General features: G+C 39.0%; 7 protein-coding genes across 9 annotated transcripts; 5 read left to right on the forward strand and 2 right to left on the reverse strand.

The window, feature by feature from the left end:
• The first annotated feature begins 4,970 nt into the window (after positions 1 to 4,970).
• LOC137030778 (histone H4) lies at positions 4,971 to 5,282 on the forward strand. The gene has a single exon (XM_067401211.1). It carries the CDS (start codon positions 4,971 to 4,973, stop codon positions 5,280 to 5,282), a length of 312 nt encoding a protein of 103 aa, XP_067257312.1.
• Positions 5,283 to 5,948: 666 nt separating this feature from the next.
• On the forward strand, positions 5,949 to 7,847 carry LOC137030814 (histone H2B-like). Its single transcript, XM_067401247.1, has one exon. It carries the CDS (start codon positions 6,053 to 6,055, stop codon positions 6,425 to 6,427), a length of 375 nt encoding a protein of 124 aa, XP_067257348.1. The 5' UTR covers positions 5,949 to 6,052; the 3' UTR covers positions 6,428 to 7,847.
• A 2,461-nt stretch (positions 7,848 to 10,308) lies between these two features.
• Positions 10,309 to 13,265, forward strand: LOC137030779 (histone H1). The gene is given in 5 exon segments (XM_067401212.1): positions 10,309 to 10,520; positions 10,522 to 10,608; positions 10,640 to 10,820; positions 10,822 to 10,928; positions 13,064 to 13,265. Coding segments are annotated over 5 exon segments (789 nt in total).
• A 5,428-nt stretch (positions 13,266 to 18,693) lies between these two features.
• LOC137030011 (caspase activity and apoptosis inhibitor 1) lies at positions 18,694 to 26,999 on the forward strand. The gene is made up of 6 exons (XM_067399921.1): positions 18,694 to 18,826; positions 19,423 to 19,614; positions 20,652 to 20,736; positions 22,572 to 22,626; positions 22,714 to 22,778; positions 25,581 to 26,999. Exons 1-6 carry the CDS (start codon positions 18,728 to 18,730, stop codon positions 25,976 to 25,978), a joined length of 894 nt encoding a protein of 297 aa, XP_067256022.1. The 5' UTR covers positions 18,694 to 18,727; the 3' UTR covers positions 25,979 to 26,999.
• Positions 27,000 to 27,605: 606 nt separating this feature from the next.
• LOC137030010 (zinc finger protein 8-like) lies at positions 27,606 to 33,994 on the reverse strand. 2 transcript variants are annotated; one of them, XM_067399920.1, is made up of 3 exons: positions 33,968 to 33,994; positions 30,450 to 30,493; positions 27,606 to 29,110 (listed from the first exon to the last, which is right to left on the reverse strand). In XM_067399920.1, exon 3 carries the CDS (start codon positions 29,063 to 29,065, stop codon positions 27,971 to 27,973), a length of 1,095 nt encoding a protein of 364 aa, XP_067256021.1. In that variant the 5' UTR covers positions 29,066 to 29,110; positions 30,450 to 30,493; positions 33,968 to 33,994; the 3' UTR covers positions 27,606 to 27,970. The 2 variants fall into 2 exon arrangements, with proteins under 2 accessions (XP_067256021.1, XP_067256020.1); XM_067399919.1 differs by lacking the exon at positions 33,968 to 33,994 and adding an exon at positions 33,699 to 33,951.
• A 432-nt stretch (positions 33,995 to 34,426) lies between these two features.
• Positions 34,427 to 45,586, forward strand: zgc:92594 (uncharacterized protein LOC436996 homolog). 2 transcript variants are annotated; one of them, XM_067401248.1, is made up of 8 exons: positions 34,427 to 34,544; positions 35,474 to 35,529; positions 36,529 to 37,182; positions 38,877 to 38,972; positions 39,175 to 39,408; positions 41,287 to 41,309; positions 41,413 to 41,558; positions 44,845 to 45,586. In XM_067401248.1, the coding sequence occupies exons 3-8, from the start codon at positions 36,559 to 36,561 to the stop codon at positions 45,057 to 45,059; spliced, it is 1,338 nt and encodes a 445-aa protein (XP_067257349.1). In that variant the 5' UTR covers positions 34,427 to 34,544; positions 35,474 to 35,529; positions 36,529 to 36,558; the 3' UTR covers positions 45,060 to 45,586. The 2 variants fall into 2 exon arrangements, with proteins under 2 accessions (XP_067257349.1, XP_067257351.1); XM_067401250.1 differs by lacking the exon at positions 34,427 to 34,544 and adding an exon at positions 34,970 to 35,052.
• Positions 45,587 to 78,524: 32,938 nt separating this feature from the next.
• On the reverse strand, positions 78,525 to 140,824 carry LOC137030014 (astrocytic phosphoprotein PEA-15). The gene is made up of 4 exons (XM_067399927.1): positions 140,578 to 140,824; positions 99,187 to 99,361; positions 88,808 to 88,963; positions 78,525 to 78,731 (listed from the first exon to the last, which is right to left on the reverse strand). The coding sequence occupies exons 2-4, from the start codon at positions 99,356 to 99,358 to the stop codon at positions 78,667 to 78,669; spliced, it is 393 nt and encodes a 130-aa protein (XP_067256028.1). The 5' UTR covers positions 99,359 to 99,361; positions 140,578 to 140,824; the 3' UTR covers positions 78,525 to 78,666.
• Between the last annotated feature and the right edge of the window lie 3,355 nt (positions 140,825 to 144,179).

Here is a 144,179-nt window from a genome sequence, read left to right on the forward strand (position 1 = left end):
TGTTTTGTGGATTCTGCCAATTCTTGTATCTTAATTATGTCAGTCTCTAAGTCTTTCATTGACTGATTTAAAGCTTTGGTGTTGTTGTGAGAATACTGCTGACAATACTGTTTAATCTGTATCTTACCGAAATCCCACCATTTTTGTACTGATTGAAAAGATGCTTTTTTTGTTCTGTAATCAGCCCAAAACAATTTAAAAGAGCATATAAAATCCTTATTATCTAACAAAGTTAAATTAAAATGCCAATAGGCACTTTTAAGCTTGACAGAATTCAAAATAAAGGAACATTGTACTATGGAATGGTCTGAAAAACCAACAGGAAAAATACAAGAGTTTTTAAAAATACCAGCATGATGCTTAAACACATAAAATCTATCCAATCTTGCCAGAGATAAAACATTATCACGTGCATGTGACCAAGTATACTGTCTTTTATCCTCATGAAAAAACCTCCATACATCAAGTAACTCATGCTTATTAATTATTCGAATGAGACGTTTTCTTGAGGGCATATGGGGTTCAATATGATTTCTATCACAATTACTTACTGTACAATTAAAATCACCGCCCAAAAATAAATACTCATCATTAGAAACATCTTGTAAAACAGAACATAGTTTATCTAAAAACAACATCCTATCAATGGTTGAGTTGGGGACATACACACAAATAAAAACAAAATTATAATTCTCCACTTGTGCTCTCACTTTTAAAAGTCTGCCCTTCAAAAACTCCTCAACTTGGTACGAGATCGGATTAAATGTTTTTGCAAACAAAATTGCTACTCCTCCACTTAACGTGGTGTTCTGACTAAAAAAAGATAACCCTTCCCATTCCTTCATCCAATCATTAACATTATTCACATCACTATGCGTTTCTTGAATCAAAGTAACATCTATTTTTTTCTGCTTAATAATTTCATACAGCTCAGCTCTTTTTCTATAATCTCTAGCACCATTAACATTCAAGGAGGCAATCTGCACTTCAGCCATACTTAAATAAAAGAACAACCAAAAATACACAAGCAAACCCAAATTACTAATACTATTAGGCCTAATCCTCATTTTCATTTAAATCTATACCAACTTTCCTCACAATCTTTTTCAAACGGTAGACTTCCTTGTTTGAAAGGCACCCTTCTGCTATTTGACTTTTGGCTTTGTCATAAAACTGCTTTAGATCAGGGAAATAATCCTTTACAATCACTCCTCTTTTGTTTTTTGTGATACTAAGAAAACGTTTTATGTCATCAACTTCATAGTTTCTGCTTATACCTTCAGTCTGCGACAACACTATACTTGAATCAGACATTTCACTTTCACTTTCTGACTCTTTCTGCTCATCGAGTACATCTTTTTTTAAACACTTTGCACTACTGATCTTTTCCACATTTTTCCTTTTTGTCGGCACTTTGAACATCTTATTCTCTGTTTCTAACTCAGACACATCTTCTTCCCTCACGTTTTCTACATCACTACTCAATAATCCAGTTTCTGTATTTGGAGAAATTTCTGAAGTATCCCTACCTTCATTCATTGATTCCGTTGAGGTCGATCCAGCTTCCACAGGCCCCAAGACAGATGTTCCTTCCCCAGAAAGTTTATCCGCGGTCGGCACCATTTCGGCCGGACCGACCTCAGACGGCTTTACAGTAGGCCTGTCGTCCTCATTTGCAGCACTATCCTTACTACCTCCAGCAACGGTACTCTTGTCAGGGCATGAACGGATTAAGTGGCCCGATTTACCACATCCAAAACATTTCATTCTGTCAGTAGTTACAAACACTACGTATTCAAAATCATCCACACGGAAATTTAGTGCCAAGTCCAGTTCAGCGTCATCTTTGATAATCATGAATGCGAATCTCCTAAATGAAACAATGTTTCAATAAAGGAGACTCACACCCGATCGTGATCTTTTTAATTGGCGAAACCAACTTTCCATAACGAGAAAGCGCTTGTGACAAAATATCATCACTGAGGAAAGGAGGAATATTCGATATCGTGACTTTCTTTGATGGTAACATCAGAGGCAAAACAGGTGTAAGTGTTTCATCAATGATTATTCCTCGCGCAACCACCTCATTTGCCCTTTCCACTGTATTAAAAAAAAAATCACGGTCGCGTTATTCATTCTGGATGCAGAGAGAATGTTTTGATGGCCAACAACTTCTCCTACACCCAGACAGCAAGCCTCCACACTCGCCACGGAAACTATTTTAACTCCGTGACGCCGTGTGAGGATATCAAGCCCATTCCCGCTTTGAGCTGCCATGCTTTCTAAGAAAGCAGGCAGCACAAAACAAAACACACGCAAGATAAATACTAAATCAAATAAACAAACTTTCAATTAAAAAAAAAAAAAAAGAAAAAAGAAAGGAAACACAAAAAAGCAAATACACGCGCTCACACTCACTAAGCTCTCACACACGCTCCACAAAACGCCACGCATGCGCATAGAGAGAGAGAGAGAGAGAGATCATTCTAAAGCCCTTAAAAACCATGAAGTGAACACTGAAAAAAGCCCCCTGATTCAGATGGTCCTGAGGCTGCAAAACCTAACTAACATGACTAACAACAGCCAGCCTCAGGACACTGACACCCTCAAACACAGAATTCGGCCCAACCAAATTACAAAAGCACAAAAAGACAATTACCTGACCTATTGGACTGAAACAACAGAAAAACAAAGTAAACTTGAATGTTATTTGGCCCTAAATGGAGACTACACCACAGCAGAATATCTGAGTACAGTGAAAGACTGTAAATTAAGAAGAATACTGACGAGGTACAGACTGAGCAATCACACGCTGACTGTAGAGACGGGCAGATACAGACACAACTGGCTGCCCAGAGAGAGACGCATCTGCCCCTACTGTGACCTGGGAGAAGTGGAGACAGAGCAACACTTCCTCACCAGCTGCCCTAACTATGAGGAAATCAGAAAGACATTTTATCCAAAATTTGAAATACTTTGCCCTAACTTCATAAAAGTAAACAATAAAACACAACTTCAACATTTATTAGGTGAAAAAAGAGATTGTATCCTACTAGCAGAAAGATACATTGATACCTGTCACAAAAAGAGGGAGGAGTCGACTACAGCGCTCACACACACACACAGAATTCTAAATTGTTCATAGAATTCTAAATGTTGATTGATTAATTGTTCTGCTTTTTATGTTTCTATATGTACTTGTGATTCACTGTATGTTGATGATAGAAATGCTTTGGCAATACTTTGTAACATGCCAATAAAGCACTTTTTGAATTTGAATTTGAGAGAGAGAGACGAGAGGTCAGATGTCTGCTGTACGCAGATGATCTGGTCCTGCTGTCCCGCACACCTCCAGCGGTCTCCAGCAAAGCCTGTCCCTGCTGGAACAGTACTGTCAAGAGTGGGCCCTGACAGTCAATCTGGACAAAACCAGAGTAATGGTGTTCCAGAAAAAGGCCAGATCTCAGGCAAACAAACACCAGTTCACTTATAAAGCCCAGGTCCTACAGCATAGCACCAGCTACAGTTCTCTGGGCATCGACATCTGTCAAAACACTGAGTGAAAAGGCTCGGAGGGCTTTTTATGCTATAAAGTCACGATGCGGTCACTTAAAATTACCCATTAGAACTTGGATAAAAATATACAATTCAATAATTAAACCAATTCTTTTATATGGATGTGAAATTTGGGGACCAGTACAAAATTTTAGAAATTGGGATAAAACATCAGTAGAAAAACTACAATTGGAAATTAGCAAAAACATTTTAGGGGTTCACAGAAGCACATCCAACGACACCTGTAGGGCTGAATTAGGTTGAGATCCAGAAGAGATGTGTTCAGTTCTGGCATCACCTCCATCAGTCTGATCCTGATTCAGTCCAATATAAAGCCCTCCTCGCCAATGAAATCTCAACAGAATCTCATCCTCTAAACACACTCGCTCTTCAACTTGTCCATGAAACTCAATTCCCAATTGACCACAGCTACAACCCTAATACTATTATTAAAGAAATTGACAAAAATCTAAAAGATACTCATGATGAATCACTAAAAGCACATTTTGAGATCCAAAATAAACTCCAATGTTACTCAACCCTAAATAGAACCACTTAATTGGCAAATTATTTATTAATCAAACAATTTAAAGAAAGACAAATCCTCTCCAAATACAGATTAAGTGACCATGATCTAGAAATAGAGAGAGGAAGACAGAGACAAACATGGACAGTGAGAGAGCAGAGGATCTGTAGACACTGTGATCTACAGCAAATAGAGGATGAGAAACACTTCCTACTCATCTGTCCTAAATATCACAATGCAAGAGAAACATTTCTCTCCATACTTGGAACACTATTTCCATCATTCATTGAACTGAGTGATACTGAGAAAATGCTCTTCATGCTTGGTGAAGATGATAACACAGCTACACTAGCTGCAAAATATGTGTTAGCCATTCACAACATTAGAGATGGATAACTCTCTAGAGACCTGCTTTATTTATTAATTTACTAAGATGGATTTGTTTACATGCTGCATGTAACATGATGTATAATTATATGTTTTGTTTGTTTATTTTATTATTTATGTATGTTAATGCTTTGGCAACACACTGTGATTCACAGTCATGCTAATAAAGCTCATTTGAAATTGAAAATTGAAATTGAGAGAGAGAGAGAGAGAGAGAGAGAGAGAGAGAGAGAGAGAGTAAGTGTGTGTGTGTGTGTGTGTGTGTAATAAACAAAAGACGTAACAGCCACACTATTTAATAATTTTAGTTTAATATTGTGATGTCTTGTGTCCCTCTTCGTTTACTTTGTTGAGCTTAGGGGGGAAGGGAATGGATAGCCGTGTGACGCGGCGCTGGCTTCAGTTAGGTCCTGTAAGCAGATGTAAAAGGCCTCCTTTTAAAACTTACAGTTCATTCGTTGACGTCTTTTCTTTTGACCATTCTGGAAGAAATCTGTTAAATATGTCTGGAAGAGGCAAAGGCGGTAAAGGGCTCGGAAAAGGAGGCGCTAAGCGTCATCGTAAAGTTTTGCGCGACAACATCCAGGGAATCACCAAACCCGCCATTCGTCGTCTGGCTCGCCGCGGTGGCGTCAAGCGCATCTCCGGTCTGATCTACGAGGAGACCCGCGGTGTGTTGAAGGTGTTTCTGGAGAACGTTATCCGCGATGCCGTTACCTACACAGAGCACGCCAAGAGAAAGACCGTCACCGCCATGGATGTTGTGTACGCGCTGAAACGACAGGGACGCACCTTGTATGGCTTTGGAGGTTAAAAGTCTGAAATCAAGAAAAACTACACCAACCCAACGGCTCTTTTAAGAGCCCCCCACTCTGTCATATAAAGAGTCATATATCGAGTTATGTTGGTGATTCATGTCGTACTTCTAAATAAATATAAGCTTCTGAATGAACCATGAAAGTATATAAATCATGTAAAAAATATTGGCTTTTTAGTAGCCGTTTTTAATTTATTTGCATTAAGATCTACATTTTATTTCTACTTAAGCTGAAACTTAAACTGAAAAAGTATTTATAATGGTGTTGCTTCACTGACTGAGATTTGTCTGATTTTATTATATGACTTATTTTTTTGTTATTTGCTCTGAATGAAACATTTACAAAACGAAAAAGGGGAAAAAATACAACATATTGTTTAAGAGAGAGTTTTATGGTAAAAGCGATTTTAAAAGACTTAGTTTCCAACTTCTCTACACAATCGTGCAGAATATTGTCTTTTCAAAACTTTTTAAATACGAAAATAAAGGTCGGGAAATGAACAAAGGAAACTGAGTCCTGAACACAGAGGTCCTGAAACATGTGGCGGTAGGCAGGGCTATCATTTTACGGCCTGTAATTGGCCCTCGTTTCGCTCGTGGTGCTTTGAGTTGTCCAATGAAATACGGGTTTATGGGTTTTGCCTATGAAATCAGGCAATCAGAAGGTTCCCGTATCTCTTTGAAAATTAGCATAGGGCAGTGAATAAATTCCTTTGTGTCGCATTAACGCTCACATCGAGTCGTCAGTTTGGACATCACGCAGCGTTATGCCTGAACCAGCCAAGTCTGCGCCAAAGAAGGGCTCCAAGAAGGCCGTCACGAAGACCGCCGGTAAGGGAGGAAAGAAGCGCAAGCGGTCCAGGAAGGAGAGTTACGCCATATATGTCTACAAAGTCCTGAAACAGGTTCATCCTGATACCGGCATTTCTTCCAAGGCGATGGGCATCATGAACTCCTTCGTCAACGACATCTTCGAGCGTATCGGCGGTGAGGCGTCTCGACTCGCTCACTACAACAAGCGTTCCACCATCACATCGAGAGAGATCCAGACCGCCGTGCGTTTGCTGTTGCCCGGTGAGCTGGCCAAACACGCCGTGTCTGAGGGCACCAAGGCCGTCACCAAGTACACCAGTTCCAAATAGAGAATCAACCGAGACACTGAATCAGCGAGAAGAATCAGCGACCCAAAGGCTCTTTTAAGAGCCACCCATCTTTTCATTTAAAGGAGCTTTTAATGCTTGTATGATTCGGTATAGTTCTTGGTCCGTTTCAGCAAAATGCAGTTGCAATAAGATCCTGTATTGAAGTGTTTTTTATATTTATATATATATATATATATATATATATATATATATATATATATATATATATATATATATATATATATATATATATTCAGAGTACACATGTTAGCAGTTCTGTACGAGAAACAATTGAAAAATGCACTTTAAGTGAAACAAGATTATTTGTTAAATATTAATTGTAGCTGTTTTTTTTTTTTCTGTGATAGAAAAACATCTTTGATTATGCTTGTCACTACACCATATTTTTATAAATTCTACAAAATCTTAGACTCCTAAGCCTTCATCTCACAGCATGACAAATTAACCCAGACTTCTAACTACAATAGTTTATCCAGTTTTATGTATGGTTCAGTCACATAAAGTGATACATGGTATACTATAGAAACTACCTACTTGATTGTTTATATCACTGTCAAATGTGAACTATATCACCGCTGTAAACTGCTCAGCTGTGCTATTTTGAGACCCCATGAAATACAAACTAAAATGTGCTTTTAATATATTATCTTTGTATTTAAAAAAAAAAAAAAAAAAAAAAAAAACTGTTACCACTTATAGTATGCTTGAACCCATAAAGTGGTAACTAAATACTTTTTTAATACATAGTATATTAAAAGCACATTTAAGTTCATATTTCATGGTGTCTTAAAATAGCAGTTGAGTACACAATGTTAAGATTATCTAAAATTCTTCTTTAGTATACATTTAGTAATTGAGTACAAAATTAATGCATGAAAATAGAGCACTTTAAGTGCATTATAGAAGTGTAGTGTTTGTTTTGTTTTTTCAAAACATCAGAATTGTTTGTTGAGAAAATCAAACCACTAACTGCTCTTCATTCTTCTGGTTTCCAAGCCTTTCCAAGCATTCACACATTCATCTGTGTTCAGTGACACTGCTAAAACTAGGGTTGCCAAATCACACATTTGGATTAAAATATGCATTTTCCTTATCTATAATTTAGACATTAAGCCCACCGGCAACTATAGTTGCCGCAGTGTGTAGTTGTCATTTTCCTCTTGTTTTTTTTTTTTTTAGATGTTTTCCATGTTTATATGACATGCAAGCAAACAACCAAATAAAGGATTTCAAGAACAAAAAAAGGTATTCACTTCCTTCCTGTCACATGAGGCTGTCAATTTCCAACCCCTACTTCCAGGAAGCATAGCAATGCCTTTGCTATCCCCTCCCAAAGAAAAGTAATTTTCATGTTAATATTAAGAATTTTTTTTGACCTATCTACATAATCGTGAAGGTCTCGGGAATCATCCAAACAAAACAAATCTTACAAAAGATCAATAGTTTTTTGTATACTTAGTCAAAAGTCCAAGCGGCAATAATAGTTGCCGGTGGGCAAATGACTTGTAAGTACATATATCATGGGGAAATGGGGTATACTGTGTTCAATGGGTTAATAAATCAAGGTTATTTGTCTTGTTTAGTGCTTTTTGCTTTCATAATATTTTATATTGTTATTTGTTTATTTATTTATTTTTTGTTTGTTATATGTGACCCTGGACTACAAAACCAGTCATAAGGGTCAATTTTTTGAAATTGAGATTTATACATGCTCTGAAAGGTGTATATATATATATATATATATATATATATATATATATATATATATATATATATATATATATATATATATATATAAAGCTTTCCATTAATGTATGGTTTGTTAGGATAGAACATTTGGCTGAGATATAACTATTTGAAAATCTGGATTCTGAAGGTGCAAAAAAAATCTGAGTATTATAATATTGAGAAAATTGCCTTAAAGGGTTAGTTCACCCAAAAATGAAAATTCTGTCATTTATTCTGGCTGATGCTCGCCTTGGATTTGATCTGATGGAGGCAAAAGAAACATGACCTCTTTGCGTATTTTAGTCTCAAATGAAAGCCCAGAATCTCTGCTTGGTGTTCACTTTGTTTTATTTTGTTTTATTTTACTGCTCCAGTTTTGCCCAAAATGTAAGAGAAGAAAACACAAGCATGAGCGGCTCGTGGAGGCGCACAGACGAGCAGGGCAGGTTGGGTCTACGGTTCTCATGAGTTGTTTAAAGGGTTAGTTCACCCAAAAATGAAAATTCTGTAATTTATTACTCACCCTCATGGCGTTCCACACCTGTAAGACCTTTGTTAATCTTCAGAACACAAATTAACCCTTAAATGCATGACTGTTTCGCCAATCATTCTTACATATTCGGGTCGTTATCGACCCGGATCAATATCTAACATGGAAGGATCTCTACCTGTCGCGATAATATAAAACTCCTCTGATATTAGAGTAACAATTACAGAAGAATAAAATAAATCATATTTTGTTACCTTTTGGAGCTTGAAAGGGCTCATTCTGAGCAGATGTTTTATGCCATCATCACTGTCCTCATCAGAGCTCATTTCCCAGTAAATTCAGCAAATAATGGGCTAGTTTTATGTTTCTGATCAACGAATATGAGCCCATTCGCGATCTCAAACGTATTCTCAAAACTATTTCATTTTCAACATCTTCAAAATCAATATTTCTATCACTAACAGCTTCACCAGATCAATCCAGTAACAGTTACAGTCATATTTCATTGCGTTCAGTACTTACTCTGCAGTAAATCACTGAGCCATTTCATGTTGTTTTTATTATTTCGTTTTCTGTTTGAATGAGTCGTCACTTCATCATTGTGTATCAGACACTGCCACCTTGTGGAATAAAGGTGAATCACACTTATTCCGTCATCTAAGATTAAATTATTGTTGTGCAGAAAAATATATGTACACTCATACACACCTCGGGTCGTTTGCGACCCTATACAATTTTTACAAAAAATGAATACAAAAATAGGAATTCTTTTATAATTTTATGATTTTTTTCTTGTTATATTCTTTATAATGAATTGAGGAATACCAAGAAAGTTGATGTCTAACTTTAAAAAATGAACGAGGAGGAGGGTAGTGAATGACGTCCCGGGTCACAAAAGACCAGAGGTATGCATTTAAGGGTTAAGATATTTGTTGAAATCCAATGGCTCAGTGAGGCCTGCATAGCCAACAATGACATTTCCTCTCTCAAGATCCAATGTACTAAAAACATATTTAAATCAGTTCATGTGAGTGGTTCAATATTAATATTATAAAGTGACAAGAATATTTTTGGTGCGCTAAAAAAAACTAAATAACGACTTATATAGTGATAGCTGGTTTCAAAACACTGCTTCAGGAAGCTTCGGAGCGTTATGAATCAATCAGCATGTCGAATCACCGGTTCGGAAAGCCAAAGTCATGTGATTTCAGCAGGCAGTTTGACACACGATGCGAATCATGATTAGATGTGCTAATTCATAATGCTCTGAAGCTTCCTGAAGCAGTGTTTTGAAATCGGCCATCACTATATAACTGAACCACTGTACTCACATAAACTGATTTAAATATGTTTTTAGTACATTAATGGATCTTGAGAGAGGAAATGTCATTGCTGGCTATGGAGGGCTCACTGAGCTATCAGATTTCAACAAAAATATCTTAATTTGTGTTCCAAAGATTATCAAAGGTCTTACAGGTGAGGAACGGCATGAGGGTGAGTAATAAATTACAGAATTTTCATTTTTGGGTGAACTAACCCTTTAAGAGCGCAGCACAGCTTGAGTGCTATTCATTGCTGAACCAAGACAGCATTTAAAAGACTGTAGATCCGATCAGACACACACACAGAGAGAGAGAGAGCGATGGCAGAAACCGCCCCAGCCCCGGCTACTGCTACCCCAGTCAAAGCGTCCAAGAAGAAGTCAGCTGCAAAAGCCAAGAAAGCAGGTCCAGGCGTCGGTGAGCTCATTGTTAAAGCCGTGTCCACATCCAAGGAGAGGAGTGGCGTGTCCCTCGCCGCCCTAAAGAAAGCTCTCACTGCCAGCGGCTACGACATGGAGAAGAACAGCTCCCGTCAAGATCGCCATCAAGAGCCTGGTGACTAAAGGCACCCTGATGCAGGTCAAAGGGACTGGCGCGTCGGGCTCATTCAAGCTTAACAAGCAGCAAACTGAGACCAAGAAGCCAGCCAAGAAAAGCAGCCCCTAAAGCGAAGAAGCCCGCTGCCAAGAAACCCGCTGCTCCCAAAAAGCCCAAGAGCGCAGCAACAAAGAAGCCCGCGGCTAAAAAATCACACAAGAAGACCAAGAAACCCACTGCCACAGCCACTAAGAAGGCAGGGAAGAGTCCCAAGAAAGCAAAGAAGCCAGCAGCCCCCCCAAAAAACAGCCAAGAGCCCCCAAAAAGCCAAGACTGCCAAACCCAAGATGGCAAAGTCTAAAGCAGCCAAGCCTAAAAAGGCAGCTCCCAAAAATAAGCAAAAGTTCACTCTTTGTTCCCCAAAGCACTTGAAATGCCAATGTTTTACAGCAGTTTAATTTATGAATAAAGTATTTTGTCTTTTTATGTCTTTCCTTCAAACTATGCATATATTTGAAATTGTGAATTAGGGGTATGTACTATAATAGCTTATTTTCTCTCTGGACACAAAATTGATCCCATGAGAAGGGGGTGGGCTTTGGCTGGGTGTTGGAGGAAAGTTCATTGATTGGTTTAAAATCTTAAAAGACTCTAAACCAATGGGCGACTGGCAGCCACACTTTTATTATTGCGAGTAACATAAAATAGAGATGGAATTCTGGCTTTTTAGGGAACCGGATCATTTAGCTCAATAATAAGAGCCGGCTCTTTCAACTCCCAAAACGGCTCTTCATTTAGTACCAAATTTAGTAATGTTTGGCCTGTTGTTGATATGCACATATTTAACTTAAATTATTAAATTATATAAAACCTTTTACATTGTTTGGTAAAAAAAAACAAAAAAAAAAAAAACAATGTAAAAGCATCAAACACTATTCATACATGTGTGAACAATTTATTTATATTAAACTAATCTAAAATAAAACCATTCCAAGCAAATCATACCTAAAACAGAACTCATACAAAATAAGGTTGTTAGTAGACCCTGCTTGATATGATATTTTACTTACAAATTCTCCATTCTACCTTTTATTGTCTATGTTATTAAAATGCATTCAAATGCTACTTCGTTTGCGTGTTACTCATCTTGTTTTCTGACATGACATTAAGGATGATCTTTTTGCCACACTGAACACACGTACTCCATGCACAGATCCCCAGTTCACACTAGCGAATACGATAAAAAAACAAACAAAAAAAACGCTGCATTATGCATGCCAGCCCAATAGTTGGCTGAGGTCACTTTGTAAAAAAAAAAAAGAAAGAAAGAAAAGAATACGTAATAGCACGCATGTGCATGATGTCACAGTTTTCACAAATTCCCGTTTTTGTGGGGGGCGAGGGGTGTAGAGTAACTGTATCATTACAATAATACATGCACAAAACTTATTGAACATAGATCTCATTTTTAATATGATAGTTTAATTCTTACATCTACTATGATACAATATATTGTTAGTCTCAAGAGTACTTATATTAGCCAATACTTTGATCCACATTTAGTATTAGATTGTCCCAGGACTAGGGGTAGAACTTTTGTTCAGGGTGCCAGAGGTTCTGGGTTCTAATCCACCCTTGTGTTATTTATTTTATTTTTTCTCATTAAAACCAAAGATGTTCATCAGTTATTGCATATCTAGAGCAGGGACACGTTTATGTGCATTTTATTTTGTGATTTCACCAGAACGAATAGAGTCTCCAGCCGCAACAGCATTCACACAGAAGGCGTTTTTCTATTATAATGCGCTAGCTTCTGTTTACAGTAGCAAGTTGGCATGACAACTATTTTATTTGACGGCAACATGGTGGAAGAGGCGCTCATAGTGGCTGTGTCCGGATACCCTGAATTATATAACATTTCTTCAAGCGATTATCACAACTTGTTCCTTAAAAAAAGAGCTTGGAGAGAAATATCTCTACTCACCAGAGATATTCAGTGTCAAAGTATTTTGTTATATTTTTTCTGTTGTAAATACATATTTTGGTATCCTACCTGCTTATCTTGTTTGTTAAAACAATAATCTAAAAATAATAATACATAATAACAAAAAATATTTTTACTTAGTAAGTTTCATCAGCTAGATATATTCTATTTTCTGTTATTTTTACACAGAGGAGCAGTGCAGAAGCAAGTGGAAATACCTGAGAGATAAATTTTTAAGAGGAGACAAGAGCAGGACAAGAGAAGTGGAGGTGCAGGGGGAACATTTAGAAAAAGGTGGAAATATATGGGTCTTTTCTTGAGCCCCATGTAAAGGAGAGGACCACTAGCTCCAACTTCAGTCAGGCAAATGAAAGTAAAGAAACAGCAGAATCACTTCTGGAATCAATAGTGTGACCCATAGAAGTAATTGTATTCCTGTGTAGTAGGAGTTTAATTATATATTTAAATATGTACAAATTGATGCTAAATATGTTTTCATTAATCATATATATATATATATTTTATAAGTATTTGCTACTGTTGTAATGTTTCAGATTCAACAAAGGCCAGAGGAAGAGGAGGAAAATCTGTTTAGTGTACAGCATGCTCCAGTCTGTCAACCCTCATCATCAAACAACATCTCTCCCCCAATTCCATGTCCTCCACCAGTTCATCGCTCAGCCACAGGTCAACGCCGCACCTCTACTCAACCGCCAGGACTCTCTCGGTTTCAAGAGGGAGTCTTGGAGGCATTAAGGAAGGATGACGATGAAGATGAGCATTTTTTTAAGAGCCTTTTGCCATCACTGAGGCGCCTAAGCCCGAATAGTAAATTGAGGCCAGAATAAAGCTGCTAAAGGCCCTTCATGATGTGGAGACAAGGCAGCACTCACCGAGCTCATAAACATTGTTATTTTTATTTTTTTTTACTCTACTAGAATAAATGTATAATTGAAATACAGATTAAAACCTTTCTAAAAGGTTTATTTTTCCCCATATCAGTTAAATGTCACACTCAATATATGTATATGTTTGCTTTTTCATGTTTAATTTCTTGACAGAAGAGGAAATAAAAGAATTAAGAGAAAAAAAAAGTTTTGGTCCCAGATTTTTTTTTACTAATATAATTCAATTCAAAATTGTTTTATTGACATGTATGTAATTAATACAATATTGCCAAAGTATTTATACATAAAACAATAATAACAACATCTGTATAATAGAAGAAAACATTATCAAATAATCTAACAAATATATAAATGTGTGGTAATTTGTAGGGTAACTGGAAAAGTTTAATATACAGATAACAGTTTAATATAACAGATTTATATAAATGTACAAATGTTATTTTAATCTTATATGTACACGTTTATAATTGACACAAACAATAATAATAAAAAAAAAAAAATAATAATAATAATAATAATAATAATAAAATAATCATTTTTAAACACATGCATTTTGTAATGCTTTGGACTAATGTTTAGTAATCTCTCTAATCAAGAGACTTTTACTGCATGGGGACTGGTATTAAAGCAAGGGAGATTACACTGCTGTGTATTGCCATGGCACTGCACCAGCAGGTGAGGAGAAATATGTGGTATAAGTGGCCTGCACTGAAAGTGCTTCCCTTGAGGCGTTGTTGCTGGCCATCCTTAAAAGATGTTGAACTGCTGATTGTGCCTCTGCTGGAACATTGGCCTGACATTCGTTGACTTCATCATCACTAGCTTTCCACCGCAGAAAATTGTGCAGTATACATGTTGCTTTAACAACATCCTCAGCCACAGCAGGAGATACTCCGATAATTCTGCGGTAAAGCCTCCACTGAGTGGCAAGGATACCAAAGGCACACTCCACTGTCTTTCTGGCATGTGACAGGCGGATGTTGAATGCTTGTTGTTCTCCCTCTGTGTGTCCAGGATAGGGCCTCATTAGATTTCTTTGGAGTGGAAATGCCTCATCTGCTATAAAAACACAGGGAGTGCACTCAAGATGGTCAGCTCCAGGAAGTGCAGAGTCCTGGAGTAAGTTGAGAGTCCCATGACGTAGGGCTTTCCCAAAAGCAGAAGCTGCCAGGGTTCCCCCCATCACTGCTCCTACCGAAGGCTCCTACATCCACCACCCTGAAACGCCATTGGGAATCAACAACTGCCAGCAAGACAATTGAAAATGTAATTTTCAAGACCTTGTAATTATAATATTGTGAACCTGTGTTGCTTGGAGCTTTGAGGGGCAACACTTTTTATCGATGTCAAATGCCATAGCCAGTGCGATTATTTTCTTTTTTTCCATTTTAAAACTCGTATTTATCAATTCTGCTGTTTGCCTATTTATTTCCATTATTGTCGTTATTGCCTCACGTCTCAAAAGCACGTCTCGAGACCCTCGTGTTCTACGTTGTGCTTTTTTTAAAACCACTCCTGAGTGGTTAAAGGTGCTAAAGAGGATCTTTTCGTCGACTGAGAAACCAAAGACTGTTAGTGAGTTTTTGAAATGAGTGCATGCGTAAGAACAATCCCCCTCCTTCACAGCTCATTTCGAGGGAACGCCTCCAAAAACTCGTGCACGAGTATTGGAACACGAGTGTTTACCACCGGCATTCGCTGTGTCGTGTGAATGGATTCATTATGTCAGACTCGCCGCAGGTAACTCATAATCTGCAGTTGTTACTCCTGTCTCCTAATAAAAACATTGCATGTGGCACCTGTAGAGTGTGGAAAGTTACTGGAGTGTGCAGCCCCACACGTCTTGCACAAGGAACGTCATGGCAGTGATTGACAAGCCAGAGGGTTTTTAAGGCCCTACCTCATGCACAGATGATGTATACTAATATTATTCCTTTCAGTGCACCTAATAAATAGTCTTTTATCAGTTAGTAAAGACAGTTTCAAGTAATATTGCAAAACTGTATAAAACAAAACATCCTCTTTAGCACCTTTAAGCGATAGACTGCACAGTGTGCACGAGCGCCAAGAGAACACTGTTGCGCCACTGATAACAGCGGCAACGAGCACTCAACATGATTTCAAAAACAACACATCCTAGCGCCAGATCACCTATATTATTTAACACAAGCGAACAAATTGCTAAGGAACTAGACATGTTTCTTTTGTATTAGTATCTGTGCCGCTAGATGTTTAAAAAATTGGTGGGGACATGTCCCACCCATCCCACCCGCAAATTACACCTTATGCAGTAATCTATTTAGTAGGGATAATGATATAATGTGACGCAGGTCTCGTTGTGACATGCACAGAATTAGAAGACATTTGCTCGACACACTTAGCTTAATTGATCCAACTGTTGTTTTTGTGGTTCTGAAGATGAATCATTTTTAGGTGATCTATATCCCTTTAATGAGTTATGACACTTAATGTGCTTCCTCTGCTTTTAATTATGTTATAATAAAAGAAAAAAGAGAAAAGCTCAAAACATGTCCACTGAGTTTTATACTAAGAAAATAAAAAGTCACTAAAAAAAAGATTAATTGCGACTTTATCTCAGAATTCTGACTTTTTAACTCGCAATTGAGAGTTTATATCTCACAATTGTGAGTTATAAAGTCAGAATTCTGAGATGTAAAGTCACAATTGCGTGATATGAAGTCAGAATTCTGAGATATGAAGTCTTAATTACGTGATATAAAGTCACAATTGCGTGATATGAAGTCAGAATTCTGAGATATAAAGTCGCAATTACGTGATATAAAGTCACAATTGCGTGATAAATAGTCAGAATTCTGAGATATAAAGTCGCAATTACATGATATAAAGTCGCAATTGCATGATATGAAGTCAGAATTCTGAGATATGAAGTCGCAATTGCGTGATAAATAGTCAGAATTCTGAGATATAAAGTCGCAATTACGTGATATATAACTGACTTTATAACTCGCAATTGCGACTTTATATCTTTATATAATTGCGAGTTAAAAAGTCAGAATTCTGAGATAAAAAGTCGCAATAGAGTGCCCCAGGGATGACGCATTTTTGTAGGCGAAACACAGAAGCGAGTTAGCATTTTAGGACTTCCGGTTCCAACGCCGTAAAGTCTATGGTTTTTTTGAATGGGTTTTTGGTAAATCGCCTGAAATAAGGTCTGTGGTTAACAAAGCCTCTAAATACTTTCACGTTTTGATCTATGACATAAAACACACCAGTTATAACCCACTTGTGATTTTTTAAACTTTTACTGTGTCTTCAAATCGGCGGTTGCTAACAAATTGCTAAAAGGGACTACTTTGGTGGGGACTTTAGACGTCATCATTAAAAACGGGACATTTGGACAGCATTTCTCATGAAAAAGTGGATAAGTATTCATACACAGCGCAGATCATAATCAGTGAGCATGTTTTCTAAATAAAGTTTGAGGACGCTTGGTGGTGACGACGTTGATCCGCGACCATGGTGTGCTGTAGTCCGTTTATAGCCTACTGTTAGCCTTTTATATCTGACGACTTTATTTAGGCTTCAAAATCTATAAATGTTGTGTTAACTTGTAAAGATTATCTTGATAGACAAAACATGTAAGTGTCATAACCCTATGTTAAACACAGAGCTTATTTTCTGCGATTTTCCAAAAGTCTATGGGAAAAATGAATAGGCTTTCAGTCGAGGGAACCCGTGCGCTGCTAACTTCCGGGTTGGCCTACAAAAACGCGTCATCCCTGGGGCACTCTATTGGACTCCAGGCAGAGAAAAATGGATTTGCAGTTATCATTTTGTGTCAAATTTTTGGATTTTAAGGTAAAATCATACCGTTTATATTGTATTGTTATTGTGTTGACAACTCATCAATTATTCCATCTTATATGCTGCATAGTTGGGTGTTTTTAAATAAATATTGACAAAAACTATACAAGTTTTAGGGCTGGACAATTTAACGATATATATAACATTGATATAAGTGATTACTCGGATTTAAACTTACCTATATTGTAGTTATATAAAATATTAACAGGCAGATTTGCTTGTTTCCCCGGCGTCGAAATCACGTCAGGAAACACGATTCCTGGCTGCATGTCAATATCCATGAATTAGGTTTATTTGACAAGCTATAAGGAACACTTTCGAGCCCAACCTTTAGTGTAATTGTTTGTTTTATTTGCGTTTTCGCAGTTTCCCCTATTAAATCCAGTCACGCAGCAGGTTCTTTTACCACTCAGTCCAGCTGAGGGAGCGCGTTCCGGCAGGAAAGTACGGTGGCCGAGAGAGCTCAACGCGCTGCAAATGAGAAAACATCTTCATCAGTTTGACAACACATGCGCTGCAAACTCCACAACACTTACAAATAGTGAAACGCGCTGCAAATAAAGAAAACATCTTCATCAGTTTGACAACACATGCGCTGCAAACTCCACAACACTTACAAATGGTGAAACGCGCTGCAAATAAAGAAAACATCTTCATCAGTTTGACAACACATGCGCTGCAAACTCCACAACACTTACAAATGGTGAAACGCGCTGCAAATAAAGAAAACATCTTCATCAGTTTGACAACACATGCGCTGCAAACTCCACAACACTTACAAATGGTGAAACGCGCTGCAAATAAAGAAAACATCTTCATCAGTTTGACAACACATGCGCTGCAAACTCCACAACACTTACAAATGGTGAAACGCGCTGCAAATAATCTTTATTTGCAGCGCGTTTCACTATTTGTAAGTGTTGTGGAGTTTGCAGCGCATATGTGTTGTCAAACTGATGAAGATGTTTTCTTTATTTGCAGCGCGTTTCACTATTTGTAAGTGTTGTGGAGTTTGCAGCGCATATGTGTTGTCAAACTGATGAAGATGTTCTCTTTATTTGCAACGCGTTTTTCTTTTTGTAAGTGTTGTGGAGTTTGCAGCGCATATGTGTTGTCAAACTGATGAAGATGTTTTCTTTATTTGCAGCGCGTTTTTCTTTTTGTAAGTGTTGTGGAGTTTGCAGCGCATATGTGTTGTCAAACTGATGAAGATGTTTTCTTTATTTGCAGCGCGTTTCACTATTTGTAAGTGTTGTGGAGTTTGCAGCGCGTGTGTTGTCAAACTGATGAAGATGTTTTCTTTATTTGCAGCGCGTTGAGCTCTCTCGGCCACCGTAGGAAAGTGACGTCGATGCATACCCTCTATTCCAGCCAATAATGAAACGTGCTTGTTTCGGTTTCTCTGATTGGACTAGGTTGTTGCTTGACGTCATTGATATGCGACGGCGCTGGTAAGATGGGAAGATGGGAAAGAAAAGAGAAAAAGAAAAGAAACGGGGACATTCTGATCGAGAGCATAATGAAGGAGAGATGAAGAGGAGGAATACTGAATCCAGCACGGTGGTGAGAAAGAGAAACTGGTTATGGTTTAATATTTGGCCTATTCGTTACAGTTTTTTGTTCGTTGTTTTTTTTTTTTGTTTTTTTGAAAGAACTAACCTATGGAACTAACTCTGAGATAATTATAGTGATTACTGCCTCTGTAAACATCACTAATGAAAGCCTGTTGTGAAGTGAATAAAAGGGAAATGTAGCATATGTATTTATGTAAAACAGAATATAATTCTTAGTCTCTATATTTGTTCTTGTTCCAGAAGCCGTTACACTCTTATATACATCACAATAGGGAAGAAAAGACAATTGCAACTTGTGTTCCATATCGACTTTAATAAGGTGCAGTCACATTAACACAATTTTGATGATCAAGTCACATTCAACCAAAGCAGTTTTCAGTGAATTTGCGTGTCCAATTTGAACTTGTTGCGAACTCGCGCAAAATACCCAATCACCTGCAAAAATATGCAGAACATAGGAAAATGTGACCACACCTTTACACTGGGGTTTGTCGTATTCTATTAATAGTCACTGTTGCGTTCTTTAATAAGTTTCATCAAGTATTCATTTTGTACTGTTTGTGTAACATTTACTAAATATGAAAGGAGCCCAGAAAGGAGACGGAGGAGCCAGAGGTTCCTCAGGAGCCTAGTGATCTGGAGGAGGGCGGACTGGACCTGAATAAGGCTTTCAAACCCATCAGTGCTTACATCCAGGACCGCAAGGAGATGCTGGAGCAGTGTTTTCATGTGCTGGGAGAAAATAAACTTAAAAATATGCTGCCGGATGAACTTAAGGTATCTTTATTTTGCTAACATTCATCATACATGATTACACCATGTTCAGCCTTGTATGTGTTTGTTTTGATGGAGTCAGCAAAGAATATAGTGTCAGAACTAGGTGTGGCAGATTGTGTCGATACAAAGACCAAATAGCATGGAATTGTCACAGGTGTCCTGTCATTTAACACATCATAATTTTATATTGCCACATCAAATGTGAATTGGATAATGGTCTAGTTTGGAGCCAGATCATTTTTAAAAAGCAGGCCATTCACACTACTTAGTACACTACTTAGTAGTTCCTTTGACAGTGCAAATAACTGAAATTTCTTGTCACACTGGCTCAAAGAGACATATTTAAAAGTATTAATTAACCAAAGAAAACACTAAACATGGTAACAAAACCATTGTCTGGTAGACAACATCAATTTAAAGTTTTTTTCTATGATTATATTGACAATTAACCATTCAGGTTTGCTTTGGAAAATTAGTGAATTGAAGTCAAATGTAAAATATAATTCAACTGACATATCACTGCCATTTTGAGTTTTATCTTAACATACTAACCAAGAGTTGTCTGAGTAACTAAAGGCCCGTGCACAGCAAGAATTATAACTATAGTTTGAAAAATTGTTTTAAATGTAAAAGAATAGCAGAGTCCACACCACAACTATAACGATAATAACACAATAGGAATCACCATCACAATATTTTTTTTTTCCAACTGATGAATGACAAAATTATTGATAATCAGAATCCATCCTCCTGCGCAGATGACAAAATGGCAGTGTAAATTTATAATAAACAGAATGTTGTTTATAGTTATTTTTATAGTTATCATTCTTTGTATAAATTGTCCTTAAGACATAGTACACAAATAGTGAAAAAATCAAGATTTACACTACTTGATGTGCTAAAATTTGTTGACCTTAATCAATTAAAAAAAAAGGTTGACACTGAAAATTTTTTCCACCTCCCTACTAGGTTAGGTCATGTGTTAGATCAAGGGTTCTTATTGGCTGTTATAATAAACACCCTGTTATTTCCTGCAGGACTGTTCTTTTAATGAGATTAAGAACCTGTGCTGGGATCAGCTGCAGCAGCTTTCTGAGATTCATCTGCTGGAGATTTTGGAGGGTAAATATCAGATTCATCTTCACACTGTATCTAAGAACACAAACCAAACATTGATCATTCTCTCATCATGTTTGTTGTGTTTTAAAATAGGTTGCTTCATTTTATTGTCATCATTTGCTAAGTGTAGCACAAATTGGACAAAATTTTAATAGCTGCTTTTATGATGAGCTTAAAATCACAATTAAAATGATTAAGGTATATTTTATCGTCCCAAAGGGAAATTTGTCTTGGCTTCAAAAGGCAGCCACTGAATCACAGGACTCATGAAAACACATAACATTTAAAACAATACATTAACACAATAAAAAACATAGACATAGATTTGTCTCAAACTTGTATACGCATACCACAACTCACAACTGTAAAACAAATGCATAAATCACAAGCATAAGAGAATGAACACTCTCTCTCACACACACACACACACACACACACACACACACACACACACACACACACACACACACACACACACACACACACACACACACACACACACACACACACACACACACTTGTGTATGTGGTTTATGGGGACTCTCCATAGGCGTAATGGTTTTTATACTGTATATTCTATCACCCTACACTACCCCTACCCCTAAACCTACCCATCACAGAATACTGTCTGCATTTTTTGAATTTCAAAAAACACAGTTTAGTATTTTTTTTTTAAGCTATTCGGTTTACATTGTAAAACACACACACAACCTCCCCCTATAGTAGATCACTTAATGCTATTTACCAACATGATTGTACTTGAACCGATTTAGTTTACAGCTTAGGATTCTTAACCTCCTACCTGGTAACATTTCAAATTCAGGATTGAAAATGTGTTGTATCATTTAAAATCTTGTATGCCTCACTTAGCTTTGAATTTTGAACATTGTAGGTCTGGAGATAAAAGTGTTCCTTTTTGCCTATGATTTTCATGGCTATTTGAATGAGATGTGTAAGCCTAGACATTAACTGTGCTTGCTGTGCTAGATTACCATACCATAGATGTATTCCTTATCTAATCACATTCTCAAGCTTGATAGAACAAGAACATGATCTTGCTACTAACACCATGAAGTCTAAGCCTTCTCCAAAAAAAAAAAAAAAAAAAAAACGCATTCTGTTGTAACTTAGAGCACAGGTTTTCAACATGGACATACCATGTGAGTGAACAACCACAATAAAAGCCAAGATAATTATATAAAGACATGTAAGACAAAGAGAAAGTTGTATGGGAACAGTCTGAATAAATACTGGACGACAATCTCCAATTAACTTTTGAATCAAAAATCACCTCACTTTTCTTCACATTCACAATAAGGTGGTGGGCATCTCACCACTCTACAAACTGTTTGATTTCAGAGTGGTAAGCTGATATATTGTGATCTTTATATAATAAATTAGGAAAAGCAGTATCATCAATAAATTTTACAATATAATTGAGTGGCTTTGCGCACACAACCATTTGTGTACAATATGACAAGGACTTGGGAGCTCACACACCCTTGGGGGCACCTGCATTAACGACTTGAGAATCAGAAATCGCCTTATTAACCATAACCTGTTGAGTTCTATTAGTTAAAATAAGAAAAATACCATTTTATAATGAAAGGATTTACATCTGTCTGTTTCAGTTTATCTATAACTAATGAATAAACATTATTTGTATAATAGCATATTATTTTTATTATGGTAGCATAAAATCATTTTTGGTTGTCATTCACAATGCTGCTTGTAATTTCTGTCTGAGACTGATTACTGATGTTTTTTATGCACCACAAGTCCATGCTGGTATCTTTTTCTTGTGATGAAGGCTTTATTATTTTGTTTGTTTTGCAAAGGTAAAGAGTTATCAGTCACTGCAGCACCTGAAGAGCAGAACGTAACAGACAGTCAGTAAGTCAAAACTCTTAGAATTGTTGTTAAAACTAAAATTTAAACTTATTATTGAGCTTTTGATAATGTATTCATTAATATTTACAGGCAGGACAGTAATGTGGACTCCACTTCCTCTCTGAGAGAAAATCCTGAAACAGAAGAAAAACAAGGTAAACAATTCATTATAGATTAGGGCTGAACGTTGTATAATTTTAGCATTGATATCGCGATGTGCACATCTGCAATGACAGTGCTGGGTAGTAAAGTAGTCTCAGCCTCAGACATCAAGCCCACGGACCGTTGGCTGAATGTCCAATGCATTTGGCACACTTAGCTGGGAATGTTTCAGGGTTCTTGAAGTCGTCATCTGGTTGATTGAATTCTACAGGATGTCCGGGAGACCTGTGTGTCGTGTTCTTTAATGGTCTGCCTGGAAATAAATGCCGTGACGCCAAACTCCCTTGTGAAAGAAGAACGCCGTCGTGTTTACAACTGTGACAATGAGTGCTTATCAGGATCCGCTAAATGCTGGATTTGTGGCTCCATTGTTGCAGTAAACTTGCACAACATTCTTGAATAAATAATATCTTAGATGCATGCTGGTCTGTTATGTAGGGACATCGATTTTACATTTTCACACCCCTAAACATGATGCGGAACAAAACTAACTGTGATTGAATGAGTTGGCCAGATGTCCTCTTGGCCAGTGCTTGGCCAATGAAAGCTGCGACAGAGTCCAGACCTTCTGCCGTCAGTCTGAAGGTCTGGCTACGCAAGACTAGGTAGTAACTGATTACATGTAATCTGGATTACATGGTCAGATTAAAAAAAGGTAAGTGGATGGCAGTAAACTATTCATAATTCATTGATTCTCCCTATAGCTTTTTTTTATATATATATATATATATATATATATATATATATATATATATATATATATATATATATATATATATATATATATATATATATATATATATATATATATCCTTTTTTACCCATCCCCCATCCACCCTTCACCATCCATGAAAAAAATTAATAATAAACTTACTAAGCAACCACTGAATGGTAAAAACACATCATTGTCATTTATCATAATACATCATATCATTTTAAAGCTTAGAAACTTAGAAACCATTTTGATCAACTCTTAACGACAGCTGAGTAGTTCCTCTAAAATGGAGTTTACCGCCGATGGGCACCACCGAGCTATGCAAAAACGTATAAACATATTTTTTTCAAATCTACTGCCTTGATCAACACAAAACAAGATGTCATTTGAAAGCTTAAAGTCTGAACTTTACTATGCAGTTTGCCAATTTGATTAACACCTATGTAGTGCTGAGTTATTTGTTGATAAATTTATTTATTTATTTTTAATTTTTTTTTAAGTAATTTATGAAATACTTTTATTGTACTGCAATATAAATATATATATATATATATATATATATATATATATATAATAATAATTGTTTTGGCCTTTGGCTAAATTTGAGCGAGTTTTGAAGCTCACATGAAGCCCCCAACCCCCCCCCCCCAAGTCCCATATGTAAATAATATACAGTTGCAGCATTTATGTCACGTTTTCACTTGTAACTTCATGAAACATGCTCATAGAAAATGGCACAGCAGATTCAATATTTACAGCAGATGATTATAAAAAGCCCAAACTCACCATAATCTGTCACTTAGAACTAAAGATATTCTCTCATGGAGTTATAACACATAAAACTCCACAGGTGCACATGTAGCTACGTAAAATCATATGTTGCTTTCACGTGGTGTTTACGCATGTAACTTCATGAAACATGCACAGATCATAGAAAATGGCACATCATTACTTACTGTAGATGCTACCAATTGAAATGAGTCCAAAATCCACATAATCCATTGCGTCGATCATGAGAGCAACAATGATTTTTGAAAATGCTTTCTGGCTGTCAAGGGCTAAACATGAAGGCTACCTTGGTTCCAATGCTGTAATTTTTGATTACTTTATGCTATCATCACAAAATTTGATCCATATGCAGTTCACATATAGAGGAACAAAGAATCCTACCTTATTTCCTTCCTGAGTTATTGCATGTCAAAATAAAAAAGATATGTAAAATTTCCCTTGAGCACACTTATTGTTTTGTCTTTTATCAGCAGTTTCTCGGCATGAGAATTTTCAAATGTTTTTTTTTTTTTTTTCACTAAAAATTTAAAACGTTTTATATCAAATGACACCTACCTTTTGACTCCCCTTGCTATAGGCTTTTGTCTTTCAAACTCATTAAAACTGACTCAATTCAAACTATTCAAAATAACTGTAGTCTGATTGAGTATTTTAAAATGTATTATATAATCTAATTACAAGTACTTATTTTTTGGAATCTGATTACATAATCCAGAGTACATGTAATCAGTTACTACCCAGCACTGTCTACCCAACACTGTGTGATGGTCACATCGCAGTGTGTGAAATGTCAAGTATAGGGATCGTAGTTAATATGTGATCCATAAAGACCAGGCAACTCAGTTTTAGGTCCTGTCAGTTTAAACATTCAAGCGATTTGAATGCACATCAATGTGACAATTAGGAACTTGCACGCTGTTTTCTGTGCACACAGGGCCATATACACAGCATGCAAACACAGAATGCTGTTCTTTCTCGCCTGTTTGTGCTTGAACGGACACATGTTCAAAATTGTCAAAATGCTGGTGTCAGTGAGTATGCTCGTGAACACAGTTGTGAACGCAAGCAATTGAGCAGATTTGTATCATTATATTGGATCCGTCCATTAGCTCTTAAATAGCAGACCTGCTGTTAGTCAAACAACAAAATACAAAAAGGAAAATCACTTTTTTACCACTTTTTTTAAAGATTAATTATATTTCATTTATACAGTGAAGACTATGCAGCGATATTTTACATTTGATTGTTCAATTTCAGAACTGACTTTTGTGTGTGCATTTGTGTCTGTCAGGTGCGGGTTCTGGAGAAGACAGTGATGTTCTCAGCATCAATGCAGAAATTGACGACAGTGACATTGAGGGTCATAAAGTCATCAAAGCTGAAGAACCAGTGCTCAGAGATGAAGCTCTGCCTCCTGCCGCAGTCATGCAGTCAGCTGAGCCGAAAGTGGAGCTTCAGCAGGACATTGATAGAAGTGTCAGTGAAATTCTGGCTCTGACGCCCTCTGAACCCAGCAAAGATTTGAGGACTGCATCACTGGAAAAAGCAGCCACGCTAGAAAATGCTCCCGCAGCTTCAACAGAGCAGCCGTCAGCTCAGCAGCTGGAATTACTGGAACTGGAAATGAGGGCAAGAGCCATTAAAGCACTCATGAAAGCCAGTGAGATCAAGAAACTCAACAACTGCTAATTTGTGGAAAGTCTATGGACATTTTCACTCAAAACTCCGGAATTGCTTTAAAATTCTTTTTGTCCTTAAACACTTTTAGTTCCTAAAATGTCAGCATGTGTTGGGTTTAGACCCAGGCATGCAAATGTTTTGATTTTGATATAAACCAATTTTTTTTTTAAATGAAGAAAAACTACAGATGTTCCAAAATAATAATGACAATGAAGTACTTTAATTCACATACCTAGCATACTTGTTTTAATAAATGTTTATAATGCTGCATTTGTTTGCACAACAACTTGCAAATGAGCAATGCTACAAACAGTTCAGCATAAATAACATTTGAAATTCCAAAGTTAGTACAAAACCACAAACAATAGAGTATGTGCTCTTTATATATTCCTTCCACAGAAAAAATAATTTTATAGTTGATAAACTATACAGTGGTGCTTGTGATGTTTGTGAAACCTTCAGAATTTTCTATATTTCTGAATAAATGTGATTCAAAACAGATTTTCACATAAAGAAATCAAACAAATTATACAAAAATTACACATTTTGTAATTTCTTTATTTAGAAAAAATGATCCTGTATTACCTGCTGTTGAATGGCTTCTTAATATTTTTGTTTCTAATTTTTTAGGGGGGTGGGGATCACCAGTTTATGTATTCAGTCGTGAATGAGTTCAATCATGGTAAATAATTTAGACATTTTAGAACATTTTCAGAAGAATTTAGGAGTATGAAGAGAGAAGAGAGGAAAAAAATGTTAAAAAAAAATATTACTTATAATGCTGGTGGTGGGTCAATAAGTTCAAAATAGTTTTAATTGTTTTGATCACTAATATTTTGCCGGTTAGTGAAAATAAATACTGTCGCAAACTCACTTTATTATTCACATCATAGACATTTGATATGCATTTGTTATCCATTGTAGTGTCTATGCATTTACCTATACATTGTATACGTTGCTGTGCATATCACTCTGTAAGCAGAATATGCCCAAAAAAAGGAGTCCAAACTGAGTAATTACATAAAGTATGTCTCATGTCATGGTTATTAGATCAATATTGTTAAAAATTTATCTTACCAGCTGTTGTTTTTTTTGTTTTTTTGTTTTTTTTTTAAAGATCAAGGAAAGCACAAATGTCTGTTGCTATTGAAACTCAGATATAGGGATATCAGGAATACTTGACCACTTTAGAGATCGAATACACTAAACTACATCAAAACCACGTTTGATCTAAACCACCAACAATCTATAAATTATTAAATCCCTCTTTATGTTAACTTAACAGGATTAAATTTGTACATGATCTTAAATTAGATTTAAATTACTAGTCTTTTTTGATGAGATGAAACTAAAATCTTTTTATAATAATGCTCAGTTGATTTTGAGCTCTGTATGTGATATGCTACAATATGCTTATTTCACTATTTTACTTAACACTTTGCTCTGTTAGCACTGACTGTGATAATTCATGATAAGTATAATCTTTGTTAATTAAATTTACAAATAAATTACAAAGTATGTGCTATGCTAGCTGTTAACTGAACCTAAAATAGGCAAGATTAATTGGTTCCAGGGCCACAATTCCATTTATGAGTAAATTATATTGAAACTATTGGAATAACTTAATTTTTGAGTGATACTAAAAATGACTTTCCCTCTTACTAAGTGTAGTTTGTTGGTCAAACAAATTTCATCAGAAGTTGTCAACTCAAAAATACTGATGCAAACTGTTGCATTATATTTATTGTTTGTGTTTAGTGTATTCTGTGGACTGGCCAGGAAAATCATAAATACATAAGCGAAAAAGAAAAACCTTACAGACCAATATTCTTACTGAATGTAAGTGTTTTTTACTTGTCATTTAAATTGAACAATTAATCGATAAAGAACACATGCAACCCATTTATTTCAGTTATGACTGTGATGCTTCATTACATCACACAAATGACAATACAAAACTACAGTGTAGTAGAATACACTGTGAATATTATGGCAAAATCCTTACATCTTTGTATCAAAACAATCAATTCTTCTCTCGATTATGCAGTTGTGGTCAACGTAAGCCAGGTGCCGGTCAAGGCTCTTTAGAGTCCTGCAGCATTTCCCACAGAGGATACACACGAACGGACCCTCTCCAGCATGGGAACGCCAATGGATGCGTAGCTTTCTCCAGTGTTTAAACCTCTTGCCACATTGAGTGCAGCTGTACGGTCTCTTGAAATGTAGTTTCTTGTGCTGACGGAGGGTTTTGCGTAGGATGAAGGACTTAGGGCAGAGCGAGCAGCCATAGGGTCTCTCGCCTGTGTGGATGCGTTTGTGCCTCCGTAGGGTTTTCTTGTAGATAAAGATTTTGTTACAGATGCTGCAAACATGCAATCGTCTAGACTGGCTGATGGGTCTTTGCAGTATTTCAGCCTTCTGAAGTTGTACAAAGCAAGGTCTTAAACAACCCCTGAGTTGAGGCATCAAAGAGCAATTGGACAGCTTCTGCGAAGGTTCAAGCCTTTCCCGTGACTCCGTATTTACAAGATGGCTCTGGGGTATTTGTTCAGTGCCAAAATAAACCCCAAAGGAAGACTGATTCCAGTGAAGACATGAATCTACTGACTCTACTGGTTCATGTAGCTCACCATCTTCAGGCTTCAGCTGAGCTTGAGTATTTTCACTTGAGGTCTGGCACGTCTTCTCTTGACATCCAATTTCTAGTTCTGCTTCTTCAGTGGTCACAGCAACATCTTCATATTCTCGTTTAGTGACATGTTCGGGCTCTGGTTCAGTCATACCCAATGTTTCTGGCTGATGATCAAGAGTCGGCGGCCCTTCTTCAGGCTTTCCGATGGGTATGTTGGGAATCTCTGGAAATGTCTGCATTTCATTGTCACGTATGGATACCGCACTTTGTATCATCTTATCTTCTACAGTGTCTAACTGTATGTCATTCTGTTTTAACAGTGTTAATACAGGAGATGACACCTGCACTGGATACGGATTGAGATTTTTCAGGGTGCTTGACTGGCTTGGTGCCGCTTTTGGCTGTTCAGATTCCTTGTGTGTCAACTGCAATGGAGTGACTGTGTCACTGCATTGAATGCTCATTAATGGCTGGGACTCTTCAGATTCCACTTTATTGCCCTGCTGAGACTATGGGACAAAAGACAATTAAAAAGACTTAAAAATAGTAGAAAATCTTTCACACTAAGAACAAATTATTCTTTTAAGAACTGAGCAATGAAAGGATCTTTGAGGAACCAAAAATGGTCCCCCCATATAGTGGACTTCACTGGGGTACAATGGGTTGAAGGTGCAACTTCAAAGTGCTCTACCGAGGAATAAGGGTCTTCTCTAGCAAACCGATCGGTCATGTGAATGCCTACGTCACGCGTTACCTTTCCAACCTTTTTTGATTACATAATGAATGGTGCATTGCAGAGCAGTGCAAGACGAGCATTTATGGTTAAAAAGTATATAATTTTTTTTTTTTTTTTTTTAAGAAAATGACTAATCGTTTCGCTAGACAAGACCCTTATTCCTCGGCTAGGATTGTGTAGAGCTGCATCGAAACTGCAATCTGGATCTTCAACCCGTTGTACTCCAGTGAAGTCCACTATATGGAGAAAAATCCTGGAATGTTTTTCTAAAAAAAACCTTAATTACTTTTCGACTGAAGAAAGACAAACTTCTTGGATGACGTTGGAGTGAATAAATTATCAGGAAATTTTAATTCTGAAGTGAACTAATCCTTTAAATTCAAGCACTCAATTAAAAAAAAAAATCCTTGATTACAAATGTACCCATGTTGATTAACCAGCAAAATACAGGAAGTGTAACAGTCATTTTTAAATGACTGTTTGTCAACTAGAAAAATCTTCTAGTCAGGGGCAGCCCCACAGAAGGACAAAAATATCTCAAATTTCATTAAAAATAGTTTAATTTGTGTTCCAAAGAGGAGCCGAAGTCTTACAGGTTTGGAACAACATGAGGGTGAATAAATGATGAAAGAATTTTCATTTTTTGGGTGTCCAACCCTGCTCCTGGAGAGCTACCATCCTACAGACTACAGTTCCAACCCTGCTCCAACACACCTGTCTGTAATTATCAAGCAACCCTGAACACCTTGATTAGTTGGTTCAGGTAAGTTTGATTGGGGTTGGATCTGAAATCTGCAGAATGGTAGCTATCCAGGAGCAGGGTTGGGCAACCCTGCTTTAAGTAATTTTAAAGGCTATTGTTCACTTTATTGGTCTATTTTTATTGCCACAAACATTTCTGATTACTCAATTAATTGCCAAAACCACCCAATTACACAATTACCAAAATAATCATTAGTGAACTGGAGGATTTTCCTGAAGAAAAGTGGGTGGTTTAACTCCACAGGACAAACAAGGAACTAATGAACAAATATTACAAAAAATAAAAACAGAGCATCAGAACAGGACTGGGGATATTAAAATAGACTGTAAAGTACATCACAAAAATTTACCTTATTGTCATTGTTCTCAAGCCGATTAATGGCACATTGTTCACCTGCAAAACAAGAATTTCAGATCAACTGCACAAAATGTATAAATTAGATTACTCTAAAGTATAATGTAGAAACATGCATTTTCTGTAAAGCTGCTTTGAGATGACATTTATTGTGAAAAGCTCTATTCAAATAAATGTGAATACAATTTAATTGAACGAGTCCACAGATTTTTAAAATATGGGTGACATTAGCAGTTGTGAATTTCTCTGCCCATATCCCTACTCAATCACATCTCTCTCCTGTCATTTCTTCCTTTTTATAGTCAAATCCCCTTATAGCATAATCTACTGTGGGAATGTTTTTTAAAGCTAAAACACACAATATACCTTTTTTTGTGAATTTTTGTGCATTTTGAAATATCAATAATTGAAGTAACATGTAAAAGACACTTACATATCACTACAATAATATTTAATACTTCTGGCAGACTTTCTGTGCACAAGACCTCTTTTAGCCCTGTGCTACAAGAGCTCTGCAGTACATCAACTTCACCTGCCTTTAATACACAATTTGTGATGACTTTTTCATGTTCACTTCTGTTCTTGATGAGTGCGGAGAATAATGACACCTCATTTGACTTTGTGTGTACCCAAATTCTGTGAATGCTTATTACTGCTTATATAAAGAAACGGGCCATGTGTAATTAGTGATGGTTTAAAGTGTTACGGAATATTTTGGTATGATTTTCATAATGAATCACAAAACACTGACAAAAAATGTGATATGGCAGAAATAGTATTAGTATTCTCTTCTGAATTCAGTATTTTGGTCCATACAGTGAAGTTAATGGGGTGCAGCATTGTTTAGGACCCTATTAACTTTCACTGTATGGACAAAAACAGTTATAGTATTCTTCAAAAAGCATTCATGTGTTCCACAAAAGAAACAAAGTCATATTCTACAGGTTTGAAATGAAATCACAGTGAGTAAATAATTAAAGAATTTTGTTATTGGGTGAACTATCCCTTTTAAACAATGCCAGGGTTGGGCAAAAATACATCAAAATGTATTTTAAAATAAAATACCTTAATTTTAAGTGTATCAAAATAAAGTACAAAATACAGCAACCACACAGTGTATCAAAATAAACTACTGTATTTTTGTATTTTAAAAATACTTTTAAAAAAATGCATGATTTCTTCGCAAACCTTCCATCATTTGACCTATTTGATCCATCTCTTCACCATTACACTGACTGATTAGGTAAACGAATCAATCAATAAATCTAACATATGCAACCAGTTAAAGGCACAATATGTACAGAAGGATTTTTGGATTAAAACATCCAAAAACCACTAGAACAATGTTATAGATTTTGTTGACTTGTCTACTTATCCCAAATGTTTCCAAGAATGTTTAAATCCAGAGAAATATGGAATTTTAACAGGACACGGGTCGTGTCCGTGCATCGCCTATCAATGACATCATACCCGCATTATACTCGATTTCCGGTTTTATTTTGTAGAAACTATGGAAACATCAAAGATGCATTATATTCCTCATCTGTCTAATAAAACATATGTTTTATTAGACAGATGAGGAACTGTTTGGATTCATTCATCGACTGAAAACTAATGTCATATAGCTTCTTGTTTAAATCTCGTTCTTGATTTACCGGGAGTACCATGTTTTACCATGACTAATATCGATCTAGCTTACTGTAGTGTGCAACAGGTGTGCCATAGCAGCTGCCAAGCGAACTCAAAAACTTTCAACACTCAAATGTATCTAATATGATAAACAGCGCTGCTTTACCCTACATACACTTGGCAGGAAGAAGCGGAAGCAGCAACTGCGGCATAATAAAAGTTCCACTGATCTCGAGACGTGTGTCGCGCTCATCTCTCATTAGCAATCGCTCCAACGGCCTCGTTCAGCTCCAACATCACTCGCCATGCTCTGCTTCATACTACAGTAATGTTAATAATCTCATCCATGAACATGATTTCTGCCCGAGTCCTGTCCCGATTATTTTCCACCGGCTGTAGACGTGAAGACAACACATCCCATGATTCCACAAAAATCAAGGATAAGCGACCTCTAGCAGCAAAAATTTACATATTGTGGCTTTAACAGATCAAATATTCATATATCCCTGTGATCTCCCAGATGAAGGTTAGTTTTAAAGTAACCAACAGTTAAATTTTTAAGTTTGCGAATGACTTAAAATTGTATCCTAATTTAGTTACTTGGTGTTTGGTAACGATGGGCCTACTTTCCATCAGCAACACTGACACAATACTTGGGTAAAGTTGGTTTTATATTCGCACATTTGGACATCCGTATTCAATAGCCTTGTTAATCACACTACATTGGACCTTCAGTGGACATTCACAAGTAAATATGCCATTAAAACAATACTTGCCTATTTTGATCGACTGTGAAAAATGTTGTAAGTTGACAATCGTTGGTTGACAATATCATGTCGCTGCTTAAAATTCGCAAACATTAATTTATTGCACATTTATTGGAAAGTCTGAATTTATCAGAAGTCCGAATGTGCGAATATAAAACCAACTTTACCAAAGTTGACTCAATGACAAGTCATTCATAAGAAGACAACCGATGGCTCCTGTATTCATATCAACTAGTTTCTAACTAATTAAGCAATTCATTGTTAATCAAATATAGGGGGCTACTGCATGGTATAATAGTTTTCAAGATCATTATGTAAATTGGTAAACTATTTAGCCTAGGCTACTAAAATGAACACCAAAACATCTATTCTGAACTCAAGTCTGGGCAAACTACTGAGTAAGCACCAATCAGAGGTTGCATTTTTATGATGTCATCATGTAGACATCTTAAAGTATTTAACAGTATTTTAAAACTACAAAAATACAAAACACTAAAGTATTTTGATACAAAATACAAAGCCATTTTCATCAACCCATTTTAAATACAAATGACAAAGTACTATTTTGTATTTGAAATACATAAATACTGCCCATCCCTGGGCAATGCCCTTTTTATTGTGTTACTGTTAGGGATTTTAACACGGTTTATTTATGTATTTATTTATTTTTTTACTAAAAAAAACATGTATCAGTTTAACCACATTTCCCACTAAAATACAATAAGTACTAAAATTATTAATAACCACAATTAAATATATTCAAATAAAATACAATTAAATATAACTCTAAAACATATAAATAAACCACCGTTGAAAAGCTTTGTTTTTTGTCAGAATAAGACACTTACAGTGGTTTATGCACATGCTGTCTGCCAAACTCTCTCTATACGCTTCTGTAATTTCAACCAGCAGGACATCAAGCAACGAGCCGAACAAAGATTTCACACGCTTCTGAAAAACGCCCAAGGCTCTGACATCTGCCATATCCACCAAAAGATTTAAAACACTACAACACCTCGAGAGAACGTGCGTATAATTTGACACACATCGAAAAAAAGGGCGAGTTTACACCAAACTGAAACTGCGTTCTGCGTCACTAAGTTGGCGTGTGACGCACTTTCCTGTCACGGCTTCTTCTTCTTCTTCTTCTTCTTCTTCTTCTTCTTTTTTAACTGCGGTTGGCATCCAGCTTAATGGTGCATTACCGCCACCTTCTGTTTCGGAGTGTGGATCAGACAGTAAATTCCATGGTAAATTCACAATAAATCTACAATAATTCAGGGGTTGAGGGGGGAAGGAGAAAACACACACACACACTATATATATATATATATATATATATATATATATATATATATATAAAATAAAGCCCAGTATCCCTTAAAAAACCTAACAACTCTCTTACCTGTGCTCTATCATTCATACTATTGTTTTTAAAGTGAGTTTCTGCACCCCTAATTCCCTCAACCCTCTCCCTACATGCTCCCGTACGGTCACGTGTACAAAACAAGTCTCCTTATTGGTTAACATAATTAGTCAGCGCTGCAATGTTGTGCCAGATAGTTGTTTAAAATCCCGTTTGCGGAAATAGAAGAGAGTGGGCGGACCGGGGAATGAATGTGGCTTTTCGTAGCAAAACGAGGAAATATCACGAGTTGCCGAACACTGGTCGCTTTACACAACAAAGAATTTAGGTACGGTTATAGAAGATTCACAAAATTGTTTGTGCACTTGTATCATTAGTGTTTATTTTAAGTAACGTTAGGTTAAGTAACTCACGCAGCAACAAGTGGATTAAAGTCAGTCTGTGCAGATTCTTTGAGTTTTCAGTCAGTGCTAGTTTCCGTTTGACTTCTATCTATCTATCTACCTATCTATCTATCTATCTATCTATCTATCTATCTATCTATCTATCTATCTATCTATCTATCATCTATCTATCTATCTATCTATCTATCTATCTATCTATCTATCTATCTATCTATCATCTATCTATCTATCTATCTATCTATCTATCTATCTATCTATCTATCTATCTATCTATCTAAAGACGTGTCTGTTATACCAAAGCATGTTCAGTAAGTGACTAGAACACGGGTGAACCAACATAATAGTGTGTAACGTTATTGTGACTGAATGAAAGAGAGAGTACACAAAGCGCTTGTGATCTTTATTGTGCACTGCACATGTCAGGTTTTCCAGGTTTGTGAGAGCTTTATTTGAATATAAGCTGTAAAGTAGTTTTTTTTTTTTTTTTTTAGTTCTGTTTTTGTTTGTTATTGGTTATTGTGGTTCATGTTTTAAGTCCAGACTTTGTTTCCTGAGATGCAAATATGAATCCACCCGAGCATGTTTATGAAATTGCTTGCAGTAATGATTGGTAAAGATTTAGCAGCGCTGAGAAAATGAACACATACTACGTGACCACTTCGTTTGTGTCCCGCTTTAGTAGAGGACAGGACAGTAAAGCTGAGAAACAGAATTAAAATGTCTAATAATATAGACCCAGCGTACCGACGAGCAGGCCGCTAAACTTCATCAAACAGCTTATTCCATTGCAATAATGTTTTGCTGAGTCAGCAGCCCTGATCACGTCACCCTTGTACTTTCACTTTTTCTCCAGCGGAAGACAAGGGATATTCTGCTGTATAGACTACTTGCTGCCGCTATTCACCTAGGGTAAGCTGTGTTTAATTCGTGTGTGTGTTCGTGTACATGTTTATATTACATTGGTCCAAATGGTCCTCACAAGGAGAGACCTGAGATCACCTACATTTTGGGGACCAGCCAGCAGTCCCCATGGGGAAATGGATTAATAAACATACTAAATTATGTTTTTTTTTTGTTTGCTTTTTTTAATTTAAAAATGGCGAAAGTTTTCTGTGATGTGTAGGTTTTAGGGGTAGGGTAACTTTTGGGATAGTACAGTATAAAAGGTTGTACAGTATAAAAACCATTAAGTCTGGTTCACTATCCCTACAAGGATAGTGAACCAGATGTGTGCAGCTGGGGCTGTGTGTGTGTGTGTGTGTGTGTGGTGTGTGTGTTCACAACCGCCTTTATAATCTCTGATCCATATTTAATTGTTTATATAGTGTTTTCTTTCACCACTATAGTGTAGAATATTGGTTGTATGACAGAAAATTAATATCTTATAATTGAGGAGGGTCCACTGAGATGCTAATAATTAGATGGTTCTTGAATCCATCACTACTCATCAAAATAAATGGATATTAATCACAATTATTATCATAATTTCAATTAGTCACAGCCTCACCTGCTTTTATGTCAGTTGTCCAGCTTTTCTTTTTAATTATTTTTCTTTTTTAGGACACCACTAAAAAATCAACTTCATGAATACTGATTTTTTTTTTTTTTTTTTTTTTTTTTTTTACCAAAATAGAACTGTCTGGTAAAAAAAAAATCCTGTCTTGTGGATTTGTTAATGTTCTATTTTCATAACTGATTTCTTGTTATTTATTTGGTAATTTCTATGCTATCACAGCCTGAAAGACAATTATATTCAAATGAAAAGTTTAAAAACATAACACAATGTGGATTTAGAATAACATGATGTCATTTTTGAATAAACTACTCTTTTATAAACCAATGTATCAAATTTGGCAAAAATAGGTAGCAAAGTGTAACTTCCTTCTTCTTCTGTATTTTGCATTCCAGCTCCCCACAGTCCTTCTCACAGATCTAGTTATGGCGACATCTGCTGGAGACAGCAGCATTTTAGAGGAAGAGCTGACGTGTCCAGTGTGTCTGGAGCTTTACCGCGATCCCCACCTGCTGCCCTGCGGTCATAACTTCTGTCTGCCATGCCTGCGGAGACTCAAGAGCCGCTCAGATCACGGCCGTTTGCGATGTCCGGAGTGCCGACAAAGTCACCGCAGCTCCGCCAACTGGCAGAAGAACTTCAAGCTGGCCAACATTGCTGATGGTTTCCGCCGTCGTGGCCAATCAGAGCGCTCCGCCCAGAGCCGGAGCAACCCATCTCACAGACCTGCTGAGGTACGCTGTGATTACTGTCCAGGGGATGGCAGTGAAGATGGGAAAGGTCCCATGGCAGTTAAAACCTGCCTGAAGTGTGAAGTGTCCATGTGCCCAAAGCATGTTCAGCCTCATTTGGAGCTCCCGGCTTTCCGAGAGCACCCGCTGGTGGAGCCACTCAATGACATGAGGAAGAGGAAGTGTTTGGAACATGATGAGATGTTCCGGTACTACTGCATGGATGAGCGGTTGTTCCTCTGTAATGCCTGCACCATCGAGGGAACACACAATGGACATTGCATCAAAACACTGAAGAACACCATGAAAGATTTTAAGGTAGGTCTGACATTTCAAGGCCCATTCAGTCTTCTTACATCAGTTCACACAGAAGATGATATTTGGTATCAGTATTCCAAGGATTGGCAACCTAGGTCAATTCCATCCCTAATCAAAGGCCCTGTTTACACCTGGTATTAAGCTGTATTTTTGTCGATCCAATCACAAGTGGGCAATGTTAAATACAGGTTTAAAAGGGGTCTAAATAGTTTTGAGCTTGTCCACTTTCAACCACTTGCAGAACTAGTCAAATACACATTTAATCAGATTGCTTTCATAGTGTGGTCGAATGCATTCTAACAACCACACAAAGCAGTTAATACTACTAGCTTCCCAGTGACCTAGCCCTTATGCGTTGTATGGGACGTGTTTTAAGACAATGCACCAAAACAATATATTCCATGTCCATTATGTTGGGCCAAAACACATGGTTTATGATTAAATTCGCTCTTACTATTTGTATCCTTTTCATTATTGGTATCCTTTCCATTTACTTTCTTTCACCCTTCCTCGTAAGCAGCATAATAGCTTCACTCTTTCAGTTGTATTTTCGCAGGAGACACATTTAAAACACATTAAGACCAAGTGAAACCAATAATGAGGCTCGGCTAAGCATGCTATTGTAATGACCTTAAATCCTAGTTGGAAATTGGACATGAATGCTCTCTCAAGAAGTATTTACTACCGGGAAACACAGATATAATTTTGATACCAAAATTGGGCATGCCATAAACCTTTAGACATGGTGGAAGGGAAGAACGATTGCTGGTGTGACTGGTATTCTTTAGTTTTTTTTTCCACAACAGGCATGGGGAATACGTTTATGATGGATGGATGCACTTTTTTGAGTTTCAAACAGGTGTTTTCTGTGCACTGCCATTATAAAGCTTAGGAGCATCAGATTGATTATTAAAATAACTGTTATTGTATTCATCTAAAAGATAGTCATTTATACCTAGGATGGCGTGATGGTGAGTAAATTATGGGGTAATTTTCATTTTAAAGTGAACTAATCCTTTACGTGAGTAATTTACACCAAAACAAAAGATATTATGCATATATATGCATTCATGTCCGAAAACATTATTTTTGTCTTGCATTTCATAATAAATTCAGACAAGCTCAATACTGACTAATTTTCCGTGAGTTTTTTTGTGAATTTGAATGTGTACAAAGGATTGTGGATGATTTGAAGGTCGCGAAGGATGCATCTTTCAAATTCAATTGAACAAAGAACGTGAAACGAAGGCTGCATTTCAAGGATCCTTCCGACTGAGATGGCGTGGATTTGATGACGTAGTAGCCAAGAAATGCAGCCTTCGTAGGATACAGCCTTCCTTTTGAGAAGCACCCTATAAAGGCTAATATTGCCCATGACAGAGAGCAACTGTTAATACATATAATCAGCTTGCAGGAGTAGGGTTGACTACCACTGTAGTGTATGAAATGCAGTATACAAAATGTACAATGTAAGGTTGTACACTATTTGGTGTGATTTTTGGATGCAACAATACTAAATTGAAGTGTTGGTGGACCTTTAGGGACAAGGTTGGAAATCACTATTTTATCACAACTGGAACACTATCTGGTATCCACTAGATTTGGTAATGCAAGTTTACTTGAATCAGAATCATTCACATGTCAGTAAATTCTGTCTTGTCCTCTCTTTCTCTGCTCACTGTTGTCTTCTCTAGGTTTATCTTGACATTCAGCTGCACAAGACAAACAGAAAGATTCTAAAGGCAGAAAAAAATCGACTGGATCAAAAAGAGATTGAACGGCATAACAAGGTGAAGTTAGTAATCACAATGCCTTTGCTTCACATCCCATATAATTTCGTTTTTAGTCTTAAAGAATTTATTAATTAATATTTATTTATTCTCTTGGCTTTTGCTGTACGTTACTAAGTTAAACATGACTATTTTTGTATGGGCAAGCACCCCTCACATTTTCTAAAATGTAAAAATATTGTTTGAAATATTTGTGTTCTAGGCCTACCGGGATGACACAGACCAACACCTAGATGCTTTCCGAGAGACTTCTATTGTACATCTGGATGCTTTTTTATCTTCGCTGCGTGAATGTGTCAGCACCTATGATAGTGAGCAGTGTTCTGGAGTCCAGCAGAACCTTAGTCGAATAGCACAAGATCAAACTCGTCTACAAGAGGTTCACTCAGGCTTTGAGAGGCTTCTACACGAGAGTGACGCTTTCCAGTTCATTAAGGTACATTTTGCATACAAATACAATGAATTAAAATTCTTGAAAATGATCTGTAGGGGTGTAAAGGTCAATCATGCATGGTAAAATACAACTGCTGTTTTTAAACTTATTGGTTTGATTGCATATCCTACACTGTCATTGTCATGCTTATGAGAGTTCATTAAGATGCAGTGACAACACAGATGCACAGTTCAATATTATATTTTTTGAGCAAAAAGGCCATCTACGTCTGAGCCTACTTCACCTTTCCACAAGGAGATGGCGTGTGAAGTGGCTCCTGAGGCTCCCATTTCCAGAACACGCCTATTTCATCACTGGACTGTAGTAGAGACTTAAAAAATACAAATCGTCAATGTGAAATGATTTTGTCTTATATTAACAGCGGAAACAACTTAAAATGCTCCGTCAAGGGTATGTTTACACGTCAACAATTTGCTAAAAACAGAAAAGTTTTTCTTTTGCGATTTGTTCTGTACAGACGACAGCTTTGTCAAAATGATCCCTGTTAACATGGATCTGCAAAAACGATTAAAAATGCTGTATAATGCATGCCAGGCAAGGTTACTTAATAAAGAGAAACTACGCACATATAGACTGCACATGTAATGCACATACGCATGACATCACAAATTCATGTTTTTGTAGTTTACACAGAGACAACAACGGTATCGTTTTTAATAATGTGCAATAATTTGAAACCTGTTTTCAGGCCCCCAAAATGCTGTTGTTGTGCAAATATGAATGGCCAAAACGCATAAAGTTTTCCATTTTTAGTTAAAAGTGGTATTGTGTAAACGGCCCTTTAAAGAAAGATGAATCCAGTGGTCTTTTCTTTCTTGGCCAAGAATTTTCACATAACGTTTAGCGGCGGGTTTATCTGAAAAAGTTGACACAACAATGATCGTTGGATGTGATGTGGAAATAAAAAATAAAAATATATATATATGCAAATGGATCTACAGAAAACACTGAAACATTTTGTTCTGATTACAAAGATTACACAAAGTGGCTAATTTCTTCAAACCCCAAAAGATTTGATGCCACAAACCAATTTTTTTTTCCTCTCGAAAAAGCACACCTTGTAGCACCTACACACTGGCTCTAATTTGACTGATCAAATTCCAGGAGTCTTCAACCAGGAGTCTATTGAGATCCTGCAGGGGGTCTGGGGATAGATATTCTCTTTAAAAGCATCTATATGCGCTCTCATTATTTGTATCATCTGCACCAAAGTCCTGCATGGGTCATGTTTGGTAAATCTGCCCCCACACTTAACAGAACAACTGTCGGGTTATCTGATAGCAGCACTAATCTAATTCTATACCCAAACCATTTGACATAAAGACCGCAACCTGATCCATGAACACACTTCTACACTCTTGCGAAAAAACCTGTTATAGCATAACCTGACTACACTGCACCATGAGTATCTTATTTACAATGTGCCTACTCTTTGTTGATTATGAGACAATTTGCAAGTGTGCAGTTAGTGAACAAGCACTGAAAACACCTCTGATTGGCCATTGCATTCATGTGCTCAAAAGCTGGTGACTGGTTACAATGCTCAACTTAAAGCATAAACACACATGCATTTCAAAGCAGTATCAATAATATCATTGGCTATTTGACTCCTGATTAATTCCTGACCTGTAACTGACCGCAAATGACAAGGTAATCATTTTCCACCCATTTCATCAAACATTAGCAGCCCAAGTGCAGGACTCCAATTTGCACAATAGAATGTGAAGGAAAAAAAAAAAAAATCTCTGTTTAAGTTACTCATGAGAGCTGAGCGTTCTTCGTTTGGCAGTTTGAACACAACCTACATTTGAAAAAAAACGAAAATCCTCATTTTAGTGTTTCTCCTTGAATTTCTTTCAGGATTACAATTCATCTATGAAAAGGTAAGACAAACTTTTAATTCGGAGGTGCTTTCACACATTTGCAGTGAGGGGGATACTTTTTGTCCACATGGTAATATATATTTTTAAACTGTGTGTGTGTCAGGTACCAGAAACAGTTAAGAAAACCTCTGTTTTTCCCTGACGAGCCCACGGTCGACACTGAGCCGCTGTATGAAACTATGGAAGGGAAGATGGGGGAGTTCATTGCTGAATTGCGTCAGCACACCAGCACACTCATCGGCACACTCTGTGAGTCTAAGACCTGCTTACAGCTGCTATTAACGTCAGTCTCAAGTGGTATGCGCTAAATACAGGGGCAAATGGGGTCCAAAACTTTTATTAACCAGTCACTTATAGATAGTATGAAATGAGAATTTTAAATGCATGTTATAGACCTTACTGCAAACTATTCTAGCATGCATTTGTTACATTTTTCAAAATCTTTTGACCTCTTCATGTTTAATCAAAATGATAGAACTGCACCCTCCGGTGAAAACCACAGACTACTCTAATCATTTAGTCTGCTTAAACGCCACAGCGCCCACACCTCACAAGCCATTTAACCACTGATGTTTTGAACCAAATCACTGCCTGCATTTTTTCTTTTGATAATATTGTTACACTTGGATGACTTCACAATAAGGAAGAAAAAATCTGTTGCTACTTCAATTGCATCACGACTTTAAGACTTTAAACGACTTTAAAAAGTGCAGTTCTTTCGCTGAACATGTGATCATTATGGGGCATATTATGAGGAGGTGAAATTTACCACCCCGTCACAAAAACGTGATGGGGTGGTATGTGACGGGTGGTAAATTTCATCCCAAAATGTCCGCAAATCTCCCATGTGGTCAAGTTTCTCACCTAGCATACATGCATTCAATCTGAAATATAATTGTCTTTGTATTAATGTAAAAAAATGAATAAAAACAGTTTTTCCTATCTATTTTGCGTGACACGGTGGTAGGTTTGAGCTTGACGGGCCCGGGGCCTGTACCATGATGATAGTTGAACAAACTCAGGGTTAGAGGATTAGTTTCAAATTGACAAAACCAAACCACTCCAATCCGGCTTTGTTGGTACCATGATGCTGATCATCAACTTTCTCTGTCAACTCAGGATTTGATCCTGAGTTTGTGGAGCGCGTGCACATGAATGCGTGACATCAGTGGCAAACAGCCAATCACATGCCTTGCAACAGAGATAAACTGTGATTCACTTCCCGCGAGAGAGTCAGCGTGATTCAAAACTCTTTTGCTTAAAATGAAGAATTCAAATGCATTTACACTAATGGAAAATACTTGTCTGTGAAAGAGGACAAATAAAAGAAATGATCTTTATCTATCAGTGCAAGTGAAAGTTGTGAAGTTAGTTTATATAGTTGATAATATATAGCGATAGAGACTTAAACATACAAGATCACACGTAGTAATTTTTAAAGAGGATATTTACACCTTATTTAGGCCTATATTACATATGATATATATATATATATATATATATATATATATATAAATAGTTTCAATGAATATAAGTGCTTAATAACTACTGTTACACTAAACTTGCGTGTGTATAATGGATTAATAAAAATATAGATAATTATACAAATCATATATAAATTATATTATCATTAAAACCAGACAATTTCATCATTAAATATTTGTTTTTACTATATAATGACCTTTAATTTGGAGGAAGAGAAACTGGGGGAGTGACTTTATTGCGTTAGGTGTGTCAGTGTCAGTTTGCTCACATCTGATTGGTCCAATTTCAGTTTCAGATCTCTAACCCAAAACATAACCTGCCCCGGAGCAGGTTAGACGTGGAGCGTAAGTTACCATGGCGATAAACACCGCTAAAAGTCAAGTTACTTTAATGGTACCTAAAACCCAGGATTGCCGCAAACTAATCTGAAACTTACCTGGCTAGCCAGCTAAACCGGCTTCATGGTACAGGCCCCCGGTCTAACATGAAAAAGCAACAAACAAATAATGTAAAAAAAAAAAAAGTACAGTTTCCGGCTTTTGTTCTTGGTGGCTATAAGGCTCAAATGTCCTTTAAAGGAACAGAACATTATTTATAGATAAAACAAGTTAGTGTGATGGGGGTGGTAAGTCAAACCAAGGGACGCGCACAAATCATAGAATATTTACAAAAAAAATAGGTTTATTGTGAATAAATATATTTTGTGTAAACATAATAATTCTGAAAAATAGTATATGTTTTAAAAAAATATATAACTTATTTGGTGATATTTTAGATGCAAATGTGATGTTGGGTAACACGGACATGTGAAATTGGCTATGTAATAATGAAATGATTAAAAATAGTATGCTAATCTTCAAAAAAAGCATTTTATCAGATATCATGTTAAAAAGAACACTTGAATTAATAACTTTCAGCTTTGGAAACAGAATTTGGGACATTTTTTGTGCCTTGTGCATTTGATCAAACATTGCAGACCCAAATGGCACTCGTTTTGTAGAATGACTCGGATGCAAAGTTATATATTTATATATATTCTTATTTAGTTTAATTTGATGTACGAACCCTGTTATTTCAATTTTAGTACAAGGTGCTTAAAGTAGTTGAATTTGACTGGCCTGGAAAACCTTGAAAATGGTTATATTCCTCAAAAAGGTGCTTGAATTATTGGAAGACGATGTGTATATGAAACCAGCGTTTAATTTTTTCAATAAACAATTATTTTTTTTTTATTGCAAAATTAATGCTGCAGCCCGTCTAATATAGACCTTATGTAGCTCAGCTTCTTCTCAGCGCTGCGCGTGTCTTCCGGTTTGTATTTCCAGTATTTTTGAATGAACCGCTGGTTTTAAAATGTTTCCAGTCAGGTCTTACTGAGGTTTGTTGAGACATCTGTTTTAAACATTGCAGTGCTCATGATAACTTTCATTAACTCAGCAATAAGTAAGTCCACTTCACCAGCTAATTACTCTTTGACAACGATGCCATAAGCTATGGTTTATCCTGCATAGAGAATGTTACCATATCATCATGATTAACATTAAGGGGGAGGGGTGTATTATTTTAATATTAGACATTATAATAATAATATCCTGTTCATAACTTAATAATTAAACCTCCTGTTTAAAAATGGGAAGATAAAGGACTATAATTTTCAGCTATAGCACTTTTATTTTAAAAATGGGGAAATTAGTGGGAATATGTTAATGCAGAAAACCTTGAAAACCAAAAAAGTCCTTGAATTTCATTTTACAGTATCTGTACGAACCCTGAAATAACCTGAAGAAAAGCTATATATGCATAATTAAAAAATACTAATAAAAATGACAAATACAGTTGCAACAAAATGACTAAAATGAAAATGAAAACATAAAAAATTCATTCAAAATATGAATAAAAACCATAATAGTATTGTCCTAATGAGGTACAAAAAGTAAACTTAACTGAACATGTATTTGCCTTTTTTTTTTTTTTTTCAGTGAAAACATCCAGTCTTGAACAATATAAAGAACAAGACATTCATAAGGTTATTGTTTTGTTTTTTTTTAAGGTGAATTTGAAGGGGGAGATGGTGAGGAGGTGGTGGATGATGATGATGATGATGATGATGAAGAAAGTTTTGATGATGACGATGATGATGAAAATGAAAGTGATGCAGAGGGTGAGGAGGAGATGAGGAGTGAGGAGGAAGAGGAGCAGCACCTCACTGAGTCCGAAGATGAAGAATATACCCCAGAGGAGGAAGAAGATGATGAAGAGGACTAGGAGAAGGGCTGAATGAAGTCTGCACTTGAGTACCCAGAACCAAAGTCTTCATATGAGGGTGATTCGGTGTGGCAAATGAGCCGGCGTTTCACTTGATCTTGCATATAAAATTTATAATGCAGTGGACTGGCATTTGAAGAATGTGTGCACACGTAATGAGAGTCAGTATTCGTTCCTGTAATACAATGTTTTGGTTATTCAAACCAAATATTAGTTGTTGTTTTTTTTTTTTTTTCAAAAGATATTTCAATTACATGATATTATCGACAGGAAGTGACAAGGCGAGGATTAAATATTTATGAGAATGGGTTGTGTGTTGAACCTGACATACTATGTGAATGAAAACTACTTATGGTGATGTTGATATTATGTTTATGACAGTATTTATTTGTCTGAGGGGGGAAAACTAGATTCCAGTCTGGTATGTTTCAAAGCTCAGGGTAACGCATGTTAACATGGATGTCAGTTTGGGATGGGCTTAATTTTGCACCTATTTTCCAGTGATTTTGTAAGAAGAGGTGATGTGTTGGGAAAAAAATGTATAATAAAATATAGTTTCTTAATTTAAAAATAAACTCCTTTGTGAACACTGAACAAACTTTTTAGTTGTTTGTTTTGTAGTTAACTACCGGTTAACAGTTCGGAGACACTTGATCTTGACATGAGCTTTAAAAATTCTTACAGTTTTATGCCTAAATATATTTGAAATTAGTTTTATAGACAAGTCGTTCCTACTTTTTTTTTTTTTTTTTTTTTTTTTTTAAATGGATGAGCTGTAGCAGATGGTAAAAGAAAATCATCATCAAGTGTAGCATGCATGAGAACTCTTTAACAGCAGGTTACTGATAGTTGTCATGCATGCTGAACGGTTGAACACCTGAAATACATTCGGGCTGTCAAGTGATTAAATCATTTAAATTAATTACATGATGATTAATTAGTGTAATTTTAATTTTAAATGTATACCATTTATGTATTTATTTATTTATTTTTATGGAAATATTAAACTATTTTTGATGAAATTATACTCTAAATGAGGAAATAAAACTGCCAGTAGGTGGCGGCAAATGTCTTAAGATCCTCCGTCCCCATAATCTGAAGTTAGTTTCAAAGGTCATTTACTCATTTCTTCAGTTTTTTCCATTTTACACTGGGGTTATTTACCCCACATTATTTTGGTTATTGGATCTGCACTATTCCCTTCAAAACAAACAAACCAGCGTCCCTTTATTTGTTGCTTAGTGACAGTTGCAGATGATGGATAATCATAGAATAATTGGAAAAGACAACAGTTGCTTCAAGTAATAAATCAATTAAATAAATAAACATTTATTGACTATTAGGCTGGGCACTAACACAAATTTCACATTTGGATTCGATTTCAATTCAATTAACTTTGATTCAATAGGCTAATGATTAATTTGGGGGCCTGTCAGGTACAGTAGGCTACATGGCAAATTTTGTCAAAGGAAAAGAAAAAAAAAACACGAAGGCCTTCAAGTACAAAAGTGTTAACTCTCAGCTACCCAAAGGCTCTTTTTAGAGCCACCCATCTTTTCGGTTTAAGAGCACTTGGCAGTTTGTAGAAATTGCTGTAAACTCTAGACAAAGAAATTTGGAAAAAAGTTGAGATATATGTCAGATTATTATATCGATTTTATTGCTTAATGAAATATAATCAGAGAATAAATTATATGATTTTCAAGGATAAAAATGTAAATGAAATAATGGAAAATTATCATAACAGAATAACACAAACAGTTATAAATCAAAATCCAAAATCTCTGAAGTCAAAAATTTAAGTATTATCCAAACATTTTAGTCACAATCATAATCAAAAGTTTAGTAAAATGTAAAAAAAAAAAATCTAATTAAAACGTTAGCCAAAAATCAAGTCTGAGTAAAATTCTCTTGAAAGGAAGGGAAAGATAGACAAGATATCGTTGGTTCAAATTGCAAAGAGCAAAAATTGAGTCACGACTGAGAGGATGTCAGATCCAGACTGAACATAAAAGAAAATTGGCCCTCTTGATAAAAACCTAAACACATCAGCAAGTTCCTCTTTTGTGCATGTAATCAAAACAAGTAAACCACAAGAGTTAAAGCAAATCAAAAATAATATAATTGTAGGCATCTCAGCATTTTGGAGGTCCAAAGCCGTCTAACAGTAGTTGTTTTTGTTTGTTTTTTCCTTTCAAGGAGACGATTTGAAACTAAAGTAAATGTGTACTCATAAATTATTACATATAAATTAATACAGTATATAGGACCCCTCAAGAAAAAGAAAAACAGTAAAGGCAATTGTAGAGAACATTAAATCATATCATTATCTATTACACACTTTTAGGTTCACAAACATTTTATTGCTGCATGATGTTAATTTAAAGAAAAAAGTTAAGATTGAGGAAAATTATGATACACTGTTGTGTAGTTTGTTCATGGATGCCTCATACAATCAACTGCTGTGCATATCTAACATAATCTTATATCTGATACAAACTATTTTTAATATGCTGTTAAATATCCACTCTTGCTCATCTGGTAAATGTTCAGTCTGTGGTTGGAAACACACACACAAGAAACGATGAGATGGTAATATACGCACAGACATCAATCAAGTCAAGTTACAGATGAATGCTTTAAACATCAAACAAGGGATTTAAAATAAGTTTTGATTTCTTGAATAAAAGTTCTATGTTCTTTTTCTTACTGAGAATTCATCGTTAATATCGAGCTTCTCCTGCAGTTGTTTTGCATTATTGTTCTTTAGCATTTTACTTAAAATGGTCATAGTGAGTTTAGCAGCACCATCCACACCATGTTGGTCAGTCATACATGCAAAATGTCACATCTGTCTGCTGTCTCCAGTTAACATTTGTTTTTGTTTTTTTTTTGTTTTTTGAAAGCTGCAACACAATTTTTTTAGATCTTGAGTTGGTCAAAGAGGATCTCATGTACAGGTCTGTTACCTACAGCTAAAGACAAAACAGGCAATGAAGTATTCTTAAAAATCAGGGTTATAAGCTATAACAATGGAGCTCTTAGCTGTGACATTTATTGGCAAAAGCAATCAGTTATGCCAAATTACAGTAAAAAAAAAAAAAAAAAACTGTTCACATTAGTGTAGTAGAAATTAAATTACATAATATTATATTATAATTGGATAAATATTCATAATTTGTCACTTACTCATTGATGAGGTTGACTGGTGGCAGCTGAAACAAGACCAAAAATATCTGAATTATTTAAACTAAATTAAATAGATTCTGTCTGCAGCACGATAGCAAAGCACATGTTTGTATTTTATTTATAGCAGGGATCTGTGTGATTCATGAAATTGTACTATCACTCACAGACTGAACTATTCATGTTAAATTTATCTGAAAGAACACAGATATTAAGAAAGTTTTTCTCTTTGCATATGGGGTTGTATTCACAAAACATCTTAAAGGGTTAGTTCACCCAAAAATGAAAATAATGTCATTAATTACTCACCCTCATGCCGTTCCACACCTGTAAGACCTTTGTTAATCTTCAGAACAAAAATTAAGATATTTTTGTTGATATACGATGGCTCCATGAGGCCTGCATAGGGAGCAATGACATTTCCTCTCTCAATTCAAGTCAAGTCAAGTCACCTTTATTTATATAGCGCTTTTTACAATGCAAATTGTATCAAAGCAGCTTTACATTGATAACTGGTACATAATTTTTGCTGCACAGCAGCTCTTAAAGAATAGTGTCAATGCAGGCAGATCAAAGCACTGTTGAATAAATGTCAAGAATACTGTTGAATGTCAAATGTCAAGTGTCCCCAATTAAGCAAGCCAAAGGCGACAGTGGCAAGGAACCCAAACTCCAACAGGTGACATCAGGTGGCAAACAAATGGCAAATAGGTGTTAAAATGGAGAAAAAAAACCTTGGGAGTAACCAGGCTTAGTCGGGGGGCCAGTTCTCCTCTGGCGAACAGTGCTTTGTTACGATTCAGGTTGCTATCATAAATCTGATAGGATCGCAACATTCAAAGTATTTATTTCAGTTCCATCCAGTTGAGGATCGTATTCATCATGCCGGTATGGACAGTTTGTTGAGGAACTGTGGCACTGGCTGTCATGTTGATGATGTCTTCACAATGGATGATCTAGTCGACTCGATCTCTGCTGATACTTCAGGGCTGCGTTGTGGTCGCGTCATAGCGCCAGTCCTTGGTCTCAGCTGGATACGGCCCGATCCGGTTGACTACAGTAAACCTCAGGATAAACAGAAAGACTAATATTAGCATAGATGCCATTCTTTTCTGATGTAACGAGTACATCTGGTGTTATAGGAAGTGTTCCCGGTTCCGGCTGACCTAATTTATGCAGCCTAATAATCCTTTAACAGATTTGAAAATATAAGTTATGTGTATGCCAGGTTAAAGAGATGTGTTTTTAGTCTAGATTTAAACTGACAGAGTGTGTCTGCATCCCGAACAATGCTAGGAAGATTGTTACAGAGTTTGGTTGCCAAATAGGAGAAGGATCTACCGCCTGCGGTTGATTTTGATATTCTAGGTATTATCAGCTGGCCTGAATTCTGAGATCGCAATAAACATGAAGGACTATAATGCATTAAGAGCTCACTCAGGTACTGGGGAGCTAAACCATTTAGTGCTTTGTAAGTAATTAGCAAGATTTTAAAATCTATACAATGTTTAACAGGAAGCCAATGCAGTGATGACAGAACTGGGCTAATATGGTCATACTTCCTAGTAGTAAGAACTCTAGCTGCTGCATTTTGTACGAGCTGTAGTTTATTTATCAAGTGGGAGGAACAACCACCCAGTAGAGCATTACAGTAATCTAGCCTTGAGGTCATGAACACATGAACTAACTGTTCTATATTTTTCATTGAGAGCATATGTTGTAGTTTAGATATATTTTTAAGATGGAAGAAAGCGGTTTTGCAGATGCTAGTAACATGGCCTTCAAATGAAAGATTGGTATCAAAGAGCACACTCAGGTTCCTAACTGACGACGAAGACTTAACAGAGCAGTCATCAAGTGATAGACAGTATTCTAGGTTACTGCGTGAAGTAGTTTTTGGTCCAAAAATTAGAATCTCTGTTTTTTTTCTGAATTTAGTAGTAGTAGTAGTAGTAGTATTACTGGTCATCCAGTTTTTTATATCAGCTATACATTCTGTTAATTTAGCAAATTGGTAAGTTTCGTCAGGGCGTGAAGAAATATAGAGCTGGGTATCATCAGCGTAACAATGAAAACTAACGCCATGCTTCCTAATGATATCTCCCAAGGGTAGCATGTACAGAGTGAAAAGCAATGGTCCTAGTACTGAGCCTTGCGGTACTCCATATTTAACTTGTGATTGATATGACATCTCATCGTTTACTACTACAAACTGATAACGGTCAGATAAGTATGATTTGTGTTACGTGTACTGGTGTAGAGAGACGAGGCAGATACGGATTTCCACAATACATATACTTCTTTAATATAAACAAGGCAGGAGGCACCAAACATACATTTAACATAAACAGAGAACCGACAAGGAGTGAATGGAGTGAGTGCAATATAAAGGGTGTGTTAATGAGAGAGTCCAGGTGCAGGTGATCCGTGATGATAGGGAGATGACGAGGGAAGTGAGTGCAGGTGTGGAGAACAGGAGGATGATGGGAAATGGAGTCCAGGGGAACAAGGGATCTGTAACAGTACCTCCCCCTCCCGGTAGGCGCGTCCTCGCGCCGTAGAGGGGGGCGGGCGCCCTGGAGACCTCAAACCGGAGCAGGGGGAGGAGTGGAGGTCTCCAGGGCAGGTCCAAAAACCATGGCGGGTCAGGGGCCGAGGGCGGCCATGGCGGGTCAGGGGCCGAAGGCGGCCATGGCGGGTCAGGGGCCGAAGGCGGCCATGGCGGGTCAGGGGCCGAAGGCGGCCATGGCGGGTCAGGGGCCGAAGGCGGCCATGGCGGGTCAGGGGCCGAAGGCGGCCATGGCGGGTCAGGGGCCGAAGGCGGCCATGGCGGGTCAGGGGCCGAAGGCGGCCATGGCGGGTCAGGGGCCGAAGGCGGCCATGGCGGGTCAGGGGCCGAAGGCGGCCATGGCGGGTCAGGGGCCGAAGGCGGCCATGGAGGGTCAGGGGCCGAAGGCGGCCATGGAGGGTCAGGGGCCGAAGGCGGCCATGGAGGGCCAGGGGCCGAAGGCGGCCATGGAGGGTCAGGGGCCGAAGGCGGCCATGGAGGGTCAGGGGCCGAAGGCGGCCATGGAGGGTCAGGGGCCGAAGGCGGCCATGGAGGGGCAGGGGCCGAAGCCTTCGAGGCGTTGAGCCCAGGCGACGCTGAAGGACCGGCGGGAGATGGCGGAATCCACGGCTCCGCCGACCGAAGCGCAGCCGGGGCTCCAGGAGGCCGCAGTGGAAGCAGGAAGACATACAACAAAACGAACACCGGGGGGAGTGAGGAGGCCAACTGAATCCGAGGGACGGAGTGACGGAGCGGAGACGGAGGAGTGTAGTCCAGAGGGGAGGGCAGGCTGACGAGTGCACAAGGTGTGAGTGGAGGCAGGATGGATACTGGTGAAGCTGGTGGACTGATGGGCAACGGTGGAGCAGAGGGAGGTTGGAGCCGGGGTGAAGGTAATCGCCCAGAGGCCCGAGGTGGAGATCTGGGCGAGGGGGCTTGAGGTGGAGGTTCAGTGTAAACATAAATGGGAGGCGGCGGGAGAGGGAGGCAGGGAGGGAAAACAGTCTTTGGGCTGGATATTACAATAACACAGTTCATAATAGGAGTGGGCTCGGCGGCGGCGGCTGGAGCGGCTGGCTCGGCGGCGGCGGCGGCGGCTGGAGCTGAAGGCTCGTAGGCGGCGGCTGGAGCTGAGGGCTCGTAGGCGGCGGCTGGAGCTGAGGGCCAGTTCATTCCCTCAAATACAATTAAGATCCCCACAGGCACTGGAGCTGGCTCTGTGGGGACTGGAGCGGGCTCTGGAGAGACTGGAGCGGGCTCTGGAGAGACTGGAGCGGGCTCTGGAGAGACTGGAGCGGGCTCTGGAGAGACTGGAGCGGGCTCTGGAGAGACTGGAGCGGGCTCTGGAGAGACTGGAGCGGGCTCTGGAGAGACTGGAGCGGGCTCTGGAGAGACTGGAGCCGCTTTCTTCCTCCACCTCCGCTTACTGGGCCCAGTAGAGGAATGTGGGTCCAGCATGGGGCAGGCAGGGAGTTCGCTGGACAGGTATGCGGAGGAAGCCGGAGATTGACTGACTGGCCCGGCCAACCGTGTTTCTGGATGGACTGGACGACAACACTTATCCCAAACCTTATCCACGCAGAATTTGGAGCCATTTAACCACAAAATTAAATTGATAGTTTCGCTTAAGGAGAAACAAAAAACAGGTTCATCAAAACGGATAGTGTCGTCATCCAATCCATCCAAAAACAGGGAGATCAAAACTGCTTCAGGCCAGTCAGACAAATAAGCGAGCTCAACAAACTCCTCCACATACCTCTCCAGCGAACGACCCACCTGAAGGAGCCCGATAAGCCGCTCGCCAGCTGACAGGGTTGTAGTGTGAGGCATGGGAGAAGTTGGAGCCTGGGAGACCGAGAATCCCTCCATGTTGTGGAAATCCAGTCGGTTTAAGGTCGGTTCTTCTGTTACGTGTACTGGTGTAGAGAGACGAGGCAGATACGGATTTCCACAATACATATACTTCTTTAATATAAACAAGGCAGGAGGCACCAAACATACATTTAACATAAACAGAGAACCGACAAGGAGGGAATGGAGTGAGTGCAATATAAAGGGTGTGTTAATGAGAGAGTCCAGGTGCAGGTGATCTGTGATGATAGGGAGATGACGAGGGAAGTGAGTGCAGGTGTGGAGAACAGGAGGATGATGGGAAATGGAGTCCAGGGGAACAAGGGATCTGTAACAATTTGAACCATTCCAATGCAATTCCACTAATGCCAACATAGTTTCCGAGTCTGTTTAGAAGAATATTGTGATCAATAGTGTCAAATGCAACACTAAGATCCAGTAACAATAATAGAGAGATACAACCACGATCTGATGATAAGAGCAAATCATTATTAACTCTAATGAGAGCAGTCTCAGTACTATGGTACGGTCGAAATCCTGGCTGGAAATCCTCACAGATACTATTTCTTTCTAAAAAGGAACATAGATGTGATTAAACTGCCTTTTCTAGTATTTTTGATAGAAAAGTGAGATTTGAAATCGGCCTGTAATTGACTAATTCTCTAGGATCAAGTTGTCGTTTTTTAATAAGAGAATTAATAACAGCCAGCTTAAAAGTTTTTGGTACGTTTCCTTGTATTAAAGATGAATTAACAATACTAAGAAGAGGATCTATAACCTCTGGAAGCATCTCTTTCAATAGCTTAGTCGGTATAGGGTGTAACATACATGTTGTTGATATGGATGATTGAAAAAGTTTAGACAATTCTTCCTCTCCTAAAGCAGAAAATGAATTGAATTTTTCTTCAGGGACACTACAATGCACTGTCTGACACAATACTGTAGTAGACGGTTGCATGGTTATAATTTTCTCTCTAATATTATCAATCTTGCAAGTAAAGAAGTTCATAAAGTCATTACTACTATGCTCTTTGGAAACATCAGAAGTTGAAGCTTTTTCTTCTAAAAGTTTTGAAAAATAGGCAGATCTAGCAGTTTTTAAGGCCTTTCTGTACTCAATCATTTTCTCTCTCCACGAAATGTGAAATACTTCTAGTCTTGTTTTCTTCCAGCTGCGCTCCATTTTTCTAGCTGCTGTTTTTAGGGCCCGAGTCTGCTCATTGTACCATGGCATTGGATTAATTTCCTTAATCTTTTTTTAATGCAAAGGAGCAACTGAGTCTAATGTGCTGGAAAAGACAGAGGCAATAGTTTCTGTTGCAACATCAAGGTCTTCTAAGCTGTCTGGTATGCTAAGGTGATGAAACTGATTAGGAAGATTATTTATAAAGCAATATTTAGTGGTAGAAGTGATGGTTCTACCATATTTATGACAGGGAGGCAGTTTAGCCTCTTTGACTAAATGTAGTATACACGAGAGTAGATAATGATCTGAGATGTCGTCACTCTGCTGCAGAATTTCAACGGCATCAATATCGATTCCATTTGACAATATTAGATCTAAAGTATGATTACGACAATGAGTGGGTCCTGACATGTGTTGTCTAACACCAATAGAGTTTAGAATATCTGTAAATGCCAATCCCAATGAGTCTTTTTTATTATCTACATGGATATTAAAATCACCAACAACAAGGACTTTATCTGCAGCTAGTACTAATTCTGATAGAAAATCAGCAATTTCTTTGATAAAGTCTGTATGATGTCCTGTATACAGTAGCCAGCACAAATGTCAACTTACATAATGTTACTTAAAGCACCATCACTTTGAAGGAATTATATTTGAAAGACTTCTGGCTGATACTGTAAATATTACTATAAATTACAGCAACACCTCCCCCTTTGCCTTTCTTACGAGGATTGTGTCGATAATCATAACCTTGAGGACTAGATTCATTTAAAGTAATGTAATCATTAGGTTTCTGTCAAACACAGCACATCTAGATTATTGTCTGTGATAATATCGTTTACAATAAGTGCTTTTGAAGAAAGTGATATAATATTTAACAATCCAAGCTTTATCATTTGTTTATCATTATTATCTCTATTTTTTATATGTTGAACATCAATTAAATTTTTACCATTGAATGGGTTTGAAGGTTTTTAGTTTTTACTAACTCAGGGTACAGACACAGTCTCTATGTGATAATATCTAGGTGTAAGAGTTTCTATGTGTTGGGATTTATCTGACTTCTGTAACGTGAGGCAGCTAGCAGACAGTCGGTTTAGCCAGTTTGTCTGCTTCCTGTCCTGGGCCCCAGTTTGTCATGTTTCAGCTCTAAGACTATGTGCCATATTACTAGAGAGAAGAGCAGCGCCATCCCGGGATGGATGAATACCATCTCTTTTCAACAGGTCAGGTCTGCCCCAAAAACTTTTCCAATTGTCTATGAAACCTATATTATTCTGCACGCCACCATATGGTCCTCCGCGAGATGGATAGCAGACACCAGCGACGTGGGGCGGTGGCACTGGACCCACTCGGCCGTTCTTCTAGGAAGCCGAGTGACGAACTGCTCCAGTACCACTCGATCGATGATCTACTCCACGTCGCTTCCGTCGGCCAGCAACCATTTGCGGCAGGAGTCCCGGAGCTGTTGGGCCAACACGAAGGGTCGGCCGGACTCGCCAAGCTCCAGGGAGCGGAAGCGTTGGCGGTGCTGCTCAGGACTCCGGCCGACCCGCTGAATGATGGCTCTCTTCAAATCCTCGAAGACCAGGAGTTTCCGCACCGGAAGTTGCTGTGCTGCTACCTGGGACTCCCCGGAGAGCAATGGGACCAGGCGCATCGGCCACTGGTCCCGCAGCCATCCGTGGACCTCGGCCGCTTTCTCAAATAAGTCCAAGAATGCCTCCGGGTCGTCCTCAGGCCCCATCTTGTTGAGCGGGAGATGGGCGGGCACAGCTTGATGGACCGTGGCTTCCGGCCGAACCTCCCGGTCTATCCAGCTCCGGAACCTCTCGCGGTCTTCCAGCTGGGCTTGGAAGACGGCTTGGAACCGCCTCTCCTGGTCATGTCGTAAGTCCAGCAGGGCCTGATGTTGGTCGTGTTGCATGACCGCGAGGGATGTAATCAGCTCTGCAAATGGTGTAGCGGAGGACGCAGTTGTGGCGGCGGCATCCATCTTCCCTCCCGGGTTTCGGCACCAGTGCAACAATGTTCGAGTTTGTAGGAGGGAAGACGACAGGGTCGTCTTTTGTCTGCTGACTGCTCTTTATTTTCAACACAAAAACAAAAGTGTGCAGACAGGCACAAAACGGGCATAAATCAAGAAAATCACTACAACTAAAATAAACACAGGAATCCTGGAGTGTGGCAGCCAGCAGTCCTTCTCTCTCTCCTTCGCTCCTGTTTCTCCTGGCGTTTTATACTCTTTCCACGCCAATTACTGCAACAAGAGACAGGTGTTTGTTATTTGCACTTAACCCACTCACTCACCGTGCCTCTCTTGATGCTCTCCCCCGCTGCAGGGTTCGCTAAACCACGCCCCCCTTGCCACAAACGACTTATATAGTGATGGCCGATTTCAAAACAGTGCTTCAGGAAGCATCGGAGCATAATAATAATAATAATATGTTTTATTTATTTAGCGCCTTTCAGGAACCCAAGGACGCTTTACAGAAAGTTGCAATGTAATATGAATACATATAAGTATACAGTCAGTATCAATCATCCAGATGGAACAGACAAAGAAGGTTAATCAACATTAGACTTACAAAAAACAAGCACAGTGCTGGAAAGTTGAGGCAGACAATCAAATAACATAACATAAAGTGAATAAGTGTGTTTTGAGGGCAGTTTTAAAGGTCTGAAGAGAGGAGATATCTCGAAGGTTTTGTGGTAGCTTGTTCCAGAGCTTAGGAGCTGATATGCTGAAAGCCCTACCACCCACACTGGATAGACGGAACTTGGGTACTGCAAGCAAGTTTTCAGTGCTCGATCTCAGAGTACGGGCAGGGACATAGGGGATAATCATTTTGCAAAGGTAGGAAGGTGCTAAACCATGACGAGCCTTAAAAACTAGAAGAAGAATCTTAAACTGGATGCGGTAATTAACAGGGAGCCAGTGTAGTTGCTGTAAGACAGGGGTGATGTGAGCTGATTTTTTGGTAAAAGTGAGGACCCTGGCAGCTGAATTCTGAATGAACTGTAAGCGATTTATGACTTTTTTGGGTAGACCATAAAGCAAGGAGTTACAATAATCAAGACGTGAAGTTATAAAAGCGTGAACAACAGTTTCTGCATCTTTGAGATTTAGTGAGGGTCTTAAACGGACAATGTTGCAAAGATGGAAGAAACAGGACTTCACAAGCTGATTGATGTGGGGTTCAAAGCTTAGCCTAGAATCGAACAACACACCGAGGTTTCGAATAGTGGGAGAGGGTTGAACCAGGACACCGTCAATATTAACAGAAAAATCGTGTTGGGTGAGATCAAGGGATTTAGGAGCTACTAGCAGAATTTCATTTTTTTCCATATTCAACATTAAGTAGTTTTGAGCCATCCATATTTTGAGATCGTGTAAGCAAGATGTTAAGGAAGGGGGAGGAAAAACAGAGTTAGGTTGTACAGTGAAATAAATTTGTGTGTCGTCAGCATAACTGTGAAAATTAAAGCCATGGCGCCGGATGATCTGACCTAGGGGAAGTGTGTAGATTAAGAATAAAAGTGGACCAAGGACAGATCCTTGAGGCACTCCACGGGAGAAGGTGACAGAATGAGAGTTGAATTTGTCAATGCTAATGAACTGTTGCCTGTCTGTGAGATATGATTTTAGCCATTGTAGAGCCGTTTCTGAAATGCAGATTGCAGACAATCGGGACAAAAGTACAGAGTGACAGACAGTATCAAAAGCGGAAGTCAGGTCCAAAAGGACCAGAATGCTGAGGACACCAGAATCAGAGGCGAGGAGGAGATCATTCACTACTTTGAGAAGAGCAGTCTCTGTATTGTGGAGGGGGCGAAAACCAGACTGAAAGGGTTCCTGCAGATTATTTTTGTCCAAGTGGGTCTGCAGTTGTGTAGCAACCACTTTTTCTAAGACTTTAGACAGAAAAGGAAGATTGGAAATTGGTCTGAAGTTACTCAGTACTGTGTCATCAAGGCCAGGTTTTTTAAGTATAGGGGTGATCATGGCTATTTTCAGTCCAGGTGGTACATAACCGGTCATCAGGGAACTATTTATCATGTGGGTGATAGGTATAATGAGGGAAGGGAGAAGGTTTTTGAGTAGATGTGTTGGTAAAGGATCTAACTGGCAGGTGGAGGAGTTAGAGCACATAATCAGCTGTTCAACCACAGATGTATTGGTGAGAGTAAAGTTCGAGATTGGGTAGGGTATCTGGAAAGTAGAAGTTTCTGAGGGAGTTGAAGAAGAGAAAGATTGATAGATATTGTCAATTTTGTGTGTAAAGAATGTCAGAAAATTTTCACAAAGGTCAGAAGAACCATTAAGCAGTGGAGAAGGTGGTTTAACAAGTTTGCTGATCTCAGAAAAAAGGGTCCTGGGTTTACTCTTTGCTCTGTTTATAATATTAGATAAGTAAGTAGCACGTGCAGTGTTAAGGGCTATTTTATATTGTGATATAAATTCAGCATAGAGGGTAGCATGAGCAGGAAGACAGGTCTTCTTATAAAGACGTTCAAGACGCCTAGCCATAAATGAATCAGCGTGTCAAATCTGCTGTTCGGAGCACCAAAGTCACGTGATTTCAGCCGTTGGCAGTTGACGCACGATCCGAATCATGATTTGATACAAAAGATTCATAACGCTCCGAAGCTTCCTGAAGCACTGTTTTGAAATCGGCCATCACTATATAAGTTGTTATTTTGTTTTTTTTGGCACACCAAAAATATTATCGTCACTTTATAATTTGAACCACTGTACTCACATGAAGTGATTTAGATATGTTTTTAGTACCTTTATGGATCTTGAGAGATGAAAAGTCATTGCTCCCTATGAAGGCCTCACGGAGCCATCGGATTTCAACTAAAATATCTTAACTTGTGTTCTGAAGATTACCGAAGGTCTTATGGGTGTGAAACGGCATGAGGGTAAGTAATAAATGTTAGTGAAGTAACTCTTTAAGGCTAAAAGAAGCTCCTAAATTGACTATTTAGGAGGAAATCTTAAAAATAATGGGAGTGTCAGTCCAAATTTTAGGAGTCCTACATTTTTGCTCTAAGAGTATTTCACAAAGCATTTTAGCGTTAAAACTAGCTCCTAAATCTGTGAAACGTTAGAAGTAGTCAAAAGGACTCCTAAATCACTAAAACCAAATCACAAACAGTCCTAATCCACCCAAAGACGTGGTGTTCAGTGTCTTTGGGTGGATTAGGACTGTTTGTGATTGGTTTTAGTATGAGGCAATAGCAACAGAGCCGTGGGTGCTCAACTTTTTCTTCATAAATGCAATACATTTTGATATAGATTTGAATCTACGATGAGACGCCAAAAATAAATCTTTAACAAATAAATATTGTCTGATTACCTGTGGCAGTGGTTTTCATGAGTTCACATTTACAAATGATTGAATAGAGTAAAAAAAATAAATAAATAAATAAATAAATAAATAAGCGTGGTGTGCTGTCCAAGGGGATTGAGGGCTCCCAGCTTGGAATTTACCCCAAACCCAGAGTTCTCCCCGTATCCCCAGCCGAGAGTGAGGGACAAGTATGTGAGTGTTCCTCCTCTCGAGCTGATTAGAAAGACCATTTGAATGTGTTCCTCCCAAACTTTGTTTATAAAACATAATTTGTCGCTTGAATTCTGCATTCTCTTGAGATGAGGACATCCAAGAGGCGGTCCATAATTAAAGGTGCCCTAGAATCAGAATTTGAATTTACCTCGGCATAGTTGAATAACAAGAGTTCAGTACATGGAAATGACATACAGTGAGTTTCAAACTCCATTGTTTCCTCCTTATGTAAATCTAATTTGTTTAAAAGACTTCCGGAAAACACTCGGATCTCAACATAACAGCGACTGTTACGTAACAGTCGGGATCATTAATATGTACGATCCCAATATTTGCATAATGCCAGCCCATTCAACGCATTAGACAAGGAAAGGCAGTATTAACGTCTGGATCTGCACAGACAATGTAAGCAAGCAAGAACAACATCGGAAAATGGCAGATGGAGCAATAATAACTGACATGATCCATGATATCATGATATGTTTAGTGATATTTGTAAATTGTTTTTAAATGTTTCATTAGCATGTTGCTAATACTATTAAATGTGGTTAAAGTTACCATCGTTTCTTACTGTATTCACAGAGACGAGAGTCGTTGCTATTTTCATTATTAAACACTTTCAATCTGTATAATTCATAAACACAACTTCATTCTTTATAAATCTCTCCAACAGTGTAGAATTAGCCGTTAGCCACAGAGCATAGCCTCATACTCACACAAAATCAAACGTAACCATCTAAATAAATACTTTACTCACATAATTCAAAGCATGCATAAAGCATGCATGACGAACATCTTGTAAAGATCCATTTGAGGGTTAGCTGTGTGAACTTTGTAAATGCACTGTATTATAGTTGAGAGCTCGTGTGGCAGAGGGAACGCATCTCTAATGCTGCGTTCACACCGAACGCGTCTGGGGCGTCAAATTCGCGCCAGACGCGTCTAGTTGGACGCTTGAACATTTTGAAGTCAGACGCGCGTAAAATTCGCTCTATTCGCGCGTCTAAACAAAGTGTGTTCAGACGCGAATTCGCGTCATGGGAGGGGCTTTCATCTCTTTCTGCACAGATCCTCTGAATAAACACATAATCTCGTCAGTTGGAAACCTGTAGCGGCAATTTAACTCTGTTATGCCGGACGACTTTTGCTAGCTAGAAGGTGGGCTAGTATCAACGGCTAAAATCATGCAAAATTTTTTCAACTAACCAGATTGTCAGATTTCTTCGCGCATTCTCTTCCAGGCAAGGTCCTTTTTATTCCTGTCTCGATAAAAATATAATGACACATCATAGAGCTCAGGGTGGCCGCACACAGCGACATATTGTTCTGGTCTCCACCTCTGATCACATCATAAACACGTTACTACCAAAGCAGAGTCCCTGATTGGTTAACGCACCGCGAATTTACGCCAAAGTTCAGATTTTTCAACTCGGGGATTTTGGGCGTCAGACACTCAATTCGCGCGTCAGCCGCGTGAACACTCAATTCGCGACGTACCATTCGCGCGTCAACGGCCGATTCGCGCTGCGCTAGATGTTTGATTCGCGCCGCAGGACACCTAGACGTGCATTTACATTGACTTAACATGTAAATCAGACGCCCCAGACGCGTTCGGTGTGAACGCAGCATTAAAGGGGCCGTGCTGAAAAAATCAGTGCATAGTTAATGATGCCCCAAAATAGGCAGTCAAAAAAATTTATTAAAAAAAAATCTATGGGGTATTTTGAACTGAAACTTCACAGACACATTCAGGGGACACCTAGGACTTATATTACATCTTGTAAAAACACAATCTAGGGCACCTTTAACTTTATAAATTATAAACTAGTTTAATTAGTGACACTTAACAAGGTCATAGTCAGGTAAGACAAGACTAACACAAAAAATCTAGCTTGTATTGTTGTTACTTTTGACCCACCTGTGTGTTACACCTGTGATTTATTTTCGTCCCACCTGACGGGGTTGAAAGTAACAATGTGCAATTTATTTATTCAAAGTGAAATTCTACTGAAGCCGTTCTACATTTGTACAAAATACCATATGGTATAGACCACACGTGTGGGATACTGACCATAAATAGCCTATATGTCTAAAACATCATCTTTTAAAATTACATTTTTTGTGAAAAATGTTACTTCGTCCCTGTTCGGTTGGACCAACAAAAAAAAAAAAAAAAAAAACGGTTTAGTCTGTTTCTGTCCACATGAGGGCGGTATGAAACAAGAATCTCTGACATGCTGCAAATGTGGACCAAGGGTGCGTCTCACTCCCTAATCTATTTATTAACCCTATCAACTCCCTAAGTCATGAATCAGCACTGGTAAGGACACATACGTTCTTTTTGGACAACGTCACTACTGGTATTTATGAACAACAGCAGAACTGATATTTATGCTGATGCTGTGTTTCGGAGTTCCATGACGTTACTTCAAGTTCATGTGATTTTGTGCAAATACTAGTTGTAGTATTATTTTCATTTTGTATAAATATCTGAATTATTTTATATAGGATGTGTTCCGTTGAGTTAATTAACTTTCAGTTTATGCGTTTTTATTCTCTTCAACTTCAGCAATAGTCATTCAAATGTTTAATATTAAAACTTTTATATTTTTTCATATTTTTTTTTTTTAAACGAATGCATTATTTTTAATAACTAGCTCTTATATTGTTCAGCAATACATGGTTTGATTAATAGAGCTTGGCAAACTACGTCACTGCGTGTTGCATTCTGGGTAGTCGCCGCCATGTTTTATGTCACGCTCAGGAGCGTACAATGACAATAAATACAAATCACCAGATGAAAAAACGACTTTATTTACGTTCATTTTTTTAAAGAGCTGCTTGTACTGAAAATAAATGGACTAATATTTGAATCTCTTGTGCTCATTCGATCGCTTAGTCGTGTGGCCAGGACATGATATACACACACATAGAAATCAGACTGACGCCTTCTATCGGACCACACACAGGACAAAAGAGATTTCTCTATTTCAGTTTTTAATAACTAAGTGGCACCGGTATATCTGCCAGATAAAATAATAAACACAATATAGATTGATCTCAGCCAGCATATCATCATATCGCCCAGATTTCTTCATGTTAAAGCATTAGGGATAACATAACAGCTCTGTAATGCAGCTCTGAAATTAATTATCTTGTGGAATCGCTACACCAAGTAAGTTTTACTGGACCTAAATGGAATACATACATGATTTCTTACCGAGACAAGCTGAACAATGAATCAGAGGTGTTGCTTTATCAACACGGAGAGTGATCGCATAGGCCTATATCACAAATGACATCTAAAAGCATTTTCGTACATTATTCATGGCGTGAGCACGTACATATTCAAACGGATCAGAAGTTATTAATCTGTAATAAATACAAATGACAAAGCCAAATTTTGGTCAAAATTATTTTGAGTTTCACTTTCACCATTGTGTTTCTAAGCCGGAAGGCAGAAAATGAGGGACATTATAACATGCTTAATGTGAAAAAACTTAACGTGGCTTAATTTACTAATACTAATGCTTTATTAGTTTGGTGTTTACTACAGAAAAGCAGACGAGCCCAGAATATGAACGCACATTTAACACAGACAGTGACAACGTGTAATAAGACGGGTTCTGTTCATATTCTAGGCTCATATCTGCTTTGCTGTAACTGTTACTTACAGTTTCTATGGGAGGAAAACGTTTAACGTGAAATTAAACGCGTTGCGTTCAAATTCTGGGCTATTAGTATGATGTTTACTTACATTACACCACGTTAAGCTTTTTAGAATGTCGCGAAAATGGGACAAAACGGCGCTCTATTTCACATTCGTTTTCCACGCTGGTCAGTATATGCATATAGTTCATACCACAGCCAGCGTTCACCATTCTAATATGTTTTTAACTGTATAATATAAATTTAAACATCTTCCTCCACTACTTCCCAGTCTCTACTGTACTGTCCGTGACCTAATGTCCCAGAATGCAATGCGCTGCTGACGTCACGTTCCCAGACTCCATATGCATATAGTTCATACCACAGCCAGCGTTCACCATTCTAATATGTTTTTAACTGTATAATATAAATTTTAACATCTTCCTCCACTATTTCCCAGTCTCTACTGTACTGTCCGTGACCTAATGTCCCAGAATGCAATGCGCTGCTGACGTCACGTTCCCAGACTCTATAAGGATCACGAACAATAACAGAATTATTTGAGCTGCACACGCTGAATGAACACCCGTTAAATGAAGCACTTTGCTATAAGGTTAATTAACTTAAAGGAACACATCCTATATAGGGTAATTCATATATATTTATACAAGATAGACATAAAATTACAACTTATATTTGCACAAAATCATGCACGCATGTACTTGAGCTAAGCAGTCAGCTCGATCGTCTCATGAATTTGTTCATCCTGTAACACGCCGAAAAACAGCAACTAGAATTCATAATATTTTAATACAATATTGTATACAATTAACGTATAATGTTATGTAAATTACAGTCCCAGCAGTTATTGTTGTGCGTTGCTGTTTGGCTGCCAGTCCGGTCCTTTCTGAATGAAGCCAATAATTTCGCCGATATAACTCCTTTGGGATCAAATAAATTTGTAGTTCTGACGACTGTTGAAACGGCTAACAGCACCACATATCCCAGACATATTGTAAATTTGTTGTGAACCTTCTGAGAGTGTTTTGTTGGCCTTCCTCTGGTAGTTGTAGCTGCTGTCACCATAGACTTAAACAAAGCGCGCAGCTGTGACCGGACACAAATATGGCGGCGATAAAATACAGTGACGTCACATGAAACCCATCCATTCTAGCGTCAAGGCCTCAGACAAATCCACAAATAGGTCGACTCCACCCACCGACTACTCAAGCCAATCAGATAACGGCCACGTGGCGCTGACCAATCGCAGCACACTCTCGCTACAACCAATCCCGTTTTGCTTTACAATCGGGGGCGGGAACAGACTCTGAAGGAGCTCCGTGATTTTCCACCATGGGCGTTTGTTCGAATTGAGCTGAAGTGCTGTTTGTGTGATTAAAACACCCTGTTTACAAAATGTAACAGATTTTATTGTGATTGATCGTTTAATTTGTTTTGTACATATTGTTGTGGGTGTAATTATATATAAGGTCTGGATTATCCATCTTACAAAGGGGCTCTTATTTTGATGGGCATCATGGTCTCTGAGTGTTACTGATCACTGCAGTAATGAACAAGAATGTGTGTCATGCACATTATTACAGTTCATCTGAGTTTTCTTACCGATAGAAATTTTACCAGTTTTTTAATTAAGCAACCCTGAAAAGGCATCAGCTCGTACAGTGATTGTCTAGAGTTAAAAACTGACATTTCATGGCAGGTACTGTACAATAAAACTTCATGAAACTCATCAGTAAAGTTTCAGTCATCATTCGGACGGGGATGATTTTTGGAGTATATTCTTTATATTGCCATCGGGTCAAAGGCTATGCATGAAATATGATCATACGCAGATCCCCTGGTATAACACGTCTACTGATGCGAGCGGCGCGGCCCAGTGCGATGCAGCAAATAGAAGGCATTATAATCATATAAACAAAGAGATTACATTATTAGTGTCCATTGTTACATAACTACCCATCTAGGGGTGGGGAGCCAGTAACAAAATAAGAAAATAAGTAAAAATAACTAAAGAAAAAAAAAAGAGAACCAGGGCAATCCAACCTCCCGCTAGAATCAACACAAACACCAGTTCAAATTAGTTTTGTTTTAATTGAAAGAATCTCAGAATGTTAACAAAGGAATTGGGAACAAAACTTCAGGGGAGGGCTAGGCCAACATAAACAAAACCCAAACTAACCCAATAATTTTCTAACTTACCTGGACAAAGATAACGCACAAATAAAATACATAAATCTTCCCCCTCTCCCTCCCTGGCCATAACCAAGAGAAAAAGACAGAAGTACAAACAAAAATGGCACTCTCCACATTCCCTTAAAGAAAAAAAAAAAAGAACATAAGACGTTAGCAAACATAGGCAACGTAAAACAAACAAAATCAAAGAATATTAAACAACGTCAATTCTCTCTCTGGTAAAGAGCACACCTAAGTTGTAATACTGAGTTCACTCACTCATACACAATATATGAGAACTACAACAACAAATGAGTCTGGGCCAGAAGGAAACAAGATGCATTAAGAGCCGGGGGTGAAAACTTTTGAATTTAAATATCAAGGTAAATTGTACTTAATGTTTCTTCCGGGAAACATTGCAAGTATCTTCTGTTGGTTCCGAAGGGCAGTACTAAATGAAAAACAATGATATTTAAATATAATAAGAAAAATTGTGATATCTTCATCCTGTTCAAAAGTTTTCACCCCCCAGCTCTTAATGCATCGTGTTTTCTTCTGGAGCATCCGTGAATGTTTGAACCTTTTTTAATAGTTGTTTGAGTCCCTTAATTGTCCTCAGTGTGAAAAGACGGATCTCAAAATCATTCAGTTACTGCTGGAAAGGGTTAAAATATGCAAAAATGCTTGAAAACTTTACATTTCTGCAAGACCTGGAGGATTTTTTTGAAGAACAGAGCTCAGTTTAACTGCTCAGAACAAACAAGAGACTCATGAACAACCATCACAAAACATAAAAACAGTCATAGATCATCCAGGTCACCACACACAGTATTGAAAATCAATGGTTCACAAACTTTTGAATGGGGCTATTTTAATAAATTCAGCTATTGTTTTGTCTTGTGAACTAAATGTAAACATCTTTTATGTAAAATATCCTCACTTAGTTTATTAAAATTATTCACATTTTCACAGATTCTAGAAGTGGTTCACATACTTTTTCATATATATATATATATATATATATATATATATATATATATATATATATATATATATATATATATATATATATATATATATATATACAGTGTTTCCTATTTCCAAATGTAATCATGTGCATCTCTGATGATCATATTGTCCATGCTTTGAAAAAAATACACTTGCAACTACAGACACACCCCAAAGTGGAAGCGTTATAGCGTTGCCAGCAGCACTGAGTGGAGTTTTCCCACTGTAGTGGACACCTACCGTAAGACTTTTGTACAGTATAAATAAGTTTATTTGAAATATTTGCAAATTTATTAAAAATAAAATAAGGGGAAAAAAGTATTTACAGCCTTTGCTCAATACTTTGTTGAAGCACCTTTGGCACCAATTACAGTTTCAAGTCTTTTTGATTATGATGCTACAACTTGGCAGACCTATTTTTTGGCAGTTTCTCCCATTATTTTTTGCAGGACCTCTCAAGCTCCATCAGGTTGGATGGGGAGCGTCGGTGCACAGCCATTTTCAGATCTCTCCAAAGATGTTCAATTGGGTTCAAGTCTGCTCTCTGGCTGGGCCACTCAAGAACATTCACAGAGATATCCCGTAGCCACTCCTTTGTTATCTTGGCTGTGTGCTTAGGGTCATTGTCCTGTTGGAAGATGAACCTTCACTCCAGTCTGAGTTCCAGAGTGCTCTAGAGCAGGTTTTCATCAAGGATACCTCTGTACATTGCTGCATTCCTCATTCCCTTGATCCTGACTAGTCTCCCAGTTCCTGCTGCTTTTCAGGTCCCTTTTGGCAAACTCTAGGTGGGCTGTCATGTGCTTTTTACTGAGTGGCTTCTGTCTGGCCACTCTATCATACAGGCCTGATTGGTGGAGTGCTGTAGAGATGGTTGTTCTTCTGGAAGGTTCTCCTCTCTCCACAGAGAAATGCTGGAGCTCTGTCAGAGTGACCATCAGGTTCTTGGTCACCTCCCTGTCTAAGGCCCTTCTCCCCTGATCGCTCAGTTTGGCTGGGCGGCCTGCTCTAGGAAGAGTCCTGGTGGTTCCAAGCTTCTTCCATTTAAGGATGATGGAGACCACTGTGCTCAGTGGGACCTTCAGTGCTGCAGAAATTTTTCTACGGAGGTCTTCAACCAAAGATGTAATGGTTTTTATACTGTACAAACTGTATATTCTATCCCCCTACACTAACCCTACCCCTAAACCTATCCATCACAGAAAACTGTCTGCATTTTTTGAATTTCAAATAAACACAATTTAGTATGTTTTTTAAGCCATTTGGTTTATGGTTTATGAGGACACGGGAAGTATACAAGAACACACACACACACCAAAAGTGGGATGTAGATTCGTCTGGTCCTGCCTGAAGATGAAGGCAGGGGTGGAGCTTACCCCCCAAAAAGAAGTTTGAATTGATACCCACCAGTTGAGGATTTTCTTAATTGGATTACCTAAAATTGAACAACCAAAAGAGTAGTATTAAATTTTATGATAAATGAAGGCATTAATAAGTATATAAATATTAAATATTTATAAGCATTGACTGTTAAAGGTATGGCATGAGAGGCCGCATTAAGCCAATTAACACAGAAAGACCAAGGAGGTCATGTAACATGAAAAGCCAAGATTGGCCAATTATGTGAAGGGCCACAATAGGTAGAGTTACATAAAACAATAATAGTCAGACTTACCTGATGGCCACGATAGGCTGAGCTATGTGAAGAGCCACATAGGCCATACTATGCAAAGAGTCATGAAAGGCCATGCAATGCGTCCTTCACGTCTATTGTGATCTCAAAATTCAGGCCAGTTGATAATACCTAGAACATCAAAATCAACCGTATGTGGTAGATCCTTCTCCTATTTGGCACCTAAACTCTGGAACAATCTTCCTAGCATTGTTTGGGAAGCAGACACACTCCGTCAGTTTAAATCGAGACTAAAACGTATCTCTTTAAGCTGGCATACACTATTATCATTATCAATTTATGTTTTCAAAACCATTAAAGGATGTAATGGATTTAAATGCATAAATTAGGTCAGCTGGGAACACTTCCTATAACACCAGATGTAGTCATTACATCAGAAGAAGAATTTTAGTCTCTCTGTTTATCCCGAGGTTTACCATAGTCTGCCAGATCTGGGACGTATCCAGGTAAGATCGAGGACACAACCACAACGCAGCCCTGAAGTGTCAGCAGAGATTGAGTCAATTAGATCATCCACTGTGAAGGCCTCATCGACACGACAGCCAGTGGCACAATTCCTCAACAAACCGTCTGTACCGCCGTGATGAATACGATCCTCAACTGGATGGAACTGGAATAAATACTTTGACTGTTGCGATCAGACTTATGATAGCTCCCTGAATCATAATAAAGCACCCCCCTTCTCCATTTTAACACCTGTTTACCACCTGATGTCACCTGTTGGAGTTTGGGTTCCTTTGGCTTGCTTAGTTGGGGACACTTCACATTTGATATTCAACAGTGTTTTTATCTGCCTGCATTGACACCATTGTATGTGAACTAAACTGATCTGGATGATGACATAACTGTTTACTCCAGTACTGATATAGATAAATTAACTAAATTAATAACTATTGTTTCTTACATCGGAATGCATCAATAATGAATTTACTTAAAGTCCCTGTAAAGTCATTTTAAAGTATGTGTTTTGAGCTTATCACACCACAGAAAAATGTGTTATTAACCACCCAGCCAAATTTAAATGATTAAAAAAATCTGCAAGTAAATGAAATAAGTTATCAAAATCTCGAAAAAATAGGCAGCGCTCTCTGCTCTTAAACGCTAGGGGCGTGTCCGCTGTCGGCGCTGAAACCACACCCACTCGCCAGAGCTGCCGTCTCAACTTACTTGTCTAATGAGTCAAACATACTGATGCATATAAACAAAAGAATCACGTTTGAGGGTTGCACATTTTAGTAGAGTTACTGTGGACTACCTACTAATTATAACATACGCAAACTCGGTAACTTACACTCATTGGTGGGCACGTAGCCTACTGCCGGAGTCGAACTGTTGTCGAGTCGACAAATGACGGTGCCGCGAGACGGGAGGAAATAAGAAGACCGAGCTGTATTGTATATTATAACAACCATCTTATATGCATTTGCGTGACGAAGGCATTACTAGCTAAATGTACAAAGGGCTGTATGAGCGTAATGACACTCGAGACCATAGGCTCGAGACACAGCGTTTGAACCGCTGTAGAGGCGGCGCCACGCTCGGTGCGTCATCGACAGTTATATAGTGTTAGGGGAGGGGCTATGCTCGGGGGACGATGTGCGTCATTAGACCCCCGTTTTAGCTCCGCCCAAAAAATCCTGAGCAGAGACTTGGTGAAAAACTGTTTAACGCTCTAACTTCACAATTAAGCATTACTCAATTCACACACTTTGTAATGTGTTTTAGCAATACATTTGTAACATTTATAAAGTGTTTAGAAAGAATTCGCAGAATTGACTTTACAGGGACTTTAAGATGGACAATGACACCATTTTCTTTAAAAGCTGCTGTGCAGCCAAAATTATATACCAGTTATCACTGTAAAGCTGCTTTGACATAATCTACATTGTAAAAAGCACTATATAAATAAAGGTGACTTGGCTGACTTGACTAGGATGCAAGCCAAACTAAAATATCCAATTACACTTAGTTTCTGTCATTTTACATAGTTCTTATCACACTGACGTATGTTCAAGTGTTCGTTTTCCAATAAGTCTGGTTTAAATTAGTTACTTGATGCTTTTAAAATGGGATGTAACATCATTTTTGACAGCTGTGCTTTCATTTGAGTCTGTGGAAGCAGGAATATGGGTGGGACCTTGATACCGCGGCTCCACCTCAGGATCACTACTGCACAGATTAAAAGATTAAATTAAAAGACTTGTAGCCTGTAAAAAGACCAAGTCATGGGCATCTTTTTACCACCACTTCCAACAGCTTAATCTTCATACAGTCCACTACAGATAACTCTAATACAGATAACATGTGCATCTGTATATGACATAAATCGTTACTGCTTGTAAATGAATTCACAAACATTGGATTCATGCTTTCAATATCAAAAGAAACAAGTAGCAGTGCAATGTGCACCCTTAGTAATGAGTGTATGAATTTGTAACTATTCATAAGAATTTTACATTTTGGCGAATTAGTGGCTATGAATTCTTACGATCCGCTTACTCCTTACTGACAGTTATGTTATAACGGATTAATACGAAATTGCCACCTCGTAAAATAGCTATGTTTTCTCATGAGATCATTTTGGAATTTCAGTTCTACCAGAAAGACTCGGGAGGCAAGATAACGAAACACTGATATTTATTATCGAATAGCAAGCAGAATATAAAGTTAAATGTTCTTTGGCGTAGGCCCCGTCCGTAGCTCATGTCCTGAGGGTTGCAGCCTTTGCGTTTCCTGCCTGAAGCTGAAGGCAGGGGCGTAGCCGACCCCCGGGGAGTATGGACAGGGACCATCCTGGTGGTGGTGGGGAGGATGGAGGTGAAAGTTTGTGTCAGTTAGAAAGTTAGACAAGTGTAAGTACCAATCTTTTATACTCCAAGTGTTAGATAATGATTCTGAACTAATAAGTGACGTAACATTTGAGTCTTCCCGGCAGAACTTGCCCTGGAGCTCCATTTCTCTGATTTATTAGACATTCCATTTCTAGTGTCAATATTCATCTCAAAGGCAGATGCCCCAAAGTTTGGAACAATTAAGATCATTTTAATGTTTTAAAAGCTATAAACAGTAACATTGTGAAATATTATTACAATTTAAAATAACTGTTTTCTGTTAATATATTGTAAAATGTAATTGTCAGCATTTGTGTAATTGTCATTTCGGTCTGTTTATTCTTGGGTTGTTGACAGAGCTCTGACACTCTTCTTGTCTACGTGAGTTGTTTTGTGTGCAGAGTGTGGTGTTCAGATCCTGGCAATGGTCTAGTTTGGTTTCGGTCCTGTGTCAGGATTTGGACATTTATGCTCAGTGCGCTTGTCTTGTGTGACCATGAAATCATGCAGTGTGAACTCTGCATACCATGTTTCCTGTCACTCATTATAATCATTAAGAAAATGTCTTTAAGATGTTTATGATTTAGAATGTAAAATTACTTTTTCTAAGACATTTATCAGATGTTTGTACACAACAGATGATTTCAGTGGTCCATTCATACCTTGCTTAAAGGTGCAATATGTAAGATTTTCTGTCCGCTAGAGGTCGCTAGAGGCCTATTCAAAACAAAGGCGTAGCTTGATGACGGCAAGTTTGAGCATGGAATCTTGGGACATGTGGTCTTCACCTCACAGCCGGTGGAAAAGAATCGGGGTAGGACTTGGGAAGAAATCATGTTCATGGATGCGATTATTAACGTTACTGTAGTATGAAGCAGAGCAGGACTGAGTGTTGTGGGAGCTGAACGAGGCCGCTGGAGAGATTGCGCAACACACGCCTCACGAGCAGTGGAGCTTTTATTATGCCACTCACCAGTGCTGTTTCTGTTTTTCCAGTCATGAATATGAGGTAACACAGCTCTGTTTATCATATTAGATACATTTGAATGTGTTGAAAATTATGTTATAACGTTACTCTGTGCGTTCGCTCGGTGGCTGCTGTGAGGCACACTGCAGTAGGCTAGATCTATTTTAGAAAATCATATTAAATGCTGGATGGCTTGTGTTGATAAATGGCATGCAATTCATTTTAAAATGTATTGTATGATGAGGCATCTCTGAGGCATGGTAAAGCATGGTACTGCTGGAAAATTAGATTTAAGCAATAAGACAAAACATGTTGAGCTATATAAAAATTTGTTTTCTGTCTATAAATATATCAAAACAGTTGTTCCCTTGTCTTATCTGTTAAAGCGTCTTTGGTATTTCCATGGTCTATACAAAATAACCAAGGGTAACACGGGTATGACGCAATTTACAGGCGACTCCTTGCACATCCCGGAGCCTTGGTTAAAATTGCAATTTTCTCACGATTTACAAATATTTGCAAACATTTGGGATATTGTAAGTGAACAAAATATATTACACTGACCTAGTGGTTTTTGGATATTTTACTGTAAAATGCTTACATATTGAAACCATGATCAGCAGCAATTGGCTAGCGGCAAGGCAACAACGTAATGTCATCATATTAAAAAAGAACATTACACCGGATGAAAAATAAGATTAATATCTAGACCTTTAAGGAAACAGCCAAGCGACCAAAATGACATAATAGTTATAACAGATAAATGAAATGTGTTCTGTTTGCAATTAATTAGCAATTCATTTAATTTTACATGTGAAGAAAATGTATGCATTCTCTCGCAAAGAGTTAAAAAAAATTAGCGAGAGAATGCAATGTTTCTTGGTGGAAATCAAAAAATTTGTGAGGGAAGGCAAAAGCATTGACTTAATATTTTTCCTCTCATCTCATTTTTTCTCCCAACCACCATGTCCCTTTAGAGGCTCTGTAGCCATCTGTGCTCATGGGCATTACTGTGCATATACATGGGCATTGCATGGTAACATGTTAACATGAATTCTATACATTTGTGATGTTGTGCATTTTACATTATCATAACATTCTGCTGTGGCAAAAACTTTTCATTGTGAACTATATCTGGTGTGGCAAATAACTGGCATGCGCAGATCTGTAGGTTAGCAAATATATTTTAATAATATAATATTTATATATTCATTTAAGCACAATGACAAAACGGCATCATTTTGGTTTAGCCAAATTTACTCCAATAGAGAAGCCACATTTGTAGGTATATTTAACAACATTTTCATACTGTCCATCACGTTGTTGTTTTCACTGCAATGTAGGAAAAAAGAAAGAAAGCAAAAAGAATATTGAAGAAATGCTAACAGCACACTGCCCATGGAGGTTTAACGTTTAATGTCAGAAGAGAAAAATGCAATTTGCGATTTGCAAAGCGTTTCAAACCAAAGTGTCTTGTGAAGCGATAACTGGCTATGCTGACTTTGAAAAAGGAAAAACAGAACAACTGCAACACATCAATAAATAAATATGCAATGACCAAAAATGGCAAAACAAAGAAAACCTTCAGCAAGAGTCTAAAACCGACCAAAGTTCATTATCTATTTTCATTTACAAGCAGCTATTCTACCTGACTTCACCACAGCATGACAATCCCACTTCAGTTTACACGCCACTGCATCTCCAAAAGAACCGATCCGAGCGCCTAAACACTAAACACAACTGCACAGCAAAACTTCTAGGGTGCAAACACTTTTTAAATTGTATGTAAGCTTCTTATCATGAGATTCCTAAATAATTGTGCATATTAAAGTTTGTGTTTTAGGCTTCTGAACAAACAAGAACTCAGTTGGCACTTTGTCATGGCAATGAGAGCATGCTTTAGTACTCAGTGTAAACGTTACAAGAATAGCTCTAATAGCTCTTATGCGCACAATCATTTTGCATGTGCTCTATATTTTAATGTGTTTCCCTGCTACAAATGTGCATTCTATTATCAATATATGATTCTCTATTTGTCTTTCTTTACACAGTTCCATTTCTGCAGCAACATTAACTTGTTCATCATCAGTTATTCAGCTCAAACATTCTTTACAAGGTCTTTACATTTACACTCAGACATTTTAGGAATGTGAAGTGTGAAAAAATGTGAAAAAATAAAGAAAGTTGCAATGCTTTCACATTTAAACCAACACCACTTAATGAAGCATGTGTGGGTGAATCTCACGAAAACTGCCAAGAATATGTTTTGGGACATATCGTTATATCGTCATATTTCTCTTTCATCAGTTCTGTGATGATTAATGTTCCGGCATTCATTAAATCACTGTACTACAATCCACTCCCTCAAGCTACACCATATTTCAACACCATCAAAATCACCCTCACAATCCTTTGACAATCTCAGTAACAGCATCAAATAAACTAATGATTAGTGTTGCAATCTCTACGCCTGCTCTACACAAACCGATTCCACATTTCTCAAGAGCTCTGTCTCACATTCTGATGGGGAATTATATACGCACGTAAATGAATGAACCTTAAAGGTTTTCTTGCATTTTCAGCCAGTGGCCTCTCATACAAACATTTCACAACATGACAAAGGCATGGCTACTACAACACAGTCAAAATTGTCATATTATGCTGATAGGCATTACAAAGAAAGAGAACAAGCAAGGAACAACACTACAATAATAATACAAAAAAATAAAGATTTGACAAAAATACATGTAAATGATGCTGTAAAGTTATTAAAAGAGAAGATTATAGAAAAGGATCTTGAGCCCAGTGCCCAATGTTAAAACCAAACAGAACAGACCTCATCTGAGCCATCACGTACATATACAATTATGAATAGACATCCCATTTTTGTCCAGTTAGTAAACATACATCAGTACACCAAAACAAGATACAATTGCATTAAATAAATTAATAATAAAACACTTTTATAAATCCACAATATTTTTATATGTACAACTTAAGAACAAAACATCAGTCCAAACATAAAAAAGAAGAAAGAAAATTGTTTTGCTAAAGATAACAAAGCCTATTTTTATTTATTTATTTATTTTTTTTGCATTGTGGCATTATTTTAATGGTAAATAAGTACATCCTTCCCCTATTGTCCCCTTTTATTGTAATGGAAAATAATAATAATAATAATAAAAACTCTATTACGGTAATGAGAAATCGTTCTATCTATACATATTGTGTGCGTGCTTAAATATGACCAGGTTAAAACGAGAACTGGGAGTTTTAAATGTGCTTTGTTTTTTGTCACAATGTCAAAAATCTTAATAGCCCTAAAAATAAGCTTTATTTTCTTTATGCAAATTATATTTTTTTTATTACATTTATTTTGAAGAGTACTTTTCTTGACAGTTCACTCAAAAGGTTTTCAACAAGTTTTATTTTTATTTTTTTTGTTGTTGTTCATTTTTAGTTCGGCCAGATTTAGTGGCTTATGAGATAATCCTTGTTTTGGACACAATAACTAAAAGTAGGATAAAACACCTTGAGTTGTGTTTCTGTTATGCCAGTAGTGATGAATCTTTAGCATTACAAAGCTTTTGCAGCATTATCAAGGCTGATATGTTTTAACACTGTGACATCCAATTTGACAGTCAAATGACATGAATTATGTGTATATGGCTATAGTGGTCTGTTAGTTCTTACAGTATTCTTTCATTTGGCCGTACACATAATACTCTTGAGAACTGCATGTAGTGGTCATTAACAACATCCAAAATGTGTCTAACGTTGACGTGTGTGCACAGTGCCGAATATATTCTCTGCATAGAGGAAAGGAAGTGGCATTAATCTAGAGAAAGACGCTGCAAAGAAAAGAGTTCTTATTCTCTGCATTGTTTCCTGCTGGCAAAAGAAATTCATCTGAATACGCCTCTATTGTTCAAAAAAGAAACACGGAAGAGCGATAATTAATATGGCTTTTCCAATGTTCTCCAGTTGAGGCGCTGTTTAAAAAAACACACTTGGTAAAATGATTTCAAGCGCAAAGCACAGTGCTTAACAGAGGCCCTTGATAAAGACAAGTCTACCAATCAACAAAAGCTAACCTACAGGTACTCAAAGACATGAACACAATATGTGAGCGACAGAACCACATCAAGTGAAAACTGATGAAAACCACTGTAAATGGCGTGAGGACATCTGAAGCCCTTGGTGCTGGTCTAGGGATGTTATAAAAGTCTATGCTTGGTTGGTAAAACTAGCATAAGCATATAGAAAGCTGGAATCAGATATCACAGAGAATTCAGTCCACAGATGACAGAAACGAGGATGCAAACAAACAGAACCAACCAACCACAACATCGCTGAACAACTGAACCAAACGAACGGAAAAACAAATCAATTCAAAGACTGATCATGGCGTGTCCAGTGAGACTGATTTGAGTGTTTGGCCGTGTCTGAGACACTAGATAGGGAGCATCACGCTAGTCACAATGTCACATACTGCAAAATTCACAAGATGACATTTGTACACAATTGAGAAACATCAATACAACAACAACAATAACAACATAAAAAAAATCTAATAAATAGAATGTACAATCTGTTTTTGACAGGATTTTTTGTGACTCGTCGCATAAATCTGGATTTTACACTTTGAAAAATGACAGAAATTAACATTCTGTCATTTACTCACCCTCAAATCTGTCTTTTATTATTTCTCGGAACGAAAAAGGAGAACTGTTGCATACAATGAAATGGGGATTTGAGTGCATTCAAATATGGTACATTAAGAGGCATCATGCCAGGTTTGAAGTCATTGATACTAAATGCTATTGGCTCTTGTACATCTGCAGACAGAAAGCAAATGAGAGTTTTAGAAGATTCTACTAATATCTCTTTTTGAGTAAAACCATGGAGTTGGAACAAATATACAGGCTGGGTAAGTAATTTTTTTGAGTGGCAGCAACAGAAACTTAACAGGACATTCTTTACAGTCCTCAGAAATGCAGTTACCATTTCAAGTTTAAAAGGCCACAAATGTTTATGGCCAGTTGTGTTCTATCTTTTCAAACTGTTCCAGTCTTTAACAAATATGTAGTTCCAGATTCGATTTAAGGTTTTGCTGAGGTCTTAACTGGTTTTCTTCGATTCATTGAAATCACACAACAGAATAATAGAGTTGCAGAAACAGCCTGTAACTGCACGATGCATCCTGCCCTCATGCGTGGGTGGAAATGCAGACGCATAAAAACACACATGGCATGTCCTCAATAACTGTTCCGACTTTATAATACGAAAACAACAGTCTGCAGGGGCTAAGCAACAACACAGTGATCAAGCAAATTTAGAGTCGTGTTTGAACAGTCTTTCAGCAGATGGTGTTAATAAAAGGCGTAATCTCACAACCAACACAAGGTATATCACAACCATAATCATGATATTAATATTTGTAAACGCAGCATGATCTTATTATGCTGTGTCAAAATGATTGGCAGAGATATGTATATTTCCAATAAATGTCTTATTAAAATATAGGCTACTTTTGTGAAACAAAAGAAAAGTTACAAATAGAAGAAAACTGCTAAAAATGATGCGCTGTTTGGATACCCAATGTGATCCATATAGACTTTTGGCCACATAGAGTGCTGCAATTTATGGATATTTATTTACCATTTAATTAATATATATATATATTTATCTATTTTTACCACATCCTTGACATAAATATCCCTGTTTTAGTCGCAGCTGTTTCTTACTCTCTATCAGTTTACAAATTATAAACAGAAAATATATGTGATCTCCTCCTAATGTTTCACATAATGGTATACTGAGGCATCTGAATAAATAATTCACAGTAGAAGTAGTCAAATTTAAAGTTTTAACAAAAATATATGCCTTCTATTTCCTGATGCAAATACTGCAGAAATTGAGCTAAAATGTTACTAAACACACATTTTTAATGTATATTTTTTCATCAGTTTTGCGTTCTACCATGTTCTGTTTTGATGGACTCTTCCTGTTTTTGTGCCCGTTATACATTTAATAATATAGGAGATAAATGTCTAATTATGTCTCCCATATGTACTAGAACACTATTATAACAAACTCCATTCATATAAGACTGCTGTTGTTTGATAATAAACAATGGTTATTATTATATAACTGATAATTTAATAAACTACAATTCCTAGAAGTATGATATACAGAAATATAAAAAGCAATATTAATTCTCTACTAGGTAACTGCATACCCTGCAATAATGCATTTCATTTCTAAAGAAGGCAAATATTGGCTTTCTAAGTGGCAATCACACAAATTCAGAGATTAATTCTCTGTAACACTTTTAAATGTAGATATGAGTTTTGTTTTTTAAAGGGAATGTACCAACCTCAAGTCTACCCACATTACAAACTAGGGAATAAATGTGTCTAAAGGAAAAGTGATCCAGTGGCTAAACCTGTTTCACAACTAGATTCACACCCTAGGCCAGTGGCACATTAAGACATCAACTGCAAACTCCCTATTATGTTGGTCTGGCCAACTTCTGACAATCCCATTTAATGCTATCAAGGGTCCAAATAAACTCTCTCACACATACAAAATTCCACACAAACGTCAGCAAACACAGAATGATTGTTTTTCATTCTGACACACAACCTGACCTATGACCCATTCACGGTACAATTGTAATTGGACTACAAGTCTTTTGGTCGCTGTCTTTTTGTCCATTTATTTATCTTCCATCCTAGTTTTCCATGTGTTCCATGCCTCCGTGGCGTGGGCGTGGCTGTAAAGCATCTTGGCAATCTGATTGGCTGCTTGGCTTCTGTTCGGTGGGAGGTGAAGTGGGCGGGATGGTGGGCATGGTTTGGTGACAATGATGGGCAAGATGAAGTGCCGGGGATGAGGAGCAGAGGTCATGAACTTTGACCTCATGCTTTTTTAGGGGGAGGGGCCAGTTTGATAATCTCATCTTCTGACGGTTGGCGAATGATATCTACAACATAGAAGAGAGACACAAAGAGAACTCTGTTACAGACAACATTACGCATGACAAATCATAAGTAGTAACTAATCCACATAACATTATTAACCCTGTAAATCCAGCCATATGAAATAAGCCTGGAAAAATGTTAGAAAAATTTATAAAATTAAAAAAGAACCTTTATATAAAATATTAAAACAACAACAAAAATGCATATGTTATGCATCTGGCTTTTATGCCTAGTGGGTGTTGCATCTGGTATTGGCACTATGGGGAATGCCTTCAGTGTAAACGGTGTCTAAGGGATGTGTAAACAAAAGCCAATAATCATTGGCAGACAGCAGTCCATGACTTCACATGCAAAAGGGTGTTTGAGTTCACATCATCAACTCTATGGTCTGAGGGAGATACGCAGGCAGGCCTGAGGTGTGTCAACGAGATGCAGCATCTTGTTTCCCTCTCAGGGAACCGGGCTGCATACGCACTCAAAGACGTTTTCTTTCAAAGTGGAATGTAAAGAAACAGGTCATTTTAGCTCATAAGGAATTATTAATTAATTTTATATGTAATTTTGAAAGAGTCACTTATTTTACGGCCGAACAAATGAATCATCCCGCGCTCAAATGAATGAGCAATAACTATCAACTCTGTAGTGGATATTAATGTCCCAAACCATAGCAAAAACACTATTTATTAGCACAGTAACAATATAAGCAGTTTAAGACACTAAATTCTTAATGACATAACCAAAGACACTTCTCTTTAAATACAAACAAGCCTTTGATTATTCTAACACATATTAATACCTAACACATAAACACACGCACACACATCGCACAAGTTGCCGAAAGATAGAAAGTGAGGAAAGATTGAGTTTTAAGAGAGTGAAATACTGAAATCCAAAATTTCTAGCAATATGTACTTTATAAGACCTGACCTGAACAAACCATAAATCATTAGGTGGGGTTCAGATTCAGTAAAATTAGTGAATTTAATTAAAAAGTCTAATAATATTTAAATTATACAAAAAATAAAATAAGAAATGAATAATTATTTAAAAAAAAAGTCATTTTCGATTTCTGTTTTGGGCCAATTAAGTGCATCCAGAATTTTCGGTTTTCAGTGCATCCCTAATAATAAGAATACAATACATTTTACACAGATTTAATCCATAATTTAAGAAATGAGAAATCATTCACACACATATTAAACAAGACACACCTCCAATAAAGCATTAAATAGTTATAATAATTGCATGAATTATGTCTAATCTAAGCATAATAATCACATAGGCTGTAGACATGATATAGAATTATGCAGTTTAACGATGTTTGACTATAAGTCCGTCTAGCATTATTTTGGGATGATCTGATGCATTTTGATATTTAAAGATAGTCTCTGTGGATTTAGAGAGGATTTCAGTCCTGCGTTTTAGAGATCAAACAGAGGTCTTCATAAAGAAGGTCTGTTCTAGATCTCTTTCTTGGGAATCAGCCCCCTTTGGCATTAACTCATGGTTCCCATTCAGTCGGTCACGTTCGACGTACGTCGGACAGACCGACGAATAGGAATCTCGCTAGAGAGGCCAATCTACTTCGAGTGTAACTAAAACGAGCCAATGCACATTGGCATGCAATCATATGCATCAGCTGCTCGCCTCGCAGCGCGGGTATATAATGAGCAGCAGGTGCGTTGCATCTTCAGCTTTTCGCTTCGGAGCCGAACGGTGTTTGTTCCTGTTCTCTGCAAGCGAGTGTCTGCTAGAAGACGAGTCAAGCTTTTTGGTTGAACTTCTCTTTTTTTCCGAGTGCGGGCGAACAGCACAGCAGCGGGGTCGAAGTCCTCTCTTTGTCTGTTTTTGTTTCGTTTGCCGTTTTTGAGCAAATAGCTGTTTGACAGCGTCAGAAGGCTGTTCTCACGGCCGGTACGGTGCGCTTTTGAGCGCTGAAAAGCCGTTTTTACGGCTGGTAAGAGTGAGCGCCTTCAAGGAGAGAGAAAGCACATGACAGGCTGCATACAATCCCTGTCTGTGTTGCGGTGGCCGTTCCCCTGCGTGCTTCAGCACTTCTAAAAGAGTAAAGTCCCTGAAAGAGCTTACACAAGTAGATTCGCGTCTTTTTAAAGACGACATCCTACTTGTGTTTCTGGATGCGATCGTTCCTGTCCTCACTGACGGCCACGATCACCGTTTCGCATGTCTGGGCGCGTGCTGAAATGATGTTCGTGGGTGTTCATGTTTTCATATGAGAACATGATCACGTCGACACGCCGGTCGTGACTCTTCTTTCTCCGGGAAGCTTGAGTCCCCTCTGTTGTTGGCCAGCTGCCGCTTGTGTGTAAAAGCACAGCCGCGGGTCTGCCCGACACTCTGGGAGACCGCGGAGATCAGCGAGAGCAAACCTCTCGCTCCTCTGCGTGTCGTGTGCCGTCGAGCTGCCGGGCTGCAGCGCGTGTTGTCACGGCAACCCAGCGCTCGCTCGGCGCTCTAGATGCGCGGTTCCCTTGCGTAATCTCCATTGTAGCGCCCTCTCTGGTGCACCAGAAGAGGTCTACTTTGCTGATATGGCTTGGGTGACATGAGGTTGAGGGGTTCCTTCGGGGAACCAACCCCCTAGGGCCCCTCCCTCTCTAGCGCATTGCAAGCTGTGCAGTTTCTGGATTGGATTGCTGGTCCTTTTCATAGGGGAACCTAGCATTTCATTCAGAGCTCCAGCTGAGGGACAGACGTCGATTGCAGCATCAGAGAGAGTGCTGTTATGCTCTGGAAATGAGGGTGACGCTGCCCACTGTAATGGTGTGTGCTTATGCTGACTCAGATTCAGAGTTTACAGCCATGCTTTCCTGGGTCTTCCAGATGTGCATGGAAAACTTGGCAGTATGGGGGTATATTGGTGCCATAAATATGGAATGCCAAAGGTGCCAATCTGCATAAGTTTTTCCTCTCTCACTACCCTCTTGGATGGGGTGGCTGTACACAGACCACACCCACCCTGCATGTGAGGCCAAGGCACTCTTTTTGCATGAGGGTAGTTCTGTGCTGGGGTTGAGCTGCACTTGTTGACTAACCGTGATCAAAGTCACGGCGCAGGCCCTCAGCCAGACGATGTCCACCTCCGTGGTCCAGAAGTGCCCCCTGGCTTACCTTGTGAGGTGTGAGAGGTTGTCAAGCTAAATGCTTTCTCAATGCTCCCATCTTACGAGGTGGCCTTTCGGTGACACTGTCGAGGACTGAGCCCAGCGGTTCTCCTCAGTTAGTAGCGGATCGGGGAGCTTCCCATGACAAACCATTGAGTTCCTCTTGGGCCGCCCCTCAGTCTGCTCGTCGCCAAGGGTGTCGTCCCCTGCAAGAAACCCCGGCCCAGCAGGCTCTGCTGTATCCATTGCGGGGAGATGACGCCTCCCGTCTCTGCAGCTGTTTAACTGGTTGGTGAGAATCACCCCTGAGACGGGCGACCCAGAGATGGGTGGGGCTGCTCTTCCACCCCTGGAGGAGGGCCAGGTGGTAAATCCTTTATTGGGTTTGTTTCTGTTCCGCCACTGACCCAAGAGGCAGCGGTACCCAAATTTTAAAGAGCAGTTCCTCTATTTCCAGGTCTGAAGAGGGTTTGGAGAGCAGTGGGAGGAGAAAAACCTCACCACTCTCATCCCCCTCTTCTGTCGCCAGCGGACAGCAGCGAGCAGCGGGCAGCCAAAGCCTCGACTGCTCCCTCTGTCCATCCATGGAGCCAGGTAAGTGTTGCCTAGCTCACTGTGACGCCGCTTCGGGCCGCCTCACAAAGAGAGCCCCCCGAGCCGCGTCCGTGTGTTCCACCTCGCTGCCCTGCTGCGGGTACACCGGTGGTCCCTTTGGTCCTGCTTGTACGGTCTCTGCGAGCCGGGTTAGCGCTCCCCAGTCCGTCTCGCTGGCTCCTTCGGACCATCAGGGTCGGCTTGCGATTCAGTTCGCCCGGCTTCCCCCCCCCAAGTTCAGGGACGTCCTCTTCACTACAGTGAAAGATGCCGATGCCCCTGTCCTGCGTGCGGAGATCGCAGTCCTACTGGCGAAGGACGCGATAGAGCCGGTCCCTCCAGCCGATTTGAGGTCGGGGTTCTACAGCCCCTACTTCATTGTACCCAAGAAAAGCGGTGGGTTACGACTGATCTTGGACCTGCGAGTTTTGAATCGGAGCCTCCACAAGCTACCATTCAAAATGCTCACGCAGAAACGCATTTTCGAGTGCATCCGTCCCCGAGATTGGTTTGCAGCGATTGACCTGAAGGACGCGTACTTCCATGTTTCAATTCTTCCGCGACACAGGCCATTCCTGAGATTCGCGTTCGAAGGTCGAGCATATCATTACAGAGTCCTACCCTTCGGGCTGGCCCTGTCTCCCCGCGTCTTCACGAAAGTCGTGGAGGGAGCCCTTGTTCCCATGAGAGAACAGGGTGTTCGCATTCTCAACTATCTCGACGACTGGCTCATTCTAGCACAGTCCCGGAATCAGTTGTGCAAACACAGGGATTTGGTGCTCAGACACCTCAGCCAGTTGGGGCTTCAGGTCAACTGGGAAAAGAGCAAACTCGCCCCGGTGCAGAGGATCTCTTTTCTCGGTATGGAGTTGGATTCGGTCGAGCAGATAGCACGCCTCACAGAGGAATGTGCTCGGTCAGTGTTGAACTGCCTGAATGCATTCAATGGCAGGACAGCGGTCTCACTGAAGTTCAGGGCAAGCATGTACTGGTCCGTATGGACAACACTGCGACCGTTGCGTACATCAACCGTCAAGGTGGTCAACGCTCCCGTCGCATGTCGCAACTCGCCCGCCATCTCCTCCTGTGGAGTCGGAAGCATCTGAGGTCGCTTCGCGCCATTAATGTCTCCGGTGTGCTCAACCGGGTGGCCGACGAGCTATCACGAGCTGCGCTGCCAGGAGAGTGGCGACTCCACCCCCAGGTGGTTCAGCTGATCTGGAGAGAATTCGGAGAGGCTCAGGTAGACCTGTTTGCTTCACCAGAAACCTCCCACTGCCAATTGTTTTACTCTCTGACCGAGGGGACACTCGGGACAGATGCACTGGCTTCGGGGCCTGCGCAAATATGCATTTCCCCCAGTGAGCCTACTTGCACAGACCCTGTGCAAAGTCAGGGAGGACGAGGAGCAGGTCTTGTTAGTTGCGCCTTACTGGCCCAACCGGACCTGGTTCCCAGAACTCTCACTCCTCGCGACAGCCCCTCCCTGGCCCATCCCTCTGAGGGAAGACCTTCTTCCTCAGAGACGGGGCACTCTTTGGCACCCGCGTCCAGACCTCTGGAAACTCCATGTCTGGTCCCTTGGACGGGATGCGGAGGTTCTAGGTGACTTACCCCCTGAGGTACTTAACACCATCACTTCGGCACGTGCACTGTCTACGAGACGTGCTTACGCCTCAAAGTGGAACCTGTTCGTCGAGTGGTGCTCTTCTCGCCAGGAAGACCCCTGAAGATGCTCGACCAGAGTCGTGCTTTCCTTCTTGCAGTAGGGTTGGAGCGTAGGCTGTCCCCCCTCCACCCTCAAAGTCCATACTGCTGCTATATCCGCTTACCACGACCACTTAGATGGCAAATCTGTTGGTCAGCACGACCTGGTCATCAGGTTCCTTAGGGGGGCGAGACGGTTAAATCCTTCTCGTCCCCTCTCCATACCCTCTTGGGACCTCACTCTGGTGCTGAGAGCACTTCAGATTGCTCCCTTTGAGCCTTTGCTGTCAGCAGACTTAAAGATTCTGTCTATGAAGACTTTGCTGCTGGTGGCATTGGCCTCCATCAAGAGGGTAGGGGACCTGCAGTCATTTTCGGTCGACGAATCGTGCCTGGAGTTCGGGCCGGGTGATAGCCACGTGGTACTAAGACCCCGGCCTGGCTATGTGCCCAAGGTTCCTACCACTCCCTTCAGGGACCAGGTGGTGAACCTGCAAGCGCTGCCCTCGGAGGAGGCAGACCCAGCCCTGGCTTTACTCTGTCCAGTCCGCGCTTTGCGACTGTACATAGACAGAACCAAAAGCCTCAGGACCTCAGACCAGCTCTTGTCTGTTATGGAGGCCAGCAGAAGGGAAAGGCTGTCTCCAAGCAGAGGATGGCCCACTGGATAGTGGATGCCATCGCCCTGGCTTACCAAGCTCAGGGCGTGCCCTGCCCGCTCAGGTTGCATGCTCACTCCACGAGAGGTGTCGCATCCTCCTGGGCGCTGGCTCGTGGCGCCTCGCTGACAGACATTTGTAGAGCTGTGGGCTGGGCGACACCTAACACGTTCGCTAGATACTATAGCCTTCGTGTCGAGCCGGTCTCCTCCCATGTTCTCGCCACAGGTCAGAGGCACGGAGAGGCCCCGGCTTAGTGTCGGCTTGCTGCGCTACATGCGCTTCTTTTCTCCAGAGAGTCCCTACAAGGCAGACCCTGTCGTGTTCTCCGATATCCCTTCGGCAGCCGACGTGGCGGAGCGTCTGGCGCCAGGCCTATACTCCGTTGTATCCTTGAGAACCGGGTTTAGGCTGGGTTCCATATGTGTGACCCTACGGGGATCCCATATGGTTGGTTCCACGGTTGCTCCTAAACGAAGCCCGTGTCTTTCCCTCTGGGAGAACCTACCCTTCATCGGGTTGGAGTCACCCCAGCTCTTCCATATGTAGCACAGCCCTACAGGGTTAGTCCATATGTACTTCTCCACATAACTCCTTCGGGGAAGGATGTGGCTTCCGCAGCGTTCCTTTCCCAGCGAAGGGTACGCTTTCCCAGCGTTATCCAATAGTCTCACTGAATGGGTTTTGGGGAACAGCAGTGATCGACTCTCTCTGTGTTAGCCCTGTCCCACCATCCTCAGGCAAGGGGGTTCAGGTGGCTTACAACAGAGCGCTGGAAGGGGGCAGATCCTGTGGCGCTTTGGTAGGGATTCCTATTCGTCGGTCTGTCCGACGTACGTCGAACGTGACCGACTGAATGGGAACGTCTCGGTTACAAAGGTAACCCTCGTTCCCTGAAGGAGGGAACGGAGACGTACGTCCCGTCGCCACAGTCGCTGTACCCCGCTGATGCTGCCGCCTATCCGGTTCGGCTCCTCAGCGAAAACCTGAAGATGCAACGCACCTGCTGCTCATTATATACCCGCGCTGCGAGGCGAGCAGCTGATGCATATGATTGCATGCCAATGTGCATTGGCTCGTTTTAGTTACACGAAGTAGATTGGCCTCTCTAGCGAGATTCCTATTCGTCGGTCTGTCCGACGTACGTCTCCGTTCCCTCCTTCAGGGAACGAGGGTTATCTTTGTAACCGAGACGTTTTCCTTGTGAAACTCAAGATGTGCCATCTCTGAACCCAACTGCCTGACCATCGACATGTTAATGGTTCTCTCTCTTGTTGCTATGGAGGAGTTTAGTTAGTCTGGCACCACATATGGCAGGATATTCTGATTTATATGACCCTGAGTGTTGATTTGGAATTCAGCTTTTTTTACAGTTTGAATGAGTAATTTCTGTCTGATTCGCTCTCAGTTCCTACAGGAACTCTGAAACAAAAGTTGGTGAGGGAGGTAAATGAAACAGGGCGACTCTTATGAATTGCCCATCATAGTTCCTTTCACCTTGCTCTACCAAGGGGCCTACCAAAGGGAGCATGCAAGGTGTTAAACATATTCTAAACCCTACTTTAAGACCTCAATGTAACTGGGGCTGCCAATAACCTGCCTTGAGTCAATGCACTATACCTAAAACCCAATATAGCTAGTGCTTCGTCTTTTTCTTTAGCACTAACCTATAGTTAGCAACAGATAACACAGACGTCCCACAAGCAAACTTTCTCTACTTATTAGCATTGTCGAACCAGGGCTATAGTAAAGCACCCATCCAAAGGTGAGCATAAATCCCTACTTCAAAACCAAACTGTAGTTGGGGAGGGAGGTAAGCGAAATAAAGGGAATCTATACTGCCCTACACAACTCCGTTCACCCTTCATCAACCCTCATGGAATCCCAGAGAGGTATATATCTCAAGAAAGTTGCTGACTTAGACCGTGGCAACTATAGCAACTACAGAATGACTGATGCACTGGTAGTGTGCTTAGTGGCACAGATGGCTAGATCTGTGGCTTGCAAAGCTTTTTTTTGACTGCCTCAGGTGATATTACCACTAAATGGATGGGTCAGGAGTAAGATGTAAGATGTTTGATGGAATTATTGGGTTTCAAATATTAAGCATTACAACATAACAGTAGCTACATATAATACATATTACTAGTACCATGAATGTGGACGAGTACTCTGAAGTCACTTCAGTGAAGTGATTGATCATTTGTGCGTATACATGATGTGTTCACTCTAGCTAGAACTAGCAAAGCAGCACAAACAGATACAGGATGCATTCACTCTAGAGAGAACACAAGAAAGATCACAAATAAATAGGAGACCGCTGCATCTTGAGACAGGCTTTTAAAATATCTATTTTAACTTGACATTGCACATTTAAAACACGACGCTGAGTGAATTACTCCCGTCAAGTCAAAATAGTGACAAAAATAGTCTGTGTGCTTATTATGACACCTACAGTAACCTGCAGGCAGTGCAAAAAGACAGGCTTTGATGTGTTTTCCATTCTGCAAATCTTCTGCAATATAGACCTGCTTTTCATTTTCTTCTTAAGAAAAAAGTTAAGATGTTCTAAAATAGATATTTGAGAACTTCTTAAGAATTTTTCAAGTATTGCACTTAGGAACATTCTTACAAACTTCTTAGAATTTATCTTAAGAATTTTCTTAACGTCTTTCTTAAAAATAATTTCATGAATCCAGCTACAAGAAAAAAGCCAAGCAAGAGGGAGCTCCCTCACTGCGGCAGGTCATCTTCAAGAGCTGAACGCGATCACTCCATTGGCAAGGCAGGAGCCTTCAAAGAGGACGCAGCACCAGGGAAGAGATAGCTAGTAGCTGCTCACACAAGTCTCTCCACATACAAATAATTTGAATACAAGGGAGAGACTATATGAGCTGAAGATAAACTCCTCCATTATCTTGACACCTCAATGTAGAGATATAGAAGGAATAAAAGGCTCAAAAACTTATATGCAGGACAGCTGAGGAGGCGGATTATTAATAACACCCACCTCAACTCTCTCTGTATCTAATTCCTCAGAATTAGACACATCACAATAATCGCTCAAGTTGAAGGCAGCAACAGAGTTGCTTCCTGAACCAACATGAAAACAACAGTGTTCCCCATAGCGCCAATACCAGACACAGCATTGAAGTTCCACTTTGTGAAGCGAAATGTAATTTGGTGCAGATCCTGACATTTATAAGGTTAAAAAGTAAGATGAAATTCTGAAGGCATGTAATGTAAATCAATGAGATCTTTATAACAGTATAGCAGACTACTTAAATAAAATTCATATAAATATCAGTTGTCACTCTATATCTCCTCTATAGTTTTAAAACATATAATGCAATGTTCTATAGTTTTAAAACATATAATGCAATGCAATACAATGATGACTGAAAGATGAACAAATAATGTTCCTCAAAAGCCAGATGGATCATATTTGATACTCACATTTTAACATGACTTTCCTAAAAAATGATGTATGGATAATCAAGAAAACTTCAGTTGCTTCAGTCCAGTCAAGTATTGCTAATAAAAATGTTATTCTTACATTTATTCTATAAAAATTAATTAAGATTTCACAGCAAAAACACACAACCTGAAGGTGGAATTTTTTTTTTACACTAATAAGCCTTGCTAAAAAACTAAAAATATAAATCAGACCAGAAAAGTCATGAAGTAGATTTTGTACAACAGGTTTTTCAGCTAAGTTTTGATAATTTTGATGATGCAGAGGCCTTATTTATTTATTTATTTATTTATTATCAAATATGATACAGTAGGCTTTATATGATTAAAGTAATGCAATCTGAGGTTCCTTTTGAGTAAATTACTGCCTACAAAGCCTATGTAGGCAGTAAGACTGTCACTCCTTCAGAAGTAAATAGGATGAAACAGGGAAATGTCAGAAATAATGCTGTGCTCTGTTGATTGTGTTTATATTTATGATGCAAAAGACAGAGACTGTTAAAGGGAAGTGATTTGTACCCTTGTATTTCTTTGCAGAGGGGATGCGTGTGAGTTTGGTGTCGATTTCATCGTCTTCAGAGATCTTTAGCACGGTTGTGCGGTACTCAATGACCCGGGTCAAGAGGTCAGGTCGCCGTGAGATTTCAAAGATGTGCTCAATGTAGGATAGGTCATCTGTGCAAGACAGACAAATCACAGAGATGTAATATAAAAAAGAACAAAAGCAAGAACATTTATCTGTACAAGAAATTCAATCATTATTTAATGGAATGAAAAAGTCTGTCATCAATCACTCAAACAATGTATTTTTTTTTTTTTTTTTTTTTTGAAAATAGAATGATTGAGTTTATTCAAACATGGTGACTCAAAATGTGTCACACCCTTGTGAAAAAGAAGTGTACGTGTATTAATTGTATTGAATGTGTACTTGTAGTGTAGTCAAATCTTAAAACTTTTCAAAAAAAAAAAAACTGCACTTGCAGATAATATAAAATTAATTAAATTAAGTAAGTAAGTAAATTATATTTATAAAGCACATTTAAACATAGCAGAGCTATCCAAAGTGCTGAACAGAGTGAGGAAACAAAATGAAATTAAAACAGAAATAAAACAGAGCAAAAAAACAAACAAAACAGACAATAAACAGAATCAAAATAATATTAAAATATTAAAATGCTATGGAGTAGAGATATGTTTTCAATTTTGATTTAAAAATGGTAATCAAAGGTGCAAGGCAGATGTCCAAAGGCAATTGGTTCCATAGATGGGGGCGGCAATGGAAAAAGCTCTATCTCCCTTAGTTTTTAGACAGGTGCGAGGAATAGATAATAGAGCCCTGCCTGAAGATCTTAAAAGTCTGGAGGATGACAGAGGTAAAAAAAGATCTTTAAAATAAAATGGAGCTTGCTCATTAAGAGCTTTAAAAACAAACAACAGAATTTTAAACTGAATTCTAAAATGGATCGGGAGCCAATGAAGCTAAGTAATCTAAGTGTGAGGTAATAAAAGCATGAATTACCTACCGTCTTGGAATGACAAAAACGATTTAAGTTTGGAAATAGTCCGCAATTGATCAAAACTGTTCTTGACAACTGAATTAATTTGTTTGGATAAAGTCCAGGATGACACCAAGGTTCCTTACCTGGGAGGAAACTGAGGGGAAATGATTACCCAGCTCCTTTATTAGACAACTCCTTATTTTTGGGGGTCCAAAAACAATCAGTTCCATTTTGTCCTTATTAAGTTGGAGAAAGTTATTTGATAGCCAGATCTTAATGTCTTGGATACATTCCAATAAAGGTTGTATAGAGTCGCCAGATTTTAAAGGCAAGTACAGCTGTGTATCATCAGCATAAAAACGAAATAAAACATTATGTTTCTTAATGATGTCACCCAGTGGTCGCATATACAAGTTAAAAAGAAGTGGACCTAAAATAGAGCCTTGAGGTACTCCACTAATAATAGGAGCAGAAGATGAAGAGAACTTACCTAACTCTACAGAAAAAGGTAGGTATCTTTAAGATATGAATTTAACCACTGTAAGGGCGTACCCTTGATACCGAATAAATGATCTAGATGCTAAATAAGGACATTATGGTCTACAGTATCAAAGGCAGCCGCAAGATCAAGTAGGATCAATACGGCATTTTTGCCGGCATCAACTGCGACTAAAATGTCATTGAACACTTTTAGCAACGCAGACTCTGTGCTATGATGGGCAGTGAAACCAGATTGAAAAGGTTCTAATAACTTGGCTGCATTTAAAAAACAGGATTAATTGAGGCTGCACAACTTTTTCTAAAAGTTTAGATAAAAATGATAGCTTAGAGACAGGCCAATAATTATTACAACAACCCTCATCCAAACCTTGTTTTTTAAGGGCTGAACAACTGCATGCTTAAAACTATTCGGGATCACCCCAGTGTCCAGAAATGAATGAATTAAAACTCGGACACTGGGGCCAATTATAGAAAAAATTGCTTTTATAATCTCTGTGTGAATAACATTGAGTGAGTTGGTAGTTGTCTTCAGCTTGTTAACCAGATCAGAGAGTTCCATTAATGCCCACTGTGCTATGCCAAATCTGTCCTGTCCTAGTGTGAAACTGTCCAGGCACAGCTTAGGACAAGAGGTCCTGTGCGCCTGGCATGGAAGGAAGATGCAGACTACAAAATCTTATGAACATATGTGAAGTAGCCCAGCCCACTGCATCACATATTTCTTGCAGGGATACCCAAGAGCAGAGCTTTAGAAGACGCCATGCTTCTAGCTGAATGAGCACCTGGTAGGCCAAAGAATTTGCCTCGACAATTCGATTGCTGATTGTTTGTTTGGAGGCCGGGGAGACCTCTGAACATACAATTGTAAGGCCCTAAAAGGGCAGAATAAATGAAGTCTCTCATCATCCACGACACATGCGGTAGAGGATGGAAGGCCTGAAGAATGGTAGACCTAGCCACATTAGACCTAGACATCTTAGATCTAGGGTGTAAGATAGCTTTCACCCTCCCAGGAGTAAATTCCAAGCAGGGAGGGGAAATAGAAAGAGCTTGAAGGTCCCCAACTCTCTTGAGGAATGTAATGGCCAGCAAAAAAGCTATCTTTAACATGAGAATTTTCTCGGATGCTGACTCAAGCGGTTTGAAAGGGGCCAGGGATAACTCTTTGAGAACCACGGCCAGATCCCAGGCTGAGACTTTGGTATGAGTCGCAGGCCTCATCCTCCATGTCCCACGGAGAAACCATACGACCAACTGGTGCCTCCCCAGAGGTCCATCACTTAAGGGAGCATGGAAAGCTGCAATTGCTGCCATGTACACCTATATAAGCATGGATGGGGTAAGAGCAGCGATCCTGAAGGAACTTCAGCACTGAAGCCACTGGGCAGTTAACTGGGTCCAACCCACGCTCTCTACACCAAGAGGTGAAAACATTCTATTTTAGGCCATACAGTTTCCTCATGGATGGAGCTATAAAGTTGAGTATAGTCTCGACCACTCCGGCTGAGGGACCAGCTTCTAGGTACTGGGCCCAATCTAGGGACCAGACCCACAGTTTCCACAGCTCTGGATGGGTTGATAAATTGTGCCCCCGCCCTGGGAAAGCAGGTCCCTCCTGATGGGAATCTCCCATGGAGAACCTGCCAGGAGTGACACGATGTCTGAGAACCATACTCGGGCTGGCCAAAATGGAGCTACAAAGAGGAGACTGACCCCGTCCCGACGGACCCTTTCTAGAAATCCCGGGAGTAGAACGATCGGGGGAAATGCATACAGATATAGCCTCAGCCACATCTGCACCATGGCGTCCAGCCCCAGAGGAGCTGGAGGCGTGAGAGAGAACCACAGTGGACAGTGAGTCGTCTCTTGAGATGCAAATAGATCCACTTCTGCTGGGCCAAACCTCTCTCATATCTACTCCACCTCCTCAGAGTAGAGTCTCCATTCCCTGGTCCTCAGCACCTGCCTCAACAGGATGTCTGCTCCCAAAGTCTGGTTCCCGGGGACATACATTGCTCTGAGAGACAACCGTTTCCCCTGTGACCACAGAAAGATCTGGTGCGCCAGTCTGCAAAAAGGGCATGACCTCAGACCATCATGGGTCATTTATATAATCATTTATATAAGCGATCACCGACGTGTTGTCTGAACGAACTAGAATGTGGTGGCCCTTAATATAGGGCCCTTTAATAGCTCTGAATACAGCCAGCATCTCCAATCAATATATGTGTCACGGTGCACACAAGAACAAGAAGATAGGATCCAATTGCAGCGGTTGTTTATTGGGGAATCCAGAAACATATATCCAAAGCCAGGAAAGGGGTCAAAATCCAGAATCCCAGTCCATAAAACAAAAAGCCAGAGAAACAAAGAGCACGTAACAAAAAAACAACGAACCACAACCAGGGACAGACACAACTGAGATTAAATAGACAAACACTAATTAACAAACACAAAACAGCTGGGTGCAATGATGAATGGTAATTAGTCCAGGGAGTGTATATGGGAAATGTAGTTCATGAAATGAGTGAAACAATGAGTCCGGGAAGGAGTGCCCTCTAGAGGCTGAAGGCACTCTCACAGGTGATCGTGACATTACCCCCCCTCAAAGGAGCGGCTACCAGACGCTCCACCAGACAAAAAACAAAAACACAAAAAAAAACTCAGGAGGGAGGTGGACAGGAGGAGGATCAGGGGGAGGGATGGTGGGCCAGATCCAGGGTGCCCAACTGATAGCCAGGGTGGTGCTGGAGGAACTAACCAGGCTGGTTCCAGTGGTTCTGGAGTCCTGGCTGATTGCCAGGGTGGTGGCGGAGGAACTGACCAGGCTGGTTCCAACGGTTCTGAAATCCTGGCTGATTGCCAGGGTGGTGGCGGAGGAACTGACCAGGCTGGTTCCAACGGTTCAGACGGCCTGGGCAGTGGCGGCAGGGCAGAAAGCCTGGGCGGCGGCGATAGGGCAGAAGGCTTGGATGATGGCGGCAGGACAGAAGATCTGGGCGGCGGCGGCAGGGCAGAAGGCTTGGACGGCGGCAGCAGGGCAGAAGGCTTGGACGATGGCGACAGGGCTGGCCAAGGGTGCTTCGTGGCCGTATCAGGGAGAGCGGAGTACTCAGGGACGGCAGCGGGTTCAGACTGGAGCTGCTCTGGGACGGCAACTTGTTCAGACTGGAGCTGCTCAGGGACGGTAACGTGTTCAGACTGGAGCTGCTCTGGGACGGCAGCGTGCTCAGACTGGGGCTGCTCTGGGACGGCAGCGTGCTCAGACTGGGGCTGCTCTGGGACGGCAGCGTGCTCAGACTGGGGCTGCTCTGGGACGGCAGCGTGCTCAGACTGGGGCTGCTCTGGGACGGCAGCGTGCTCAGACTGGGGCTGCTCTGGGACGGCAGCGTGCTCAGACTGGGGCTGCTCTGGGACGGCAGCGTGCTCAGACTGGGGCTGCTCTGGGACGGCAGCGTGCTCAGACTGGGGCTGCTCTGGGACGGCAGCATGCTCAGACTGGGGCTGCTCTGGGACGGCAGCGTGCTCAGACTGGGGCTGCTCTGGGACGGCAGCGTGCTCAGACTGGGGCTGCTCTGGGACGGCAGCGTGCTCAGACTGGGGCTGCTCTGGGACGGCAGCGTGCTCAGACTGGGGCTGCTCTGGGACGGCAGCGTGCTCAGACTGGGGCTGCTCTGGGACGGCAGCGTGCTCAGACTGGGGCTGCTCTGGGACGGCAGCGTGCTCAGACTGGGGCTGCGGCGCCGGCAGGGCAAGGCGCTTCGGTGGCGCCGGCAGGGCAAGGCGCTTGGAGAAACAAAGAACAACCTCTAGAGTGGCCTCCAGGCCTTGTAGGATGGAGGAAGCCCTTCTCCTCCTCCTCTGCTTATGAGGGTGAGGCGGTGGCACACCCAAAATGAACTCACTAGCTGGAGCGGCCTCTGTAGTAGACCCACTGGCTGGAGCGGACTCACTGACTGGAGCGGACTCACTGGCTGGAGCGGACTCACTGGCTGGAGCGGACTCACTGGCTGGAGCGGACTCACTGGCTGGAGCGGACTCACTGGCTGGAGCGGACTCACTGGCTGGAGCGGACTCACTGGCTGGAGCGGACTCACTGGCTGGAGCCTTCCTCCTCCGTTTCCTTCTCTTCCGTGTGGGAAGCGAAGATTCAGCGCCCACCTCCTCAGTGATCTCAAGAACGGACTCACGAGCTGGAACGGACTTACTGACTGGAACGGGCTCTGAAGTGGACTCACTGACTGGAACGGGTTCTGGAGTGGACTCACTGACTGGAGCGGGCTCTAAAGTGGACTCACTGACTGGAGCGGGCTCTGAAGTAGACTCACTGACTGGAGCGGGCTCTGAAGTGGACTCACTGACTGGAGCGGGCTCTGAAGATGACTCACTCACTGGAACGGGCTCTGAAGTGGACTCACTAACTGGAGCGGACTCACTGACTGGAGCGGGCTCTGAAGTAGACTCACTGACTGGAACGGGCTCTGAAGTGGACTCACTGACTGGAACGGGCTCTGAAGTGGACTCACTGACTGGAACGGGCTCTGACGTGGACTCACTAACTGGAGCGGGCTCTGAAGTGGACTCACTAACTGGAACAGGCTCTGAAGTGGACTCACTGATTGGAACGGGCTCTGAAGTAGACTCACTGACTGGAACGGGCTCTGGAGTGGACTCACTGACTGGAGCGGGCTCTGTAGTGGACTCACTGACTGGAGAGGACTCACTGACTGGAGCGGGCTCTGAAGTAGACTCACTGACTGGAACGGGCTCTGAAGTGGACTCACTGACTGGAACGGGCTCTGACGTGGACTCACTAACTGGAGCGGGCTCTGAAGTGGACTCACTAACTGGAACAGGCTCTGAAGTGGACTCACTGACTGGAACGGGCTCTGAAGTAGACTCACTGACTGGAACGGGCTCTGGAGTGGACTCACTGACTGGAGCGGGCTCTGGAGTGGACTCACTGACTGGAACGGGCTCTGAAGTGGACTCACTGACTGGAACGGGCTCTGACGTGGACTCACTAACTGGAGCGGGCTCTGAAGTGGACTCACTAACTGGAACAGGCTCTGAAGTGGACTCACTGACTGGAACGGGCTCTGAAGTGGACTCACTGACTGGAACGGGCTCTGGAGTGGACTCACTGACTGGAGCGGGCTCTGGACTGGACTCACTGGCTGGAGCGGGCTCTGGACTGGACTCACTGGCTGGAGCGGGCTCTGGACTGGACTCACTGGCTGGAGCGGGCTCTGGAGTGGACTCACTGGCTGGAGCGGGCTCTGGAGTGGACTCACTGGCTGGAGCGGGCTCTGGAGTGGACTCACTGGCTGAAGCGGGCTCTGAAGTGGACTCACTGACTGGAACGGGTTCACTAGCTGGAGACTTCTTCCTTCTCCTCCTCCTCCTCCCTTTACCGGGGTGAAGCTGAGGCTCAGTGCCCACCTCCTCAATGCCTTCTGAAACGGAATCATGGGCTGGAGCATACAAACTGCCTGGCTGACTCAGTGAGGTCCATTCCCTCCGACGGCGAAGATATGTGGCGAACCTCCAGAAATCTAAACTCCGTAGCCCCTCCATCTCACATTGAGGCAGAGGATCGTCGAGACAGCAATTAAAAGTATCCTTCAGCGCCACGTCGTTGTATCTCAGCCCCACCGCCATCGTCCAAAAGACCTTGGCGAAGCATCCTACCTCTTCTCCCTCCTGGCGTAGAGCCATCACTGCCCCAAGCAGTGCCACACGCTCCCTGCAAGTGGCTGACGGAATAGTCCTCATGCTGCTGGATCCTTATAATGGTGGTTCGTTCTGTCACGGTGCACACAAGAACAAGAAGATAGGATCCAATTGCAGCGGTTGTTTATTGGGGAATCCAGAAACATATATCCAAAGCCAGGAAAGGGGTCAAAATCCAGAATCCCAGTCCATAAAACAAAAAGCCAGAGAAACAAAGAGCACGTAACAAAAAAACAACGAACCACAACCAGGGACAGACACAACTGAGATTAAATAGACAAACACTAATTAACAAACACAAAACAGCTGGGTGCAATGATGAATGGTAATTAGTCCAGGGAGTGTATATGGGAAATGTAGTTCATGAAATGAGTGAAACAATGAGTCCGGGAAGGAGTGCCCTCTAGAGGCTGAAGGCACTCTCACAGGTGATCGTGACAATATGTGCCATGAAAGATGATGGTCATCATCAAATTGGCCATCTATGACCATGCCCCAGCCTGTGAGGGATGCGTCTGTCTAGATGATTTTCTGGCGACATAGCACTCCCAATACTGGGCCTTGGGACAGAAACCAAGGCTTTTTTCATATCGCCAGGGAAAGAAGACATCTGTGAGTAACCTTGATCGTACGGAATGGATTTCCCCTTGAGGAAATCCGATTTTCAACCACCACTGCAGGAGGCCAAAAAGGTATAACGTTGGATGCAGCTGCCATGAGCCCCAGTAGTCTCTGAAAATGCTTTACAGTGATGGCTTGGCCTAGCTTTATAATGAAAACTGTGGCCAGTGGAAGTCCAGTGGACTACGGAAGTCCAGACCACCCCGTTGAATTTTGGGAGGGTGAGACCTGAACTGTAGTCTGTAGCCTTTTTCTACAATATGCAGGACCCACTGACATTTGGAAAACCTTTCCATGCTTCGAGAAAATCTACTACGGGAATCAGCCTCTCGAGGCCAATTTCAGGTGTTTTGTTTACATTGATTTTGGTATTCTGAAGTGAGTAACCAGCAGGAAATAATCGACTTTCGATGTGCAGACGCAATAACTGCATGGCCGCAAATATTTCGGGCAGGCACTGCAGCATAGTCCCCTTGGGACCCAGACCGGTGAGACAAATATTTTTTTTAAATAAGGCTGATTGCTTCTAAGCCTCCTGGAAACTCTTGACGACCAAATTGACAGCGTCACCAAAAAACCTGGAAGGGAAGAGTAGGACATTGAGGAGAAAAGCTTTCTCCTTCTTCCCAATGCCCAAGAGATTCAGCCACAGATGTCTCTATGTAGTCACTAATGCTGCCATGGAGTGGCCGATGGTGCGGACAGTCTCCTTGGTGACACGGAGAGACAGGTCTGCCTGACACAGCTCTTGAATATCATCGGGCTTGAGCCTCTACTCACTCTCTGACATCTAGGCCCTTTAACAGGTCGGCCTGGTATGCCTACATGATGGACATAGTGTGCAGGCATACATCAGCCTGAGCCGCCACCATATATGCCTTTCCCACCAAAGCAGATGTTGTGCGGCAGGGTTTGGTGGGAAGGGCCAGGGCTTTCAGGGACGATGCAATGTCTCTTCAACCTGCGGCATCGTCCCATAATTGTTCTCTCTAGCTCACTCCCTTGAGAGCTTCCCATGCATGCTCCACGCCCAAGAAGTGAACACAAAGCTTGTGTGCTTGTGTATGTCCCCACTCGTGATGTAATGAGGGCGGGGATGCACACACCACTTAAGCTCCTTGCTCGCCATAATTTACATGCCACGTCACTGAGTATGTCATGAAACAGCACCAATCAGGATGCAGTGTGAGTTCCCTCGAAAGGGAACATTACTGGTGTCCATCTTGAGACAAAACAATGGCTCTAACATATTTTAAGATATGTCAGTGCAAGTTGCTTTCAGTTAAAACAACTCAATCATGCATTTTAGTCTGGCAGTAGGCTTATGTCTTGTCTGTGGAACCAGGAATAAGTGTACATAAAGAAAATACACTTTCATGATTATGTTTCTTAAAGGTGCAATATGTAATATTTTTGCAGTAAAACATCCAAAAACCACTAGGGCAGTGTTATGTATTTTGTTCACTTGAGTATTTACAATATCCCAAATGTTTCCAACTATTTGTAAATAGTGAGAAAATTGCAATTTTAACCAAGGCTCCGGGATGTGTGAGGAGTCGCCTGTCAATTGCATTATACCTGCGTTACCCTCAGTTTCCGGTTTTATTTTTTGTAGAAACTATTGAAACACCAATGACGTTTTAATATATTACACGTTTTAATAGACAAGGGAACATCTGTTTTTATATTTATAGACAAGATTTATAGAAAACAAATTGTAGTTAAATAGCTCAACACGTTTAGTCTTATTGTTTAAATCAATTTTCTTGATTTTTTTTTTTGTGAGTACCATGCTTTACCATGCCTCAGAGAAAAACCCTATTTTGTCAAGTAGCTAACATAGCATAATCAGATGCAGCTTTATTTTTTAGTAAAAGTAATTTATACTTTTCTCCATCATAAAATACATTTTAAAATGAATTGCATAACATTTATTAACACAAGCCATCCAGTGTATGAACAGGTCTCTAGCGGACAAAATTATTACATACTGCACATTTAACACATTTAAGTACACTTTTAAAAAAGTGATAATGTCAAATTAAAAGTTTTACTTTAACATACATTTTAAATCAATATGTTTAACCATATTTGAAAGAACAAAGAATTATGAAATTACATGTAAAGATGTACTTAAGTCCTACTTAAGTGGATCAAAAAAGCACTCTAAAGTAAGCTAATTGCATTTAATATAAATCTCACCCATAATACATTTTCATTTCATTGCAATTATCATGTAATTAAGTGTCTGAAATCACAATTAAGTATATTCTTTTAAAGTATATTTAATACTTTTATTAAAATTATGATAAAGTGTACTTCTTTTTCACAAGAGCAGTTATGTCAAACATTGATTGTTCTTCCTTTCAATCATAGCATTTGAGAACCATGGCAGAGAGGGAGATTATCAGTAAATTTAATTTTAATTTAAGCTTAACATGTAAATGATGAATTTTCATTTTAGATTAAACTTAAGGTTTGATTACTTCATTCAGTCTATTGATTGAAACTGAAGAGGCCACTGTCTTTTGCTCTCTGTCTCACCTTGTGCCAGTTTGTCATTCTTTTCCAAGTAGCTGAACCACTCTTTGGAGGAGGTGATGGAGTTACTCTGATCTTCAGGGATGTCCTCCTTACAGGCCGACTTCAGCTGCTCCAGGTCTTCATTAGTGATGTTCTCAGACAGATCACTCAACAACGAGCTGTATTCAGACATTCTCTGGGAAAGACAGACAGAAACAACAGATAAGCACAAAAAACGTATATTTAAGCTCTGCTTCATATATTAGAATTGTGTGCTATCTGAATACCCAAAGAATAACTTTCGGCAATACGAACAGTATTACCACAAAGATTAGAAATCACACTTGTCATGTTTGGTTCGATTAAAACAAACCCTGGTGCGATTGCTCTGTTAGTGTGGTTCATTTGAATATATGTGAACGCTGCCATCCGAACCCTGGTGCACACCAAAAAAGTGGACCAAGACCGCTGAAAAGATGGGTCTTGGTCCACTTCCAAACGAACTCTGGTGCGGTTCGAATGATATATGAACACAACACAGACCAAAGACATGTAAACAAACCAAAAACAGGAAGATGAGACCCTATAAAGGACAGAATCCTCACGCATATCGTTTTTTCTCGTCATAGTTTTGAGTTTGCCCATCACAGGCATCAGACGTGTGTCGCCACGCAGCAGATCCCCACTGCTGTTTTGACTCCTTTACACATTTTATAAGCTCTTCACGAGTTCCCATCATATGCAGACTACAAACACACAACAAGTGCACACAGCATTGTTTTGGATGTCCGGTAAGTTCCGTCTCAAAATAGGCAATATATCACAAAATCTGACCTATCAGGTTGTGAACGTATCCCTATGCCTTTAGGTTCTGTATCTTTTGGTTTGGTGATAAAATTGCCCATCTGAACGCTAATCGGACCAGTACCAAGCTGGTTTTAGCTGGATTTTTCAGCAGGGATCTCTGGTATCAAGCTTCAGACTCCTCTTCTTTAAGTATCCTTAGCTGGTTTGCCTGATGGGCGGGTTCCCTGACGCTTAGGATGATGATGTGATCACACATGATGGCGAGGCCAAGAGTCCTTGGGCTGCACCGAGGCACTGGCTGAGATCGAGGTTTAGGAGTGGGAATTCCCCACAGTCTAAAGGAAGTGCACTGGGCAGACAAAGAGTATGAGAGAGTTTAATGGACATTGACTGTTTCTGTGTTTTGGTGAATTGCTTTGTGAGGGTGTAACAAAGTATGTTGTTATGGGAAGAAGGAGGCGGGAACCAGTGAATGTTCAACATAACTTTAAAGGTGCCCTAGAACATTTTTTACAAGATGTAATATAAGTCTAAGGTGTCCCCTGTATGTTTCTGTGAAGTTTCAGCTCAAAATACCCCATAGATTTTTTTTAATTAACTTTTTTAACTTCCTATTTTGGGGCATCATTAGAAATGCGCCAAGTCAGGCTGTTGCCCCTTTAATTGCTCGTGCTCCCCGCCCCCAAGCTCTCGACTCTATCATTGCATAAACAAAGTTCACACAGCTAATATAACCCTCAAAATGGATCTTTACAAAGTGTTCGTCATGCATGCTGCATGCTGATCACGTGAGTATAGTGTTTATTTGGATGTTTACATTTGATTCTAAACAAGTTTGATAGTGCTCCATGGCTAACAGGCTAAAGGTAACATTACACTGTTGGAGAGATTTATAAAGAATGAAGTTGTGTTCATGAATTATACAGACTGCAAGTGTTTAAAAATTAAAATAGTGACGGCTCTGGTCTCCGTGAATACAGTAATAAATGATGGTTACTTTAATCACATTTAACAGTACATTAGCAACATGCTAACGAAACATTTAGAAAGACAATTTACAAATATCACTAAAATATCATGTCAGTTATTATTGCTCCATCTGCCATTTTTCGCTATTGTTTCTAATTGCTTACCTAGTCTGGTGATTCTGCTGTACACATCCAGACGTCCTGCCCTTGTGTAATGCCTTGAACATGGGCTGTTAATTCATTATCACTAAACTGACAATAAAAATACTTATAAAGTATTAATTATTATTAATTAATGTTAATTTCTTAGTTACTGTTTCATAACATTACTAAAAAAAAAATAACTTATTTAATGGACCTGAGATAAAACTAACAATGATCAGTTGTGTTTCTGAACTAACATTAACAAAAACACTTTCTGTAACAAATGTAGCAATTGCTCAATCTTAGTTAATGCATTAAATAGAGTAAAGTGTTATCTGTTGCTCTTTATAGCCTAATTCTTTTGCATTTTAATCTGTTTGAAAATTTCAGTCAGAGTTGTTTTTGTTTTATTACAAAAAAAGTTTTCAAACCTGTTAAACTGACAAAAATGGTTTTGCAACTTATTTTAATAGCGTGATAATACCGTATACCGTGATAAAAGCTTCATCAATTAATCGCAACATGAAAATTTGATACCGTCACATGCCTACTACAGTCTATAGGACAGACCCTGAGAATTATAGGTCAAAGTTTCCCTTGTCACTGCTATCTGTCTCTCTCTAGTGGAGCTCATGACCATCACAATTAACAAAAGCAAGATCTTCCCACTTCCTCAGAAATTTCTGCCTGACAAACAGTGCTGTTATCATCAGCACCTTCATGCTGTCAAAATACCAAGAAGTGGTACGATATACCGTGAGCTCCATGTGGCCACATTTACTGTGATGGCAAACAAATCAATCTGAACGCTTTGGCTGTTGGCAGCCCACACAAGGACAGAGGTCTGAGGAAACTGTGCAGGATTCAGAGCCAAGATGGACGCCTCTGTTATTTTACAATGTATTGTTTGTGCTGTGTGGCAGCCGGTTTAACAGTGCAGACATTCTACATTCATCACCCTCAATGTCACTGCTATAATACAGTATGTGTGAGTGTGTGTGAGTGATGGAAGAAATAGAAAGAGTGGGAAACATACAAAGGCATCCCCCCCCACGCACACACACTTTATACAAATTGCATATACGTACAAACACTGTTGAGATGCTGCTGTTTATCTGCTACTCTCTGTGACAGTGTCTGTAAACCACACTGATCTGCTGGTGACCTAAATACAGCACTGCATTTACACAATCCACCAGCAGAGTGAGATAAGACAAAGATAAGGCGATACAGAGAGAGAGAGAGAGAGCGAGAGTCAGAGAGAGAGAAAGAATAATAATGTATAAAGTCCATGCATATGTAGTTTGACACATCTCATGTTTCACTTATGTAACAGTCTAAAATAGAGTTGCAGTTTCGGAAGGAAACATCAGACCTATGCAAAGAATAGTGTTAAAGTTTCACGTATGTGCTGTTTTTGCAAAGGTTTTGCTGTTATCATGACACTCAACTAGGGGTGTAACGATATATCGCAGTACGATATTTCGCGATGCAAAAATGTTACGATATGTATCTGTGACGAGCAGGGCGGACGAGAGCCGTGAGGGAGCGGCGCGAGGCCGGTGACGCAAGTGATAATGAGCATCACCTGCGAGGCGCGCCAGCCTCGAGTCTCTCACAGAGGAGTTCTTGAGGCATAAAAGGAGGAGCGATGACAGTGAAGGACGAGAAAGGACCAGGCCTGGACTTTATTTTATGTTTTATTATGTTTATTATGTGGTCGGCAGACATCAGTGAGGGTCTGCCGGCATTACTTTCATTTTGTATTTGTTTATTTTGGAATTAAAACTTTGTTTGAATGTTCGCCGGTTCCCGCCTCCTTCTTCACGTACATACGAACTGTGTTACAGTATCGTAGAGTGATGGCGATACTTTTACGATATGATGGCAGTCTAATCTTATTGGTTGAGCTGCCGACGTAACCTGTTCTGCAACAGCATCGCGTGTCCTTTCATCGCAGTTGCAGAAATCCGACAGAAGTCCGACATCTGGGTTCCTCATAGTGCTGCTGTTGTTATTGACAACACACGCAGTGGCAGTGAGAGAAGCCAGGTTGTCACTGCATATTAAGGGTTTGTTTCAATCAGCTCCCCCAGTTCAGTAAGTGTTTCACGCACACATCGAATCTTGCAAGCAGGTTTTAACATTTCTTGCGTCACTCTTTTGCTTGGTCGCGTGAGAAAAGTCGTGGCTTTCTTTCACCGCAGTGCCACAGCTGTGCTCACAGAAAAGCAAAAGATGCTTGCGTTGCTTTGCTTTAAGAAGCTCTGTCTTAGGGGCCTTTCACATATTGCGTCTTTTCCATGTGCAAGTCAGTTAATGTAGCCATGTGGCAGGCACGCGGTCGCGACACGCATGCGGTGTGTTTTCCAGACACATTGAGATGAAAAATTCTCAACTTTTCAGAATGTCGCAAGCACACCGCAGATCATGTGACAAGAACTGACTGACCAGCTATGGCCTTGCCGTAGCAAAACATCAAAATCTCAGCTGAACAGCTGATCATAGCTGTACAGGGTGTTTTTTTATATCTTATCTCCATAAATATATCTAGTAGTAAAGCTAATGCAAGGGCTAGAAATCAATTAATCCTTTGCTGAAACTTCCTACTCCTCATGGAGAGCGCAGTTCATGGTTGCATAGTAACAACAGACGCCACGGGAGCGCAAGCACTTTGGAAAGAAGGAGAAGCTGTGCAGCCACGCCTTTCTATGCCTTTTTAGACGCGATATGTGAACCAGGGACGTGCACAGGGGGGTTGCTCAGGTTGCCCGGGCAACTGCCCATATGCCCTTCTCGACTCACGTTGCCCTTCCGAGGTGGAAAAAAATAAATAAAACAATCGTACAATGGATGCAGAATTTCACGTAGGCCTAGATAAAAAAAAAAAATAAATAAAAAAAATTCGCAAAGCCTCATTCACTTCCATATTCGGGCACCCGTCCGAAAGTGAAAGTCAGTAGGGGAAGGGCAAACTCTGTTTAAGTGGCTGCAGCACTGCACGCGACCGGCACCTGAGCTGAGCCTGCATGAGCGGCACTAGAAGGAGATTGTTGCGGTTGTCGGGTGAGACGACTTAAGGGCCTTTCACACAGGACGCGGTATGAAACCCATTCATTTCAATGGCTTGCGCTGCGCGAGGAAGGCGTCGGCCAAAGCGCAAGGGCAGCGCAGCGCAGCACAGCTTCCGCGCACGCCACGGTCAAAGTTCAAAATAGTTCAACTTTTGCCGCAGCGCTCTGTGACGATTACCCGCGCGGCCAATAGAAACGGAGCATCTAAACAATCGGAAAGGAAAATGGATGAACAGCTATTTACTGAGTTGTAATTTCCAGAGCTATACAATACAAGTTTGCTGGTCGTATAGTGACATCGGGAGAAAAGCTGTGTCATGGAGACATGACAGACACTGTCAAGAGCTGCTCTCTTTCTTCTTCTTACAAGCAGGGCTATTGCTATTGCTCACTTCTTAGCACGGCCCGGGACATATACTTTACTGCTGACCGAAAGGTGGAACAACAATCAAATGACTATGTATAAAACTCCCGCTACATGTTTGGAAAACTCCGCCTACTGTGCTCTGGCCAGCCCAGCGGCTGCGCAGCCCATGCCGCGTCCTGTGTGAAAGGGCCTTTAACATTGTCGGAAAGGTGAGTAAGGTTATAATCGTTAACGAAAACGAAAAAAAAGAAAACTAGGTGGGAAAAAAACATTGTCGTTAACTGAAATAAAAATAAAAACGAGGCATTACAAAAAAACGATAACTAACCAAAACTGTAATGTGTGTTTGGGAAAACTATTTAAAATAAAATAAAATTATAGATTAAATGTCCTTAGTTTTCGTCTTTGTCAATGTCTTTCATAGAGCAAACGTTCAGCTGCATTTCATTTCCCTGCGTCTCTCACTCAAGCGTCTCTCTCACATACTCGCGCGCGCACAGCCCCTCCCCTCCGTGCACACCGCGCCTCCATGAGAACGAGTATTGGAAGCAAGTTCGCGAAATTTGGTATCTCGTGAAAACCTTTACACAATCACACATTAAAAAGTGGTATAAAAATATTTTTAATTCTGAATATAATTTTTTTCAGTGTGTTAATGTCGACCCGAGAAGCGATTGGGGAGTGCCCTTTTTTTAGGTCAGAGCAACTGCCCCTCAAAATTCCTGTGCACGTCCCTGATGTGAACGGTCCCTTAGGATTCTTAATTTGAAAGTTCATGTTAAATTTAACAATGACAGACTTATTCAGCTGTTAATATGAATACAGAAGGTTTTTATTAAACCTTGAAATGTGATCTTGTATGTACAACAAAGAAAGTTATTAAAATTTTTTATTTTTTTTTAAATAAATCTGTTATTTGAATTTCAGTTTCATTTTGTTTAAAATATTGTGATACGTATCGTATCGTGAACCCAGTATCGAGATATGTACCATATCGTGACCTAAGCATATCGTTACACCCCTACACTCAATACATCTCTTGTTTTTGTTAATACTGTACAAAAATAAAAATTAATGTGCAGCACACAAATGCCGAAGAACAAGTACAATTACAATTCAGTAAGCAAATAGATCTATAGGAAAGAAGACAAGATAAAATGCAAATATTATGATTACATTATAAATCAGCTAGATCAGTTATTGTATTAAAATACAGTCTACTGTTGCTAAACTGCAAGACATACCCGATAATAAAAAGGGTTATTAAAAAAACTGCATTAAGCGGCAAAATTGATACTGTTCTCCCCAAGCAGCTTTCTGAGAACGCGCTCCGAGAAGGAGTGGAACACAGACGAGCAAAGTGAACTTTAAGCTTTGGGGTCACTCCTAAACGGTTAAATACATACAGAAATATGTCAAAATGCCTGGCTTGGTGAGTATTCACTTAAACACCATCGGTTATATCACGAGTGAACATAAACAGTTAAGGGAAACAAGTCACGTGTAATAGTATATTGGATCTGTGCATTCAGTCTTAAAGTGACAGCAGCCAAATATTCCTGCTGCCATCTGTGTCCTTAATGTTAATCAAACAACAAAAGACAGAATTACTCGCTGCTCTTTATTATATTTAGTAAGATTATTATATTTTTAATAGGGGGTAACAGTACATGTATTTGTCTTGAACTGTCATGGTACGGACATCACAGTTCAGTAGTGATGGGAGAAATAAAGCTTTTCAAAGCTATGAGTCAACTGAACCAATTGATTCGCAGAATGATTCACTGTTTTAAACCATTTGAAATGCCACAAGCTAGTGACCCCTACTGGTCAGAAGAGTGTAAATACAACAAAAACGTGCATAACACCCATTTACAAACCCATTACAAATGTTTTACTGAAAGCGAAATCTATCAAATGTAATTATGTATAATATGTGTTATTTTATCAATTTTCAGGGCTCGTTTTGTTTGTTCCATAGATGACTCAGCTATACAGAAACTATTAACAACTAAGATTAATTTCCTCCATAAAGCAGTGTTTCGAAACCGCCCATCACTACGGTTCAGTGCATACAGTCAGACAACAAATACAGTAATAGTACTGTGCAAGAAAGGGCTCCCTGTATGTAGTTTTTTTTTTTTTTTTTTTTTATCCTTAAGAAAATGTTAAGTGTAACTGAATTAATTTAAAGAGACACAATTTGTCCAATAAACCACTGTTTAATGAAAAAGAGGGGAAAAAGATGCAATTTTATGCTTAGTTTTCTCGCCCCTGCTGTACTGAACCTGTACCGAACCGTGACTTCAATATTGAGAGTACATACCCAACCATCATGTTTGTGCACCATTAACCCTAATATTTAATTTATACAGTGAAGGCTATGCAGTGTTGTTTTACATCTGCTTACTTTCTGATAAAGAATGTTCTGTTTTTGACATTTATTATTTATATCACACGAATTCTATATTTGTTATGCTCTGATCTGATCCTCATCACCTCTAAGAGAGGGAATGTAATATGCTGCACATGTTGCTTGCCAATAAATAAAGAGTTGTCAATTCATGATACTCTCTTATCTCTTATTTGTTTAATACTTAAAATACATTGTTGTTAAGAATATTTGTATTTTTACTTTGGTAAATTATTTTGCCATTGATTCAGTGCATTGAACGGTGCACTGAACAACAGTCATGAGAAATCCCCTTAAACGTTGAAAGGAAACTACAACAAAGATATCATTATATAATTATTATATTCATCTACTGACAACTGATTACAAACTGATTTTTTTTTTCAAAATATATGACTTGACCTGAAGAAGGACAGATGCAGGTAATCACATATGCTGCATTGTGTGTGTGTGTGTGTGTGTGTGTGAGAGTTTGTTTATATTACATTGTGGGGACCAAACGATGTAATGTAAACCTGAGTTCACCTACATCGTGGGGACCAGCCACCGTTCCCACAATGTAAATTAATTAATAAAAATACTAAATGATGTTTTTGTGAGATAATAAAGGTGTGCACAGTTTCCTGTGATGGTTAGGTTTAGGGTTAGGGGTAGGGTAGGGGGATAGAAAGTACGGTTTGTACAGTATAAAATGCATTGCGGCCTATGGAAAGTCCCCACAATTCACAAAAACAAACATGTGTGTGTGTGTGTGTGTGGAAGAGCTGCCTGAGCCCCGCGGCTCAGGAAGACCGAGAGAAGATGACAGAGATGACAGAGGCAGTTAATCAGGTTTGTTGTATTAAATTATTTAGCCACTGTTCCTCCACATGATCTTTCTTTAGAACATGACAGATGTCACACTTAATCTGTCTACGTCATCTTAGTTTCACTTTCACAGACTTTTAGTTAGTTTTCCTTGTCTCCTGTTTTCCTTTGTTCATTTTCCCGCTACTCCTTTGATGCCATGGTTACTTATATGATTTGCTATCACATTCAGCTGTGTTCCATATATAAGTTCCTGTGTTCTCAGTGTTCATTGTCCAGTCTCGGTAATGTTACGTGTTTGTTTGTCTGCCTGCCTGCTTCTGTTCGAGATACCTTTGGAATTAATTAAAGACAGTTTGTACCTGAATAATCATCTTTGTGTGTCTTCCTGCTACATACTGTGACAGAAGACTGGAACAAGAATGGATTTAGCAGCGCAATTCGCTGCTTTGGCCAGGAAGACTCTCAATTTCGTGGACTGCACCGTGAAGTTCTGCTGTCTTGAAGTCCTCTATGACGACAAGACCCTCAGATCACTATTTTGGATCAGGTCCAACTATTATCACCTGGCAGACTTTCCAGATACCCAAGGACTTCCCTGGAATGATGCTCAAGTGTCTGGAGGGCACGTACCCGCGATGCAGCTGAAGAGTCTAACCATGGGTGTGGGTCAGCATCACCATCCATCACCGTGGGAGTCCTCATCGAGTTCGAGGGGATGGAAGCAGGGCCCCCCGCCACCCTGGATCTCATGGACAGTTTTGAACAGTGTGGAGAGATAAATTCCCAGTACACCTTGATATCAGAAATCATCAGAAATTCTGTCTTCAGTCTAGTTAGCCCCATCAAACCTCCCTCTCCCACTACCACTTCAAACTGCCAAAGAGAATGCTCTTTTTCATCTGATTTTGTTTGGTTCTCCAGTTTCCTCTGCAGTCCCATTGGTCCCACGGTGAAACATCTTCCTACTGTCAGTGGTGTGGCAACAACGCAGACCATCTGGGAACCTCCTTCGCCTGGGTGTCCTTAGCCTAGGGCTCCGCCTTCAGCCTCGGAGCATGCTGGGCCACCTCGACTGGCTATACAGACTCCTACTCTTACGCTCCTCACCCCTCAACTCCAGCTTGGACCATCGGCCCTTTAGCCTTGCCGGGCTCCCTCGGCACATCAGCTCCACCTGCGTCACACCTTGTCATGCCTTCACTGCAGACTTGCGGGCTGCTCGCTGCTCTCCGGCCCTCCAACCCTTCAGCTCCGACAAGTTCTGCCTTCCCTCAGGCCACCTGCCCTCGGTCACACCGTCTCATCCTCAGCCCTCAGGTTCCCCACTTACATCTCGGGAGATTGTCACTGCAACTTCATCGTGGCTGTCTTGGTCATCAGCATCCTAACGTTTGCTCTGACTTCCGTATGTGCTCGGGTCTCCACACTTCAAGGCATCGCCGCTGTCAGTCGTCAGCAGGGATTCCCCCATGGCTCCTCCCTCCATCCACTCAGCCTTGGACCATTGTCCTGCAAATCACCTAGCTCCTTCCTTCATCCAACTGTGGTTTCAGCCTCCATCTTCACCACCCTGGTTTAATCTGCCTGCCCACTCTGGCCCTTCACCTGCCCCCTTCACCATCCCTCTGCCATCTCTGCATCCGCCTCCCAAACCTCCACCCATCTCCCTCATCTCTGCACTTCTGTCATGACGTGAGGTCCTACCTACCAGGAAGGGGTATAATGTCACACCTAGTCTGTCTATGTCATCTTAGTTTCACTTACACATACTTTTAGTTAGTATTCATTTTCTCCTATTTTCCTTTATTCAGTTTTCCCGCTACTCCATTGTTGTCATGGTAACTAACATGATTTGCTATCACATACAGCTGTGTTCACCTTATTATCGTCTGTATATAAGTTCTTGTGTTCTCAGTGTTCATTGTCGAGTCTAGTTACTTTTTTTTTTTTTAAATGCTATGGTGCAATTTTCGTAAGTAATCGGTACATTTTCAAAACTCTTAGTACTAATATCACAACATATCATCAAAAGTGCACTTTTTTCAAACATTTCAGCATCAATTGTGTTAGTACAATACACAAAATCACAAAGTATCCTTATCACTACGCAAAATAAGTGTTTCATCTATATAAATGTTTCATTCACAGTAACTGCCTTTCATACTGCTATTACTGTCAAACCTTTGATTTGCATCTCTTTTCGTTCTGTTAATTACATGTGTATATTATTTTATCAAAGATGCATCAGAAGAAGGGAGATAGATGACATTGTTTTATATTACAGTATTCCATGTGATACTGTAAACAGAGGCATTTTGATAGACAGCTTTTGATAACACACTGAATAAATACTATTACAAACATTATGGATTTTATGTCAGTTATGTAATTTAAGTAATGTAAATGTATTTTCTAATGTGTCATCTGTAGCATGCGTAACCAATTATTTCAGCAACAAGGGTGATTCTAAATAAGTATCTTACATTGTTTGCTATAGTATTAACTGAATGTTAAAAGTACTAAACTAAAAGAAGAACATATACTGTTGTGTTTCAGTGATTAAACCAAATGTTTTCATTACATATCACAATGATCATATGTTTTGAAACAATGATTATGTAGAATCAAAATTTGTACAACTAGAAGTAAATAAGTTTTGACAGAATGACTAGCTATGTTAGAAGTGTGATCAGTTTGGAGTTTTGTATTAAGATAAATAAAAAAAAACTGTAATGTTACATGGTATTTGTTTGAATATATATAAATTAAATTTATATAATTTAATTTAATATATAATTTATATATAATTTAAATATAATTTTTTTTTTTTTTTTTTTTTTTTTTTTTTTGTTGTAAAAACTGATATATAAAGAAAACATATGTGTTCCTAATTCTGAGTATGAGAATTTTTGTGTAGTCCACTGTTAATGTACAAGGGAATTTACTTCAAATCTACTTAACTCTTTCACCACTATTGACAGAATTTTCCATCATTTATGGCACAACGCTTCCCCGACATTGACAGAAATTTCCGGCAATCCATGTTTTCAATGCTATACTGTAGGGCAGTCGTTCTCAAACTTTTTTCCCAGTGGGCCGCACAATGGTCCAAGTGCAAGTCTCACGGTCCGCATATAATTTACATATGACGTCACCAATGCAAACCAATCAGATTTAATGTTATGGTATTAGCAGATAATACTATTATTATACCAAGATGTTGCACATAATAAATAACAAATAAAAACTAACTTAATGACATTAGCTTTACAATAATAATCCGTAATGCTCAATGAACACACAAACTGTATATACAATCACTTTAAGTTGCTATTTAATTCTGTATGACTTTATGACTCTCTTCAACATCATCGCAATAGTCACCAAACAATCACATAAATGCCTTAATAAGCAAATGTTACTCAGCTCTTTTTACAAACAACACTGAGCGCACTGTAGGCTAATTACAATGACGATATCAAGAATTCTGTGATGTCGCAATCCCTCGCGCAGCATCGAATCCGCGAGCGCGCGCAGAGTTGGGCTCATCCAGCCGCGGGTGCGCTGATGCGGTTATTTTACTGATTTAAAATACATCAAACAAACACATCGAATTCATAGTTCAGTCTTTTGAAATTGTAGGTTTTGCTTCTCAAGTACTTTACTACAGAGCAAACAGGAAGGCTGCCCATCTCGCTCATTAGGCCTAACAGCAAACTGATTCTTCCATTCTTCTTACCTTTACTGCTGATGCTGCGACTCTTCTTGTTTGCATGTGTTCCTTCATTTTATCTTCCACATTTAGTTTTTCTCCTTTAATAACAAATTTGACCATTTTGAGGCTTAAATTTACTAAATTAATGGCTACTGTTTGAATTCTTCCTAAGCGCGCACTTGTGTTTCGTTAACTGAATGATTGCGTCATTAGCCTACAATTTTATATGACAAATAAAGCATTATAGCTCATTTATATATATATATTTTTTAATTCACTTTAAATTAAATTTAAAAAAAAAATTGTATGCTTTTTATTATTATTATTATTATTATTATTATTATTATTATTATTGTGGTCGGCATATCGCGGGCCACATTTACATTTGTGCCGGGCCGCAGGTTGAACCACTGCTCCACATCCATTCAAACGCTTACTGCGCGTGAAGTGTCGCGTCGCGCCACTCGCGCCCAATTACATCAAAAGTATATGCTCACTGGATGTCATGGCAACTGAATCACGGAGGAAAACTTTAAATATCTCGCCTTCGCTTTAATTTCGGACCATCTCCAAAAAGACATAAAATACTAAGCAAATGATTTTGACATGCGTTTATCAAAGTAGGAAATCCAGATTTTTAATCCCTTACACACAATTACTGCTGTTGAAATACGAAATGGAGGCGGGTCCGGATTGAATTCCCTCCGGGTCCGGATCCGGACCGGAGTCCGGACTTTGAGAAGTGCTGCTGTAGGGGGTGTTATAACACATCTTCTGTAAGAGTAGAGATCTCCAGATCAAAACACAGGCGAAAAATTTATGTCCATTGATATATGTTGGAAAAACATCAAGACCTTTTTAAGGGCTCGAGTAAGTGAACAGAAAACAGCCATTCACAGACATGACAGAACCTCTCTGACCTCTCGCTAGACATTTCATTGAATATAATCACCTTATTGAACAACTTAAATGCATAGGCTTTGAGAAAGTAATGAATTCCTGCTGTGATGGTGACATTGACAACACTCTTAAGAAGCAATAGGCAATTTGGGTGTTTAATTTAAAAATCATGTCTCCTTTGGGTTTAAATGAAGATTATGATCTTTTTTGTTTTTGTACAGTGTTTATGAATGGCATTTTTGCCTGATGTGTTATTGTTCCCATCATTTGTATTAATTTGTTGTTCTAGATGGAGCTATACTGAAGTCCTATGAATTAATTATTTGTCTATTTTTAAGATTTCTACCTTTCATGTATTATCCTTTTGTCTTCAAAGCATAAAACCGCCAAGAGATGAACCTTGAAGCTCCCTTAGTCAGACCTTTTTCAAAATAAAAAAATAAAAAATAAAGCATAAAAGACATACAAACCCAGACAATCAAACAAAATATAACTCAAGGAAAAAAAAAAAAAATCACTTATTATTGGACAGCACTCCCCAAATCCCAAATCAAGCTTGAAATGTACTTCAACATAAACAGACGACAAACTGGCAACCTCAATAACCAATCCAAAAGTAAAGAAAACTAGAAAAATACAGACTGAGAAAGCACAGGTACAGGTGTATTTCTCAACAGATTACACAAAATATGAATTCAGCAGTTATATTCCTTTGAAAATTGTGCCTAAACTCCAGAATTTGGGAATTTGGTATATTTGTTTGAATATCATGGGAAAAAAGAGACTTACATGGAAATTATGCTGTGGTAAGATCTTTGTCTATCATACATCAGTCAAAAATTTTGTCAGATATGGATTACAAATACATTGAGAATACACATAAACACACACTCAATGTTTATAATACTATGCTATTACTTAACTCTGCATGGAATTAAATATTTTATAGTTGCCGTGGAGACAGATTTGCTTGAATCATACAATTTTCTTGAGGGAGTAAAACTAAATGCTTTCCAATTAACAGTGATAATACTGAATTATTATTTTTAGAAAAGTCTCCAACTTTTACTGAAGAAAAAATATGAAGGTTTGGTTGTGTTAATCATTTCATTTACATACTGAAATAATCAATAATGTATGTAACAGAAGTTGAAAACTAAATTATGCCACAAGTTACATGTGCTGGCTTCACTATTATGTTGAAAATTTGCTTCTTTGTTTCATATGTGTACGCCGTCTGCTTTCCGCTGAAATTAGAAGCATGGCTGTATTGTGGGAAAGGTTTAAAAGGGTTATGCTTAATGATAGAGGAAACTAATGCAGTTAAAGCACTCTGTCCTCCACACTGAGACTGAGTAATTGCTTTCAATAGCATCAAAACAAAGCAGTGTTAATATAAGCTACTGTAGTAAGCACTCTAAGAGTGCTAATAACTAAATCACTCACTTTCTATCCTATTTTTGAATGAAAGACAGAAAGAAATATGACAAATTAGTATTAAACAACTTTAAAAAAAAAAAAGCCCTATTAAGCCCTATTCAGATTGAACTAGTTTTCCATGAAGAGGAAAGGGAAATTAATGTGATTTAAATTAAATCCAGATCAAACATGGATTTAGATCTTTTTGCTAATGCTCTGAATTAACAGTCATTAATATGAGTCTTTGTTTCAAGTTGTACTGGCATCCCAACTGATGGGAAAAAAACAAAACAAAAAACTACTAAATAATCAATAATGATCACAAGCACAAAATTATATATCAAAAAATATATAAAAAACATAAGTTTCAACATAAATCGGTATGAACTGTAATTGCCCATTGTTAAGAATTGCCAGCAAAGAGAATTAGATTTGATTATAAAACTTTCTTTATCCTCCAATTTGGAAATTCGCAGCAGCAGCAACACATAAATATATTTATGTATATATATAAAGTCATTAAAAAAATGATATTTGCAATCCAAGCACATCTCAAACTCTATTTCACAGTATACAAGTCATGATTGATGTTAAACATGCAAACCCCACACAGAAATGCCTCCTTTCCTTTCCAAATAAAATTTTCAGAAATAAAGATACTAAGATAATGTAAACAGCTTCTAACACATTATCGCATCTCTCTACCACAGATCCATTACTCACATATTGAGACAGAAAGTCATTAATATAACCTTGTTATTTTGAATGGTTGCATAGTAACTATGCTGTTTATTAGCTTTTTTTAAAGCATTTGTCAGCATGTATGCTGTCAGAAGCTTTGATCAGATGTGTGTGTGTGCTGTGTGTGCTTGTTTTATATGATTTATGAGGACACAAATTTGTATAATGACATGGGTATTACACTGGTATTACGACGTAAACGTGTGTGTGGATTCAGCCGTAAGCATTTTTCTCTTCATCTGATGATGTTAGATCATCACGCCAGTGAAATGTGTTCATCCTAACCATGTGTAAGAGAAAGCTCTCTGTGTGTGGTTCAAATATGAGGGAAAGATATACTGAATATATTCATGATATAGTCAATATTTGGCTAATCATTTTCAGCCTTTATTTGGTTTCATAATCCATCGCTGTCACGCGACTCATGAGTATGAGAGCATTACGTAAGACAGACAGAGAATCTGATTTAACCTTAATGGCCTGTTTTGTGGTTAAAAACCAGGATTAAATTATTTATTAGTGTCATCATTTAACGCAGTGGTCTCAAACTGCCAGGCCGTGCCGATTTCTCCTTCTTTCCAAAGCGCTTTCGCCTCTTTGGCGTCTGACGCTGCTATGCAACCGTCAACTGTGCTCTCCGTGATGACGAGGAAGTTTCAGCAAAAGAAAAATTGATTTCTAGTCCTTGCATTAGCTCTACTACTCGATATATTTACGGAGATGAGAAATAAAAACCCGCCATGTACAGCTATGATCAGCTGTTTGGCTGAGCTTTCGATGTTGTTAAGGAAAGGCCGAAGCTCATCGGTTGGTCCTTGTCACATGAAAAGTTAAGATGTTTTCATCTCGCCGTGGCATAGGCGCACCTGGAAAAACGAGCATGCAGCACCACATGCACGTTACTTCTATTATGAGCGTGCTTGCCTAAATTACAGTAAAAAGCACTCGCGCAAGTCGCGAGGGTCGATTTAAACCACTGAAACGCGTCCGATGCTACCAATAAATGGTACCGATGCTCAAACGGCATCTTGGACAAATGTGGCTCAGCTGTGTGAGCAGAGGCATTGCCAGGTATCTGGCAAGAAATAGAATAGTTTACAGATGTATTCATGGATTGCATTTGTTCAGTACAGTGTTGTTCAGTGCAAGATTCTGATGTTATTTAAGATAAAATGTAGTAAGGGAAACTGTTAAAACTGTTAACTGTTAAAAACTAATACTGTACGTAACAATGATAGAGACACTGCTGTTTACATTTTTTTTTAAGTATGGCAAAAATATTTTATTTATGACATTTGAAGTAAATAAGAAATAATGCAAAGGAACGTAAATTTTCAGAAATTGCGTGATTTCTTGTGCTTAGATGTTAAAATGGTCCTCCAATGATGTGTCAATCACAGCAACGGCTCCCAGCCAATTTGAGTTTGAGACCCCTGATTTACGAATGTTCAAGGAAACATTTTAAATTTACTAATAAAAATCACTCTTTCAATCCATTTCAGATTCAGTATTGGGATGCATATTGAATATCATAAAAATGCTGAGCCATGTTGAGATAAAATAATGTAGTAAACTATATCGTCCAGTCCTAGTGAAGGTCAGGGCCAATGCAATGTGTGTGCGAATGTATCGACGTGTTTATAAGTGAGCGTGATGTTTTTCCAGAAACAGCCCCATCAAGCAGAAGAGGACGATTTACACAGACAAAGAAATGGAAAGAAGAAAAAGACGAATGAGAGAAAGTAAATCCACCCATCTGCTACGCTCCTAACTCTGTTGGCAGCCATTTGTCATTTATGCAAAAAAGTGCTTATTAATACACACATTTCTACACAAAACACTCGCATACCTCCAAGTCATGATCATGAGACACATACTTATAGAAGAATATCTACAATAAATAGTGACAATATCCCAAATCTTTTCCTCATTTGTTTACATTGAAATTAGACCTGCCACAATATCATAATGTCCATTTTCAAACCGGTTATACTGGTATTAGTATTGGTTGGATGCAGGTGGTGCTATGCAATTATCCAGCTAAATCCAGGGGGTTTGCATGCGTTTTCCTGCAACTCTATGTGCGCTAACTGGGTCTGTACTTCATATGAAATGCATTTAACTGTAAACAGCAGGAATAGTGATTGTTGATAGAAGAAAGAGGGGAAAAGGAGTAGTTTACGTCTTGCTTCCGTATCCAGCTGCTGTTTTTTTCTGCTGCCCTCTGAGCCCAGCGAGGAAGTGAAACCACAGTAACAGCAGGAAGTGAAGGCCGGCTGGCCACTCACAGCTGGATCTCCATGGCAACCAAACTTTTTCCATTTGCGGTGAATAGGAAGAATGGCGAGGGATGGGAGAATGAGTGGTGCGCTGTTTACGGACGGAGGATATCCTCCTCCTCTTCCGTCACTGCGGGAATGTGTGTATCTACAGTGTACGTTTTCCATATTTGACCTTTGACCTCTTCGAGTAATGCAAGCTCCCATATGCATGCATGCACTCAGCAGGGAGTGAATAAATTCTGCTTTGTCCTACGGCCTGGCCTCATGCCGATGCAGAGCACAGGAATGCGATGAATGCCAGATGTGCGATGCATCACTACAACACACAAACACTGACTGGATTCACGGCGTCCTCAGCCAGAGAGATTTGTGTGAATCATGACTCAGGATTTCTGATTGTAAACTGTCTAGAACACACACCTTGCATAGATGCAGTGCTTTCATACCTGTGTGAATTATGTGGAATATCATGGAATTTGGCAAAATTTAGATGAAATCAATGTAGGGCTGTTCATTTAATCAAATGGCGGAATGGACTAGTGTCTGTAAATATTAAAGACTGCTTTTGAAATCTGAAGTCTGCATATTGTGTTGGTGTACCACTCAAACGCAAGCATGTGTCATGGTTGTGGGTTTTTCAGAGTCTGCCGTCTCACTGTATGAGGACACATGAACTTCATCTCCACTTCACCGGCATTTCACCATTTCATTCAAGAAATCTATCATCAGACACACACACAGAAACTCAAAGTTCTTCACTACGACCCACCAATATAAAAGTTAATTTTAACTTGATGAAATTATGACAGAAATATATTACTACTGTACAGTAGAATGTAAAAGTAGTAGCAGTGGTAATACTAGCATTACTACTACTACTACTAATAATAAAACAATAAGGAATACTTTTTATACTTTTTTTCTTCAATGTTTTAATTTTACCAGTAAACTTTTGTTGTGCAGCACTTTTTTGTCCAAAAAAAAAAGAATAAATAAATAAATAAAAGGAATTGTTCCATTTTCAGTTGATTACATTGTAATATTGTATGCCTTAAAGCTGCAATCCGTCATTTTTCCTTTGTCGCCATCTCTGTTTGAAACCTGCAATTGCAGTCATATGCGGAATTGTTATCGTTACGTGTGTTGTGCCTCGGCACGGCTCAGCGCGGATGAATCTAATGTTTGCTATGTGGATACTGTTCTTCAGAATCACAGATTCTATGTCTTTAAAGTATGACTAATATAAGAATTTTCACCTGAAAATGTCATCTGAACAAGTAAGTAACATTTCTGCCACTTTCGTTCTGACCAACTGAGCATTAGGCCTACAATAAATTGTGCTGTCAATGATGATTAAAATCTAACGATCGCTTAGCTCAGATCCTGCCAAACCATGCAAATTATTATTACTGTTATACTTTGTTCTCAAATTGTTAATGTTAAAGGGATAGTTCACCCAAAAATGAAAATTTGATGTTTATCTGCTTACCCCCAGGGCATCCAAGATGTAGGTGACTTTTTTTCTTCAGTCGAACGCAAATTATGATTTTTAACTGCAACCGCTGCTATCTATCAGTCAAATAATAGCAGTAGATGGGAACTTCAACTATAACAGTAAATAAAACTTGCTTAGACAAATCAAAATTAAAACCTGCGTCACGAGCTGCAGGGTTTAATTTGGATTTGTCTATGGAAGTTTTTTCGACTCTTATTATTCAAGTTCCCAATCACTGCTATTATTTGACTGACAGACAGTAGCGGTTGCAGTTAAAAATCATAATTTGCGTTCGACTGAAGAAAAAAAGTCCTCTACATCTTGGATGCCCTGGGGGTAAGCAGATAAACATCAAATTTTCATTTTTGGGTGTACTATCCCTTTAACAACAACAGCATTGCATGACTGTGTATTTAGTGTATATTAACGTTACCTGTAGATTTCAATTTCTGTAACCACTTTGCCGTCTGAAGTCTTTTGCTTTTGACTACGGGTGAATCTCCAGTTGTCACTGATGACTGTCAGTGTCAGATTGACGTTTAATTATTTTTAGCTCCTGTGAGAACAGGCTATAAATGATCCGCTACCAGCAGCATCCTCACACGATAAAACGACTGGACTCCTTTTTTATGTTTACAGGCGTGACGTAATGACTTAAAGACGAACTGCTGCATGCTTGAATTTCCCACGAAAATCCACCAGGTCGCTCTTATTATAAAACATTATTACAAGCTTACCTTTGTGAATTGGGCTAAGATAAGGAGATAGTTTTGAACACTGGCTGGATATGTACTTGCTCAAAAATAGATTTTGGATAATTTTTAAAACAAAAAAAGTTATGGACAGCAGCTTTAATTTGATTACCAGCATTTTTGATAATTAATTTGTATTAAATCATAAATCCAGAATTTTTTTTTTACAGCATTTCTAAATAAAATACTTCATGGGGCCTTATCATTGTAAACATTTGAATAAAATGTATTGTTTATGAATTCAATTAATTAGACATGTATTTGATTACTAAATTCTAATTAAACCATAAAAATGGAATACAGAAAATTTTAAATAAAAATAAAAATAAAATAAAAAATAAAATAAATAAAAAATTGGGGAAAAAAATAAAACAGTATTTGGGGGAAATATCATAGGACCCTATACCAAACTAAATGAAATTTGCTAAATGATATTTGCTATTCCCCCAGTACCTTAACAGAAACCTGCTGACATCTGAAGCTCAATTTGGTTCATTAATGACAATTTAAAAATTGAGATACGGCTTACAAGTAGCTGTTGCACAGGTTTTACTCTATTTTTGAGGAAATTTTGGCTAGTGATGAAATTTTGGGTAAAACCTGCACACGCATGTGCACTTTATGTGCCTTCCTGTGGTTTGTCTGCAGGCAAAACTCATGAACAAATGTTCACTATACTGGCGTATATATATATATATATATATATATATATATATATATATATATATATATATATATATATATATATATATATATATATATATATATATATATATATATATATATATATAGCATCAAGTTAAATGCTCCATTAGTCAAGGAGCAACCAAAATATGTCCCTATATATATATATAGGGACATATTTTGGTTGCTCCTTGACTAATGGAGCATTTAACTTGATGCTGACAGGAAGTGACCCGTTGACCTTTTCAGCATTTGAATGAAAAGGCTGTGTGTTTATTGCATGTGTGTAACAGGAAAAGATGAGCAAAAATAGAAGCAAATGGGAATTTTTTTTTTTTCAATAATCTTTGTTCGTTCACACAGATCTCCTAAATTCCAATCAGTCACAACCTTCTAATTCCATTCTGGCTATATCCACATCAAGAGCTCTTTATGTGAAAACAACACATGACAAATACAACTTCAACTTCAACTACAAGTGTTTACACACTGATTCACTTAAAACTGAAAACTGTGCGTGGGGGGTCTGAAGAGGGTCCCTCTTCTGCTGTGTACTCGTTCTTCACCATGTTTTTGTTTCTTTCTTTTATTATATTATGAAATCCAAAATACTCTAACCTGCCACAGTTAAAATCCTTTTTTCCCGCTCTCCCTGAAAGCTGCAGTAATTTACTGACAGAAATCATGAAATGATCATAATAAGCCATCAATTGCCGAAAAGCGCATGGTGACTACTGTCAGAGGTAATTTGAATTATTTTGAGTGCAAACGGTTGAACAGTTACGGTAACATGAATACAGCTTGGTTGGATGTGGCGGCGGCGACGACACACACGGTTTAAAAGGGTTAAATTGTTATATCTCTTACATTTAATAAAATAAATGATGTGTATTTTGACAGTCTTAACAAGCCTGCAAAGTTTAATCTTCGTAAAATAAAATTTTATGTATCTCTTCCGGGTTGAGACGGACCCGAATGCAATAGTAAATTATTGTAATTTATTATAAGTAATACAAGTATACAAGTAATTTATTAACCCTTTTGCACGCAAGTTTCAAATATTCTGTCTGACCCCCCAGCGTGAGTTTAAGGCGACCGTTATTTAGAACGTATCACTTTATGGTTTCCATGGTGACGCGTCATTGCTTGTTATGTGGCACACCGCAGCACTGTATGAATGATGATCTGCTTTCATTTAATTTTTCCTTTTTTATTCAAAATATTCACAAATTTGTTAACTATAGCATGAAATATCTAATATTCCGATTGCCAAATATGTGCAAGTGGATGTGTTTTGCTGTTTAAACACCTTTATAACGATCGCGTTAGTTGAGCCATATGAGCGATGGGCGCCGCCATGTTAGTTTGCACCGCGCAGAGAATCGGATCTGTTGGATTTACAACCCGTGAATTTATCCACTTCTCCCGAAATACATGAAAGTAAGTGTGCCGGTGAACTGGGGAAGAATAGAGTAAGCTTTTAAGTTACTTTCAGAATGTGTATCTGATATGAATTAAACGTGCTGTCAAGTTATAATGGAAAGGGTTGTTATTTCCGCTTCTATAGACATCATTGTGTATTTTAAAAACTCTGAATATATTGTTTTGTTAGTACTCATGTGTATTTAAATGTCTGAAACCTGAAATGAACATTATTTGGTTGAAAACACTGCATATATGTGATATATGAAAAGCGCTGCGCGCGCCCGTCTCTGGTTTAGCGCCAGTTAAAGCGCGCACGCACATTTGAATTTGGCAGTTGATCACGTAATGCACTGAACGTTCTAATCACACCGGTGTGATCGTACGCGTCAAAGGGTTAAAGCTGCATTACTGGAACAAAAATTCTACAGAAATCATTCCAATAAGCAAGTAGATCATTGAGGCAAATTCTGTGGCTTACAAAGAACATTATATTCCTTTGCCCTTAATCATCGGAGCCCATTCTACTAGGAGTTGACTTCCTCTAAGGCATTGTTGTTAAGGGTTTCCCTTTAAGATGTTTGTAATGCGGCAGACTGTTCCTCTCCACACCTCATCAGGTTCTATAGCCTGGATATGGAATCTACCCCAGGCTCTCAAGTGCTTGTGACTTAAGTTTTATGCTTGTTATAATTCACAACTTTTGTTCAGGCATTTGTTCAGTATGGCATAGTAGGTATGAACATTCCCATAGTGTCAGCATCTGCGTTTCCATCGAAAGGAAACATGTTTGTTACAACTGTAACCCTGGTTACCCAAGAAGGGAATAAGATACTCTGCATCACTTTGCCATACTTTCTGCATGCCTGAGAGCAACTTAAAGGTGCTCTATGTAAGAATGACAGGTTGAAATGGGTACTGCAGCCCAAATTCAAAATATTGTTTGCCCATCCCCCTCCTCCTCAGACTAGAAGCTCACGCGGGTTGCCAGTTTGAAGACACACAACAGGAGCAAGCTCAAATGACATTAGAAGGCGAGGAGACTTACACACTGTAAAATAATTAGTTGATGTATTGATTCATGATGAGTTGATATCACGTTTTAATATGCTCCCATTCATAGAGATTTTTAGATGGATGCTGAGGCTTATTAGGTCGGAGAATCTGCAATCTCTGACCCAGTTTGTTCGCTGGCTTCCATGGCTGCAATTCGCTGCATGTGTTTTCCGCTAACTGGCAACCCGCAGGTGGCTAAATACTATTGGGTAAATAGCAAAGCACGAATGGCTGCATGCTTGAATTTCCAGTGGAAACCCACTAGTACGGAGTACCGATTTTATTATAAAACATTATTATAAGCTTACTGTTGCGAATCGGGCTAAGGTAAGGAGATAGTTTTGAACACTGGCTGGTTATGTACTTGCTCAAAAATTTGGATCATTTTTAGCCCAAAAAAAAAAAAGTTACAGACTGCAGCTTTAATGTGTCCTTGCTGAATAAAGGTATTAATTTCTTCAAAAAAAAAAAAAAAAACACAGATCCATAACATTTGATACATATTGATTTCAAGAAAATAATCTAAAATACTGAAATCCGAATCCTGCCTTCCCTTTAAAATTAAATTATTTTGACTTTAACCTTGTCTGGAAAAATATGTGTATGTTTTAAAGGCAGTGGCACCTTTTAGAATAATTCATCAACTGTTGATGATACTGAAAGAAATATGCAGAAAACATTCATTATTTTTATTTCTATTTTAACAATTAATAATTTATCTCTACAATAAAATACCATTATAATAAATTCTAATAACCATTATTGTTGCATTGTCTTTTCCCTCACAAGAAAAATCTGAGAAGCAGAATAGCTCTCCATTCAGTCTTATTGGTGTCCAAGAGAAACAACTGACTTATTAAAGAGATCTCATTGGTGGGAGCGTCAATGCGGTGGGGGGTGGGGGTGGGGTAAAACTCCTGCTTGTTGCTAGGTTACGGTCTCTAGGCTGAAAGGCAAGCAGGAACGGTTGTTATGGGGACATCAGCCATGTGGAGGGTGAATGAATTTTGGACACACACACACACACACACACACACACACACACACACACACACACACACACACACACACACACACACACACACACATTCACGGCTCTCTGTCCTTGAAGAACACATCATCACCGGCTGAAGGTACAGTCGTCATGACGATACGTGACAGGCAGCAGCAAACAATATGATAGAGACTGTGGGAATGTATAAGATGAATGGGAGAGTTTGACACCAGTGCTACCTTCATGTAATTGAGATACTATTATAGCTTTTATTAATATTTTGAATTAAATTGTATATATATATATATATATATTCTGTTTTCATTTTAATTTTAGTAAAATGTGTTGATTTTAGTCATTTTTAATGTCTATAAAGTTTTTATTCCCCCCAGTTTTAGTTATTTTAGTACATCAACTAGAACTAAATGAAAATGAGCAATGTGGTACTTTTTTAAACTTGCAGGGACATTTTTTGTCTCCATGAGGAAAACAGCTTAAAAATCATTATGTCTATGGAAGGTCGCCATAAAACATGGAAACAGTTTTGTGTGTGTGTGTGTGTGTGTGTGTGCTTGTGGATTGGGGCCCTGTGGAGGGGGAGGGGTGTTAAGAATTTAGTCACGGGCAGAGGAGACAAAACGCATGTGAAGAAAATGTGAAGAAGCTGCCCAGACACACATGGGATCCTCACATTCTGTGCATAGACAGCCACTGTTTAACACACACACACACACAAAATAAGGAACAGCAGACAAAAGCAGGCTATGTGTTTCAATGTGTGTATGTGTGTGTGTGTGTCTGTGTGATGGTAGTGACAGGCTGTTCTAAGAGGACAGAAGAGTTCATATGTGTATGTGTCAGACAAAAGGAAAACAAATGACTTGCAGGTTTTATATCTGTTGCAGTATATGATACATCAGCTTATGTCTATAGAGATGTGCTATAGAAATGTATTCATGTCACCTCTGTAAGTTTACAACATTCGCATCTTTGTCAAACCTGTAAATCAAGTTAAAAACACTTAAATTTATGGACACTTTGATGTGACCTTTTTTATGTCAGATTTGAACAGTTAATGTTAAGCAGACAACTACAGTGTAAAAGGAGTAACCTGCAATTTTTACCAAGCTATTTCTACCTGATTTAAGAATTTTGTAGCTATAATTTAATGTATTTAGGTTGATTCAGTAATGGTAAACAACATTTTGGCTTGAATAAAACCAGTTAATTTAGATATTATCATTTGTAGGTAACTTTTCTTTCTTTCTTTTTTCACTATACATATTTCTGCTTCATTTTATTGTAGCCAGTGCAACCATTTAAGAGAATATAGAGATATTTACTTGTTGGCTACAATAAAATTGCTCATGAATCCATTTGAGTATTATGATCATTGTCATGTAAAATAAACATCATTTCAAACTAAAGATGTAAACAGTTTAGAGTAAAATTATGGATGTGAATGTTTTTCCTATAAAAAATAAAGATTCTTTATTTAAATCTTATTTTAAATAAAGGTTCTTTATTTATTAATTTAATCCTTGTGCGTAAATTTAAAAAAAATTATAATAATAAAAAAAAGTTACTCTGAGGTCCTTAGAGGACAAAAATATCCATATTATAAAAAAAAATAATAATAATAAAAAAAAGAGCATGGACTTAAGTTTGGTCTCATTTTAAAGAATACTTAGATTATTGTTGAAAGATTATTGTGAAGTCAAAAAGTAAAAATAAATAAATAAATAAAAAACACCGGTTCATGAGGAGCATTCCTATAGTGTCAACTCCATGATGTAGTGTAGAGTTCTACAACATTCAACATTCTACAACGGCAGTGATGTCTTGCACTCATTGAAGTAAATGCACGAGACATCACTGACGATATCAGAGCACGATCAGACCACACTAAGCGAATGCTGAACACAGTTGGATATAGTGGTGTATTAGAGGTAAAAAATTATATAAATACTGTTCGGTTTCTCGCACAAACCGATCGGTTCGTGTCTTAGGACATCAATGTGTCGTCACGAGCCGCAGGGTTTAATTTGGATTTGTCTAAGCAAGTTTTATTTACTCTTATAGTAGAAGTTCCCATTCACCCCTATTATTTTACTGACAGACGGCAGCGGTTACAGTTAAAATTCACAATTTGTATTCTACTGAAGAAAAAAAGTCACCTACATCTTGGATGCGCTCGGGGTAAGCAGATAAATATCGAATTTTTATTTCTGGGTGAACTATTCCTTTAAGCACTCTTTTCCTGATGTTGTGTTTTGTCTTTTTTCAAACATCAGCTACATTGCCAGAAAAACCTAGCTTAAATCACAGGCATCTCTACGATAATGTCTGTTCTCATTCTCCGCTCACATGGCTCATTCAAAGCTCTGCTTCTGATGAGTCACTGAACAGATGTCTTCTTTATTTTCCACTTTTTTTTTTTTTTTTTTTTTGAGGAAAGTAAATTGTGGCAGCTGGGTTTCATAAGCAGAATTAAATAAACTTACCGGATATCCCTAGCTGTGGTTGTTTTACGAATGTCATTACTTATGTTTTGTGATATTTTGTGAAGTAAAATGGCTCAAATTCATCAAGCCATTTCTGTCCATGTGACACGGAGAGAGATATGGCATATTTCAGAAAAAAGCTTTTACTTCATTAACACTGAAAATATCACACCGCCTCAGGGAGAACAAGACAGACGTTTGCTCGGTGTGTGTGGGGGAGAGAGAAAGACAGTTCAAAAGACAAAGAAATGAGAAATGAGTGCCAGTGAATGTGTGTGTGCAGCAATTAGACACCTCAGGTGAGTGTGAACCTCTCGTCACATCTGTTTAGCTGCTTCCTGACTATATGTGGGTTATAAAGAGACTAAATAAGAGCAGATTTACATCTCAGGGTAGATAGTGAGATCATCTCTTCTCAGGTATCCAGTAAACATGTCAACAACATGGTACTTCAACAGACGTAGGAATGGATTAAGATGGTCGACTTATGCAACAACCAACTAGTCAATTAGTGGGGACTAGTTATCTCAGTATTTTTGTTGTCCGTTTGTTTGTTCTACAAAAAAACACCCCTGATCACACAGATTAGCTGTTCTGACAAATCTGGTGAAAAAGAAGTGCGCTTAATTGTACTGAATGTGAACTTGTTGTTAAAATCTGAACTTGCAAATAATATAATATTAATTAAATAAAATGCCATTTAAGTGTACTTACAGGGATAGTTCACCCACAAATGAAAATTCTGTCATCATTTACTCACTCATGGAAGAACCATGGAAGTCAACTATTTGGGTACTGACATTCTCCAAAATATCTTCTTTTGTGTTCAGCAAAAGAAAGACATTTATACAGGTTTGGAACAACTTGAGGGTGAGTAAATGACTTAATTTTTTTGGGTGAACTATTCCTTTAAAGAGAGTACACTTTTCATGACTATGTTTCTTACTTATAAAAGTGCACATTGTAATAGTTTTGGAGCTCCGTCAAGTTGATTCTCAATCCTCCGTTTTCTTTTTAAAATCAATTTATAACCTTATAATCAATTTATATAATTTATAATCTTTTCTTTTCCTTTCTACAGAGGGTGAACATATCCCTGGATAGTATTCTATATCAAAAACAATCAGAATGTTTTGATATCACTAGTTTTGTCTGATTTTCCAAACATCCACTGCTAGCTTTAGCCTGTTAGCATCTCTAGTGTGTTCCTGGCTACAGCGTGTCTTGTGTACACTTTTCTCATTAAATTACCGTTTATCTGTTCTAATGGTGAATATATCAGATGTTTTGGATGTATCATACCACCGGTGAAGGCATGAGCCAGGCCCCGAGCAGGTCCTGTCAGTTTAAACATTCAAGCGATTTTAAACCATTCGAGCACAAGACACTGTGAAAGAGAACTCAATTCAGAATTTGTGCACTCTGTAATAAAATATAATTATATTTAATTTATACAGTAAAGTACACTTTACATTTGATTATTCAATTTCTTTCCTGAATACTGTTAAACTTCCCTGAAAAACCAAGCATTATTTTTTTTTGTATCATTGTTCTATTGTATTTATCTATGCTTGTATGCAGATTAACCCCCCTACAAAATCACCCCAATCATTCTAGAATGATTAATTCTTTCCAAATAGAGCTATTCAAGTGATCTGTTGAAATTGTTTTCATATCGCAATGTATATCGCAGAAACACAAAATATTGCAATGTCAGTTTTTTCCAATACCGTGCAGCCCTAAATTATACAGTAGATTATTTGCTCTAAATGAATAGTTAATGTCATGGTGTAATGAACAGAAACTGCTTTTTAAATAATTGGAATCTTTTCTGGGAGCGGCGTATAGGCTCTTTCACACTAATGACTTGTACCCCAGCAGTGTGTGTGTAGTCCTTTCTATAGAGATCGTGTCTGTGAGATCAAATAATAAATCTACTATAGGATCTAGAAAACATCTGATTGTGGTTAAACCAGAAAATCTCAAAAAAATGAACAAAAACTATTTCTAAACCTTGGGCTCCTAGACATTAGATTGTTCACAACTAAGACAGTTATTGAAAATGAAATGATCACAGATAACAGTTTTAATGTACTCTGCTTTACTGAAACCTGGCTTAAATGATTATTTCGGTCTTAATGAGTCTACTCCACCAGTCTACTGTTATAAGCACGAGCCTCGTCTGAATGGTTGTGGCGACAGTGTTGCAACGATCTATAGAGATATTCTTAATGCCACTCAGAAAACAGGAAACAGGTTTAATTCATTAAACTTTGAGATATAAGAAAATAAATCCTGCTATCTCTTGCTCTGGCTTCCATGTATAGACCTAATTTTCAGTCAGACCTACTGGTCAACGTTGATAAAGTGCTGATTGTTGGAGATTGTAACATTCACATATATAATACAAATGATGTGTTAGGAGTTGCTTTTACAGACTTACTAAACTCCTTTGGGGTCAAGCAAAACGTCACCAGACCCAATCATCGTTTTGATCATACAATAGATTTAATTACATCACATGGAACCAATCTTACTGATATAGATGTTCTACTGCAAAGTGATGATGTCATTGATCACTACCGTGTAACATGCGTACTGTGTACTGCTGATTTATTGACCAAGTAGAACAATTATTCCAATTCTCATCCACTAAATTTAGGCTCTAAAAGGCTCTAAAAGCTGCCAGGGCTGAACATCTCCACAAACTCATTAAAAAAAAAAAAAAAAATCCAAAACAATCCAAGTTTTTTATTTAGCACAGTGGCTAGATTAAAATATAAACATATGTCACCTGAACTGAATATTGCATCACAGGTAATGACTTTATGAATTTATTCACTGAGAAAATCAAAAGCAACAGAAATACACTTAAATGTACAACCTTTCACAGCTTTTTATGATTTATCCTCAATTATCGTCTCTCGAGAACAACTGCAGTGCTTCACAGTGCAACTATAGGACAGGAAGAGCTAAATAAACTAAAAGATCCTCTTCTCAATGTTATTAACTCCTCTCTATCTCTAGGTCACGTCCCAAGACCGTTCAAGCTGGCAGTTATTAAGCCTCTCATTAAGAAACTCCAACTAGATCCATATGAATTGGCAAATTACAGACCCATTTCAAATCTTCCATTTATGTCTAAAATACTAGAAAAAGTTGTGTTCGCTTAAATGTGCTCCTTATTGCAAAAAAAGTATATCTAGGACAAATTTCAGTCAGGATTCAGGCCCCATCATAATACATAAATTGCACTCGATAAAATTCTAAATATATGTATATGTAACAATGATCTCATTAAAGCAATTATTACAAATTGTGATCATAATGATTACAATATTTAGAAAATTTGGCAGTGGTGAATGTTGATTCAGAGTTGGCATCATCTGAAGTCCTTGCAGGGGTTGGCGTCATCTCATCACAGGTGTTGGGGCATCCAGAGGGTAGATCTAAACCGGAGCTATATATATATTCTATGCCAGCTCCGGTTTAGATCTAGCCTTTGGATGCCCCAACACCGCCACTTGAAATTATATATATTGTAAAAAGAGCAATACAAATAAATGTGACTTAAATTGAATTGAACTGACATACTAAGGCACATGTAAAGTTCATGATTATAATTTTAACTATAGTGTTTATTCAGTATTACATTAATTTAAAGGATTAGTTCACTTCTGAATTAAAATTCCCTGATAATTTACTCACCCCCATGTCATCCAAGATGTTCATGTCTTTCTTTCTTCAGTCAAAAAGAAATTAAGGTTTTTGAGGAAAACATTCCAGGATTATTCTCCATATAGTGGACTTTAGGGAGGTTCACTGGGTGAAAGTTCTAAATTACAGTTTCAGTGCAGCTTCAAAGGGCTCTACACGATCCCAGACGAGGAATAAGGGTCTTATCTAGCAAAACTATCGGTCATTTTCTAAAAATAATTAAAAATGTATATACTTTTTAACCACAAATGCTCATCTTGCACTAGCTCTGCGATCCACATGCATGATGATGTAATCACGTTTCAAAGGTCATTCGTGACGTAGGTGGAAGTACAGATTCAGCGAATGTGCAAAGATTAAGCCAAATGCCCTTTACAAAAAAAAGAAATAGGGTAAACAATGATATCAGACTATTTTGAAGTTGAAGGACAAAATTAGATGAAGTTTTTTGCCCTACCACGGTACTTCCCCCTACATCACGCGTGACTTTTTAACGTAAGGCGTGGCGCATCGCAGAGCAGTGCAAGACAAGCATTTGTGGTTAAAAAGTATATACATTTTTATTAATTTTTTTGAAAATGGCTGATCATTTCACTAGATAAGACCCTTATTCCTCATCTAGGATCGCGTAGAGCCCTTTGAAGCTGCACTGAAACTGCAATTTGGACCTTCCACCCCTTGAACCCTGTTGTGGTCCACTGTATGGAGAAGGATCCTGGAATGTTTTCCTCAAAAATCTTAATTTCTTTTCGACTGAAGAAAGAAAGACATGAACATCTTGGATGACATGGGGTTAAGCAAATTATAAGGAGAATTTCCATTCAGAAGTGAACTAATCCTTTAAAGTCCCTGTAAAGTCATTTTAAAGTATGTGTTTTGAGCTTTTCACACCAGAGAAAAATGTGTTATTAACCACCCAGCCAAATTTGAATGATTAAAAAAATCTGCAAGTAAATAAAATAAGTTCTCGAAAAAATAGGCAGCGCTCTCTGCTCTCAAACGCTAGGGGCGTGTCCGCTGTCGGCGCTGAAACCACACCCACTCGCCAGAGCTGCCGTCTCAACTTACTTGTCTAATGAGTCAAACATATGCATATAAACAAAAGAATCACGTTTGAGGGTTTGACATTTTAGTAGAGTTACTGTGGACTACCTACTAATTATAACATACGCAAACTCGGTAACTTACACTCATTGGTGGGCACGTAGCCTACTGCCGGACTGTTGTCGAGTCGACAAATGACGGTGCCGCGAGACGGGAGGAAATAAGAAGACCGAGCTGTATTGTATATTATAACAACCATGTTATATGCATTTGCGTGACGAAGGCATTACTAGCTAAATGTACAAAGGGCTGTATGAGCGTAATGACCCTCGAGACCATAGGCTCGAGACACAGCGAGTGAACCGCTGTAGAGGCGGCGCCACGCTCTGTGCGTCATCGACAGTTATATAGTGTTAGGGGAGGGGCTATGCTCGGGGGACGATGTGCGTCATTAGACCCCCGTTTTAGCTCCGCCCAAAAAATCCTGAGCAGAGACTTGGTGAAAAACTGTTTAACGCTCCAACTTCACAATTAAGCATTACTCAGTTCACACACTTTGTAATGTGTTTTAGCAATACATTTGTAACATTTATAAAGTGTTTAGAAAGAATTCGCAGAATTGACTTTACAGGGACTTTAAAGTTACATTTTAAATGTACTAAATAGAAATTACATAAGTGTATTTTAGTTTACCATAAATACTTGTCAGTATTTTTATTTTTGTTGTTGTTATATTACACATTAAATAATGTGCTATACTGTGCTAGCATTTCATTCTGGAAAGTCATCTTTAAAGACAAATTTCCTTCTTGTCTTTTTTCACTAATCTCTGGTGTTTCTCCAGTCTAGGCCTTCGTCTTCTGTTCATTTCTCAATCTCCTTCTCTCTCTGTCCCTCCTCCACAATGGCAGCAGATATTTTGGAAGCTGTTGCAGAGTTTCGCTGTATTCTCATATACACTCCCACACACACCCGCACACATACAGAAGTCAATTTTATGATTGATTTTTTTTTTCCCTCGTTAGAACGCTGCTGCATTTTATCTGATGGTACATATTGTGTCTTCAGCCAGTAACACCTACCCACGGCCTACAAAGTTAAACTCACATAAACAGTCACAGCTGCGCAGAAACAGCAAATAGTGCTAGAATAGGCATTGGTTGCTAATTCTTAAAATCATTTAAGTTTGTTTAATTTGTCTTTTGACTGGAGGGTTGGATGGTTGTGGTCTACTATAAGTCGAATCTCATGTGAGTGACAGGTTGTCCCGCCCTCACGCCAGTAAACACATCATCAAAGAAGAGATGTTGCTGCAAGAGGGAAGGGAAGTTATTTTGATTAAAGATTATGAGGCACAATGAATCACAAAAAAAATAATTATGTGCACGGATAAATCGTGTAGTATAAATACTGCGCTATTCCATAAAAAATTAGAATTGTCCATTTTGATTTCATGGTGACTTTAAATCAAAGAATAGTATGTTGGCTTTCTCATGACATGCATGATGCATCTCCAACTGTTTATGTGTTTCAGAATAATTCTGCCAATGTGAAGTGTAAAATCTGAATGATTTCAGGCCAGATCCCGTAGAGGACACTACTGTGTGTCCTGATGGCTCTCTCTCTCTGACTCAGTGACACACAGGGGATTGTGGTTAATGTAGTTTGCGTGGGAGTCGTGTGCCGTTCAGTCAGATGGTTTGTAGGCTGTCAGTTTCACACAGCTCAGGGTTCGTGCTGAGATATCAGGGAGTGAGATGTCATACTGCTTTATAGGTTAGACAGGTTAGAAAGTGTGTGTCAGGGCAGTAACAGTCATTACACATAACCATGAGGTATTTTAATCTACAAACACTTACAGCAGAGAATGACATACCCACACACACAATATGAATGTGTCATTCATAATCTTCTAGTTCATTTTTTTTTTCCAGTCTTAGTCAAAGGCGTTCTTTTCTATTTAGAGTGTAAATTTGCTCTGACAACCATTACCATATAATTTACCATTCTTTACTTTTGCTCAAAATTAAACTATTCTTGTATGATTTTAATACTTTACAATAAGGTTTAATTTATCAGTACTATCAGTTAACATGAACAACTTTTAAAAAGCACATTTAAAAAACAACCATAGGTTGACCAAAGTGCTGTACATAAAATAAGAGCATAGAAGACATATAAATTTGACTAACAATGAAAAATACTTCTACTTATTAATATTAGTCAAATGTATAAAATATTTATTACATTTTTAAAACAACAAAAGTTGAATTTGTTAACATTTGTTAATGCACTGTAAACTAACATGAACAACGAACAATTTGATTTGTACTGACGTTAACAAAGATTAAAAAATGCTTTAAAAATATTTTGCTCATTATTTCATGTAGATCGGTATCTTTTAGTAACACTCATTCCCAGTCAGAATTAATGTGGTTCTGTCCTTTTAAAAGTGATGCTGTGCCTTCAGACTAAAGATCAATTCATCCACACATCATCAGAATATGACATCATCAAGGGTATAGGAAAGCCGTTGCCATGACATCCTCCATCCGCTTCAGCTGAACACAGTCGAGTTGAAAAAATGAAAGCTGCTGTGATTTACACTACAGCTTAAAGTATCAGGTCATTTGATCAAAGCCTAAAGGGAGAGTTCACCAATAATAATAATAATAATAATAATAATTCTTCATCTGGAACACAAAAGAAGATTACTTTTTTTTTTTTTTTTTTTTTGGTCAATAAAATGTTCTTCAGGACCCCACTTAATATCATAGTATGGATATAAAAAAAAAACAACTAACAGAAAATATCTTCTTTTGTGTTCCACAGGAGAAAGAAAGTCATACATCTACAAGTGTGGAATGACATGTAGGTGAGTAAATTACTGAATTTCCATCTTTGGCTGAAATATCATTTTAAAAATTATTTTTCTTCTATTAAGAGCAGTTCGTTATTTTAAAAAACGATACTTTATACATTTGTTCAATTCCACATTTTGTATTATCATTTCAGTGTTATTTTAGTATCAATGAGATAGTTTTTAAAATATTTTAATATTTCATATTTTTTTAAATATTTGAAATATTTAGTATTCATTTTTAGCTCTCGGTACATCAAGTTAAACTAAATTAAATATAAACTGAAATAAAAATGTATTTCAGTTTATTTTATTTCAAGCTTTGATGTTACTCTCATCTAAAAAAAAAAATAAAAAAAAATCAACAGCAAAACTGGCAGACAAAAACACCACAACACTGTATTCCATTAACCAACAGAAAGATCAGTGCACCATATTTTGTAAACTAACGAATGAATGATGAGTTCACAGTATTCTGTATACGATTTAACAGAAAGATTGGTTCAGTTTTCTCTTCTGTAAATTAACAAATGGAAAGATTAGTTAACAGTATGTTGTGCAAGTCAAGCTCACACTATCTATAAGATAATAAATAGATGCTTATATATTTATTTGTTTCCAAATAAAACAGCAGGCGGCGCATCATGTAGCCTTTACTTATTAACTCCCACTTCAACACCCACCATCGCTCAAACACACACACACACACACACACACACACACACACACACACACACACACACACACACACACACACAAACACACACACACACACAGTGCTTAGGTCCTTGGCAAATGCTTTCAGTAGCACCACAATTTGAGTGCAGAAGTCTGAACTGAATCAGGTCTTATCAAATCCAATTATTCCCAGCGAGACATTTCATTTGGCTGAAGAGGGAGTGAATTATGAGGGTGCTGTGTGCATGTGTTTGTGAGTGTGTACCTGTGAGCATCTCAGTATGTGAATGTGAGAGAAACTGCAGAGGGCAGATTGGTTGGCCACTCAGCAACTGCTAGCCCACAGAATTATTTTTTTTTTTTTCATAATCCTTTGATGAGTTTGCAGTCTAAACTATTCCTAAAGATGTTCTACAATGCACATTTACTATAGCTGCAGTGATGAAGATTGTAGCCGATCACAGACATGTTGTTGAAAGCATGAAAGCAATGATCTCGTCATTGCAACTCAATTTCTACACACTAACAAATGTTTTCATTATAACTAACAGTGCAAATGCATTGTAAGAGATTCCCTAAATAAAACGGGAGTTTTGGCGCGTATCCAGAACTCAGTCACTGTAAAACTCACGCTGTTTGATTGACAGCTCCAGCGATTCAAAGGGAGTGTTCTTTGATCGCTTTCTTTATATAATTTAATAACCATTTAAATAACAGATTATTATTTTTACTGACACATAAACAAAGAACATCTGACTGTACATGAATCATTACATATCAGATCAAGCATTAGAATTAACACAGTTACTTACATGTTGTCACATTACTGTCAAATCCATGTCGTAAAATTCTGTTTTCAAAGTCTGCACCGAAATGCGGTTGATTTACCAAAGTATCCAGAGTGAAATTGCGATAACAAATAAATAAAACTCAACTGAGACATTCACATCGTTGAAAATAAATGACCATATTCCGAGCATTAGGATCCATTGAAAGGTAATGTTATTTTTAGTCCTGTATCGCTCTTCTCTTCTCATCATCACACATTAGTGAGCGGGGCTAAAGTTGCAATGATGAAGTAGGCATTGATTTCTTCTGTGGAGGCAGGGTTTCACCTAGATAGGCACATTTTAGGATGAGTATGCTGGGCCTGTCAATAAAAGCTTTTATTGGACTAACAAGGAAGTTGTCAGTTCTGAAACTTACAGGATATTCTTATATTACGATGACCTCTTATATATCAAAAGCTCAAGGGAAAGTTGATGATCCCTACTTTTTTAAACACCAGTACTTTAACTTGTAATTGAGTATTATCTCAAAAATGCAACAGTACTTGTACTTATGTACAAATTTTCAGTACTCTTTCCACCACTGACCGTTTCATATTTTAATTATCATTAAGACTGTATTTGATTACAAACTCTAATTTAGCAACAGTCTCACAGAGGTGAAGCATGCAGCATAAGTTTCGTTTTGTGTGAAAAAAGGGCGGAAGGCAGTTAGGTTTTACAAACTTTACAATTGAGTGCTGAGGGAAATTATATGAATGAATGTATGAGTGAATTAATTATATCTGTATTTCTGAAGGGAACGGCTGGCTTAAGAAAAGTTTCAGATGACATTTTCTTTTCATCTTAAATGCATGTAATGCCTAATAAAGTGTTTATTAGCGCAGCTTCATAGAGTACCTCAGGGATGACGTGTTTTTGTAGGCCAACCTGGAAGTTAGCGGCGCACGCCGCACGGGTTCCCTCGATCGAAAGCCTATGCATTTTTCCCATAGACTTTTGGAAGATCGCAAAAAATAAGCTCTGTGTTTAACAAAGGGTTATGACACTTACATGTTTTGTCTATCATGATAATCTTTACAAGTTAACACAACATTAATACATTTTGAAGCCTAAATAATGTCGTCATGTATAAAAAGCTAACAGTAGGCTATAAACAGACTACAGCACACCATCGTCGCGGATTAACGTCACCACCACCAAATGCTCGATGATTATGATCTGTGCTGTGTATGAATACTTTTCCACATCTAAAGTCCCTGCCAAAGGAAATAGTCCCTTTTAGCAACTTGTTAGCAACCGCCGTTTTTAAGACACAATAAAGGTTTAAAAAAAAATCACAAGCGGGTTATAACTGGTGTGTTTTATGTCATAGATCAAAATGTGAAAATATTTAGAGGCTTTGTTAACCACAGACCTTATTTCAGGCGATTTAGCAAAAACCCATTCAAAAAACCCATAGACTTTACTGCGATAGAACCAGAGGCGTTTCTCAATGTCAAGGACACTTCTTTGGCAGGACTGGTCCTTCCAAGTCACTTCCCTCAGAGGCTAGGCGAGGCTCCTCTTTAGCATTCGGAGAACACGTAAATGGAACAGACTAGCAAGTGCACGTCATTGCGTCATTACGTCAGTAAAAAAGGTAAAAGAAATGCCGGTGACGGCAACCAAGCTAACAATTGTTAAATGACGGTCCGGTTCAGTTAGCCATCAATAACCTAATTTGTATTTGTATAATTTATAATATCAATACGGTAGTAATTTGTACTGGCATTTAAACGTTAAACTTCATTTATCTTACATATTTACTACAGTTATAACAAATGTTTGGTAACGTAAATATACTTACATTTGAAAGCATATTGCCCGCTAACGTCCAACATTTTTTTTTTTTTTTTTTGAACAAGATTGCAAAGCTGCGCGCATAGGATTGTGGGTGATTTTAGAGCGCGAAGAGCGCAAAGGCTACACATATGCATCCTTTCCTGTATATGGGATATTTTTTGAACGAAGGACTTGTTTGAAATTCCGAGGATCCTAGATATTGGAACAGTCCTTCGACAGATGACGATGACGTAGCATCCTCGAAATTCTGGCTTCCGAGAATCCTTCCTTGACATTGAGAAACGCCTCGGAAGTCCTTAAATGCTAACTCTCTTCCGGGTTTTGCCTACAAAAACACGTCATCCCTGATGTACCCTATTGTGTACACCAGGGAAACAGCTATATATCTGCTGTTCCATAAGTGCCATCTACAGTCAGAGAGTGGATTTGCCTGTCTGTCTGTTTTTTTTTTCCCCCAGACCACTGAGAAAATCTTTTTTTGTGATAAAATTATTTGAACATGTAGTATGTTCATGTTAGTCAATATGTTATGTCATAAGTCACATGGTCTTATTTAATAGAAAACCTTTCAAATTTTGAAGTAGGTAAACTTTGATCATGTTTGGAGTTTCTTATGTTACAATGTTACACCACTGCAGGGAAAACCCTTGAAAATGTGATGTAATCTTATATATTTCGTTATTATTCATGTTTGACATGATGACTATTAGAAAGTACACATGACAGGTCATAAAGTTTAGGCTTGTTCACAATCATGTCAACTGCATTTGGGCCAAATTTTGTGTGGATATCTCAAAGCAATCAAAAGTTATGGCATTTGGAACCATGGCAGCCTTTTTTCAAAAGTCCAAAAAACAATCCAAACAAGTGATCTGAATGTTTTACTGAAGATAAGAACTACTTAAATGTGTAAATGCCACAAAGCATAAAAATAATTATAATTGCAAAGAATATGTACCAAGTAATAACATCCTGGTGGATGAATGATCCATCTCTGTTTCAGCTGTGCGGTCCTATTCTATGGTGCATGATAAATCAAGACCTGTCAATCTGAGCGATCAATCCAATCCAAGTGTGCTTGTAAAACACAGTCATCAGACAACTTACATCACTTACATAAAGATTAATGATCAGTATTGGCCAATAATGATGACAAGAAATCGGTGGCCTGTATTGGCCGCAAAAACGCTGATGCCTACCAGTCAGTTTTAATAAAGCATTGCTACAGATCAGAGGCGCTGTGAACCTTTGACTGTTTAAATGACACTCAACAGAGGATAGACTCAGCTCGACCTTGTAAGTGAGACTGGACCGGACCGGATGTAAAATTGCACGGTCATTATATCACTCAGGAGATTGAACAGCAGGACTAAGATTTAGAGAGAACCAAACACACACACACACACACAGAGAGAGAGAGAGATATTTACAGCAAACCTGAAACCCCAAATGGACCTTATGTAACAGTACTCAAGAGAGACTTGCATGGTACTAGAGCACTCCTCATCAAATGCTTTTGTTTGCAATCCAGTGTCATTCAGTATTATGCCAAATATATATAACATTTCCAGAATTCCAACAAAAACATACAGGAACAAAAACAACAGTGACAGCCTTCCTAAAAGCCTCAGTGTAAAAGCCTACATAGAAAGTTGAATTTGAGTGAAATGAGATCAGTTCATTTGCTTTATCCAAAATGTTGGATAAAGAGAACACTATAGGAGGGAAATTACGTTCCTGTAGCTCAAACAGTAGAGCATGGCATGAACAATGCCAAGGTCATGAGTTTGTTTCCAAGGGAATGCATGAACTGATAAAATGTACACCTCGAAAAGCAAGTCCACAGCTTTGAATAAAAACATCTACCAAAATGTATAAATGTAAACGATAGAAAAATGCCAGCACTCTTGTCAGATATCAAAGAAAAGGCAAGAGACAGCAATGAATATAAATGTTGAAAGAGTTGCGAAAACACGAGTGAACAAAATTTAGATCAATGGTTCTCAACATGGTACCAAAATTGTTCATCATACAAGAAAAACCTACCTAATTCAACTAGATTTTACCAAGTGTAAGTGAAGAAAAAGTGTTACTTAACGTGCAAAAGTAGCAAAAGATATGGAAGGCATTTTGATTCTCCTTGATAAGTACTATGCGAGATTGTTGGGATAGCAAGATTATGCAAGATTAGTTGCATTTTATTATTTTGCATTCAACATGTATTTATCGGTAACACTTTACAATAAGTAAACACATGAGAATGAACCTCACTGGTTACGCAGCACGTGTGAGCTTCCGGAAGAGTTTTTTTCTTGCGCGTATAGCAGTTCTGGTTGAGCTTTATAATCGCTTCTCTTCAGAAAATTTGGACTAAACCACTCAATTCATATGGATTAGTTTTCCGATCTCTTTATGAAGTTTTTTAAGCATCAAAGTGTTGCAAAGGCAGTCTATGGAAGGAAATCTGACAGCATTCTGTCATCAAAATATCTTGATTTGTCTTTCGAAGAAGAACAAACGTCTTACGGGTGGAACATCATGAGGGTGAGGAATTAATGACAGAATTTTCGTTTTGGGGTGAACTAACCCTTTAACAAATGAACCTTATTGTAAAGTGTTACCTACCTACCAATTTATTTATTTATTTTCCAGAGCAGACTTTGTTTGTTTGTTTTTGTTTGAGTCAAAACAGTTAACAAATAATGCTTTATATTATCTGTAATTTTTCTGTTTGCCTATCTGTTAGGGGGGAAGAGAGTCTAAAGACTGCCAGGACTGGAAGAAAACAGTAAAGCTGGTTGTTTGGCTTGGGATTGGTCTAAAGTTTCTGTTAAACAAGGTTTCCAGCATCTTTTTTGGCCAGCAAACAATCCCAGCCTGAAACGCACTTTACACACACACACACACACACACACACAAGGACAATGAGGGAGGTGCATTTCTGCTGAGCTGCCTCCTTCCCTTACCACAGGCAAAACACAAATCAATATATGAGATAGGACAGAAACCATTCGCCAGGTGCAGGAAACTCACACACCTGTATGACTGCCAAATACCGCATCTGGTCATACACTTGAACACTCGGATCTGATTTTACTTTGTTCAAGCAAGGGAAAAAAAAGAAGAAGAAGAAAAAAAAAAAACGGGCTGTGAAAGGAACAGGGAAGCACTAGACTCCAAGAGGAAGAGGTTTTGTGTCATGACTGAGGTTGCATTATGAGTTAGTCCAGACTGCTTCCAAAGCAGTTTTACTGAGCTCCTTAAGCTAATAAATCCGAATGTTCAATGACTGCCAAATTTAGTGACAAAAATAAAGGGTTGGTGATGAAAGCAGAAAATGTACAGTAATTTCAATTCATTCCAGATTTTTTTTTAATCGCTTATACATTATACAACAACCTCAAAGCTGAATTAAAAAAATAAATAAATAAATAAAAAAAATATGATTTTTAAACGTCACTCTGAACAACAAATTAAGCAACATTTTAGTTAAAAAATCAGGAATTCAGTCATCACTGAGTCATTGACAATTGGAAAGGCATTCGGATTCTGTTTCGTCGACACAACTGTAATTAAATAAATTTTAATAAGCCCGCACATTCCGCCGAGGAATCAGCGGGGCTGGATCGAACCCATGAAAGTGGTCTGGTTGCGTGACTGACTGTGCGCCCTCGACCGCTATGACTTGAATCGAGAAAAAAAAAAAAAAATGTGACCAAATTAATTAACACACCACAGCACAAAATAACAGGATAGATAGATAGATAGATAGATAGATAGATAGATAGATAGATAGATAGATAGATAGATAGATAGATAGAATTCACGTAGCTGTTTGAATGATGGCCAAGGTATGTGCTTCAGTAGGTAGCCTACTTCAAAAAGAAAGCCATGCTACCGTAGAATGTTTTATTAAATACATGAGTGACTTACTTCCTGCGCTCGGAGATCCAGCGATGATGATGATGATAATGATGTGCTCGGTGTGGTGATGGATGAGATCCGCTGTGCGCTTTGGCCACCCAAATAAAATGTCCAGGTCACCACAAACGCAGTTCAGTCAAAACATCAGCGAAAAGCATCAAAACTAGAGTGCAAATATATATGAAGTTAGTGTGGTTATAAACGAAGACGCCACCGAAACTTTAAGCGTCCGTTCACTCGATCGTGCTCACGCGTTTCTTACCGTCTCGCCGGTTGAGAATGGAAACGCCTTTTCCTCCCTATAACCCCCTCCTCCTTCTCTCTCTCTCTCTCTCTCTCTCTCTTTCCCAGTCACACTGTCTGAATCTGCAGCCTCAAACACACACATACACACATTTTTCGGGCCTGATGTCACTTTGCTATCCGGTCAGATAATCCCTCCTCCTTTTTATTCCACACAGTCCCACATCCTCATGCTGGCTCTTTCTATCGCTGCGATAAATCTGCTGACAAAACGTTATATAGAGTCACCTTACCGATCTTTAAAAGACAAATAATTACAGTTATAATATGACAACAATTGTTAAAACAAATTTAAAGAGAATTCCAGTGGTTTACATTTGGGAGGAGAATTGAATGTTCTGCGCCCTGCAGTACTGCATCTGCCCACAGGGAGTAGTATTGTCAACAAAAGAAATGTGCGATTGTCAACGTGAAAAATATCTATCTATCTATCTATCTATCTATCTATCTATCTATCTATCTATCTATCTATCTATCTATCTATCTATCTATCTATCTATCTATCTATCTATCTATCTATCTATCTATCTATCTATCTATCTATCTATCTATCTATAGGCTATGTCTGTCCATTTATCTTTTCTGAGCATCTGCTTGTTTGTTTGATTTTTTATTTTTACAACACTTGATCTTACAATGTTATATGGACATGATTAAACTGTACAGATATTGAGACCATAAGTCTACCACAAAATACACATTCACATTCAAAATTTAACACGCTGCAAATCCAAAGAAAATGGAGTTTGAAAGCATAGCAGAGTTTTAAAAAAGAACATGATTGCATGTCTTTATTACACTGTAATATTATTTCATTTGTTCAGTTAAGCTATTTTCTATGTTGTTTTAATGCTTTGGCAATGTACAAAATATACTTTTGTCAGGCCAGTAAAAATATATTAATTGAACTGAGAGAGAGACTTTAGCCACTTAATCACAGTGCAGTGCATCAGTCCATGCCTATTGTAATATTTGCATATTCCAGCATAGGCAGTTTTATGAAAATGTCTTTCGTACATATTGGAAATGCAAATTCCTTCTGTTGAGAATGAAGTTCATTGGTATCAGTGTAGTATTAACACATAGTTAGCTTTTAATTTGCTTTTTGAAAGGGATTTGTAAGTGCAGTGGAAGAGGATTTAGTCGCTGTGCTGACGGTGGCAGTCCGCCATGCTGCCATGACCCAGTTTGCTGTGACTTATATCACATGCGTGCAGCTGTCGTGGAGCGAAAAGCCAACCAGATTCTGCTCAGCATCTGATGCACAGAAGATATTTCTACATGAGGTCTGATCCTTGTATGCACAATAGTTGTTTTGTCATATGCTGGTCAATGTGATGACTTATTTATTCATTATTTATCATAGCTTAGGGTATATATGCATGTGCGTGCATGCTCGGTTTGTCACGAACATGCAAAAATACATGCAAGTGCATAGACAGAAAAAAAAACATTCATGCAAATGAGAGCAAGACTGACATCCATAAACCTGACATGTCAAAGCAGCGTTGTGTGTGTGTGTGTGTGTGTGTGTGTGTGTGTGTGTGTGTGTGTGTGTGTGTGTGTGTGTGTGTCCCATGAAATGCTGTAATGGGGAAGTTCTTTTTCGCTGTCACAAGACTGACTCATTCACGAAACCAAGAAGAAAGAGACTCGCAGAAGAACTTCTAAAAACATCCTGAGGAAACACAGTGACAAAGAGAAAGCAGAGAAGGGGGAGGGGGGAGGGAGACTGGAGAAGAAAAACAAGTTTTTGGACCTTGTCGATTTGTTAGGCGCTTTTCACAAATGGGTCCCATTAAGAACATTAAAAGCACAAATCTCTTGTTTTTATTAATATGCTTACTATTTAAAATCCAACCCATCATGAGAAGTTGATTATAATGAGAATTTTAGGCTGTTACATATCAGAGGTCTTGACCTTCTGGACAATTAAAATGACATAATATTAACATATACTAAACATCTAATTATATTTGGAATTTGTTATTTGTATGTATTTAGCTATTTGTCTCTGCAATATTTTCTCATTTGACCCACTTAAGTAGGGCATAAGTACATCTTTATACATAGTATATAATTTTGAAATTACTTCTATTGTCTTTTGAAATATGGTTAAAGCGTACTGCTAAATTTCAGTTCACATTTGCATATAATTAAATAGAGTAAAAGTTATGCGTATTTGGCATGCTGTCCGGACGAGGGCTCCGAGCTCAGAATTTTGGCCCGAACCCAGAGTACTCCCCCCGGTTGTGGTACAAATAGATAGAACTAGATGTAAGGAGATGGGGTGGAGGAGGGATGCTGATATACCTCTTGTCATTGGTTGAGTTGATTAACTGAATGCTCTCCACTTGTGCTAGTTAAGTTAATTATCTGAACCTGCTCCTCCCAAACTTAACAGAGTAAAAGTTATGCGTATTTGGCATGCAGTCCAGGGGGGAGGGCTCCGAGCTCGGAATTTTGGCCCGAACCCAGAGTACTCCCCCAAAAAGCAAAAGAGCAAAGGACAGCCACCAGACTAAAGACCCCCAAAAGACACAGAGAATTGGCGGACTGGCGTTTCAAGAAGAAGCATGGTTGCTTGACCAGGAGAACCCGTGTTGCCTCTGGCGGGAGCAGTTCATGGCGCCGGAGCAAATGAGGAGCAGCCGAATTTTGGAACGACCGATCAGGAGGGTTCTCGCAACAAGGCTCACAGCATCAGACTGGTAAAGCCCTACCAGCCGATAAATGTGGAGCAACATGAGTTAAACCGTCTGACTGGGGCGGTCCATGCCACCCCTGACAGGAGTGCACATCGCCGGGCAGACGGGCCCTAATACTCACAGCATCGGATGGGTAATCCTCAGTGAACAGAGAAAGAAAGACATAGATGCCCATTAGGGAGGGCAGACACTGCATCCGCTGGGAGATCAATACTCGCTCGACGGAGAAGGAGAAAACATAGATGCTTGACTGGGAGGGCTCTTGCTGCATCCGACGGGAGATCAATACTCACAGCATTGGATGGGTAAAAGAAAGAGAAAACATAGATGCTTGACCAGGAGGGCTCTCGCAGCATCTGATGGGAGATCAATACTCATGGCATCAGACGGACAAGCCTCGTTGGACGGGGAAAGAAAGAGAAAGAAATTTCAGGGTTTTTCTGTCTTCATTTGTTCAGAAAGATGAGCTTTAGAGGGAGCAGAGGGGACATCACTGCTACAGAGTTGGACAAAATAAGCTCTAGAAACTGGGCTCCAGTGGGAGCAGAGGAGACATCATCGCTGTGGAGAAGGTCAGCCAGACGCACTGAGCACCTTTGG

The sequence above is a fragment of the Chanodichthys erythropterus genome, chromosome 11, assembly GCF_024489055.1.
Source record: "Chanodichthys erythropterus isolate Z2021 chromosome 11, ASM2448905v1, whole genome shotgun sequence".
In the NCBI taxonomy this organism is placed as follows: domain Eukaryota; kingdom Metazoa; phylum Chordata; class Actinopteri; order Cypriniformes; family Xenocyprididae; genus Chanodichthys; species Chanodichthys erythropterus.

Bases quoted from the DNA above. Each gene is read 5' to 3' on its own strand.
- LOC137030814 (XM_067401247.1), top strand. From the start codon at position 6,053: ATGCCTGAACCAGCCAAGTCTGCGCCAAAGAAGGGCTCCAAGAAGGCC.
- LOC137030011 (XM_067399921.1), top strand. From the start codon at position 18,728: ATGGGAAAGAAAAGAGAAAAAGAAAAGAAACGGGGACATTCTGATCGA. The intron at 19,615-20,651 runs GTATCTTTATTT...TATTTCCTGCAG, and splicing joins TGCTGCCGGATGAACTTAAG to GACTGTTCTTTTAATGAGAT. The intron at 22,779-25,580 runs GTAAACAATTCA...TGTGTCTGTCAG, and splicing joins TGAAACAGAAGAAAAACAAG to GTGCGGGTTCTGGAGAAGAC.
- LOC137030778 (XM_067401211.1), top strand. From the start codon at position 4,971: ATGTCTGGAAGAGGCAAAGGCGGTAAAGGGCTCGGAAAAGGAGGCGCT.
- LOC137030010 (XM_067399919.1), bottom strand. From the start codon at position 33,834: ATGGCAGATGTCAGAGCCTTGGGCGTTTTTCAGAAGCGTGTGAAATCT. The intron at 30,494-33,698 runs GTAAGTGTCTTA...CTTGTTTTGCAG, and splicing joins CAGCATGTGCATAAACCACT to GTGAACAATGTGCCATTAAT. The intron at 29,111-30,449 runs GTAAATTTTTGT...TTTGTCCCATAG, and splicing joins TTGAGAACAATGACAATAAG to TCTCAGCAGGGCAATAAAGT.
- LOC137030014 (XM_067399927.1), bottom strand. From the start codon at position 99,358: ATGTCTGAATACAGCTCGTTGTTGAGTGATCTGTCTGAGAACATCACT. The intron at 88,964-99,186 runs GTGAGACAGAGA...TGTCTTGCACAG, and splicing joins GAATGACAAACTGGCACAAG to ATGACCTATCCTACATTGAG. The intron at 78,732-88,807 runs GTACAAATCACT...TCTATGTTGTAG, and splicing joins CTCTGCAAAGAAATACAAGG to ATATCATTCGCCAACCGTCA.
- zgc:92594 (XM_067401248.1), top strand. From the start codon at position 36,559: ATGGCGACATCTGCTGGAGACAGCAGCATTTTAGAGGAAGAGCTGACG. The intron at 38,973-39,174 runs GTGAAGTTAGTA...TTTGTGTTCTAG, and splicing joins AGATTGAACGGCATAACAAG to GCCTACCGGGATGACACAGA. The intron at 39,409-41,286 runs GTACATTTTGCA...AATTTCTTTCAG, and splicing joins ACGCTTTCCAGTTCATTAAG to GATTACAATTCATCTATGAA.